At 39.1% G+C, this 143008-nt stretch overlaps 1 protein-coding gene and 1 long non-coding RNA gene across 8 annotated transcripts; one reads left to right on the top strand and one right to left on the bottom strand.

The window, feature by feature from the left end:
- The first annotated feature begins 72554 nt into the window (after positions 1–72554).
- Positions 72555–133940, top strand: PIK3R1 (phosphoinositide-3-kinase regulatory subunit 1). Of its 5 annotated transcripts, none has more exons than XM_051788351.1 (16): positions 72555–72696; positions 77650–78404; positions 106650–106742; positions 108002–108076; positions 110929–111060; positions 111927–112128; positions 112327–112406; positions 122467–122569; positions 123252–123350; positions 123478–123658; positions 124121–124246; positions 125041–125183; positions 125447–125623; positions 125726–125794; positions 128121–128291; positions 128735–133940. In XM_051788351.1, exons 2-16 carry the CDS (start codon positions 78071–78073, stop codon positions 128922–128924), a joined length of 2175 nt encoding a protein of 724 aa, XP_051644311.1. In that variant the 5' UTR covers positions 72555–72696; positions 77650–78070; the 3' UTR covers positions 128925–133940. The 5 variants fall into 5 exon arrangements, with proteins under 5 accessions (XP_051644311.1, XP_051644313.1, XP_051644312.1 ...); XM_051788352.1 differs by lacking the exon at positions 72555–72696 and adding an exon at positions 76397–76493; XM_051788353.1 differs by lacking the exon at positions 110929–111060.
- Positions 120061–139448, bottom strand: LOC127471459 (uncharacterized). Of its 3 annotated transcripts, XR_007904659.1 has the most exons (4): positions 138506–139014; positions 134298–134386; positions 121668–121836; positions 120061–120168 (listed from the first exon to the last, which is right to left on the bottom strand). It is a non-coding gene; the product is annotated as an uncharacterized LOC127471459 (long non-coding RNA). The 3 variants fall into 3 exon arrangements; XR_007904660.1 differs by lacking the exons at positions 120061–120168; positions 121668–121836; positions 138506–139014 and adding exons at positions 127620–127845; positions 139361–139448; XR_007904658.1 differs by lacking the exons at positions 120061–120168; positions 121668–121836 and adding an exon at positions 127620–127845.
- Positions 139449–143008: the final 3560 nt, after the last annotated feature.

Here is a 143008-nt window from a genome sequence, read left to right as displayed (position 1 = left end):
TTCTCTCTATACTACCCAGGATATGGTTTTCAAAAAAACTTGTAGAACTGCCTATGCTGACTTTTTAGATGTCTCCTTCTGTATTGCATTATTGTGAAATCTGTGAACAGTTATTGGAATGGGGGGAGGGAGAAATGCCAGGAAAACTAGACAGGTAGGCTTATGGTCAATGACACTGGAAATATATTCTTCCATTCAAAGGTCTGACTAAAACTGAGCAAAGGATTGGTTATTTATGAGACAGGACAGTGGAGGAACTCCTCGAGGTAAGAGAGGTATTCTCAAAACACATGGAGAACAAGATCAGTGCTGCTGCTTCGCCCATTATTTTACCCTTCACTATATGCTGACCCCTCTTGTTTTCCTTTCCCTGACCTGGAAAGCTGGGATGATGATCATAGGATTATTCAAGAATTTTTAATGTAATGTTGCTTTTAAGGTTAGTGGGAAAGGAGGCAGAGTTACTTCCGCATCTTTAACAGCTAGTTGCTGGTAGACCTTCATTTATATACCTAGTTACCACAGAATGAATTTCCTATGTGCATTTGCAGTCCCATGAGCTACTTGCAGCTGTTGCAGTTTTAAGTTAAAGATGGGCCAGACGTATTGCATTCCTGAGAAATAGCCCCTGTGATATTTTGCAGTCAGGGTGGTTGTGCTGCCAGGCATGCTCCATAGTGAAGTGATAAGCATATAACAAGCTGGCTTTCTGGCTGCTACATACCACAGATTAGTTCTCACCTCTTGGTCAAAACAACAAAGCGTAAAATATTTTTCTCTTTATTGAAAATACAGCACATCATAATAAAAGACCCCCTCTCCACTCTTACCTTAGCAAATTTCATTATAGTTTTCTTAGGAAACAGTCTTAACAAACAGATAAAACAAATTATATCTGCAGTATCTTGTGTCCATCGTCTGTTTTGAGCTACATGAATTAAGGATATCACTTATGTCCCTTCTGTCCAGATAAAAATTACCACAGATTAATGCAACCCATTATTTCTTTTGGACTCCATGGCTAAGAGAGTTTCATCAATGTCACTGTGTGCAGTAATTAGCATCTGAATATATATTAGCTAAAATAGGGCTAAAATCACAAGTAACACATCAACTCCCCCTCATATTCTGGAGGTCTGTCTATTCCAGTACACATTTAGAAAATTATATTCTTCTGAATAATGCTAGTAGGCATACAACTGTAACAGAAAGAGAGCTAACACCTTTTCAGTTTTCTTGAATGTGGTATATCCTAATTTGCCCTCAAAAATACTCAATATTCTTCACTTTCTGCCCAGATTTTTAGAAAATTTAATTAGATGTGTAACCAATCTTTTGGAGAATTCTCAAAGGTCATTTAATGGAGAAGCTTTGATGGGAACAAAAAAATGTACAGTATTAAAAAGGCTGTTTACGTTAGTTCTTAAAAAAAAAATCCAAAACTTTCTCCTAAACTCATAAAAATACAGACATTTTGCCTCTTTTGGTACACTGTACCTGAATTGTAAGATCAGTTAGAAGATTGTAATCAGTTAAAAATTCTAAGAAAAGTTAAATAATTTTTCCCAAACAAACAACAAAACAAAACAAACAAAATTCCAGAGGACACTTTAAAGTTCACTGAACTGTTCTATATGTAATTTGTGAGCCACTTTTTCATTTAGTCTGGCACAACAGGCTCTAAATTTTTTTAGGTCATTCTTGTTCTACAGTTTTCATGTGTATTCTGTTCATTTACTGTGCAAATGAAATGTAAATCCTTTTGCTATACCATTTGAACAATACAATAAGACAGTAGTTGACTTACTTTGGACAAGTAAGCATCATTTCTTATCTACTGAGTCATTTTCGAGGTTATTAAATGATGACAGTCACCATTTTGTAAAAATTTGTCTTTTCTCTCATTGGTGGAAAGTCCTTTCCAATACCTGTCACAGTAGCAATTGCAGTGTTACTGCTGCTCTGATGGTCTGAGGACATAGGTGAAGAGAGGTCTGTGAGAAGGGAGAGAATTTCTTTAACAGGTCAGTTACTGCAGCTGGAAAAACTTGACTAAGCTTGCAAAGCCTATATCCTTCTCTTCAGGCCAGAAACATTAGGAGCAAAATTAAAATCTAAATACTGATGAAATATAAGGAAGATGATACGTAGTGAGTAACAAAGGTTAATATTCTCACTGGTCTTACTCTCACAGATGGAGATAAAAAGGAGCAGCTAGGAGCTTCTTCTCAACTCCAGTTCCTACTAGGTCTTTCAACAACACCTCCTTCCTACAATTAGCTCTTTGAATTCAGCAAACACCCACTGTCCAGTCTAATGTTGAATTAATGTCTGAGCTTGCCATTGGCTGCATCTATCCATCTGCTAGCAGTAGTATATCTTTTTATTAAGACTGGATTTCCACTTAGTTTTATGTATGTTTTTATTGACTTTTGTTGCTAACTTTTAGTAAGCATGCACCACAACAACCACTCAAAAATCACAAACAATATTTAAATGGGAAATGTGCTTTTAAAGGTTACTGCATGTGCAGAAGTTTTGGTAGTTGATTTGAAAAGAGAGTAGAAATAGAATCGCATATGAAGCGGCAAAGAAAGCATCCAGCTTGAAGGAAGGCTGATGGTACAAATTTTAGATAATATGAAAGAAGAAATAGACCCCCTCTCTAGCTCCCTTTCGTTCTGCCACTCCATGGTCTTAGCTGCCTTGTCTTTTATGTTTATGTCAATAATCTGCTGTGTGTTTCAATGGTCTGTTTAATTTTGCAATCAATAGACTCACACAATACTGAAGGCTTTTCAAACAGTCATAAGGAACTGCAAGCTAGGAAAGCTCAGAAGCTTAGATACGTGCCCAGAGTGGGGGGCATTCCAGGGCAAAGCTGCAGCAGCCATCAGACCTTTATAGAACTGTCTTTTGCAAGAAGAACAATGAATGTGGAATTATTTTCAGAACAGAACACAAAACTTGAGCCCAGCTTAGCTTTTCACATACTCGAAGCTAAACTACAAAACTACTTTCTCATGTAAAGAGAGACCACAAAGCTTCCTACTGCAAATGCACTTACAGTCTCTCTGCCACTTAACTAAACTCTTCTTCAAGAAATTGGGAAGGTGACCAGGAGAGAGACACGTTAAAGTGTTGGGGTGAGATGCAGCCCCTGACAGACACACAACAGACCAAATGGATGCAACACAAGCTTGTGAAGGAATAATGAGTGCACACTGCATAAGAGACTACCCAGGATACACATCTCCGTGCTTCATGACAAAGAAGCAGGTTCTGTCACTTTTTGTGCGATCCTGGCATACTCTACCCCCTCAGTTTCCTATGCCAGTTCTCATGCTGTTTGGAGTCTCCAAAATGGGGATTAAATGGCTTATTTCCCTCAGATCCATTGGCTCTTGTTAATTGATTTTTTTTGGTTTTTAGTTTGGGGCATTTGGTGGCGTTTTTTTGTGTGTGGTTGGTTTTTGTTTGTTTGTTTCTTTCTTTTTCTTCCAGAAATGCACAGAGTTAAGAGTGTGTAGAAAATCCTGAAAACATGCCCAAGCCTTCAGACTAGTTTTACTGAATTATGAGACCTGTCTGGCCCGAGGACAAGAGTGTTTGCTCAAGCACAACAGATCCACCATCCCTTGGAGATGAAAGCAGCCGGTGCTGGAGTGTGCTTTAGCAAAATAAAATCTCATTGAAACAATACCATAGAGTCATAGAATCAGCCGGATTGGAAAAGACATCTGAGATCATCAAGTCCAACCCTTGCTCCAACACTGCCATGGTTACTAGACCGTGGCACTAAGGGCCACATCCAGTCTCATCTTAAAAACCTCCAGGGACGGTGAATCCACCACCTCCCTGGGCAGCCCATTCCAATGTCTGATTACTCTATCCTTAAAAATTTTCTTCCTAATATCCAACCTAAACCTCCCCTGGGACAGCTTAAGATTGTGTCCTCTTGCCCTACTGATAGTTGCCTGGGAGAAGAGACCAACCCCCACCTGGCTACAATCTCCTTTCAGGGAGTTGTAGAGAGTTATGAGGTCTCCCCTGAGCCTCCTCTTTTCCAGGCTGAACAGCCTCAGCTCCCTCAGCCTCTCCTCAGAGAACTTGTGCTCCAGTTCCTTCACCAGCCTTGACCTGCTCCAGCACCTCAATATCCTTCCTGAACTGAGGGGCTCAGAACTGGACACAGCACTCCAGGTGTGGCCTCACCAGTGCTGAGTACAGGGGAAGAATCACTTCCCTGGTCCTGCTGACCACACTCTTCCTGACATAGGCCAGAATCCATTGGCCTTCTTGGTCACCTGGGCACACTGCTGGCTCATGTTCAGCTTCCTGTCAGTCCAGACTCCCAGGTCCCTCTCTGCCTGGCTGCTCTCCAGCCACTCTGTGCCCAGCCTGTAGCACTGCAGGGGGTTGTTGTGGCCAAAGTGGAGGACCCTCCTCTTGGCCTTGAAAATCATCCCGTTGGAATCAGCCCAACTCTCCAGCCTGTCCAGGTCCCTCTGAAGAGCCCTCCTGCCTTCCAACAGATCAACATGTCCCCCAGCTTGGTGTCATCTGCAAGTTTGCTAATGGTACACTCAATCCCCTCATCTAAATCATCAATAAAGATATTAAAGAGAACTGGGCCCAACACTGATCCCTGGGGGACACCACTAGTGACCGGCTGCCAACTGGATGCAGCCCCGTTCACCACCACTCTCTGGGCCCGGCCCTCCAGCCAGTTCCTAATCCAGCACAGAGTGCCCCTGTCCAAACCGTGGGCTGCCAGCTTTTTTAGGAGTGTGCTGTGGGAGGTGGTGTCAAAGGCTTTGCTGAAGTCCAGACAGACCACATCCACAGCCTTCCCCTCATCCACCAGGCGGGTCACCTGATCATAAAAGGAGATCAGGTTGGTCAGGCAGGACCTGCCCCTCCTAAACCCGTGCTGGCTGGGTCTGATCCCTTGTCCATCCTGTAGGTGCTGTGTGACTGCACTTAGGATGACCTGATCCATAACCTTGCCAGGCACTGAGGTCAGGCTGACAGGCCTGTAGTTTCTTGGGTCCTCTTTGTAGCCCTTTTTGTGGATTGTCATGACATTCACCAGCTTCCAATCATCTGGGACCTCCCCAGTGAGACAGGACTGTTGGTAGATGATGGAGAGCGGCTTGGCGAGCTCTTCCGCCAGCTCCCTCATCACCCTTGGGTGGATCCCATCTGGTCCCACAGATTTGTGGGGATCCAAGTGGCTCAGCAGGTCACTAACTGTTTCCTCCTGGATTACAGGAGGGCTGTTTAGATTCTTACCTCTTTCTACAAGCTCCAGAAGCCAGCTGTCCTCAGAACAACCTGTCTTACTGTTAAAAATTGAGGCAAAGAATGTGTTAAATACCTCAGCCTTTTCCTCATCTTTGATAACTATATTCCCACTCATGTCCAATAAAGAATGGAGGTTTTCCTTGCCCCCTCCTTTTGCCACTGTTGTATCTGTAGAAGGACTTCTTGTTATCCTTCACAGAAGTGGCGAGATTATGTTCAAGTTGTATCTTCATCTCTCTAATTTTCTTTCTATGCGACCTAACTATATTCCTAAACTCTTCCTGAGTAGCCAGCCTTTTTTTCCATAATCATTAGCTCTCTTTTTTTCCCCTAATTTCCTTCAAAATCTCCCTGTTCAGCCAGGCTGGCTGTCTTCCCTGCCAGCTTTCCTTTCAGTAGACTGGGACAGCCTGCTCCTGTGTGTTCAAGACTTGTTTCTTGAAGCATATCCATCCCTCCTGGACCCCTTTGTTTTCAAGGGCTGTTTTCCCAAGGTACCACAACACACATGATGATGCTCTTTTCCTCCCAACACACATGATGATGATGTGACAATGGAAAGCACATAAAACCTAAGAAAACTGCTTCTTCAAAGCTTTCTGTTGCAATGACATAAAATTCTTCCTGGATTTTAAGATGAAACTAGAGGATGCTATTGCTGTAGGTAGCAGAAAAAGAGACATGAATTCCAGATAATAGGGGAAAGAAGCCTATGAAATATGTAACCCCAAAATGAAAAGTTTCAGACTAAAAGAAAGGATTGATGACAGTTCAGTTGTTAAAATAAAGAAAAATCTGACATTTATAAATGATGTTCAAGCCCATCTCCAGCCTATAGATCTAACATGTATGTTATAAGATCACAGCAAAAGCTTCTGAACAGTACTTATGATGGTGCAAATCTCCTTGAAATGGCAGAAACCTGTGACTAGTTACAGCCTTCTTCCATTCCATGAAATTTTTGTAATCTGTGGCAGTGATTTGGGAAGAACTTCTGAGGGGCAGTGCAAAGGGTATAACTTTTTCCTCAGTGTAAGAGGTACTTGAAGCATGATTAGAAAGACATTCTCCACAGTACGTGGTTTTCAGTTCACTAAGAACACCACAAAGAAAGAAGCTGCTGTCCTGTACTAAGCAGTGAGGGTTAGAAACTGTAGCATTTGACTAGCATAATTTGATGATGTGAAATTTTATAATAGGCATAGATCCAATTTAAAAGTGATCATCCACTGGAATGAAATAAAACCAATTTGACATTTACCAGCTGCACAGTGAAATTGACTGTTACTGGGACAGTTCACTTTAACAAAGTTAACCATTCACAGACTCCTATATCTAAAGGCAATAATGTCCAGACATTAATGTGCTTTTGTTGTATTTTTTAACGTGTAATTTAAAGTAGTATAATAAACATGTGTTTTCACTAAATGTTAAGGCAGATAACAGTAGATGTCTTCTTTTTAAGGAAAAACTATTTTATCACTAAGTGTGATATGCAATTGAATTTGATTATTTTCTCCTCTTAAAAATAGATATAAGTAAAATTAAACGTGAAATTATGGCTACCTACATTAAACCTTAAATATACTGTGATTTAAAAACATACTTAACATTAAGATTCAGACAGTGTATAGTTACTACCAATATTTTAAAGAAAGTAGAAAAAAACCAAACAACCAACCAAACAAAGAAAAAGCCACTGGAGTTATAACTAGTTTGCTGAAGTGATAATCTGTTTTTGAACTGACTCAGCCTCGTTAGAAAGTGCAGAAAGACTGTTTTTTCCATTTGATTTATTTAGCCAAGGTCATGTCAATGAAGTATTCTATCAAACCTGAGAAACTGCAAGTCAGAAGGAAACTATGCTGCCCAAAACAAGGTATGAGAGTCAAGAACCTCTGAATTCCACCACCTGAAAGAACATAGACTCTGCTAGTGAATGTCCACATCAACAAACTCTTTATGGCTTCTAGAAAGAAGATAAAAACCCAAAGAGGAGTTAAAAGTTGAAGTATTGGTTGAATTAAGTTCTATAATGTTTTCTGTATTTAAAAAAATGATCTGCTTTAAATACATAAACAACATAACATTTTAAATGAAACCTCAATGTGCAAACAAATATTGAATGACTCAGATGACAGCACATTACAAAACCCACCTTCTGGATGGGTCTTTCTTCATAGCCAACCTGCGAAAATAGGAAGGCCACAGTTTTAAAATCCTGGCTGGAACATTAACATGTTTGCCCTCAATGAAGATGGGTTTCTGAAAAAGAACACAGAATAACTAAAAATACAGATTAACTGTATTAAAGGGACTTGTAGGAGGGCAGGTAGACTGGAGGAAAAGCAAAGAGAAAGCAAACGGATTTACCCCTCAGGTAAATTTGAGATGATACAGGAAGATATATCTTGTGCCAAGGCTACATTGCTATGCCTAAACACTTAGCTAACATTAAAGAGGCAACCTTTCTTCTTATAATACATCTGAGAGAGAATGAGTTACTCTTTGACTTCTCCCTGAACTTAGTACTCTTAATACTAAAAAGCTATGTGACAGCATACTGTAATTTTGATGCAAAACAGACTGACACTGTTTTATAAAAAAGTAAGACCCACAAGACAAGCTATGATTCAAAGCCTTTGAAGACAGCCTGGCTGAACAGGGAGATTTTGAAGGAAATTAGGGGATAAAAAGAGGAGCAGGTCAGCTGTTGTCAAAGTTGCCCTGTATCATTTTTTCTTAGCTGTGGACTTCAACCTTACATCTCTCAGATAATGTGAGTTTGACTTGCCTTAAGTACTTTACAATAGAGATCAAGTTGCATATTCCATGACCCAGACTATGAGTCTAAACATATTATTCCCATCACCCTTAGCTAGTTATTCCCCTCACCCATCAGAAGAGGAAAGAGATGCAGAGTGAGATGAAGTTAGCTGGTGCTCATTTGGCAATAGTTAAAATTTTGCATTTCTAGTTGTTCAACTAACATGATGATGAATGGAGGGAAAGGGTTTATGAATATTCCGTATTTTACAACTTAAAAAAATACATATACTGAAATACTGCTTCTACGATAGAAAGAACAATTGACAAAATTGATGAATAATTCCCAAGCCTCCAGTGTCAACATGACAAAGCTGGCAGCAAATGCAAGTATGGCTTGCATGAGGAGACTTTAAGTCTCATTTATTTGCTTTACTAGAACAGACAAAAGATTTAATCAAACAGATTTTTAAAAGTGAAACAGATCACCAATACACAGTTTCTCTTCCTTGTTAAGCTGGATATATTTTCATTACTACATTCAGATGACAAGTAGCTTTGACTTTCCCCTGATAAGCAAGTGGTCATCTCTTGGAAAGGAAACATTTTGAAAGATGAATAGATCACATGCATATCTTATCTCCTTTGAATTGATTCCTTATGGTTTATTCAAAGCAAATTTAAGGGTGAGAAAATATTAAGGTGACCTAAGTTTACAAGCCAAAAGTAATTTTGATCAGTGAAGTAGGAAATGTTAAATACTTTGAGCCTTTCAGTCTATTTTGAAAGAGTGCACTGACTCACCCTGATAGAAGCAGAGTATTTTCAACACTATTACAATAGAATTCATTGAACATCTCTGTGTTTTGAATGTGGGTGGAACTATCCTCAATCTGTATTTAACTTTAATGTATTAAGATGATCTCTCATTCATACTCATCAACAAAAATAATATAGCTATCAATCAGAAATCGCCAGAACAACAGGGAGAAAGCTGATCAAAACCAGGCATTTCCCTTGAAACTTGAGCAAGGAACAATGGCAGCACACTCAGAATGGCTCTGAAAGGATGAGGCATCTGAGACATACAACAAAAATCCAAATTTTGTTCCAAATAAACAGCAAATCATGCCATGTACACTCTGAATAATATTAAGCAGTGATTTAGTACAAGTAAAACTGATCTGTGGAGAGTTATGTAAATATCCTACCACAATAAGCCATCACCATTTTCCATTGTAAACGTCTGTAGGAATATCCGTTCTTACCACACTGGCTGGAGGTCAGCTATTAAAAACTATACAAGTCCATTCAAGACAAGGAAAGCCTAAGCTTCACTCCTCTGAAGCCTAAGCTTCACTCCTCTGAAATGCCCATTCCCACAGAACTTGATGACACCAGCACTTTGGCTTCATAGCAATGAGGCCATATACGTAACATTCACTGGCAGCCTTCATTTTACTTAGAAGAGTTGCTTCCTACATCTTTTCTAGCAGTAGCACAGGATTAGTACATCAAGACAATTTGGATTTTGCAAATGCTTTATAATCCAAGTTTTTGTTACAGTCAAACACTAGATATTGATTGTGGGAGGGAAGAGAGAACCTGTTCTTTACAAACTGTTTTTCTTAAATATTCTCCATCCCTTCATCTCTCCTCTGTTTTGTCAAGCTATAGAAAGATATTCTACACTCTTTCCTTTGTTCACTTTGCCAGAGCAGAACACAGAATTCTGTGTCCTGTGGTCCTCTGACCAACCTGCTTCTGCAAGGCTCTCCAAATTCTGTCAGCTCTACCATATTTAAGTCGAGGAAATTATTTCCTGTGTGATCGATTTAAAAGACTTAAGAAGCACATACTTGTCCATTACTGACAACCTCTCCTTTCTGTTGGCCACCACTGCTGCCAGTTCCATCCAAAATTATTTGCTATCCTTCATTTTCTTCTCCCTTTGAATAACTGTCCAAGATAAAGCAATTTTGTTTTCAGTCTTCCTTCTCTTACACTTATCTCTTAAAGTCTGTCCCAGTGTTGTCATGATTCCATTTCCATGCCACTGAATACCTTCTTTAATTTCTTCAGTGACCTTTTTTTCTCTTTTCTATATATTTGAAGCATCTTCTCCACTTGCATGAGTCTCTGTCTTCAGATCCTATTTCCATTCATGATTAGTAGAATGTTTTATCTGTTACAAAGCAGCACAAACACCCAAGCTGCCATATAAATTACACAATGTGCCAATGAAAATAAAGAAAAGAAAATACTGCAGCCCAAATACTCACTGCTCATCTGCCAGAGCTTTTCTTGTTCATTTTAAGCAGCCTAAAATGCTGACTCCCATTTATACGCACTTGATTGACCTGCTGGCACTGCCAAAATGGTGCAATGGGGTTTAGACATAAGTCTGAATCAGGCTGTAATTCTGCAGTGCAATGTTCTCTCGGAATAGAATCCTATCCAATAGAATTAGGGCATTTGGAATTGGTGACAGCATTATCCACTGAAAGAATAGGGCCACACCAGGCCCTAAGTGTTGCAGCTGCAGTTGCATGGATGGGATGGCTGTGTCTGGCCTGGGCCAGGAGCTGTTCCCCTGCATGTTCCCAGAAACTCTCCTCATCCTCTTGGCGATGGCAAAATTGTATTTCAGCCACCATACAGCAACATATGGCAGTACCAAGCAGCAGCTCCTCAAACAGATGGATTTTTTTGTTTTGTAACTTACAGCTCACTACCATAGATAATCATCCCTGTCCTTGCCTCCTGATCTCAACCCTTAATATTTCATCAAGCAAAAGAACTCATGCTTCCATTCTCCCAATGTCTGGCAACACCTTCCCACACTGTAGCAACACAACACAGTCATGCAGGATAAAACACCTCAGCAGATAGAGCTACACCTCAAAACATGACCAACAGGACCCCAACCAAATGCACCGATAAAAACATGCTTGAGATTTATATTCTCTTTGAAATGTATCCAAAAAACTCTCAAAAGAAAACACGTTGTACAAATATAGTACACATTTTGCTGAGGAAAAATGGTATGCTCTACTTCCTTTTTTAATGCTCTTGGAAATCATCCTAGCTTAACAACTCATCTCACAGGGTATAGATAGTGGGAAGAAATCTTTGCCATGGGATTGCTTGCGAGGTTGGCTTTGCAAGCTGCAGAAAAGGATTAGACATTTGAGTGGGAAATAAGGGTCTCCACAGCTGAGATACCCAGTACCCCAGCTCTAACCATCCCAGGGAGTCCAGGAAAGGGAACTTTCTCTGAACCTTGTGCTTGATGTGCCCCTCCTGATTTGGCATGCAATGCCTTGCCTTATTCTTTCCTAATTAAAGCTCCTTTTCCAGACCTGGTTTCTTTCTATACAGCTACCTAATATTTACCTGACTCAAGTCCCATTTACTTAGTTCTGCAAAAAAACAGCCCCACTGTATCTTAAAGTGTGTATCACCACAAAAAGGAAGAATTGCCACAGTTTTAGCATAAGGTACAAAATTCTTATTTTACAGGTAATGGCTTTTTTTCCTGCTGCACACTTGTTATTCCTTTCAGTGACCATTCAGACCATGCAGATATACAGAATATATATCATGTATTTTTTATCTCTTGAAAGACATCTTAAAAGCTCTTGTGTCTCCATGACTACTAATAACTAGAGGTCATATAGCCCATCATCCTGAAAATATATCTCTTTCATACCTAATGTTGTCTTGTCCATTTCAGAACACTTTGTGAATCCTAAAAATAGCCAGAATTAAAAGTCAACAGAATAAAGGTTTAGGAAACCTATCTGTTGGTGCAGTAAACTTTGCTGCCAATATTCAACCGTAATTTAACACTGCATTTTGCTATCATATTCACACTGTTATTTCTGATCTCTAAAAAGTCATTCTAAATAATTTTTACAGCAACTGCATAAACTTCAGAGTACATGCAAGACCATGCCATTCTTGTGAAGCTGTAATTACTGAGTTTGGCCTTGCAGTAGTTACTTTTGCTCTGGGACAGACACTGCCTTTGCAGCTCTACCAGAACTGGCTGGGTGTGGACTATTGCTTGAACTCTCAGCTGCTAGTTACCACTGCTCTGCTGAAACAGTTGGCATAAACAGTCCTTTCCCCTTTCAGTCCAAAGTCAGAGATTAGCTGGTTCACCCACAGAAGGGAGGGGATGTGAATTAACCTGACTGCCTTGCCCCCAGATGGATTAAGTTCAGTCACAAGATCAGGTGTAGAGACTAGGTAGTGTATGAAGATGGTCTCTCCCCTTCTGCCCTTTGCCTTTTAGATATTAGACAACGCATCTCAGCTTGTACCTCCATGTAATTTGCATAGACCCCACCTGTTGTCTAGACAGCACCCAGGAACTCAGAGATGCCCAGCAGAGTGGTCTCTCTCCCAACCCTTGGCTCCAAAGAAGTCTTAGCAACTGGAACGGGTGAGTGTCAAAGGAGTGTCAAAGCCATGCATGGCTGATGAGTAAGAAATCTAGGTTGGATGTAAGCTGTGCTTAACTAATAAGATTTATAAACTTGACAGGGAATATTGTCATGAATTTACACTGAACTCTAATAATCTTGTAAAATTTCTGCAAAGTGTGACTTTACCATAAGATGATAAAAGTGCCTAAATTCTGTATTCATCAAACAGTGAACTAAGACTCCAGAGGGTTCAAGACTCCCAGTAGTAGAAAAGGAACATTTAGGTGTTCAAAATGAATAGTAACTCAACATTAAGTCACATGCAAACCTAGCAGTGCTGTGGAAGGACCACCATTCTCATCCACATCTCAAGGGAGACATTAATATCTAGGTGCCTGTCTACACTGCACAGTGGAACAAGGTGCAGAAATTTTCAAAACAGCTTCAGACATCATAACTGCAAAGAGAGACCTGCAGTCACTTCAGCATCTTAGGTCTAGTACAGAAAATACCCTGTTTCCAGAACTGCTTTTGATAACTGAATTGGTATCTTTTCGCAGCACTGAACTGTGCGCACAGTTTCCATTGCCCTGGGTTGACAAGACCTAAACATCTCTTGCAGTCATGAATTGCTGCTAAGTGTGGACATCTTAGTGAAGATTGATGTGACACCTCCATTCAAGAGTGTACTCCCATAACAGGTGCATCATCACAAACAACACCAAATTCTGTTAGACTGTTGATATGCTGTAACAGTCACCACTGTCACAAGCCTGTCTCCATGATACCCCCCCCCCCGGATACCACACTTTGGCTTATTGCTATTCTGCTGGGTGACATGAATTCCATTCATTCCAATGGATTCAGACTTAGATTTGTGCTGACCACTAACCCAAATTCATGATTTTCAAATTTCCATCTGCCACTGCTGAAATGGAGCGCTCTGCTGAAGTCAAAAGCAGGACATCTATAGCTCTTATCAAAGTTTGCTTACCTGATGGAGCTAGAGAAAGGGTTGATCACACAGTTAAGAGCTATACTGTCTTGCAAAGAAGTTAGATGTCCTGTTGAATTATCCCATCTGGACCCTGAAAGCTACTCCATACCCCACCAATGTCTGCATCACTAAATTCATTCCAGTATTCACTCTATTGGGATTGTAGCAAGTTACATGGAGATGTTGTCGGTGATACAGACATGAACAATTCAGGATTTTAGTTGGAATCACTGCATCTCAACTTCCACAACATAGCTAATCCCTGTTTTCATACAGACTTTGATTTTTACTAAGGCTCAACCCTCAAAGAGCAAGTCATGTAGAAAGATAATTCTCTGAATCTCCTTGTGAGGAAGTGTATGGACTACTCCATCACTGTTACTGAGGGACAGTTGGCAGGACTACAGCCCCAACACAGTTCAGGTAGAAGAGCCTGGCAACATCAGGCATGAAGGAAAGGATTGTTTCTCCTTCTCTTCAAGGAAAAATCCTTGCCTGATTGCTCACGAGGAAGTACCATCTGTCCTTTCCCCCACTCTAATGCCACAGCCCCGTGCTGTGTCAAATAGAGTAGTGCTCAGCTACCTCTTCACAGCAAGAACATCAATATCATTAAAAGGTCTGCAATGACCTTTTAAGCTCAACACCAGACTGACAAACTATACCCTTGATTAAAAATGTGTACAGACTTCACCGTATGTCAACAGATGGAAGATTTTATTGTTTCCAGGCCTTCCTCATGATAGAGAGTAATTATTATGATTACATGTCAGAGATATGGCAGAGACACTACATCCGTGAGTCACTCACAGCAGTAGAGTTAGCAGAGGAACAGCCCAGCTAATGGGATTAGCAAGGCAAGATAGATACATGCCTTGGGAGTTCACACACATGTTGTGTGCTCATTAGATGTCAAAATAGATAATTAAGGATTACACTCTATTAAGAAGATCAAGTAGGACTTATGGCCCATTCATGTCAGCTGCACTGATAAATTGATCACAGCAACTACAAAGTACTTTCCTCTCTCCTCCCAACATTAATTTTCACTGTTGTTTAGTTAATTGAAAAGCCTTAACGCCAAAAATAGCTTTGGCAAAAGAATTTGTCTTGGCACATTTCTAGATGTCATAGAAGTATTCAAGACTATTGGAGTGTATTAATACAGAAACACATAAGACTGTGCTACATATTTCTGCTCTTCCATTTCCTAAAAGCTGGCATGATAAAACTTTCTTCCTTTCCTCTGTCCTGGAAAAGTTTGTTTTTCTATTAATAATTGTATGTCCACATAGGGAGGTAATCAATGTGACTGAGGGGTCAGGAATCCCTCACGGCAACTGCAGACTGGAATCACTAACCATATAAAGCAAATTCCCAAGAGAAGGACAAGAATATGCATTGGAGTGCTTACTTTTTGACATAGACACCAAATGACAGCTATGACAGGGCACTCAGAAATCTTTGTTCTCTGTTCAATTTTTGCTATTCTTTCGGTATGGCTGTGCACTGCACAGACTGCATGTTGAAACTGAACAGCAGTTCCCCTCAGGTTTTTCTCCAGTTCTGTTTTATAAAAGTCTCCTTTATGTAAACTATGTTCTTGCATCTTTACTGTATTTTCCTCTTGCAATTAGAAGCAAGGAGATACAAAGAAGTCTACCTCCATAATTATATTTATATCACACGACGAAATAACTGCTGTATTGTGGCCAAACCAAATGTTTGTAAATAGTTCACATTTCCCTAATTTCAGTGTATTTTCTATCAGTTACATATTCTACTGCTGTGTTCAGCTCAATAGTAGTTCAATGGTCATTCAGTAGAAACAGCAATGGGCAGAGACCTTGCCTGTGTGGAGAATGAAAAGGGAGTTTGAAAAAAATCAAATGAACCAGCATACAGTAGCACTCTGCACCAAATCTCAGAGTACAATTCTTTGTGCTTTCTCCTGCCAGTTTTAAAAATGCATGATAATGTTATTTGGTACATATAATGTATGTTCTCAGCTGACACCCATAGAGCTTTCATATCATGCATTTCTTATGTGCTCTGTCTTCAACTCAGAAATGTGCCGTGTCCATATCAGTTGGGAGGATATGGTTGTTGGTGCCTCTAGTTCAAAGAAATCTCATTAACTTTTCATGCTCACCAAGAACTGCTCTGCACCCCTGTATCTTCTCTAAAATGAACAATTCCAGCAGTTCTGATTCTAATCAGAAATATAACAAGAAAAGACAAGAATTTTTTCCTCCTGAAGCAGGAGGTGAGCAAATACATTCTCTCAAGAGTCTATGGGAATGTACGAGAAGGTTGTTCCTCCTCTGTGGACCATCTTATGCCCAATGCAATGTGGAATCTGTGAAACTAATTCAGTGTGTCTTTCATTCACACAGATAAAAACTGGGAATGACTCCACTGGAGAATTGCAGTTACAACATTGTAATTAAGTGGAGAGTTGTTCCCTGGGCCTCCAAACTGACCTGTATTCTCGGTGGGAGAAACTGCTGGCCTGGACTGTCATGCCAAACCAAATGCCAACCTGCTGGGCAGTAGGGAGGGTTTTGCTCTCTGCGAGGGGCAGAGGCTCCATACACTGTACACCACCACCACTACTGCCTTGTCTGGAGAATGAAAAGAAAGAAAAGAAGGAGGAGAAGGGGGAAGAGGAGGGTGAGGTGAAGGAGGAGGGAGAGAAGCAGGAGGAGAAGGAGAAAGACAGAGAAGGAGAAGGAGAAGGAGAAGGAGAAGGAGAAGGAGAAGGAGAAGGAGAAGGAGAAGGAGAAGGAGAAGGAGAAGGAGAAGGAGAAGGAGAAGGAGAAGGAGAAGGAGAAGGAGAAGGAGAAGGAGAAGGAGAAGGAGAAGGAGAAGGAGAAGGAGAAGGAGAAGGAGAAGGAGAAGGAGAAGGAGAAGGAGAAGGAGAAGGAGAAGGAGAAGGAGAAGGAGAAGGAGAAGGAGAAGGAGAAGGAGAAGGAGAAGGAGAAGGGGAAGGAGAAGGGAGAATGGGAGAGGAGGAGAAGGGGGAGAGAAGGCGGACCTTTGCACACAATCTTTCTAAATTGTCCCTGAGTAGGTTTCAACTAAATAGAACAAAAATAATCTAATTCCACTCCTACTCTAAGAGGGCAGCATATATTAGTCTCTCTCTTCATCTATTTCCCCTGAAAGCTTTCTGCACCCAATTGCATTAATGAACATTGAACCGATCATGACGCAGATCAGATTAATATGGACGTATGCAGAATTAGGCCATTCTAATGGAGAGCAGGCCCTGATGCTCCAAGAGCACTCTGCCAGATGAAAGGCAGCAAGCTGAGCCCTTGTCCCTCACTTTCACTTCTAAGAATTATTTTGAAGAGACAGAAATTTACTCTGAATGTGAGCTTAAAATGCAAGCACCTTTTACACCAAGGTACCAGTTCTTGGACTCTCTGCAGTTGTTAAGACCTCTAACATCTAGGTAGGAGCTGTTCCTTACAAGCAAGGAAAGGGGGTAATTTATGAAGAGGAAACATCTGTTCATACACTGCTGTTGCAGTGGGAGTTAGGTGCTGAAAAAATCTCCCTGAGCAGTTAATTAGGGGTGAGATAAGAAAGGGTTTATTATGCCAAGGCAAAAGATGTAACAGCGTGTGCAGGTCGTGCCCGAGATGTTACATTTTATAATACCATCCATCCAATCCCAGATGTGTCCACCCTGTGGCCTTTACTCTGGACCGCCCTGGGTCCACCCCCTGAGAAATGGGTCTGGGGGCTTTTTGGGACCCTCTATTCATCCCATCTTCATCTTCATCAGAGCACAAAGGGTACATAGTCACCCAGTTTTTGACCGTGTTCTGTGGTTTAGGCCCTGATATGCTGTTCTGCCAACAATCCAGGCCTTGCCTTGACAAAAGACTAAACATTTCTGCTGGATTTGGTGGTAGGAGTGATATAGGGAGCATAGAATGGGGTAAGAGGGTTAAGGAATGTGTAAACTAAGGGTGCTAGAGGGAAAGGAAATGGGCAAGGGACAAGGGAGGGAGGGTTTCTGCTTTTAAAATCTACTTATAAAACTTATAAGGCTTACCAATATTAGAAAAATAAAAAAACATTAGGGGCTTAAGGCATCACTGCGCAGGGAAGTAACAAGTCTTCACGACTGGGAGAAAAGCAAGACTGAAGCTAAAGGGTTCTGTCCCTTGACAGATTTACTGCCTCATCCTGCTTCCTGTCCTCAGTAGTGTGGGTGCAAGGAATTTCAAAGGGTCAGTTCTTGAAGAAAAAGTTGTTGTAGATAGAACCATCTTAGGGCAGAGCCATCAGGAGCAGAGATGGGTTGAAGAACAGAGCGGAGGTGAAACTTGTTCCTTCATGATATTTCTATGCTGGTATTTCAGCCTCCCAGCAGCCCAAGTTTTGATATGAAAAGCTTTATTTCTGAGCAAGCTGGAAAAGGCATGTTCCTGAAGTTTACCTCCAAGACTCACACTAGAAGTTTGCAGACGCTATCTTGAGAGTGTTATATACTTCATTAATAATAAAAAATATATAAAATCTGAAACCATTACCCAGCAACCCTGAAAATGTGTCAGGCATCATGGCATGTAAAGCTATTGTTATGCTGGTACAGCCACCTCCTCATACCTTACAGTAGAGAAGAAGCAAGTGTTTTCTTGGAGCACTACAGGCCCCCATAAGCTAAGGGACTCAGGAGTCAGTGGCAATAATCCATTTTTATTGCCCTCGCCATGATACCACAAACTGCACAGGCTGTGGATAAAATGCGTGCCAATGTTTGAGATCTCTACCCCGTCTAAGCTCTCAGTAATGCAAGCCAAATGAGAAGTTGATACCAGTTGATACAAGGGCTACCAGGAGGAGACCACCTAACCAGGCCATGAACTGTGATCTTACAAAGCTAAGCAATGAAATTTGAAAGTCTTGGTTTCTCTGATGAAATGTTAGTTCCTATATGGTCTACTCTTCAAACAAACCCAGAGAGAGTTTCCTAATGTGAAGAATGAGAATGTGAAGTGTAGACTGGTGTTGAAAGAGTTGATGCTCCCAGCAAAGGCGTGCATGACAGTATGATGGCTGTAAAGACAAACAGCAAAACATTTCTGCCTGTCTGTAGTGAGAAATACAGCCCACGCAGTATTAAGAGGTCAGTATGAGACTGAAATTTGGTTATAAAAATGCCTGTGCCAAAGAAAAATGAAGGGGTGGGAATTTTTCATTTTTATTTTTTATTTTTAAATAGATCTTTTACCCATTTGGTCTCATTTTACAACAGCTATATTCTGCACCAACATATGGTAGACCAAAGATTAAATCTCAAATTCCCAGGCACTGGGTTAGAAGAGGCCAAGAATGTCACAGAACTGGCAAGCTTAGTATCAGGAGATGAGGATTTGGTTACCATAATTTTCAGCACACATCTTGTTATTGAACCTTCTAAGAACACTGACATTTGTAAAAGCAGCTAATTCCTACCTCTCTCTTCTGTAGCAATCAACTCTCAGTGGGAGGCTCAGCTAAAAAATTCATGTCAATTTTTTTCAAATGATTGTGGCTTACAGTCTCCTGCTGGCAATATTAATGCCATCATTCGCTTTTTATGAAGTGGTCAAGACTTCATCAGAGTGACAGACTTTGAAGCAGGAAACTATCAAAATAAATGCTGCAGTTATCAGAGACAGTTCAAATATGTGCCTGGTAGTCATTCAAATGCTTTATGAAATGAATGCTTTGTTTTAAAATCACTTGTAGAGGATGTGTCTGAACTCGTTCTGACTGCAGAGAAAATTACTATGTGCATTTTTAGGGCCAAAATCTTGCCTGAAGTTAGTAAATACAAGTAGATGCACAAAAATATAAGAAAGCTCAAAGAGATACAGGTACACTACAGTGTGAAGGACATTTCAAGGACATCATGCTTCCCATATACCTTCAACAGACATTTGATCAGAATCACAGCCTTAAGTATGAGGACAGACTACTCTCAAAGGGATGTGACTCAGTGGGTACCTAAGCTCACCTAGTGAGTTAGTACATTGCAACTACTGTTTTAGGTGCTTACACGAAGTTCCTGTTGCCTGCAAGATAACAAAGTGTGCAGGACACACGTGGACATGGGGATCACTTTGTTCTTCTGGATATTCCTGGGAACACTCCATAGCTGCAGAGAAGGCACAGCCCTCCAGATTGCTTGGGGAATTTTTAGGATATCATTAAAACAATAGTTTATTTTTCTATATCAATCTCTTGCTCTTTAGATCACATACTTCCTCCTTAACTCAAAAATTTCAAACTTCAAATTTTTTTCTGTTTATATGGAATTGGGAAACTCCAAACTCACCCATTTTTATCCTCTAGTGTCCCAGGATGGAATGTTATCCCCAGTTCAGTTTGGCTGTTTCTGATTACATGCTTTGTGCTCATAAGCAAAGGGCTGAGATATGTACTGGCTAAGAGACTACTTCAAACCACTTTGGCAGAAAAACAAGTTCAGTTCTGGAAAAGGAATGTAAGGCAGTTTTCAAATATGTTTTTCCTGGATTGACATACTCTAGAATGTCTGGAGAACCAGAAGTCAGCTTCAGATCTCATGGGAGATGCCAGAGGAATGAGCTTAGTCTTTGCCAAGATTTCATACCTTTTCCTTTTACAATCCAAATGCAACAGCAGAAAACACCACTTAATTTCACTCACATTTACTTTTTTTTATGCAACACAAACGTTAATCTATACCTCAATAAGTGATCAACAGTACCTTGGAAATTCAAAGTTAACAGAAGTTGCAGTAAACTCCATACACTTTTCAGACCTGTGAATTTTTCCCAAGTCATTAAACAATCAAAGTACTGATGAATTAGCCTTTTCTGTTTATATTCACCAGTCCTCTTTCCCACTCCAGCCTCTCTGCTCAGCACACAGTGCTGCTGGTTTCCAGCAAGGCTCTTGGTGCTGCAGTTATTTTAGGCTATTGTCAGCATCAGACTTGCAGAGTCTGTCTTATACCACCATTTGGGATGCTCTGATCTTTACTGAAGACTAAGAAAGCAGAAATGCAGAATACAGAAGGTGCTCCAATGTCCTCCTGTAACAAGTCGTAGCATGACAATGGCTAGATGTGAACCTCTATTTCAAAGCAAGGTTGCCAGTAAAAGTTAAATTTCCTAGCTGCTACCACTGCTACCTTTAGGCCAAGTCTGAAGACCAGTGAAGGTAATGCAAAACTTCTCACAGACAGTAGCATTCCTATAAACTAAGGAACCACTTGCTATAACTACCACTTAGTCTGTCACTGTACACATATTGACTATGAACGGGCTGCCATAAAAGTGATCAGTACACTACAGCATCTCTCCACTCTTTCCTTGTGAATTCAATTCTGAATTATCTGTGAATGAACTAAAACTTCCCCAAATTTATTTTCTCTTCATCATTCTTCAGTTTTGTATGCATTGTGTTAGCCTATAGATGCTTGTTGTTTGCATCTTTGTGTGATTGTTGCCATAAAAATCTCAGGCTGCTTTGGTTTAACACGTAGGTCATGCTCATTCATGGAATAATGCCATCTAACTTATTTAGATGGTCATCCTTCACTGTTTTAATGAATCACCAATATAAATTATGAGTTGTGAATATCAAGAAAATGTAAAAATAACAATGTGTGAATATCAAGAAAATATAAAAATGACAATGCATTTATTTTATATCATGTGTGATTTCCTGTTCTAAAAACATTTACTTTTTCCCACTCCAAGATCACAATTGACTTTTGAGCATAAGGAAAAGCAGATGTGTCAGAAGTCTCCCAGTGTTTAGTAAAAGAAAGGGGAAAAAAATTATGCAGCCTTGCATGGCTTAACAAGGTTGATGTAGACACAAATAAAGCAAAGTTAAAGCTTAACAGCTTAACAGCTTTAACTAAAACATAAATATCATAGTTTTGTCTTCTGTGCTGACTTGTCCTTTTGCACAGTTTTACTGAAGTTGCACTAAGTTTTGCATTTCAGCACATTCCCGTTGCACATTAAAAAAGTGGAGAAGCACCATGGGATGATATCAGATATAGAGTTGGATAAATTTTTTTGGCCAAAATGTTTTTCCTGAAAAACAGCAATTCCATTATGTCCATTTTTTGTAAGCTGCTTAAGGAAAATAAAGAGTCTGAGAACTGTAAAAATGCCAGCATTTTAGTTTTGACATACTTTTATTTTTCGTTCAAAGCATTTGGAAATCAACTTTAGTTTTATGAATGAATGAAAAAGGGAACAAGTAACACCTCCTAGAACCTAAAACTTGTTCTCAATCAAAAATCAGTATTTTCCCTACTTTTCATTTGGCTGTACACTTCATTCCAGGTTGATGAAAAATGAATTCTTGTAGATCTGCCAGTGAGCCCTGCAAATCAATTAATTCCCCAGATCTAGATACGAAGTTCGAGATGGGAGCATTTCTTTGGCAAAAACACCAACTGTAGTTTTTGTGTGAGCATCAAACTCCTAGGTTATTTTCAGATAGATTAATGGTATTCTTTCAAGTGACTATGCTTCCAAACACTCCCTCTGTTTGTTTGTGTTCAACATGCCTCAGTAGTTTTGCTTTTAGTTGAAAATGCACAAAATTTCAACTTGTGGTCATGAAATTGTGCAAGAATTATGCTAATAAAAGGCCAGAAAAGGAATATCTGTCTTTGAATATGAAGCAATGCAAATATAAAGGCCTTAGTGACTAAAAGAGGATGCCAGAATCTTCCACTCCTATTTTACTGTTTCAAAACCTGGATCCAGTTCTTCATGACATCAATGGTGAATGGAAGAATTTGAAAATAAAATTTGTTGGGATTAACATAATAATATTGATGGAAATAAAAATCACAGACAACTAGGTGTCTGAGACAAAATATGTACTAATATATTTGTTACACAATATTCTTTTTCTCCTCTCAGGTGGCAAAAGGAGATACGAGTGCTCTCCTACTCTGAAAATAAGGACAAATCCTTGTACAAATCTAATGGCATACTGTGGGCCTATATAAAGCCCTTTTGCTTTTCTGGAGCAGCATGGGGTGTTCATGAACAGTGAAGGGGGAAATATCACCTATCTACACCACCCACAGAGTCAGCATTTGTGGAGGCAAGTCACTTTGTGAAGGTGAGAAACCATGACCATTTGTGACAGTTGAGAAGAGCCTGGACAACTTCCAAAGTCAACTTTTAATAAAAAAAATGTCAATAATGCTTTGAGCATTACTCATTTTGTGGCAGTGCAGACCAGAGAAGATGGCAAAGCCTGCTGCAAGATTAGTGGTGGAAGGAAAGAGAAGCTCAGGTGGAAGTTCTGGTATCCAGTGCAAATCGTGGCAAAAATCTGGTCCTCCTGAATTCATATCCAAATTATTTTTGTGTTGAATTTTTTTTCCCATTTCTCCAAGGTCCATGTCTATAGTGAAAAAAAAAGCCCAAACCCAATATTTTTAAAGTTTTGGTTTCATAATTACATGTCTTTGGTGTGCATGAAATAAAATGAGGAGGATACCATCTCATACATGAAATGCAAATAACCTGAGACTGAAATGTCAGATGCCATTTAAATGGTTTCCTGTGTGCTCCCCATTATTCACAAAGTCCACAGCTGTCTTATTTATCTCTGTACCAGAAAAGCACCAGCATAATGGAGGTAATTCAAAGACAAGCACCGATAATTATTAGAAGGGTAAAAAAGATTATGTAAATCCTAGAATCATAGACTGGTTTGGGTTGGAAGGAACCTTAAAGATCATCTAGTTCCAGCTCCCCTGCCATGGGCAGGGACACCTTCCACTAGACCAGGTTGCTCAAAGCCTTATCCAACCTGGCTTTGAACACTTCCAGGTATGGGGCATCCACAGCTCTTTGGGTAATCCGTTCCAGTGTCTTACACCCCATCCCCCCAGTGAAGAATTTCTTTCTAAGATGTAATCTAAATCTACCCACTTTCAGTTTGACGTTATTGTCCCTTGTTCTATCACTACATGCTCCTGTAAAAAGATCCCCTCTGGCTTTCTTGTAGGCCCCCTTTAGGTACTACAAGATGCTCAAGATAAGTTGAGAACAACTGGATGCAGATATGTCAAATAAATAACAGCAAAGCGCTTCAAAGGACTGTAGGTTGAAGCAGCCCATGCTTTGCAGTGGTGAAGCGTGTGCTGGCCCAATCCAGTCCAGCTCTGCTGCCAGGTGACTTGGAACTGCAAGCTCAGACCATTCCCTACTTTTGCACCATCTGAACAGAATTTACCAGCAATTTCTGCACATAGTGGCCAGGAAAAAGATCCCCAATCTTTGCACAGTCCTAAGCAAATGAGTAAGTATTTTACACAAACACTCATGTACAGCCACAGAGACACTACACTGCAATATGTAATTAGGGTCCTTTTTCTGTTAAAGGACTTTGAGTAACTAAATGATGATCCTTCTTTTCCCTTTCCTCATTCCTTCTTTTGTTTGCTTTCTTTTTTTTTGAATTAATGCTAGATTTATTGCCTTGGGTGAGTTTTTCAAAGCACTCACAGTTGGCCTAATTCTGTTGCTGTTAAAGCCACTGGGAGTTTTGCCAATGCTTTTAATGAGAACAAAGTTAGGCCAGTGCTGTCAGTTTTGAAGCCCCTGCTTTGTGTGTACTCACATGAAGGTGGGGAACAGGCTGCAGATAAAATGAGAACCAGTCTAAATCTGGATCCAGCAAGGCAAAATAACACAAACAAAACCCTTCCTGTGGCTCAAAGGAATCTCTTGAGCCATTTCTTTCACCAGTCCCAAAAAGCATCAAACTGATTTTTTAACCAGCAGCCAATCTACGGGAACGCTCCACTCTGTGGGACTTAAGCTTCTTTTGAAGCTGATTTGTTTTACCTTTTGAGGCTAGCTGTATTCCACTGGAAAAGTGTGCAGAATCCACCTTTCTTTCTTCAAGTGCACTAATGAATAGCCTGCTAGAAATCCATACTTGGTCAGGAATTTTAAAACCAGAAGGGATCATCATCATGGTCGTATAGTTACACTGTCAGCATAAAAATGGTTCATAAAGGTACAGTCAACAATTTCAATATTCACCCACAGCTTCTATTTGAATTGTAATAATATATAAAATATTCAAATATGTGTGTTTTCAGCACTATAAAAAGGGAAATATACACATAATCTACCTGTACTGCCACAAAAAGAGAAAGCATTACCCAGGCTGGAACAGGCAAATGATTGTGAAAGACAAACTAAAATAAAACAAGATTTTTTATTGCTTCATTGTTTTATTTTTGAATAACAATAATGTATTCTTGTTGCCCATAAATATAAATATAAGTAAATAAATACATATAAAGTGTTGATTTGATCTGTTAAGATAGCTCAATTGGACAAATGTTATATTCATTACCACAAAATGTTTTCATGAGTTAACTTCTTCATCTGCTTACAAGAGTAACATTAAGGACAGCATTTCTCTAGAATAGATTATTAGATTGCCCTGACTTAGGTATTGTCAAGAGAGATGACAAACAGGCTTCAACTTCCTTGAAACACTCTTGCCAGTGTTAACATTTCATGTAAGAAAGCAATGAGAGTCTTTAAAAAAAATAAAAAAATATTTAAAAATTGGTATTTTTCATAAGCTATCAAACACAGTTGATTATAAAATACTATCTTTTTTAAAGCCCCCAAGAGTTAAAGACTCTTTGATTCAAAAAAATGACAGAAAAAGTACATCCTGGAATAAGAATCCTGGTCCTGCAGTCAGATGCTCTGTGTCTGTCTCAGTGTGTCCAAGTCTCGTGATAGTTTGGTCAACTTCCTAAAGCCTTTGCTGTTAGAGTCAAATGACTGTAGGAGAAATACATCTTTTAGGTCAATAAAATAAAGAAACTGTGGCCTTCAAGGAGTGGAGGATATCTTCAAAAACAAACTCTTCAGGCTTAATGTTGTGCAAAGAGTTAAAAAGTCTCTCTTTTTAAATATCCCAAATCCCAATAAGTGTGTAAAGTAGGATTAGAGTATCACTTGCACATACTTAGGCAAATCAAAGTTTACACTCAGTTTCTTGTAACTATAGGCAAATTTTCGTGTTGCAGAAGCCATTAAAGAGAAGTAAACAATCTCTACATCAAAAAATCCTTGAGCACTAAGTATTAGGGAACAAGAAGAGAAGTATCATTCTCTGATTTTTTTGCACGTGCTTATATTTCTGCTTCTATATCCTTAGCCAAAGAAATAAGGTGCAATGGTCCTGGTGGATTTTGGGCTTTGTGGACCTTTGCCTGACCCAGATGGTATGTCTGTGCAAGTAAACACAAGAGGTCCAGTGAACAAGGTTTCTGGAAAGATGGCCTGGGACTGTGTGAAGTAATGTGAAGAATGTGTTATGCCAGAGTGGATTTTTATAGGCTGAAACTCAGGGTAATGGTTACATGCCCCTGAGTACAGAAAGAAGGTATGAAAGGACATTAGGTTATGCAAAGGTTGACAGGCCTGCTGTGGAGGACTGTGTATTGCAGGGGGGTGAACTCTGGAGTGAACATGTACACTGTATTTGGCGGGAATTGTCCCTAAAGATACCTCTTCCTAAAACCAAGAGTCGCCTCATCTTTGAGCAGGTCAGTCAGAGTGGTTCAAGTGGAAAAAAGGGGAGAGTCAATAATCAATCTGTCACAGCAATCAGGAATCCAACACTCTTGCTTGCTGTCTGGACCCTGTTTATTTAACGGTGTAAATGTAGCCAGTGTGGGATCACGAGTTTTGGGAAGAACATGTAGTTGGTAGTTACATCATACTCTAGCACTGAATGGAAGTTATGTGTAACAGAAGTGATATGTAAAATTTGGAAAAACGGTTTCTAAAAATCTTTCTTAGAAGTGCTCTCCTAGTGTTCGATTGTATTATTGTCAAGACCACTCTCAGCTCTAACCTGCAGATATTTTCTCTAACATCATTTAAGAGCCTAGAAAAGTGTCTCTTTGGAATGTGTTTCCTAGTCTATTTTAAACCACATTTTCACTTCTGCTTTAAATTTAATATTTGACTGTGTTTTTTTAAAAGTTTTTTATGTACTCTTCCTGTAAGGGCTTTGCATGTGCCTCTGAAAACCACTAAACAACAAAGTTGTTGTTGCCACTGCTGCTTGATCTTTCTGGGAGGCCAGTCCCACACAAACCTCCTTCTCTCTCCAGAATACTGCATATTTTAAATACAACACTTTCAGTTTAGTCAGAAGAGAAAAATGCAATGGTTTTCTCTTCTTTCAGATCATGAATTAATTTTTTGTTTTGTGAACACCAGTTTCAATAGCTGTGCAGTCATTTACATGAACCAAAATCTTTCAGATATAACAAATAAGATGAGTGTTGTGGTGAGATGCCATTTAAAATTTGACATTCTGGCATTGAACAGAGCATTATATTTAGATGTGTTCCTAAATTTTCTTTCTCTTTTACGCTTTTCAAGCTCTTCATTTGCTGTAAGCACAGATATTTAGTCAAGAAATTACATTAAAGGATATTCTGGTCATGTAGCAGAAAGACGTATGCTTTCTGTCTGAGTCAGTCAACTCTGACACTTCATACTGTAATAGCTCTAGCCCTGTTCATGTGACTGAAAAGAAACTAAAGGAAAGGCAAAAAAAAAGGAAGAGGAAAGAACAATATTATTCATGTTATATCTGCTCTGCAAATCTAAACAGACAATCATCCTCCCATTCTGTAAGAGTTTTTGAGATTTTGCAACATTTTTTCCCATGCTGAAGAATTGAAGAGGAGAAAAATGTCCATAAAACCCCCCCCAAAAAACCCAGCTAAAAGTTAATTCAAATCTGGAAAAAGAAAAGGGGAGGCAATTCCAACTGTAACTCATCTCTCGGTCTAATTTTACTGCTCATTTCTGCTCAGCTAATTGTTGCTGGTTTCCTTGAAGTACATTTGAAAGGTATCAATGTTTCAGCATAAAAGATGTCACACAGAGCTATTCATGGTGTTACTTTGGGTTTTTAGCTACAACTCAACTAGGCAATTAAACACGTTTCAATATGTTAAGGTTATACGTAGGTGCCAGAAAACACTGCAAACCACAACTTCCCCAATGTACTTCTCTAAGTAATGCAAGTGTAAAGATTTTACTCTTACACCAAGCAAAAGCTGAAGTTCTGATGAAGACGAAAGAAGGTCTCTTTGGATTTTGTGTTTGTGGAAGCAGTGGAATGGAAAGAGGGAGGGAGGCAGGGAGGGAGGAAAGCTACAGTTTATGCAGTTTGTGTAAAGTGTTATTGTTTGAAGCTATACCTTAGAATGAGCTGATATTTCATGGAAGTATAGGTTGGATACATTTCAGAGATAGGATTTTAAATAATTCAGATTTTCAAATAATCTCCATACAGTACATACAATCAGATTCTGAAGACATCCTCTGACAGGATTCAGCATGTGCCTGGGGACTGCTGCTGCAGGGAAACTGGACAGCCCTTGCTGCAGAGCTTCCTTGTGACCAGAAATTTCAGGGCCTAGAGTCTCTAACTCAGGGTCGAAATGTAGGGCTCCTAGTGTCAGCAGCTGTAGACTACCTCAGATGTTTGGACTGCACACGTATTCAGCACTTCTAAAGTCTGGAGTGAATCCATTATGTAGGTTACCCCATTTATCACTACTTAGAGTTGTTTAGTCTCTCAAATTAAAATGGATTAAAATGATTTTTAAAACAAGAAAAAAAAAGATCAGATCACCTGAACTAAACCACATTTTTGAATCTCAAAAAAAGGCTTTAAATGAGAACACTTTCAGTGTTGCTCCTTACTGAATGGTGGACACTCTTCCCATGTGTAAGACAGTTTCTGTGCTTGTTGCCATTTTTCAATGCCTTTTTGGGGATAGATTTCTAAACCTGTTAGATCTGCCAGCTACTGTACTTGTAATTTTAGATATTTTCTGAAGTCTGAGTACTGAATATCCTATCATCACTCCTCAAATCCCCATAGCATGAAGACTTTGGTGTCATCTGATTCTTCCATACGTTTTGGCTTAGAACCAGAAGGAAGCAGAAAAAGTGTATTTACTATTAAAAAGGATATACAAAGAAGTGCTACCCTTACTGGAAAACAGAATTAAAATCTTGCAGAGCAAATGGAATAGAGAAATTACAAACAAGAATGGCAAAATTTTTGTTCAATACATGGGAATTTCTGACAAGAAACAGATTTCACTGAAAAAAAAAATCCAAATCAACTCTTATTTTCCTCTTTGGTCTTCACAACAGACTATGCTGGAATTAACCTCCTCAGTGCTGAAGACCAGGCTTCTGTAACTGCATGTACTGTAGTCAGTCACCAGTTTAAGGTGACTTGCTGCATTGTTCTGGTGGAATGGATTCTTTAATTTAACATCTGTGAGCCATGGCTACTCTTGGGCTTCTGCCAGTGTAATCTGTTATATGAACTCTTCTTCCTGCTTGCTTTAGAAAAGGAACATACTCCTTCACAGTTTGTGTTTTACAGTGTAAAGCAAACTAGACTATTATAGTGTTTTGTGACCTTCTCTAATCTGCTCTCTCACATCTATTCCTCCCTCATTATAGTCTGACCTAATCTCTCTTAAATATGACTTCCAAGTTTGAAATTAATTGTACAAAAGATGCTTTGTGCATTTATCATAGAATTATAGAATGATGTGGGCTGAAAGGAACAAAGGCTACTGAGTTCCACACCCCTGCCATGGACAGGGACACACTTCCATTAGTTGCTCAAAGCTCCATCCAACCTGAACACTTTCAGGGAATGAGACATTCACAGCTTCTCTGGGCAACCTATTCCATAGTGAAGAATCTCTTCCTAATACCTAATCTAAATCTGTCCTCTTTCCGTTTAAAGCTGTTACCCCTTGTCCTCTCACTACAGGCCTTTTTAAAAAGTCTATCTTCAGCTTTTTCATAGATCTCCTTTAGAAAGGTTGTTAAAAGGTCTCTCCAAAGTTCTCTCTCCAGGCAGAACTCCAGTTCTCCCAGTCTGTCTTCATAGGAGAAATGATCCAGCCCTCTGATCATCTTCATGGCCCTCCTCTGGATTTGGTCCACTTCCTTCATATTTTGGGGACCTGTTGCATTAAGATTAAGAAATTTGGCAGAAAAATAATCCTCCTTGCATTCCACCTGATCCTCAGAGGTCAGAGAGGCTGAGTGTGGCTAGACTTAATCTCTGATTATAAACAGTTTGGCACTAGAAGTCTGATCACGTTCAATAAGAACTTGTACTATCACAGATTCACAAATAGTGCAATGAACGAATCTGGCAATTCAGGTGCCATCGCATTCAGTAAGAACCTCACAATCACAGATTCACAGATAGTGCAGTTTATTGAAGCAACAGAATTACAGATTCAGAATTGACATTGCTGAATGCACTAGCTGCAATGGAGCTCTAAAAATAACCATAATATTGTGCTAACCCAGGTAATAATAATAACAATTGTACACATAAGCTTACCAAGAAGCTGTTCCTGCTTCTTGGTAAGAGAAGGGAGAGGAAAGTAGACTGTCAGCTGTCTGCAAGGTCTTTTTGGGTCCTTCTGCTATGTTAGGTGAAATTCCTACCCTTCTTATATACAGTCCAATCTTATCCCCTTCTCCTATGTTACATATAGCAATGTAATGATCTAAGAGGAGAGTTGAGTAATACATGGTAGCATGTATTTCATTATACTTATTAGTATATGCAGGGTGTGTGGTTTAATATTTAAATGACCCTTAATCAGAACAAGAGAAAATGGCCTCAAGCTGCACTTGAGGAGGTTCTGGTTGGACATCAGGAAGAATTTCTTCACTGCAAAGTTGTCAAGCGTTGGAACAGACTGCCCAGGGAAGTGGTGGAGTCACCATCCCTAGAGGTGTTCAAGAAACAACTGGATGTGGCACTTGGTGCTAAGGTTTAGTTGGCAGGGTCGGACTTGATGATCTTGGAGGTGTTTTCCAACCTAAATGATTCTATAACTCTATGGCTCTGAAAGTTATGTTTTTGACCATGGTGTCCTTCAAAATTGCAGCTATATGACTTTGTTCCATTCTGTGCTGTTCATCAGAGCCAAAACAGGACTATCCACCATCCTATCTCCACAGGACCTTCTCCTTTGGCCAACTGATCCTTTCTTGATGTCAACTATGCAGCTCTCCATCTGCAAAGAAAACATAGAGGGTACAGTACAGGCTAAAGGTAGTAAGCCTTAGCCTTTGCCTGGCACTTTGGTCATCATCCTACAGGGCCCCAGACCTGGGCGCAGTACTCCAGGTGAGGTCTCACAAGAGCTGAGTAGAGGGATCTGACTGTAACAGTACTCTATTTCTGTTGGAAGTACTTCTAATTCATACTAGTATTGTGTTTGCCTTTCTTTCTGACTGCATCACATTGGCAGCTTATAGCTGTTCTTTACTCAACTTCATACTAAGCTCTTACTCCTCACAAGTCATTTTGAACTGATCTTTTTGATATGAGTCATTGCTGGGTCAAATTCTTCACAATCAAAGTAAAAAAATTATTATGCTTTTAAAAATGTGGAGTGGTTTTATTTCTGATAGCATGAGGTGCTAAGAAATTTTAGCTTTGATCTATTTACTGTGTTCTAAAAAGTACTCTGTGGCTTTGCCACACACAGTTGTGTCCATAAAAAGTCTATTGCAGTTCACATCATTTGTAGTACTAACTGCATATCATTCATTTGGATCTTTTTACATCTGAGTCAGCACCAAAAATAGGAAGGTTATTCTGAAAAATATCCAATTTAAACTAACAAGAATTAAAGGAATTTCAGAAGGCTCTCTGAAAGTTAAACTCTTGAAATGTGAAAATCTTAAATTAAATTCACAAAACTTTGGTTTGCCATTACTATTGATCCTTCTTCCTGTCCTATACTTTCTGATGATTGACATAAGACTTGCTAAAACTGCATAGAATTGACTTAGGAGTAAATTTTGAAAAACTCTTAACTGTAATTCAGAGAAAATGTGGTGTTTTACTTCTTCCACAGCAAGGAACAACCTCTACAATTGCATTTTTAATACCATAGGACTGAGAGGTCACTTTACCAAAGACTGCAGTATTTGTCTAGGTTTCAGAATTGCCCACAGCTAAACAACTTTACTTTAAACTAAAAATCCCATGCCAAGGAAAATTGCAGTACCTGACTGCAAACATAACGTAATTTGTAAACAGAAAATGAAGTTTACATATTGAAACTTTTTGTATTTTTCTTTGAAAGGAAAACTGCTCTTGTTTAAAGTATGTATGGTATCTTCTGTTGCAGAAATGGAATGTCTTTAGAATTTCTTCTCATGGAAAGTCATCATGTGTTTGCAGTGGTGAAGCTGTACCTCAAGTACTGTGTAAAGCTCTGGGCCCCTCACTGCAAGAAAGACATGGTACTGGAGCAAGTCCGGAGAAGGTCAGCAGAGATGGTGAAGGGTCTAGAGAGCAAGTCCTATGAGGAGCAGCTGAGAGAGCTCAGGTTATTTTACCTGGAGAAGAGGAGACTCAGGAGAGACCTTATCACTCTCTACAACTACCTGAAAGGAGGTTGTATCCAGTTGGGGGTCAGTCTCAAGTGAGGGGGCCAGGCAACAAGTGAGGAGATGAGAGGACATAACTTCAAGCTATGCAATGAGAGGTTCACGTTGGACATCAGGAAGAATTTCTTCATGAAAAGGGTTGTTAAACATTGAAAAGGACGGCCTGGGGAGGTGGTGGTATCACCATCCCTGGAGATGTTCAAGAGAGAAACGACTGGACACGGTACTTAACTGTGGTCTAGTTGACAAGGTGGTGTCAGTCAAAGACTGGACTCTATGCTCTAGGAAGCCTTTTCCACCTTAAATGATTCTGTGATTCTATGATTCTCTTCGTCAACCTCAAGTGATAAAAAAAAAAAAAAAAAAGTGAAGGAAAAAGTCCAGATCACAAAAAGCTGAAGATTGGTTAAAAACAATGAGATTTAAATGCAAATGTATGTTGAGGGCTGTTTATTACCTAAAAATGTTTCATTTGCAGTGTTTCTCTTTCATGTTTTGCTCAATAGGCCAGTTTTTGAAGTGTTATTTTTTTATGTATGTATTTTTTTAGTGAAAGATGAGATTATGATGTAATCATTAGCTACTTTAAGGAGAGATGTTAAACTGTGAGAACTGTCAAAATGGTGTGTAATTATCATTGACTTGAGAATATTTTATCTAGCTTTAAGCAACTTCTGTCATTTAGAGTAGGTTTTTGAAAGTATGGTAACAATTGCTTCTGAAACTTTTAGTGCCAGAATTAGAAAGACATGTATGCAAATATAACCACTAAATAGCACACTGACACTGCTGTGGAATGCAGCATGGAACTGAAAATTATATACTTAGCAACTCAATATGATGCTAGGCCTTTTCTCTTAATAGCAGTAAGGTTATCATGCATATGGCCAATTGACTTGGTGTTAGAGTAGATGACCTCAGCCCCTGACACAGAATAATTATTTATAGAGATTAAAAAGCATGGTATTTAGGGAAGCAGAGTTTGTGAAACAAGAGGAGTGGTCCAACGCAATCCAAAGTTATGAGCCTTGCCAACAGAAAAGCTCATCAACAGTACTGTCACAACCACAGTGAAGGAACACAAAAAAATAATGTTGGAGTTCGGCTGCTTCCAGATAGGCAGGTAACAGTAACTGTGTTATTTGTAGAAGACAATGAGTCTTCCAGTTTCTGAGTTGCAGGTCTCCTCACATCTCAACATACCTTTGTCACATGAAAATGGATCCTAAATGCTAGATTGCTAAGGCTTCCAAGAGGCTCACATGAACCAAGACAAAACTGGGAATCTCCAGAAAATTTTTCTTGACAGTGGAAGCTACCAAAAAGTGCTTTTGTTACCCCTGTCTGTCACAGTATGCAGTATGAGCCATGTTGTCCCACTGATTTTAAGCAGCTGTTTAAAATATTAATTTGCTGTATGAAGCCTTAAATTGTGTATAGTCTTGCTATATTAGAAGTTCTTCCTATTTTTTAGTTTAGTTGAACTAATGTTGATTTATGTCTTTTTATCTAATAGCTTTGTTTAGTTTCATTCTCCTGCCCTCCTTTTATTGTAGTTTGACAAAAATTTTGGAATAGGAAACAATTCTAAACCAAAACCCACTTTCTTTTCTTTCTGACAACAGAGGATATTTGGGCCCAATTGTAAACCAGATTTCTTTTGAATATCAATTTTTATTTCAATGAATGGCTGTTTTGACATATGGGATTGGGAATCTCCTGACTAGCTATTTGGGTGAAATTTGTTGTTTTATATCTTAAGCTGCTGAACTGCATTGTTAGTGTAATTGTAGAGAAATCATAAAAAGTGACAGATTATAACCAACTATTACTAATTAGTAATAGAAGGACTTTAGAACCAGACCCCTGTACAACAAGACTGACCAAGAAGAGAATGAGTTATATTGGTCAGTGATACCATAAAACACATGCAAATTTCTGAGCATTTTCTCAATATAAGGCCATCAAGATGGAGTTTAGCTTTATTTTTCTACATCTGCATGGCATGGTAATTCCAAGATGTATTTCAAGTCATTCAGAAGCACACAAAGAAATGAGAACAACTGCCTTCCTGAATAACTGTTATTCATTCTGGAATCATCAAATCATAGAAAATGTAAATGTTAAGTAAATTACATTCACCCAGATTTACTGTATTTTATAGAATAGGACCATATTAGATTTAAAAATCAGTATTGGCAAGAACTACTGAAAAATATCAATGCAGTCTTCTCAGAGACAAACTACTGATTAGCACAGGTAGTCCAGAATATTCGAATTATATTATAGCGGGTACTGACACTTTGCCAGTCATTTGTCACACAATAATTATGTCAGTTGCAACACAACCACATATACGTTTTATGTGTTATATATAGCCAATTGGACAGGCGGATGTGTTAGTCTCACATGCAAAATACTTAAAGGTAAATAGGATTCAGTTCCAGTGTTTCTCTGAAACCTGCCTGAGAGACAGAACAAGGAGTTCCACACAAGCAAGCCTTTTTCATCCCTCAGTCTCAAGCTCATTTATACTAATCAAGGAAGGGCAGTAAGGATGATGAAAGCTATTCCCAGGCTTCCTCAAACTGGTGTGGTTTAGAAACCACTTCAAAGGATGTGGTCAGGAGCACAGCTCTTGGTTTTACACCTGTAGAGCTGTATCTATGAGGACCCTCCTGCTCATCTTCTCCACTCTGTCCTGGGTCTTCTGGTGCATGTTGAACCTGGTTGCATGGCTTTTCACATGTGTATCTTTTACAGAAAAGGTGCAATTATACCTTTTTCCTTTTCTAGGTACCATCTTAAGAATATTCTAACTGGCATTACATACAGCATTCAAAACAAATAGGCAGCCACTCAGAGCAAACAATTTAAAACTTGCAGTATTAGGCCTTTAAAAGGGAATTCCCATTCATTACAACAAATGGATGGGAACCACAACCTTTTGATAGCTCAGTGGGCTATATCTGGTTTTACTGCAAACGTCATCTTATCTGCAGACTTCTATTTTTTCACATCTATCTTCTGCATTGGGAATAAAAACTCAAGCATGAATTTTCGGGACCCATGAGACAAACTAAATCTCCTACTGTGACTTCATTCTGCAGAGTCTGTGTTGCACACACTTTGGATTTCATAGTCTCTGAAAGACCTGGATGCTTGAGGGTTGCAACTATTTCAAGTTCAGCTGGAGCCTGATATAGCTCTTCAGTTAAATGCTAAACATTTTTGTCCGTCTATGAGAAGGGTGGGTCTGAGAAAATTGAGGGATGTGGAAAATAATAAACTGAGATTTGTTTATAGAGTTCTGTTTTGATGAAAGGCTGTAAGGATTCTATATTTCACCTTGTTTACGCTAGTTAATTTCTAGGACATGAAGAGTAAAACGTAAGGCCTGAAAGCACAGGATCATGGTCCACCTTCGGCTGCTGATGCTTTTGCCTGAGCAAGAACAGTATGGCATGGTGCACAGTAACAGAAAGTACATCTGTGAGAGCTGGTCAGGTTTCAGCATACACAGACACTAACCAGAACTATGCATACTGAGTGTTTAATTGTCGCTTTGCTGCATGGTAACTACTGATACCATTCAACCCTTTCCCTCTTCTTTTTGGAAATTTCCCTCAAGTGCCGAGAAGTCTAACGCAATGGCCAAATACAGCTTAACTGTGCCTAACCCTGGCGTGGGTTAGTGACAATAATATTCAGGATATAAATATCCTAATTCTGGCTTAACCTTGGACCACCAGACTGCATGACAAGCATGCAGAGGACCAAATGTGCACTTGGAGGACTGTAACTTACAGCTGCCACAGTTGACAGGCGTTCCCATTCAGAAGGGCCCTTGGGATTCACATATAACTAACACACAACTCCCTGAAATATTGTTGGTAAGGACTTATTGAATTTTAGGACTGTTGATCTTTCTCAGGACAGTTGCACCTCCCTCTTTTTTCCCCCATCACTACTTGCCCTTTTTATTGCATGGTACTTAAAAGCGTCAGTATTGACAGTCCTTTAAAAGTCACCTATGATTTGCAGCAGAACACAGGAGCTTTGCACAGGATTAATGATTTGAAAACTGTTAATCAATCTCATTAATAATTAGCTGGAAAGTAATCTTGCCATCACTGTTTGATTCCAAAAGAAAAGAGAAATCAAAGTTTGTTTCTTAGTTAGGAAGCTACACAGAACTGGTAAGGAAATTACTTGACTCCATAAATATCTGCAATTCCATCTAGGAAGAAATATCAGAAGTACATAGATATTTATGAAGAAGTCTATACAACGCCAGAACAGCATTTAGAAAATGGATCGATTATTTTACATTACCCATTTTAGGCACACTAATAGCTAACTTACTCTCACATCTGCCACTTAAAAGCTGCAGTAAGGAGAAATACTCCATGAATGCTGGAGAGCAGAAACTGTTTTAGCTCTAGAAAAAGCATCAGATGAGATGCACTGCATGAATATGGCCAACACATGCTAACCAAACATTACAAATCAGACTCAATATAAATAGCGCGTTAAGAAATGGCACATACACAGACTCTTCAAAAGTACTTCTCTAATTCCTGAAAATCCAGAAGGACTTGCACAAAAAACACACATTGAATGATTATTAGGGAAAACTCATCTGTCAATGGATTTATTTGAGAACATCATATTTCATTGTCTCTGTCTTACGCATCTACATATTACTTCACACCACTAATATTATTAGTTGTATGATATTGACCAAAGTTAAGTAGCACTCACTTGGTTTCAATCTACAAACTCCAGCCAATCAACATCCCTTGATGTCACCACTTCAAATTCTCAATAGGACTGAATAATAAAGAAGAGGTAAACCAAAGCTATCTACTTTAGCTCCAAACACTCTGTCTTCACTCAAAGCATCCACTCAGCTGGGAAGTACATCAAAATTTATAGCATAGACATTTACCGTGAAAGGTTTTAACATTATGAGGAATCCTATATTAGTGTCTTGAAAGCCAATGATACGACAGAGCCTATATTTGCACTGTCCTACAGGAGTGCTCTTGAGCTGAGTTCGAGAGCAAACAAAAGCATTTATCAGCCTGTGAATGTTGTTTCATCTATGTACACTGACATAGAATTTGTTTTTATTGAAGAAAACAACAAAAGATTAGAAATGGTAACAGCTCCAGCCTTCTTCTTCTTCTGCCTCCAACTGAGAGGACAGAATCCCCGAATACTGACACAGTTCTCCATCAAAAAGTTGGGCAGCACATCCCTGTTTCCAACATCATAACTAAGTGGCACAGAATAGAAAAATACTTGCAGAGAGTATATATAGACAAAATCCATTTTCCTAAACAGTGAGAGTTAATGAAAATAATCAAGATTGCAAACATTTATATTGTGGACAACTTCATGCCTCAATTCTCAACATTACTGGTGATGATACCAGTAGAGATGATCATCTGAATTATTTTCTTAACGTGAAACAATAATTATCTTGCTTGGACAAACTCTCACCACTTCATAGAAAGACACTTACAGTGTATCAGAGACAGTAGAAGTGTAGCAGTTTTCCCTTTCAACCATAGGTGTTTCATTGCACATTGCTCCTGTGAAATATACATGGTTAAGCAATGCGTAACAGATATATCTATGTTCCACTGTGTTTTCCTATATGTTTGGACAAGTGGAAATCAGATGAATTAGTCCCACACTACTTTTCCAGATGGAGGTCTAGATGTAGAAGAAGGAAGGAGTGTCCTTTGCAACATCTGTATTGCTAACAGCCTCTATGACAAAACCAAAATGTTAGTAGAAGGGCTGTCTGTCTGGGGCTTTCACAGATCCTCAGTGGACATGCAAACAGGTAAAAAACTTTACATTAATGTAGTAGGAACCTTCATTAATAATCAGCTGTCCTTGTTGTTAAACCACAACATCAGCTCATAGCATGTTATGATATGGATTGTGTGATTTCACCACAGAGCGTTACAGTAGTTTTCAAAGGTTTCTGCTGTGCTAGTCAAAGTAGGATAATATGACATATTTAGGGGAGGGACTTTCAGCTGTAGTTATGTTCACTTAGTATTTCATTTGCTTTGCTTCTTTATTTAAAGGTTCCATATTTAGCTTTGTGCAACTCTTATGTGTTTTATCAAGGCTTTTTTTATAAGTAATAATATTTTTTTACTTAGTAATAATATTTATCCCTTTCCTCTTCCCACCCAGAACAGTTCAGCAGTTCAATATTTCCTTACCTTTTTCTCTCTAGGTTTACTTAAGCAAATTTAGGGAAGAAAGTTTTGCTTAGAACTTTAACAACGTACCAGCTGGTAATGGATAGAAAGTTTCAGCTTGAGAAACCGCCCTTTCAAAGGCAACTTCTCTTTCTGGCCTCATTTGTCCTGAATAATTCAGTTTTTCCCCATGCTGGTGCCTTTGTCTTCTCTTGTGTTTGCTAATTGCTGGCCAGTGGCTATGCGTCCACTTTTCAGGAACGTTCTTAATCCTACATGACTAATGCATATTAAGGAAAAAAAAGAGTGAAAAGCAGAAAGACAATACCGTAAGGCAAGCTATGTGAACTCAAGCATGGCCTGCACTGCTAACTCTGATAAGTTTATCTTTTGATACAACTCCACATTTTCCTACCTGAAAGTCAGTGTGGTTTCAGAGCCAACAGAAGTACCACAGACATGGGATTTGTTCTCAGACAACTGCAAGAGAAGTGTAGAGAACAGAACAAAGGTCTCTATGTAACCTTTGTTGATCTCACCAAGGCTTTTGATACTGTGAGCAGAAAAGGTCTGTGGCAGATTTTGGAACGTTTAGGTTGTTCCCCAAGTTCCTTAAAATGATCATCTCACTCCATGAGGATCAGCACGGCCAAGTCAGATATGGCAACACACTTTCTGAGCCCTTTTTAATTAAGAATGGTGTGAAACAAGGCTGCGTTCTCTCTCCTACCCTATTCGCAGTCTTCTTTAGCATGATACTCCAAAGGGTCACGGCAGACCTCGACGATCAGGATGGTATCTACATCCGATACCGTACTGATGGAAGCCTTTCAACCTAAGGCGACTGAAGGCCCACACCAAGACCTTAAATCATCTTGTCTGGGAGCTGCTTTATGCTAATAACGCTGCCCTTGTTGCCCACACAGAACCAGCTCTGCAGCGTTTAACATCCTGCTTTGCAGATGCTGCTGAGCTCTTTGGGCTGGAAGTCAGCTGAAAGAAGACAGAGGTCCTCCATCAACCTGCACGTCAGGAAGTCCCCCATCATCCCCACATTACCATTGGCCGATCAGAGCTCAAATCAGTCCTGCAGTTTAATTACCTAGGTAGCCTCATCTTGGATGGTAAGATTGACGGAGAGATAGACAACAGGTTAGCAAAGGCATATAGTGCTTTTGGAAAACTCCACAAAGGAGTATGGTGTAATAAACACCTGAAGAAAAGTACTAAGATCTGTGTTTACAGAGCCATAGTGTTGTCTACTCTCTTGTATGGATCTGAACCATGGGTCATCTACCGCCACCACCTGCGACTCTTAGAACACTTCCATCAACGCTGCCTCCGAACAATCTTAAACATCCACTGGTCAGATTATGTGACCAATACATCTGTTCTAGAACAAGCAGCAGTCACAAGTATTGAGGCCATGTTGCTGAGAACACAGCTGCGCTGGGCAGGGCACATCTCCAGGATGAAGGACCACCGCCTCCCTAAGATCTTGCTTTATGGTGAACTTGTCACTGGCTGCCGCAAGAGAGGAGCCCCGAAGAAAAGATACAAGGGCTCCCTGAAACAACATCTCAGCCTTGGCCATATTGATCATCATCACTGGTCTACTCTGGCCTTCAATTGGGAGGCCTGGAGACACACCATCTATAACGCTGCCATTTCCTTTGAGAAAGCACGCAGGATCACTCTTGAGGAGAAAAGACAACACAGAAAGAATCATGTCTTGCTGAATATACCACCTAAGGAGTCTTTCTGTTGTGCCTTTTGCAATTGGATATGTCTGTCTTGTATTGGCCTCATAAGCCACCAGCGTGCTTGTAACAAATGCGGATAGAGCCTTCCCAAATCTTCATTCGCGAAGCCCAACCATGATGATGATGATGACATTTTTCCTAGAGCAAGTGAGTGGGGGACTCTTTGTCATTCTATTACAAAACTGCTAGAGTTGAGCAAAGTAGGAATTACAAAATTGGAAGAGAATGATATTTCCATGTTGTTCTAAAACATTTTCAGAAATTTCATCGCATCTTTGGAAAGAGAAAACTTCTACCAGATTTCGTTTTGGAATCATGAGATTTCATTTCAGACGTTTCAAACAGAACTTTCAACAGTATCAGAAAGAATCACAACTCTTAAATGCCACTCTACCAGGCATAGTAAAATTGAAAATTCTCCTGGTCTGCTGATTTCTAGGGCAGTACACAGGATGGGAGCTTCCAGGGGTGTCAATCCATTAAAACTTGGGTCAAAAACCTGAGGCTGCATTATAGGTATATGCCAAGCATAAAGCTGAGCAAACTGGCAAGCCTCTAATAGAAATTCATCTCGCAGTCAATCTTTGCAACTGTCCTTGCAGGAAGTGTCCCCAGATTCTCAGTTAAGTATTTTCCTGTGAGCTGATTTCTTCACAGAATCACAGAATACACTGTGTTGAAAGGGACCACAAGGATCATTGAGTCCAACTTCTGGCCCTACACGGGACAATCCCCAAGAGTCATAACACTGGCCTGAGAGTATTGTCCAAATGCTTCTTGAACTCTGTCAGGCTTATTGTTGTGACCACTTCCCTGGGGAGTCTGTTCCAGTGCCCAAGCACCCTCTAGGTGAAGAACCTTTTTCTAATAACCAACCTAAATCTCTCCTGACACAACTTCAGGCCACTCTCATGGGTCCTGTCACTGGTTACCACAGAGAAGAGATCACTATCTGTCTATCCTCTTCTCACGAGGACGTTGTAGACTGCAATGAGGTCTCCCCTCCATCTCCTCATCTCCAGGCTGAACAGACCAAGTGACCTCAGCAGCTCCTCATACAGCTTCTCCTCAAGGCCCTTCACCATCTTCACTGCCCTCCTTTGGACGCTCTCTAATAACTTAATATCTTTCCTATATTGTGGTGCCCAAAACTGCACAAAATATTCAAGATGAGGCTGCCTCAGTGCAGAGCGGAGCGGGACAATCCCCTCTCTCAACTGGCTGATGATGCTTTGCCTGATGCTCCCCAGGACATGGTTGGCCCTCCTGGCTGCCAGGGCATTGCTGACTTATATTCAGCTTGCTGTTGAACACACATCTGGATAAACACATCTTGTGGTGGGTGAGCAATTGGCTTACGGCTCAAGCACAGAGGGTAACAGTGAATGGGGTGACATCAGACTGGTGACCTGTCACAAGTGGGGTTCCACAGGGCTCCATCTTGGGCCCTGTGCTCTTCAACATCTTCACAAATGACTTGGACACAGGAATGGAAGGAATATTAAGCAATTTGGCAGACAACACAAAGCTGAGAGGAACTGTTGACTCCCTTGAAGGCAGGGAGGTCCTGCAGAGGGACCTTGGCAAATTAGAGGACTGGGCAATCACCAACCCTACGAAGTCCAACAAGAAGAAATGCCAGATTCTGTACCTGAGATGGGGCAACCCCAGATGTTCGTATAGTCTGGGGAATGAGAGGCTGGAAAACAGTGCTTGGAAAGGAACCTGAGGTCCTGGTGCTATTTGTTTCACATTTTTTAACAGAAAAAGAAGATAAATTTAGGCATTTCTGAGTATTTCTAGTTTGTTACATACAATCAGGTATTATTCCTACCTCTTTTCGTCTCAGATTCCCTTGGTTTGTTTAGGGTGAACTCATTTTCATTGTAGAAAACCTATTAGAGCCTGTTACCTGTCACATCTATTAGTTCAGAGCTCCTATTGAGCTTGAGTTGTGAGTCAGATCCTTCATATCACACCTGTTTGCTTGATCTTTCTTTTCACTCATCTTTCAAATTTATTCTGCTACTTCTTAAAAGTACTAACCTCCCTTCCTGTTCTGAAGTCTTTATATTCTGTAGGAAAGGAAGAGTCAAATACAGTGGTTTGTTAGAGCAGCTAATTTTACACACACCATGTTCAAGCAATGCTAAAAATATTGAGAGGTACCTACTTAATTAAGATGTAGCTACAGCTGACTACTCTGCACTGTGCTATGTAGGACCATGCTCTGACCTGACTAGCATTAATAAAAGGCTGAGGGCCCCTTGGGGTCCTGATAAACTATTTCTGGTTATCAACAGGTTGTCAGTGACTGACAATAGTGTTGAGTCCTGTTTTTCCACATTAATGCAGCTTTTCTAGAAATCCTCACCTCATATCAGCAATCTCACCACCTTTGAGTCAAATTTTCAAACACACCTCATACTAAACATATGTGAAACAGTAAACATGGATTGCTGTCAGATTTGGAGTTTTTTCATGTGATGCATATTTTAAGCTGAAAATTTGACCTTATTCTTGTTGAAACTCCTTCTTACTATGAAACATATTTCAAGCCAGATGTGCATACCTCCTATCATTTGTTATGAATGACCTCTGAAAGGCAGTAAGATTTGCTCAAACATATGTTTCCTCAGCGGGCACACCACATACATCACTTCTGTTTTCTGAAAATATTAACTTGAGATATTTTCAAGATCATGTGTTGTTCTAGAGATTGTACTTCCAAAATATATGTCAGTCTTCACTCTCTGTGAAGGAGGCTGGCTGGCCCTATGTATTCATAACATGTATACATCCAAGTTCAAACACCTGCAACTCAGATACTTAAGGTTTTTGGATAATTCCTTAATGAATCTGATTCCATAGGGTAAAGTTGAGCTACATTTAGTCCAACTTCCATATGCTGTCTGACAATACTACTTCAAGCAGAACTCTTCTCACATGTCTTAGATCAACTCTGAGAAGCAGCTCCACATGAATCTGTAAGATCAGAAGAATAATTTGGTGTCACCTTGAGAGCTGTCAAGAATAAAGGATGACCAAAATAGATACAGCTCTCTTCCAGCACATTATGGTTACCATATGTGATTTAAAAAGTATATGATAATATCCCATGACAATGACTGCAGTACAAGCAACAGGAACATTTCCCACCAATGTATTATTACAACTCATTAATTTTCAGTTGCAATTGCAACCTTTCCATGTTCTCACCCCATGAATAATCAAACTCTTGCCTATAAAAACATAGATATTAATTGAAAGTGAATCTATAGTTCCTTTGCTTTGGTACTGTTTTTAATGTTGTTATTTAATAACAGGATTTCAAATACAGCATAGGTATGACAAGTTAACTACATGTGGCAAAGCCTATTGCCAGGTCATGACCAAGGTAAAACTTCTTGAGCTACAGGCTGGAGAGACAAAGGTCGGCCAGCAAATGTCATGGTCACCCACAGTTTGTTAGCCTCCCAGGAAGCAGGCTGCAGCAGCAGAAAATGAGACAAAGGGGAAGGCAGTTCCTAGTAAAAATTGAAGGTTTAAGTTTGATCGTACATTGTAACAAAGAATTTCTACATATTTTTTGCCTGTTTCATACTATTCCTGTATACAAAATATCTTTAAACGGCATTCCTATCTTTCTGTGGCTTTCTAAGCACTTAGTGGCAAAGAAAACAGAGAATTGTTTTTCCCTATGGACATGAAAATACATAGGATGTTAAAGGTTTCAGATAATTACTCTGCAATTTTAGACTTCCCAAACTGGATGAAAGAGAATGCAAAGATATTTACAGTTATGATTAAACAGATAGGGGATGTATTGTATAGCAATCATATCTTCAAGAGGAGATTCTCCATCTCTTCAAAAAGGCAGAGTTTATTTTACCCAAAGACCAAAGGTGCTAGTAGGCTGCAACTAGATTTGGCTTGTAGGCTGAGTTATGGGGTTGATTTCTTAAAGGAAGAATAGATTCAGACATTTCCTAAGAAGAGCAGATGAAGGAACTTGCAGAGGTTGTAATTCCCTTAAAGAATTTGATTAATTAGCAGCTGCTTTTAACTACTGTGTAGCACAGATTTGTAGCAACTCTCTTCATGCTATCATTGCAAGCGGGAGTCTGATCAAACTCTGTAGCACGATGGTTGTAATCCATCCAGCATCTTGTCAGCCTGCTTCGGTTAACTTTGTACCTGTCTGGAGGACAGGCATATCACTCTTGTCATTCAGCCGTGCTGTGCCACCAAGTGAATTACAAGAGAACACTCACTTTGATAAATGCCAGAGTTTGGCATCTACCAGAAGCACTGCATAACTCCTATTTCTTTCCCAGAAAAAACTCCAATGCTTTTCACCAAGAAAAGACTACAAATCTTGTTTAACTACTGTTACTACAAAGAAAACAGAGCTAAGGAATGTACGTTGCTGATGAACTGTATTAATAAGTCACCAAGAAATTATAATGCTATGACCGGTTGATGTGATGCATCATTCATGCTGTTTCTGCAATTCCGCATTAAGAATTAATGGCAGACAAGGAATAGTAAAAAACTGACAGTACTGGGCTACTCAAGGTTTATCAACTTCTTCAAAAGAAATAAAAATGAGTGAAATATTTGGAAGAAGGAGTAGAAAGAGCAGTGTTGGCTTAGAAATATGATAAGCAAATTGTATTTTGATGTTGGCCTTATTTTATGATTGAAGATCAATTTAAAATGTCATAGCATGGAAAAAACCCAAAGAATTTGAAAGTTTCAAGTATACTTTCTTATAGCTAGCTTTCAAAAATTTCTTGAAGTTGGGTAAATTATATTTACCAAAATACCTCTTCAATAACAGATAGTAAGAAAAGCAGGTGAAAACAATATAAATAGGAAACTAGGTCTTCTCTTAGTCAATGTCTCTTTCAGCTTTGAAAACTTAAGACCATCTTTTTTAGACAATGAACACCTTTGGCTGACAGTTCTACTGGAAGACCAGAGAACTTTGGATTTGAACATTAAAAAAACAAACCAAAAAACTAACACAAACAAACAAAAAAACCTCCACAAAAGAGTTCAGCTCAAGACACATAGAGTTACAGCTCAAAATCCCCCAAGAATGTACGAACGCTAACACCTGCACTGGAGTGAATGTGGTACTTACAAGGAAACTACCTAGGGACCTTATACCTGGATCTCATGTTGCTCAACCAGAGTTGCTTCTGTCCAGGGGCAGAGATGCTGAAGTGGATTTTCCTGTGTCAACAAAGTAATTCATAAGTGATGCTACAAGATGGATTCAATTATGCCCATGCTGTTTAAAAAGGATAATTCTTTTGATTTCGATCACGGGAAAGAAGACGTGCAAGTGCTGAAGTCTAAGGATGGAAATATAATAACCTACCTAGCATAGGCTCTGTGCCTTAGCTATTCGTGCAAAGTTTGCTTCAACTTGCAGTTTAGATAACTTAGGCCCAGATATCCAGAGCTGGAAGTGCTTCACACTCTTAGAGGTGATGAGAATTTATGTATCTGCAATCCAGGTTTTCAATCAAGATGCATAGCCTGATTTACTCACTTAGCCATGTAGGTCCTGTAGAGTCCATCCCCAAGGTATTCATGGTGACTGAATTGATGTAGCTGTTCTTTAATTATCTATGGATGGGCAGGAAGATCGAGCTAATTTTGGACATTACCCCAGAACTCACTAAGCCAGGGACTCAAGTCATTCATTGTTACTCATTCAATTGGGAAAGTTAAATACAATACAAAGTGTGCTAGGTGGTGTCTATTTGTACTCTCTCCAGCAGCAAAGGGATACTTGCCAATGACTTCACTGGATAGGCATTGCACCCAGAATCTCCATTCTCCAGTTTCTGTAGTTGTATTTATTCTAACTAGAAATGACAAGTCAGGTTCTTATTGACAACTCTTTTTTCCAAATAATGGAGATTATACACTTTCTATTCACCATTGAGACTAATTTACAAAGGGAAGATAAATGTATGGCACCTTGCAGATAATGGGAATTATCTTGCCTTTTACAAACAGGATTCCAGTCAATGGAAGCATCCATAAATACAAAGAGATATTTACTGTAGAGCAGTATAACTATTCTTGGAGCAATTGTTTCTGATAGCTGGTGCCACGTAGAACAATTACACTGCTACAAAAACATAGCATTTTGGAAGCACAGGTACCAATAATACCAAATAGGCTTAGTATAGGCCAAGGGAACTTTTCACCTTCTGCATCAATTTGCTGTTCTGTTAGTGATACCAGTAAGAGCTCAGTGATGCAAGACCTTTCAAAAACCTATAGAGATTGACTTTCAAAAGTTATTTCAGCTAAGATAGAAATCAATCTATTAAATTAAGAGAAAAAACTTCCTTTGGAGTTTGCTATTAACTGATGCAAAGTCTTCCAAGTAGTTGGATCTAGGAAAAAAAGGAGACATGTTAAGCATGAGGTCACAGTCATATCTTCTAGCTTTTAGGGTGCATAAGACAAAAATTATTCCTAGTACAGTGGCATTAGATGTGAAACTTCCTCGTTGATTTATGTTGCGTCAAAGCATACCCATTCAACTGCAGCAAAATACTTCATTTGGACTTCATTGTGCTTCTGCAGTTTTCTACTGTAACAATCAGATTTTATATTAAGCATCCTATTTTCTATTTGTGAAAAAAAAATCCAAATTATAATGAAGGATTGTGATAACACTGAAATTAACACAATGATAAAAGCAATCTTTTGGGGTTTAAGACCTCAATGCACAAGAAATTTTATGTTTTGTCTTATATCATTCTACAATCTGATCCCCACCTCTCTTGATGAGCTGTGTTTCTGGCCTCTGGCCATCAGATTTCCACTGGGGATGTTTTCAAACTCACGTAGCACTTAAAAAGTCATCTTCTAGTCAGTTGCATGATGCATCTTGTCTTGTCATGTCTCCTTAGTGAATAAAACTCCGTAAACTCCCAGGAGCATCTGCCAATGGGATTTCAAATGGTGTTTGCTAAAATGCAGAGCAATGCATGCTGTGAACAGAGAAAGTGTTTTACACCAGTGCCTTATTCATGTATACCAGTGAATGGATCAACTGTTTAAAGTCAAAAAGAGATTGTAAGAAAGGCTATATATCTGTGCATGCCTACAGTTAGTGTTCACAAATATCCTTTTAAGTATTTCAGATGAGAGAATTTTAATTTATTTATAAACCTCATGTACTCTGGAATTTTATTAGTCTGCATTCCTCTCCCGAAAACAAGTTCCAAAGAGCTCCAGGAGTACAGGAAAACATAAAGGAGGATGCTGTTTTGGGACTGACCATAGAGGCTATGAAGTCACGGCACTGAATGCATGGTGTTACTCTCTGGAAGAGGATACAGTGTCAAGTACTGGTGAGAGCTGTTTGCTTTGTGATTAGAGGCATAATGTAGCAAAACATATATGAGAGAAAGGTGAAGGTCTAAGTAATTGTTAAAACTGGGGTCTGAATATGAGAGATACAAGTCCAAAAAGTCAGGTAGTAAAAGTGAGTGATAAAGATTTATGAAATGGCAGTTGTGGCCACTCGAGTCTGACCCCAGTAAGAATCTAAACATTCTGGCTGTTGCCTCTCACCTCCATGCAGAACTCCACCTAACAATTCAAGGAGAAAATATGTAGTTTTTCTTGTACCTTCTAGGCATATCATATATGTAAAGGAAAAAAAAAATTTATCTGCAGTCTCCCTTCTGCCAAATTTCCATGCCTGAGGTTTTTCTTTGAGTCAACTGTAAAATTTCCATACCTGCATTTACTTCTCAGTATACAGTCAAATGAGTAGAATGGTAGAATTCCTTACCAAATGAAGAAAAAAATGACTCGTTCTTTTTGCTTAGCTCAAATTCTCATGCTACAACATTATTTTCTTTATCTTATTTGAAGAGCAGTCATGTTTAAAAGAACAATCTACAGACCCACACCTAGCATTCTTCAGGAATTATATCACATTTCTCTCAGAATGTTATTCTTCCATACCTTACTACAAATGCTTAGTTCTGAAACTGTCCTGAAGCCAATAATAGCCATCTGTGAGGTAAAGAACTTGAGTTTAATAAATTTGGATGGTGACTATTTATCTAGAATACCTGCTATTTCAAGAACTGTCCTTAAGAAACCTGGCATTAGACAGTATGTGAAAAGAACTGAGGCTTCAGTGTCCCTGTAGCCACCATATGGAGTAACAGTACTGGAAAGAAGAGAAGAAGACTTTGCTTTTTAAGAGCATGTCTGCCTGCAGAATGCTGTCAGATTTTTGTCTATCACAGGTATTAAGCACTCAGGAAATTTTGCAGGATTTATGATAATTTCTCTTGGCACTTGGTGGATTCAAAATTAATTCATATTAGTTGGTTGTCCATTCTGAATGGCTGTAACTTCTTGGATACAGCTCCATCTTTCGTAGATACTTCACAAGAGGATGCCTATATTTCATAAGTAAAAGGTAGACTAAATAAACTGAAATGAGACTCTTATCTTGGAAATTATAAGCCCAGCACAGAATTCAGACCTTCTCCACAGTTCCATGTTATGCTATGAACTGGTCTTGAATTTACTTAGCTGCATACATATCAAATATCAATTCATCAATCAATATTACTGGCAAGGGAGTACAAATCCTGAACTAGGATTTGCACTGAAAAAAGAAGAAAGTGCATCTTCACATCAAGGAATTAACTTGTTGGCAATAGAGTGATATTGATCCAAGCAGAGACAGGGACCATGTTCTTTCCAATGGCATTTTGCTTTCTGACTAATGAATTTCTGACTGAAAATTAGATAGTACTTTAATTTTAATTAATTGTACTTCTGCTTTTTTATCAAAGAAAACTGTATGATCAGAGGGAAGTTGACTGCAACAATACAACCAATGAAAATAAGAGAGGAAAGGGATCTCAAGAGGTTATCTAGCCCAATAATTTTACTTCTAAGTAGGAGATACACGCCTTGATTGTTCATGACAGATGTTTGTCTTTCACATTCAACAAAATACATGGTGAGACTTAAGAGAGAATGGCAGAAAGAAATGCTCTTCTAAAATGCTGTCTAAGAACTGAATTAGTGTTCCTGGAGTCTTTGGAGATAACTACATAATGAAACATGAAGCTCATGTCTTAATGCTAATTGTCCTGCCATTCTTCTTTGGTCCATTTCTTTCCCATTCAAAATTGTTCATTACTAAAGATGATACCTATTTTCTTCACTATACAGAAATTGAAAGACAGAAAAAACAAGCCTTGAATATTTAAGTTCAAAAGGGAAGACAAAAGTCCCAAGGCCCTTTTTTCTGAATCTATTTGTGGAAAGGACAGAAAGGAAATATTAATTTCATCCTTTTCATTCAGAAGACAAAGAACTGTGTTAGCTATTGTTACATTCAGCTTGACAGCAGCATGCTTTGGTGGTGGTATGTTACTACCTCAGGAGAACTTCACTCACTGTCCGCAGTTTTGGGTCTTCTAGTCTTTATCTCTGGACTCAGAAGGAGTAGGTTTCTTTCAGTGTCTTCTACATCCTACACTTCTTAAGTCTTAAAAGTTCATCAATACTAAAAAAAAATGCACCATGACTTCTGAAAGCCTTTCGAAGCCATCGTAAGTTAGCCACGCACATTCAAAGACATAAAAATAATAATAAAAAAAAATTGTGGGGTTTTTTTCTGAGCTGTGCTCCCGCAGAATCTAAAGAAGAGTTGTACTCTATTCTTCTTCTTCATGTGTGATCACATATTTTCTTAATTGTTTATACATCTGAAAGCCAAAAAATATGTTTATGGCTCACTAGCCAAAGCACAGTACTGTAACAGTCAGATAGCTCACCTGTTACTATAAAGTTTACCTCTAATTATAAAACTAAGCATGTCATGATGAGCCTCTTTTGTCATATGACCAGATCAGCAGAGAACTTGCTAAGCTGCCTGGTTTTTGGAAATACAATACTTTGCATGAACTTTATTTCACCTATATTAACAATATTGGTGTCAAATAGCTGGCAAATGAGCTAATAAGGTACAGTTAACTGAGTTCCTTAAAAAATACCAAGAATACTGAAGCAAAGCTAACAATAAATATCTACAAAAACCTAAAATGACACATTCTGCCTCCCTTTCCTTCAGAAAGAAGGCAGGGAAAGATTTGTGTTTAGATGAGAAAAAGGTTTGTGACATTTTCCATTGAAACATAAATTCTAAGTAAAATCAATCAGACAAAAGGTAATTTATTGCATGCTACGAATTTTAAGTGATGCTATTTGTAGAACTGCTGCTAATCCCAGTAAGGAAGAGTGAAAGTTCAGTACATCTTTAGTACTCAGTCAAGCAATGAGAAAACTTTCAATGTGATATCTGATGCATGTCCAGCTAACACATTTATGTTAGCATATCTATACATAGCATCCAGATAGCAATTTAACACGATTCCAAATTACTGTGAGTCTCAATGAAGCTGTTTATTTTCAGCCTATGACTAGATAATTGTATAGAAGTCAGTGGAATTGGCTTAGACTTGATGAGAGCCTGGCCCGAAATTTCTCAGTTTTAGCTATTCTGGTAAGAAATCTATTCTCTCTAGTAAGTAGACTGAAAAAACTTTTACATCACACCGTGGCTAAATTTAATCATTAGCACAAATAATGTGCTTTGGCTTTCCAGACAAAAATGCATCATTAATGACATAAAGACAGATTAAAGACAAGGATATTGCAAAATGTTTTTAAATAATCCAGACTCCTAATATTGAACCAATGAATTTTCTTTCTGCCAATTTTTGTGCAGGAGTAAGTGGGTAATTATTGACAGCCTCAACCAATATTAATTTTAAAAACTGACTTCCTTTCCATAGCCTTATGAAATGGTATCAGATCATTGGAAAATAGAGTAATAAAGAACATACTAAGAGGATGAAGAAATTCTCTTCAAAAAATTGTGTAGGAGTAACTGTTTATCTCAGCAACTGTATGCTGATGGGAGTAGACAAACATAGGCAGCACCTTTTCAAAGGGATTTGTAGCTTGCCTTTCTTTGAACAAATGTAATTCACGCCTTATCTGTCCATCTGTAAGATAATGCCCAAAGCTGATCCGTGCTTGATGTGCAAATGCTAGGTCTGTCATTTGCATGCACAAGTGATATGCAGGGGCCCATTTGCACTTACATATGTAGAAAATGACATTTGAAAAACTGGCTCCTAGAATCATTCCTTCTGTGAATGTTATGCAGCCATCTGTACAAAAGTAACAACCAAATACTTTACCATCATCAGAGTACTAGCCTTTCAGATATGACTGGTTGAGAGAGTTTTTTTGTGCAAACTTTGTTTCAACAGAAAACTGTTTTTTCAACTAATACAATTTTTCAACACAAATGTTAAATATGCTGTTGGTTTTCAGCTGAATCCTTCTTTTTCTCACCATTGCTGAATGTGATTGATCTGATAGATTCTAAAGATGTTCATGCCCTGGAACTTCAGTTTTATCTGTAGTAGTATGATCAGGGATTCTTGTAATACATTCTAGCAGCACAGTGAGAGAGTGTGATCCCTTGAGAGACTGTAGCTTATGACAGGACCCACTAGCTCAGATAACATCACAGTATTTTGGGGGAAAAAACCACTATGGTTCATCTTATTACTTCACTTCAAAAAGCATTCAAATATCCAACAATGAAAGAATTTTCTTTACAGTCCATTTCAGTAAATCTGAAAATCCAAACTTGCCACATAATGGTGCATCATTCTTCCAGGTGAGAACTGTTCAAGGACAAAGGTGTTTGTGACAAATTGTCAAAACATTTCTTTGTGTTACAATCAATGTTGATTCAGCTGCTAAACCAGTGCAAACATGCAATGAAGCATGTTGCCACTTGATCAGGAGTGGATGACAAAGTGTGCAATGAAAGAGGCATGAAGGGCAAGACCTCAGATGAGAAGCACATATGGAATCCATGGGTCACGCACTATACAAAATGCTCAGTATGTTAAATCTACCAGGTGCTACACTGTTGAGACTCTAAAGTATGCCCATTTACAGATACTAAAACACACGTGATGCATGTTAGATGTACCTAACTGAAATAACCCAAACACACGTGATGGCCAATGGGAGAACCCACAAAAGAGTCATGAAAACAGGTGTGTGACAATTTTCAAAAATCTGCTGAAACAGCACACATACCAGAACATGTGTTTTGCCTTCACACACTGTGCCAAAGAACTTAATTAGAAAAGGGGAATTAACTTGTATTTGTCACATTACTCTATGTAAATACTCATTCCATGATATTTTACATGAGACCAAGATCACATGGGCACATATATACATAGATCAGAGACATGGATAGGATTTTTTTGATTAAGTCTTCCAATCTTTTGCTAGGGAAAAAAAAGGCTTTTATATTTTTGCTATATATTTAGAACCAATTTTTCTCTCAGTTATAAATACTGCTATCTATTGAACCCATCAGAATTTTATCCATGAATCAGAAAAAAAAACACACCACCAACCTATTCCTAAGGAAATGTAGCTGCAAGCCGACATCTTTCAGAAAAAAATATTGCATTAGACTTTATTTGTAAAACCTCTGTGGAGAACGAAGGTGCCTAACAATGTCTATGCTCCCTTTAGGAGGAGATATTTGAAATTTGAGATTTTTTCTCCCTCCTTTCCTTCATGTCTTGCCTGATTCTTTGCAAGGAATACTGAATGCAGGAACAAATCAATCTTATCCCACTTTGGTAATGCTTTTTTCACCCATCCTACTTTTATAACATTTGATACATAGAAAAAGAGGTGGAAATGGACCATTAGCATCCACAAGTCAAATTAAACTACTGGTGGTCAGTTTCCATCCCTGCAAAAAAAGGGCTTGAATTAGTGAAAATTAGACTTTTAAAATTACCCTTAAAAAAAGTCTTTTAATACAGGTTTCTGCTCTTGCCACACTGTGTCTTTGTGGAATGCAGTCACAAATTACTCAGTCAGCAGGAAAGCAGAGAAGGAGGAGGAGAACTCCAGATCACATGCAACATTTCAAAGTAAAAAGCCAAACAAAATGTAGATGAAACTTTAGAGTTCTAAAGCCCCCAAAATTAAAATGTTCATTTAAAATTGCATTGTCTTTAAATAGTGGCTTTTTAATACCTTTTTTTGAAAACCAAATTCTCAAGTCCTTTTAACAACCACTAAGATTATCTTCAGGAATTCACTTTTCTTTGAGAGAAGCAGCTACCAAGGTCACAGGGATTTAGTTACTAATCATATATTCTGTGATATCTTGTTTTACAAGTGCAGACTACCCCCAAAGACATGAAATAAGGAAGTCCAAAGTATTTTGCTATGTAATTGCAGAATGCTAAGCTGTAAAAATGCTAGACTTGGGGTCTCTTGAGATTGCTGTTTAACAGCAGGGTACAGATACTGAACCTCACATTTCTTTTATTGTGGTGAAACTCTTTTTCTACTAATGACATTATTCTTGCTTTCTAAGCATGAGACCCTTCCTTTGTGGGAAATCAGAGCAATCAAAACCAGTTTTGCAGTGGCTGCTTTCAAGCCTTTCAAGCATGTGCTGTGCTATATTCACACATTACATCAACCACAACATTCAACTGTCATTTTTGCTCTTCTGTCTTTCTGTGCAGTTGAAAATCTATCTACCTGTTCTTTCTAGAGTTCATACCCACTGCACAAGGCTATAAAGGCATCAAGTAGGAGTCCGTGCTGCAAAATCATACTTCTATTTGAAGATAGAGCAGCAGAGTCTCTTCACAGCTCTTTGGATGCCTCGGGCTCAGTGGCTTCTCTTTTCTTTGGATCAGTTTCACTCCTCTCACAGATGGTTAAAGAATGAAAATTACATGCTTAGTATTTTTTTTCAGGAATTCTGCCTGATTTCTACAGTGCATTGATACAAAGGTCAAATCAGTTTCTGCCAGAGAATTCTCTAAATTTTGTTCTTTTTTCAGAACACCCAAATAAGCACTACATTTGCCTTAAAAATATTTCAGCTTTGGCAGGTTTGTTAGTTTCTTCCAAAAGGAATGTTATCTTTGTAAACTTTTTGTTGATTTCTGTATTTAGCTCCATTATTTCAGCATTTATTCTTTAGCAATGGGTTGAGTCCGTCCTTTCAGTCTCCAAGGCTCTAAGGAGCGAAAAAAGAACATCATGTTCCTGTGGGCTGCCCAGAACACATGCTGCACATCTGTGCCAGATTTGCAGCTGACCAATTGGCCTATGCTGCAGGAAGAGTCATTTTCAAAATTTACAATCGTTTATTTTAATGGGTGCCAGATAGGCCAGTTCACTGTGAGAATTCTTTGATTTTATTGATGTTTAAGGACTCAACCAGTTCCCAGATAAGTCAATGGGTGTCCTTCCAGTCCTTATAGCAGAACTTGGATGAATCTCTAAGCAGGCAGAACCGTTTCCTGCCATCTATTTTGTTTACTGAGACATTCAAAAGATCAATAAACCTCATTCTGTACCATCCTATAATGGCATTTATCTTGGAATTTGAAGGATACCTTTAAAGGTATCTAGAAGTTTAAGGGGGCAACTGATTTAAATTAACAAATTCCCCAATATTAAGCCTTTCTTGGAAATGGTAATACTAATGGCATTATTTTATTTGAGTTTTGTCCAGAAATAATGTACCTTTCAGAGTCCTAAGCCCTTCTCACTGGACATGATGTCTTATGTGGTTAAAGGAATTGCACAAACAAGGAAGTGTTGGACATCTAATATAAAATTCTATGTGATTTCATTAGTAGAATTTTTAAAAGAGTGGAAGAAGGCACAACTCTACCAAAAAATGTTTTGATTAGCATCTAATGTCTGAAACTATTTCGGACTGAATATTTCAGGTTACAGTGCATATAAACAGACTTATGAAAACTAGCACTTACAAGGATGAAATCATAAGCTGGAAGACTCCAAACCCAGATGACATTTGAGTCTGAAGCCAACAATAGCATCCACTCTGCAGTGTAAAATCAACAGGGCAGCAGCAATGTTCATGTACATACTTGTAGGTGTACGTTAGTTTACAAGCATAGGAAGTATATACGCTGTACATTTTCTGACACATGCAAAACCAAAGAATAACTGGAGAGTTCAGGGCTTTTTGCTCTAATCACTTCCCAAATTACTGGGGGGAAATGGAAGAAAATACAGCTGAATAGCTTAATTTAGGGAATATAGGGATATTTTTTTTAGTAACCTGAAGCAGTACGATATCAGTATAGTATACATAGGGAGGAAATAAGTAGGTAAATAGCCTACTTGCTGAAATAACTGAGCTTTTTGGTACCCTACTTTTCTCTCCCCATCTCAGTATCATTCTCCACCTCTGGAGTCATTATAAGGAAGCACACAGAAGAGAGAGAGAAATTGAAAGATAACTTGTTACAAGAAAACAAAAGAATGTTTGTCCCATAGCAGAGTCAACGCACACCACTTCTCCTCCTATACTTCTGGTGAAAACTCACAAACACTTCATCACTCCAGCACAGTCGAAGTCATCACTCTCGCAACTTTTGGTATCAGAATTTGGGATTGCTTAGGACCCTAGATTCATGCGATTTACTTGAGACTGGGCTGTTGGCTCTTGTAAAAAAAAAGAGAGAGAAAGTTGCCTACTGTAAGCACAAAGGTATGTGACTTGTCAGAAACGCCTCTAAATTAAGGTGTTTAATAGGGATGTCTATAGGAAGAGGATATGCTGCACCAAACAGAAGAGCGGGAGAACCACTTCTCAGGGAACCAATATTGCTCAAGGAAATTGAGAATACCTGTATGCAACTATTTTGGTATGAAGAACATCAACTATAAATACAATTGGTCATTTCCATCCCCACTTTCACTACAATCTAACATGATTGAAATGCACTGTTTGAAAAAGGTACAGAACATTTTTCTATATTTCTGTTAATAAAAGGGAAATGCTATAAAATCAGTTAAGGGAAACACTAAGTTTAAAGCCAAACAATTATGGAAGTACTGATGGTAGACCGCAAGAAGAAAGGAAGAACACACTTTAATCCAAAAAACAAGGAAGGAAAGAATAAAAATCTATGTCACTTCAAAGATTAACATTTGATAATTGTCCTACTAAAATGTTTTTAATTTCAAATTTTTAATTTGCATTGTTTCCCAAAGAGAAAACAAAGTTAGTCATAGAGAGTTGACAAGATCATGTGTGATGGGTTGACACTGGCTGGATATTGGGTGCCTGCCAAAGCCGCTCTATTACTCCCCTCCACAACTGGACAGTGGGGAGAAAACATGACAAAAGGCTCATCAGTTGACATAAGGACTGGGAAATTATGGTCACAGGCAAAACAGACTCAACTTGGGGAAATTAATTGAATTTATTGCCAATGGAAATCAGAACATGATAATGAGCAGTAAAATAAATCTTAAAAACACCTTTCCCCCACCTATTCTTCCTTCCTGGGCTCTGCTTCCCTTCCCCAAGTGACACAAGGAGATGGGGAATGGGGGTTGCGGTCAGTTCATCACATTTTTTCTGACGCTGCTCAGGGAGAGGAGTCCTTCCCTTGCTCCAGCATGGGATCCCTCCCACAGGAGACAGTTCTCCATGAAATTCTCCAGTGTGAGTCCTTCCCATAGGCTGCAGGTCTTCATGAAAAGTGCAGTCCTTCAGGCACAGCCTGCTCCAGAGTGGGTTCCCTATAGCGGTTCACAAGTCTTACCAGGAAACCTCCTCCAGCCTGGGCTCCTCTCTCCATGGCTCTCCAGGTGTCTACCAGGAGCCTGTTCCAGTACAAGCTTCTCGTGGGGTCATAGCCTCCTTTGGGCATCCACCTGCTCCAGTGTGGAGCTCCTCCACGGGCTGGAGGTGGATTTGTGCACCCCTAAGGACCTCCATAGGCTGCAGGGGCACAACTGTCTCACCATGGTCTTCACCATGAGCTGCAGGGGAACCTCAGCTCTGGCACCTCCTCCCCCTCCTTCTCCACTGCCATTGGTGTCTCCATAGTCATTCCTCTCACATATTCTTGCTCTGCTCTTCTCTGAGAACAATTACATCTGCCCCATAACTTTTTTTTCCTTCAGAGGCATTACTTCAAATTTCTGACTGGCTAGGCCTTAGCCAGCAGCAAGTCCATTCTGGAGCCACCTGGCATTGGATCTGCTGGATGTGGGTGAAGCTTCTGGCAGCTGCTCACAGAAACCCACTACCCAAACCTGGCCAGGAAACTCCAATAAATTCCACCCTTAAGGAGGAGTGATAGAGTGGCTTGGTGGGTGCCTGGTGTGCAGACAAGGTCAACCCACCACATCATGCTACCTCAAATAAAACATGAAGGCTAAAACCAAGAAAAACAATAACTCAGGACCTTGAGGAAAATTTCTTTCAAGGCAACTTAGAGTCACATAAGGATGTTAAACCTATTTTCCATTTCCTTTACTTTGCCTTTGCTTTCCTTGGTACAAACACAGTCATGTCTATTCCTGCCCTTGCCCCACCTGGACAAAAGAAGACAACTATAATGAGAAGAAGAAAGAAGTTGTTTTTTATTAATCATTACATCTGGGAATCTGAAAACTCTGGATTTTGTCACTACACTAGGGATGCAAAAGATGAAAAGAATGGAAATCTGCCTCAGCTACTGGAGTTAGTTCAGTGGCTAGCTAAGGTAACATTCATTGTTTATTTATACTACAATATCATTCAGAAGGTTTGCAAGGACAGAAGTTTTGTAATCTTATGTGGTATGTAAGCACAAAGAAAGGTATCCTCTTCTTGGGGCAGGAATTGTAAGGTAAAATGAGTGTCTTGAGGATTTGATAATCAGTAAGGTGAAAGGGAAGAACAGGGAGACATCAGCTAGAGCACACACCGAAGAAAGTGGCTTAGAAAGGGGTCTTAAGTCACTTTTTCTGCCTAACACAATAATGACCACCTTTCTTAGACTGTCCATGGGTTTAGCAGCACATTCAGTCATTTCACCTCCTTGTCTGAACAAAAGAGCGGCTCACATAGGGGGGAGAATCTGATCACAAAAATAGCAGAGTGTGAACGTGATAAAGTAGTGTGGGTTAGTGTGCATGTGTATGAGGGGCAAAACGTGATATTTCTTGGTTTTTGCTAGGAAGACTTCTTTACTGTTCCCTGTATTTCTTTACTGTATTTCTTTATTTCTTTATCATCAACAGTAGTACCAAAAGGCTTCGAGGAGAGGTGCTTTAAATCAATTAGTCTCTCTATGGTATGATTCATTGGGTGACATAGATACTAGATCCTATCAATAGCTTTTACTTATTTCTTGGAAATACACATGAGGGAGAGTGGTTCTCGACTGCACATCTGGCAGAGAGCTGACACTACTGGAGCTGACCAGGGCTTCATTCTTTATTCTGCCTACCCACAAAAATGGAGACTGCATAAAAATATCCTTAGGGCATTGCACCACTGGTGAGGACAGAACATAGATTTGCCCCTACACTCATTGGGTCTGCATTTCAGTCACACTGGTGATCTTTAAATGGAAGCATGAACCTAACAGCAGGACAAAGGGAAATGGCCCCAGAATGCAACAAGGCAACAATCTCCTCTGAAATCCTAACTAAAGTAGCAGTGATGCTTGTAATGGTCATTAAACCACCTTTTTTGGAATATTCATTGATAAGGAGCCAAATTGCTCTCTTGGTTTATTTGTAACAATGGACTTTTGAATGCTATAACAGAAGCAATTAATGTTCAATTAATAAATGAATGGTTACAGGTCTGAAATACTACTCAGTTCCATATGGGCTAACAATTTGCTTAGAAAGTGGTTGATAAAGGTCTTAGATACAGAAGAGGAAATTGTTACTAGTTCCTTGTTCAATCATTTTTACTTTCAGTGTTGCCCCAGATGATATTCATGCATTGCCCACTGAAGAATTACAGCTCTCTTTCTCAGCGATAAGCATACTGACAGCCAAGATGTTCTCATAAAAGATTCAAATTCCTTCCCATATCAACAACAAATTAGTCATTCATTTTCACATTCTTGCACAATGGAATCAGAAAAATATAAATTATTAACTGTTCTTATACTCCATTTACAAAAGCAACTATTTTGGTTAATTCCTAATTTCAGCATGGTTTATAAACAAATGAGAAAATGCACTGTAAATGTTAGCACTCAAGGACATAGAGTGGATTCTACTAGCAGCAATATTTGTACTTAGCAGGGAGATTTGGAGAATAATTCTTCATAGGAATAACTCTTAATACAAAAAAGTTTGCTGAAGAATTTTTTTTCTACATAGTAGTATAAAACTTGATCAAAGTGTTTAGATACTATTTCTGTGTTATGTATAACTTATATAAAAGACTGTATTTTAATCCCTCTTACAATGGAGAGTACAGGAATACGTATGTATGCATTTGTGATTATTTTAAACCTTTGTAGTAATCTAATGATAAAATTCCATGAAATCTTACTTACTGAGTTGATGAATAACAGTGCCAAGAATATTTAACAGTTTAAATTCATAACATTCCAGAAAGGGAATCCTTTAAACAGATCTGTCTGCATTATTTTACTAGCAATAAACGCAGATACAAAAATAAACTAATGGCTTAAATAAATACACCTGGTTCACCTCAGGTGAGGATTCACAAGGAGGCTTCAACAGGGATCAACATAAGGACATGGGACTATGTGGTTTGGTTTCTTTGTGGGACTAGATAAGACAATGATTTTCTAAGGAGTAAAATAACTTTTCACACAGGTAAAGTAGGTCCTGAAATTATAAGGAACTTTGAGAATTATCATGCGAGATAGTGAACATATGTAAACAAAGTATCAGCCAGCAATTTTCTAGCATGAAAAGGGCTTTACCTTCCTCTTAAAACTTTAGTTCCATGAATTTAAATTGTATGGAAACATTAAAAAGCTGTCAGCCCACAGCTTGGACAGGGGCACCCTGTGCTGGGTTAGGAACTGGCTGGAGGGCCGGGCCCAGAGCGTGGTGGTGAACGGTGCTGCATCCAATTGGCAGCTGGTCACTAGTGGTGTCCCCCAGGGATCAGTGTTGGGCCCAGTTCTGTTTAATATCTTTACTGATGATTTAGATGAGGGGATTGAGTCCATCATCAGCAAATTTGCAGATGACACTAAGTTTGGGGGGAGTGTTGATCAGCTGGAAGGCAGGAGGGCTCTGCAGAGGGACCTGGACAGGCTGGAGAGTTGGGCTGATTCCAACGGGATGAGGTTCAACAAGGCCAAGTGCCGGGTCCTGCACTTTGGCCACAACAACCCCATGCAGCACTACAGGCTGGGGGCAGAGTGGCTGGAGAGCAGCCAGACAGAGAGGGAGCTGGGAGTTTGGATTGACAGGAAGCTGAACATGAGCCAGCAGTGTGCCCAGGTGGCCAAGAAGGCCAATGGATCCTGGCCTGTATCAGGAACAGTGTGGCCAACAGGACCAAGGAAGTGATTCTGCCCCTGTACTCAGTGCTGGTGAAGCCACACCTGGAGTACTGTGTCCAGTTCTGGGCCCCTCTGTTCAGGAAGGATATTGAGGTGCTGCAGCAGCTCCTGAGAAGAGCAACAAAGCTGGCAAAGGGACTGGAGCACAAGTCCTATGAGAAGAGGCTGAGGGAGCTGGGGCTGTTCAGCCTGGAGAAGAGGAGGCTCAGGGGAGACCTCATCACTCTCTACAACTCCCTGAAAGGAGGTTGTAGACATGTCTCTTCTCCCAAGCAGCTATCAGTAAGACAAGAGGACATGGTCTTAAGCTCTGCCAGGAGAGGTTTAGGTTGGATATTAGGAAGAAATTCTTTACAGAAAGGGTAATCAGGCATTGGAATGGGCTGCTCAGGGAAGTGATGGATTTTCCATCCCTGGGGGTTTTTAAGATGAGACTGGATGTGGCACTTAGTGCCATGGTTTAGTAATCACAGTGGTAGTGGATCAAGGGTTGGACTTGATGACCTCAGAGGTCCTTTCCAACCCAGCTGATTCTATGATTCTATGGTTAAAGCCATTCCAGAGAATGTAGTTTTGTCTTATACATTCAACAAGCTCCTATTGGACTGAGTTAGTGATCCATCACAGTAACCTACCAGGATCTTGTTCACCTCTTCGGCAGATGAGAAGGCTCTAGCACCCAAGCTGTGACGAGGTGAGTTGGACACAATGGACTGCAAGCACAGAACTCTGTCTTTTTTCTCAGATTATAGAAAAAATAAAGGCTGGTGAGACATCAGGGCTGTTGAATTGGCAAAGCTGTAGATCTGCTAACTGAGGCCTAAGTTCCATGAGCACACATGGGAAGAAGGAAGAGCGCTATTGATCATATATGTTTCTGTGAAGACACCTCTGCAGCAAAACTACTGAAGAAATCTCTTTCTTCTTACTTAGAAATTATGGCAGAAGAAAATTTTCTCCTTTTTCTATAATCACACTGGCCTCATCACTGGCATGAGCTATCTCAAGGAGGTGTCCTTTGACAGAGACAGTCAGGGCAACACATTGAACATCCTGTCGTCTTCATGGAAGGAGCGTGAACTCTTCAAGAAATACTGAGGCTTCAGAATAAATCCTCTCATGGGAAAGGAAATCTATCTCAGAATACCTCCAAAATTGCCTCCCTTCAGCTTTTTCTCGCCAAGGCTCACTAAGATTCCATGCAGTGTCAATATAATACAGAATAAATATAGCACTGTGCAGAAAACAAGCTCACCAGACTTACAGAAATTACTTAATTCCCATTTTAGCTTTTATATTCCTGTATTGTACTCTGATACATAGATCCATCACCTATTAAACCTGTCCCTGTTCCCACTACAAGTAGTGGAAGCAAATCAAGATTGTATTGTATGATCACAGAGAATTGCAATGCTCTTTTAAAAACTCAAAATACATGATACTGTCCAGCTTGAAATAAGGTAGGACTGCCAGCCTACAGCAAAGACTACCTGTAGACTGTTAGCTCCTTAACCTTTCTTTTGAACAGGTTTTCTTTCAGTTCACTACTCCATTATTGAAATGCTATTTTAACCATTCTCTGCAATATTTTGTAGACCATTAGCAACCACACGTACAGAGAAAAAAATATATAGGGAAAACTTTCAGTGATTTAGAACTAAGGTACTTGACAGTGAATTCAACAGGCCCCGTGTTTCCCCAGCTCTCCTGAGTGTAGCACCATGAGGCAGCACATGAAACACAATGTACACTGTTCACTCAGACCTCCTTCTGTCTCTCTCTACTGAAAGGAGAATTGCTCTTCAAGGACTACTGCTTACAACTTTTTTCATGGGTGAATCTACCACACTGTAACTCAATATCCATATGACCTATATTAGCCACATTTTTGCTCTCCAGCCTTTTCCATTTCTTCGAATTTCAAGACACAGTTGTGGTTACACTGAGGCACATAACTTGAGCAAGGCGCACCATAGGCTCACCCAACTTGGAGTTTCTCTGTGTGACACTTTATTTGTGAATATTTTAAGGCCTCTGTTCTGAGTGCTGTACTAGCACTGTGAGAAGGCAACCTTACAGAGATACTGGCCCTCTCTGGAGTCCCATTTTCTGCTTCCTTGCCTTCCAGAAATAAAACCCAGATTGTAGGTGCTGCAGGACAATCTGAGACAGGGGATTTGTTTTCCCACAGTCCGTGCCCTTGTCAGTAATTCAATTCAGTCACATACAAGAATAGCCACAGTTTCAGAACACGTCATGCTGTTTTAATAGCACTTCCTCTCATCAACTTCCAAGAAAATTTTTTGCTGTAGCAGCAATTCTTCTGTCCTCCATTTAACTGTGATATGTCTTACAGTGCACCTCACCATATTGCTCTTTTCCCACAGTCTATACATTTTGCATTGTTTTTCCTAAACTCAAGCCATCGGCATCTTATGCATCTTTTAAGACTTTCTCTGTGGAAGGACTCGCAAAAGTCAGGGGTCTTTTCTTGTTTCACATTCAAGACTTTTTGTGGTGGATACTGTCTCAATCCATTTCTATACTGAGTTCCGCTAGTTCTTACATTCTCAAGGCTATCACAAGATTCCTCTGAGATCTGACTTATGACATGGCACAGTCGATGAACTACAAGTTCTCCAAATTCCTCTACTTTAAAAACTGATGCTTCAGGAAACAGGTCAGAGAGCAGTCCTGTGTCTTAAGAGGCTGGTGACCCTACCATAAGCCATAGTTGCACTACATCAAGTGATGTCTTTTCAGCAGAAAGTTGCGTGAATAAATTGCACTTTGTAACATAGTTTCTGCTTCAGACAGCTGGCACACTAGAAGACAGTGAGACACCAAACCTTGCTCCAGGGGTTATGTTGTTACAACAAAATAACTCAATTTCGTCATGACCTGAGGGGGATTGTGGCATCTTTGCACCTGCCATTGATTTTTGTTTGCCATCTGAATTTATACCTATCCAAAACCAACCAGCCATCCAACCAAACGACCAAGCAAACCCACCCCCTACACCAATAACAAACACTGTGGAGACTACATGGCTCTATTCTAGGTTAATTTTGCTGTTTCATAAAGGTTATTATTCCAAAATACATTTTGTATCCAAAGTCATAGAGAAGTGAAATACTTGTTCTCATATGAAACATGCAAGAACAATGCCCAAATTGGTGGTTAATGGGTAGACATATTTGAATTTCCATTCTTTTCCTTAGACCCCAAAACCTTACCTTAAAAGTCTAGGTTTCTCCCCCCCCCTCAGTTTCTTTGTGGTTTAAGAGATAAAAGTCAGAAGTGGAGGAGGTTTCACCACTTTTGATGTATGTAAAAACATTAATTAATTCTGTTATTCTGAGGCTCTTTTATAGTATGAAAATGACAACCGAACACCAAGGATAGCATTTTCTTTTTCTGCTAATAACTGAGGGCTTCTTGGTCGGGTTTTTCAGTTTAGCAAATTCCTGAAGCAGTTGTCTTGATACGAGCCCTTCAAGTGGCTACCTTCATTTTCACCATCCTCCCAAAAAAACTATTCTTTTCCCTCTTTTCACTTTTTTCAAAGAAAGTAATTTTTAAACAACTGTTCAGTTTGCATTGAAGTGTATTAGTTCACATGCATTTGCCAATCCTATTTTTATCTCATTTCAAAAGTTGTCCTACTAGTACATACCAAATAAATATTCTTATAGATATCTTACATATAATATATTCATGCTTACAGTGCACCTCACCATATTGCTCTTTTCCCACAGTCTATACATTTTGCATTGTTTTTCCTAAACTCAAGCCATCGGCATCTTATGCATCTTTTAAGACTTTCTCTCTGGAAGGACTTGCAGAAGTCAGGGTTTTTTTCTGTTTCACATTATATTCCAAGTCAAAATAAAAGAAATTCAAATTTCATATAATCACAGACTCACAGAATAATTTAGGTTGGACAGGACTACTGAGGGCCATTTAGTCCAGCCTTTTTAATTTCCTCCAAGCATGGCTAGGTTGAAATTTAGATTATGTAAGCAGAAAAACATTCAAAACACTAATATATATTTTATATATATATATAATATATATATATTAATATAATCACTTGTTTTACACTGACATTAATCTAATAGTTTTGCAATATTTTTACAATATCTTCTTGTAAAACAGCAACTATGTTGTTACCATAGAAGGACACAAACACCCTACTCAGAAGACAGGCACAATTAATGATCAATTATATTTCCATATGTGTTGCATGTGCACTGAGGAGAGCCACAATGAATCATCCTGTCCTATAGCTGAAAGGTGGGACTCACACTTTTCTACTTGCTGTGCCTACCAAGGAACAGGAGTAGGTAGGAATAATAAAGACAATTTGCTGCCATGTATTTTTCCACGAAAAAGTGAAAGATAAATATCCACAGCCTTCTCGGCTAACTGAGTTTAAACAAAGCCTGACTTTCTAAGGTGCAGCTCACAGCACCTATATTACCATTTTGAGCTTGCTACAATGACAGCTGTCATGTTCTGTTATAATAATTGCAATAACAGGTAAAAGCTTTGGCACTAAGCCCTTAGTTAGCAGTAGAATACAATGATACACTTAATGAATCATGTTGCAAATTTGTCTCAAATTTTAAAAAAATTATAGCTCTGGCCTATCAGTTTAAACAGCAAAGATTCTTTCATTTATTGCTGCAATAAAAAAGAACTACTTTCATAGTCCAGGCAGTAAAAGGATACTGAATACACTTTTCTTCTGGCCCTGAACTCCTACTAGCCCCACAGGATGAGCCCTAATTTTGTATTTGCTTCCTAATATTGTAATTGTTAGAGATGTCACTTAAGATGCATTTTATGTAGGAGCAACAGCACATGTTCCTGCCTGGCAGAATCTGGATTATTCATGCCCATACTGCAGTGAGTTTTGCAGGTTCTATAAAAACACATCTAAATTGGCAAGCTTTCCAACTCTTGGTCTTGCATCTTATCCACTTTGCAAGAGAAGGGAATGTTGCACCTATCAAGTATCCATCTTGAGATGTACTGTGATGAGTGACTCCTATGAATAATTGATGTAAGGGTCCAGGATATCTCAGACAATTGGTAACAAGACGTGACATCTTCCACTTTGATGTTATTGGAATAAACTAGGCAACACTTCCTCTGTAAAAACTGATACAAAATTACTAAATTATCTCAACATAAATTAAACTTCATCTTTTTAGAACTAGTTCACTTCTGCAGGATGAAAACTTCCCCGCAATCAGATGTCAATACCAAAAACTACAAATGATATCTTTAGGAAAGCTGAGTAGAAAACCCATCTACAGATGGCCCTGGAAATTTAGATACATTATTACACATGGAGGTCCTATTAGTCCTAGCACTCTTACTCAGACAGAGCTGAGATGTGGGTATAGATGTCAGTGCACAAATGCTACTGTTGCCGGTGTATTTTGGTTCTGAAAAAATCTCCGGAGCAGTTAATTAGGGGTGAGATAAGAAAGGGTTTATTTGCCAAGGCAATAGGTGATATAGACGCGCCAGGCGTGCCCGAGAGGTTACATTTTATAACATTATCCATCCAATCCCAGATGTGTCCACCCTTTGGCCCTTCCTCTGGACCGCCCCGGGCCCTCCCCCTGAGAATTGGGTCTGGGGTCTTTTTGGGACCCCCTACTTCCTCATCTTCAGCTTCATCAGAGTACAAAGGGTACATTGTTACCTAGTTTTTGACCGTACTCTGTGGTTTAGGCCCCGATACGCTGTTCTCCAAACAGTCTAGGCCTTTACCTTGACAAAAGACTAAACACTGCTACTGGATTCAGGGGTAGGTTGATATAGAAGGCATAGAATGGGGTAAGAGGGTTAGGGAATGTATAAACAAGGGAAAGGAACAAGGCACAAAGGGGTTTCTGCTTTTAAAACCTACCTGTAAAATTTACAAGTCTTACAAATATTAGAAAAATAAAAAAAAACCATTGGGGGCTTAAGGCATCACTACAATGCCCAAGAAGACTTCCAAGATTTCTGTTCACTCTGCACCACTTGTCTACACAGAAGATGAGTTTTACATGGCTGTCAAACCTAGACTTTTCTATCATTTAGTGTACAAGCACTGTAAGAGCAGAGGAGGAATTACTCATAGATTTCATAAAAAGCAGAATCCTTGTTTATGTAATTTTATATGGTTGAAAGATAAACACAGATGTTGTATTTGCTGATATTATATTTATAAAATTACTTTATCAATTATGCTGTGCTTCAGACACAGAAAAATATTGTATATTCATTTTTCTTAATTCTTATGGATTTTAAAAGGTTTCTCAAAAAAATGTAAATTTTCATACATTTAGTCAAAATTATGAGACTAGAGAAAAAGTTAAATAAAAAGTCAGCTTTCAAAAGTAGTTTGGTTTTTATTTTAAGCAAAATATTTAATGAACACAAAATATTTTCTGGCTGTGATTGGCACACAGAAATCTTACTTTCCACTACTTTTGCGTTCTAGAAATATAATTCAAAGCAAACTGGAGAAACTCCTTGCTAACAGATCATATTGCAGAGGTAAAGCTCTCTGTTTTTACAACTGCAGTCATCTGGCTTTCAAATATCAGGTGGAAGATTTTTGGGCCATTTTGATTCTGATGGGAAAATTTAATTAAAAGAAAGTATAATTTCTCAGTGTTTGTGCCTCCTTCTGATAATTTGTACATACGTTCACTTACAGAACCACAGAAGGCCTACAGCAGCCATCTACTCCATCTCTCTGGCTGAGGCAGGACAACCAGTGTCTCCGCCCGGCAGATGTTTCACTAGCCTTCCTAAAAGCATTTAGTGATGAAGATTCCACCACCTCCTCGGGCACCTTGTATCTTGAGGAATGTAAAACAGCCTCATATGTCAACCGTGACATAAACATACACTGGAAATGTCTATGAAGGGAGATTTTTCCAGTTAGCTGAGATACCAACATTTATTGCTGGTGCCAGAGTTTTGGCCAGATACAAACTATTCTATCCTTCCCACAGAAATGAAATAAATTCAAATCAAACCACATTGTAATGCCCAGCATGACTGGCATGCTGCTAATCAGCATCATTCCAGTTATAACATGAAGATTGTCAGGCTTACTTCTCTGATTTTAATGAGATAGCAAGTTCTGCTTCTTTCTTTTCTGAATTTCTTTGTCTTATTTTTAGCTTACTCTTTTCATTTACATGAAGAAATGTTTTTAAGCAGTGAAGGAACTTGCTTTTCATGCTACTGTTTTGCCTTCTGAAACACACTTAAAGCTCAATTTTTGACCAGCAATGTTTTCTTTCTCCTAGCTATGACAGGAAAACATCACCATTCACAGTCTTTGATGCCTGTACTTCTTCTGTTCCATTTTATTTATTTTGCATTTAATTCATGTCCACAATAACTATGGACAGTTTTTCCTGTTGTTTTCCTGACTCCCCATTCCTTTGGGAATTTTACATGAGTCATTTAGCAATGTGTGCTAGTAGCACAGTATAGGTACACTGTATGAAATAATTTTCATCTTTGGAAGTAAAAAAGGATGCATGCATTGATTCAATTTCTTCCTTCAAATCAGCTGGCTGAAAACCCCACTGCTGTAGGATGGTATGATATTATGTCACAAATCACAGAACTCTCTTCTGAATTTAGTAAATGACTCTGCTGGTTTAAAGGTAAACCAGCAGGGGAAATGAACTCAACTCAAAAGAGAGATTATAAGTCAGAATAACAATTTAATAAAATAATAAAATAAGTACGACTATACAGACAAACAATTGGTTTTAACCCACAAAACCCAAATGTATAACCCAGCACCCTGGGGCATGAACAGAGTGGTGTTCCTTGGGCCCTGAGTCCAACGTAAAAGGAGAGGGGAAAACCTGTTGGTGAGAGTGCTGTTGCAGTCTGGTCAAGAGTGGTGATTGCAGTCCGGTCGAGAGTGATGGTTGCAGTCTGGTTGAAAAGTGGTGGTTGCAGTCCAGTCAAGAGTGCCGGTCTGCAGTTTGGTTGAGAGCGGTGGTCTGCAGTCTTCCTCTGGATCTCACAAGTGGTTAAAAAAGCTCCAAGACTCCAAGATTATATATTCTCCAGTTCAGGCAGGAATGCCCAGCACTTCCCTCAGGGCGGGGAGCTCCACAAAGGGTATGAGGACAAGAGCACCCTCCTATCTCACAGGCCTCTTAACACCTAGTTTATAGCCTGAGGAGTCAGGCTCTATGGGCAGATGGTGTAAATAGTTCATTGATACCAGTTTCTGGGAAATGGCATGGAAGGCTACAGAATACACAGTTTTGGGTTATACCCATACAATGATGAACTGGTCCCAGATGTTCTAACTAGGACAATGATGTATGCCATTAGCATTCATCACATCTAAGGTATATTCCAATAAAACTCCCCTGCGCAATCTCTCCCACCTCTGCCTATACTACCCCAAGAAATCAGATTCAGCACTGATAAAATCATAGAATCATTTATGTTGGAAAAGACCTTTAAGATCAAGTCCAGCTGTTAACCTAACAGTGTTCACCAATCTAGGTATCTTACTTTACAAATGGGTTTGCCTTGACATCTTGTAAGAAACAGAATGAAACCTTCCTGCTTGAAATGTGCCAGTAAAGAAGATAAATGAAGTTTGCCAGTTAAAGTGGAAGAGATCTTATACTCTAGGAACTCTGCTTTCCCCATAAATCCTCTAATCCTCTCAGTTTCCATACTTTAAAATTTCCTTTCTAAGATCAAGCTGAACTTTTTTTCATAGAGGAAAGGGAAGTTTCAGGGTAGGTCCTCTCCAGTGCTGCATGATCTTTACCACAGAAAGCTTACCCAGTCATAAGATGCAAAGGCTCGAGTCATCCAACTTGTACTAGTACTGAACAAAAGACTTGCTCACTTTTTTATTGCATTTCCATAAGCAGCCTGCAGCAGAAATGCTCTAAAGGTCTCCTGACAGATGGAGACTACAGTTGCCTTAGCAAACACGTGTGTATGGCTTGTACATAGATAATCCTGCCCTCTACCCAGATTTTACTCTTCTGTCTTCTGCTTTCCACTGACTACTGCCTTGAAAATCCCTCCTGTTTACATGCTACCTCAATAACTTAACCTTTCAACTGGTCAAGAATATCCATCTCAAAAACCCTTTTCAAACATGTCTACCTGCATTAAAGCCCACTGTAAACTTCATATGCAAAAGCTTTATGGAGTCCTTAAGATCTCCTGAAAAGTAGCTGAGAGAAGAAGGAAAAGGTTTTTCAACTTGTGCATACTCCTCCTTGTCAAGCTTTACACTAGTGTACTGCTTTGCAACATTCCTAGAGTAAACGTTGTATAACTTTCACCTATCAAGATTAGACATAGGAAGAAACATTCCTGGAGAAACTGGGATAATACTGGGGTCAGTGGGGAAAGGGATGTGAGAGAGCTGGAGCAACCTTGAGACAGAAGTCAAGGGATATGAGAGAGCTGGAGCAACCTTGAGACAGAAGTCAAAACAGGCGTGAAAGCAAATTCATCAAGGAGTGCAACAGTTACTTGCAGCTATTGCCTACTTTCACTCTTTTAGGTCCTTTTCTCTCCTTATTGAAAGACAAAGCAGCAGGTAGGGTGCTCAAGGTGAAATTAAAAGTCAAGTTCAGGGAAGAAAACTGGCAAAGAAAGCAGAGACCCAGATGCTCAGCTCCTACAGAGGGGAGGCAGGAAGGAGGTCCTGTAACCTGCCCTGGAGACTTTTCCTTCCAGTGAGGGATATAGTGCCAGCAGAGAGGGAGCACAGCTATGGACTCTAGACATTGCATTTGTGGGACAAGTCTAGTCTCATCAGTTGGGAAACATTACTCGAGAGGTTTTTAGTTCCCTTAAATACCCATTGCCCAGGACTGGCATTCCAACCAGCCAGTCTGTCTAATCCCCTTCAAAATCCATGCTGTTTTTGCCTTCAGCAATACCAGATGCCAGAGACAGCAGTCTGGACAGAAGAAATGAAACAGTCTTTCTTAATTCTGCTTCCACCTACATTTTCAATCCCCCACAAAAAAATATAAAATATATGAGACAAGGGCTGCCATTTCCCTCAAAAAGATTTACTAATTAGTATTTAAATTATAGCAATGCTTTTGCTTGTATACAAAGAGTAGTCTCTATTCCAAATGAAGTGTTTAGTTTAAAAGTCATTCTGTGTCTTTAGATTGCCAGATAGATTAATGAAGGCATTTTTACCATTTTCCAGGGACTGGATCCTGTAACTCCAAAGCTACAGCCTTGCAGTGCTCTGTTACACCCCTGCGGGGTCACATCCATGCTGTCACCTCCTAGGCCTTAGGAGCTGCTATCTTCTGTCATCTGCAGTCCTGAAGCAAACTGAATCTTAATGAGTCAATGCAGAAATTATTAATGGATCTCAGAAAACATCCTTCTAGTGACTCTTGGAAGCTTGCAAAGTTAGGAACACAGTGGAGCAACAAAATCCTCTGCAAAGCATAACAGGCCAGTGAAAAGCATCTTTTAAAGGCATTATGACTAATAAGAGATTCCTACTTTTCCCCTATACTCGGTACGATCAAAATTCTTGTTTTAGAACATTTTTCCAGAGAAATATCTCCAAAAGTCTAAGGATTTGAAAACCATGTCTACTGATCTATTGCACTTGGCAAAAACTAATTACACTCTGTTGTAGTAAAATTGGTCCACTTTTTCTCTCTGTTGTTCATGATCAGATCATAAGCTAATTCAGTTTCAGAATGTCCAAATGCCAAATTAAAACAAATTGGACTCTTCCCTACTGCCCAGCCAATGCATACTCTTCTTTTGACCATAAGAGTTCAGACTTACTTCACCAGTCCTACAGTTTCTCACAAGGTATTTCAAGGCCCAATCCTTACACTCTGCAACAAGCCCTTTTGATGTTCTAAGTTATCTCTCATTTGGTTGCTTTTAAGCAGGTCAACCCCTGGCACTTGTATTTACAGCACAGGTCTCGGTGAACCTATACGTTTCTTCTCGCACAGCTGACTTTGCACTCATTCCCTGCCAGCTTGGATGTGTTGTACCTTTGCTTAGACTGCTTCCTCCTCTTTCACAGCAATACCTACGACTGAGTCATAGTAACACATGTTCTCATATTTACTATATAAACAGGGACCTGTCCAAACGCAGTTGATACCTCTGCAGCACGACCGTCTTATTGCAACCCTGTGGTGCTGTGCCACACCCTCGTGTTGTTAGATCCACTGGAGGTGGTGTGCTCCTTGGGGCAGGTAATATGCGATTTCATTCCACGCTGCACGGAGCCTTGCAAACTTGGGCACTAGTAATCAATAGTATCAACTGGTGGTCTGTGCTGCTGCAGACAGCTGTCACCTCCACCCAGGCTGGGCTTGAGAGGCCCGGGGCCCCCGATGGATGGTGCTGGCTGCCGGGCGGCCCTGGGCGGGCAGTCCCAAGGCGGGCAGCCCAGGCAGCCCGCCGAGGCTGCCCTCGCTCCGCGGCGCTGCACAGCCCTGCCCTGCGCACTGCCGGGCAGCCACGGCGGCTGTCGCGTTCTGAGCACACTCCACCAACGTGGTACGTTACATCAAGATGGAGGGTAGGGAAGGAAAAAAGAGGAGAAAAATCCCCAACGAGGAACTAGTCAGAAGCACATGTTCCTCTCGCTACCACTTCCCGGCCAAGACCGGCCTTACGGGGTCGAGGCGGCGCCCGAGCCTTGCCAGTAGCACTGGGCGTCGCGTCCGGGGGCGGAGACCCCGAAGCCCCCTCGCCCCAGGCGAGAGCTGAGGGGAACCCGAGGGAGCCGCAGCGCGCCTGGGGTTCCCCGCGGGTCGGGCTGTGCCAAGCAAGCCCCGATGAGCCGAGGCCGGGCTAGACTGAGCCGAGCGGAGCCGAGCAGAGCCCACGGCCGCCGTCAGTCAGCGGGCGGGGCGGGGCGCTGCGGCGGCGCGGGTTGGCGGAGGCGCCGGGGGCGGGGCGGGGGCAGAGCCGGCGGCGGGTTAGGCGCCGCCGAGGCACTGTGGTGCCGAGCGCGGCCGGGGCAGTGGGTCCGGGACCGCGGCGGGACGGGCGCACGGCGGAGAGCGGAGCGGCGCGGCGCGGCCGGGCGGCTGCTGCTGCCCAGCGAGGGCGCGGAGTAGGTGACGGCGCCGTAGACGCCGCTGAGGTAAAGCGAGCCCTGCCGCATCCGCCTCAGAGAGCGCTGCCCCGCAGGCGGCTGCCGGGGCAGGGGAGCGGGGCGGGGTGGGGTGGGGGCTGTGCGGGACCACCCGGCTGCGGACCCGGGCTCCGGCCGGTGACAGCCCGAGCGGCAGCGCCGCCGCCGCCCCGTGCAACTTTTTCCTCCGTGCACGGCGGGCTGTGGCGCCGCCGAGCCCTCTGGCGCGGCAGATTCGGGCAGGCCGCCCGCTGCGGCCGAGCCCGAGCCCCAGGGATAGTGCAGCCTCTCCCCCCGCGGCTGGGGGCGCCCCAGCCCGGCTCTTCCTGGGCGGGCAGGGCGGGCGACGTGCTGTGCCGGGCTGTTCCATGCTATTCCGTGCCGTGCCGGGCTGTTCCATGCTATTCCGTGCCGTGCCGTGCCGTGCCGGGCTGTTCCATGCTATTCCGTGCCGTGCCGTGCCGTGCCGGGCTGTTCCGTGCTATTCCGTGCCGTGCCGTGCTGTGCCGGGCTGTTCCGTGCCGTGCTGTGCCGTGGGCGCGGCGCGGCCACTGCGGGGCTGCCCGGGACCTCCGGCCCCGCGGTCGGCGTGGAGAGCCGGGCGAGTGTCCCGGCCGGGCTGTGTCCCGGGGCGGTGGGAGGGGTGTCCGTGCAGATCGCTGGGCCGGGAGCGGCGTCTTGCCCGCCCGTGCTGCGATCTCCGCCGAGGGCCCCGCCACCGTCCCCGCGCCGCCGGGGAGCGCCGCTCGGCGCGGCCCTGTCCTGCCTTTGGAGGGGCTGCGCCCCCCGAGCTCCGGCCCCTGGAGAGCGGCTGCTCTGCGGCGGGAGCTGCATGTCAGTGCAGGTCTCCGGAGTGATTAACCTGCCGGCCTCTTAAACGGGGTGGAAGCTCAAATTCTGCTGTTTTCCTAGTTTTTTAAATTATCATTATTATTTTATTGATTCTGCTGGAGTAGTCCTGATGCTCACCTGCCGTCTTTCATAGTTTTGCAGCCCTTAGAAAGTCTGAGATATTTCAGAATGGGATGTACTTTACAGTGTCTACAGTACTTATTCCGTGTGTACATTTTTGAGCTTCTGCAGTGGTAGAATCTCCACAGACTCAAAATAATTATTTCAAAGACTGTAAGTGGTATAAAGGTATTACTTCATGATACATCACGGACCTCACTTTCTTGGAGAAAATAGTGTTCTGATGTGGTACTTAACTTGGTTATCTCCATTTGGAGAGCAGCAGCATCCTACTTCAGAGATAACTGCAGTGTGAGTCACAGGTGTGTAGACACCTAGTGGGCAGAAGAGTCAGTCTCCAAGCAAAGTTCCCCGCTTACCTTTCAATTCTCATTATTTCATGTCTTCTTAAGTAGGTTGATCTGCTCTTCTGTCTACGAAGCTCATTCTACAGTGGAAGGGAAGTTTTTGTTAGGCACTATTTCCCTCGGGATTTTTGGAACAAGAGAGATGTCAGTACAAGGAGATATGGTTATTAAATATGTTAATATAAAGATGAAGAACATTTTTGTGTCTTGTATTGTAGGGGTGCCATATCAGTAACACACGCACACCCCTCTGATTGGGCTGGGATTAACAGCAATATGCAGAATAGAAGTTCTTGGGGCAGGTAATGTGCAATTTTATTTCACGCTGCACAGAGCCTTGCAAACTTGGGCACTAGTAATCAATAGTATCAACTGGTGGTCTGTGCTGTGTGTGCCTGCACGTGTGTGCAGGCTTTTTGAAAAGGGAAGTCTAATTCAGGCTCAGATAATTTTGAGTACACAAGTACTCAGTCACCAAAAGAATGCTCCCTTGCGTGGGAGGAAATGCTTGGGTACCAGTGGAGTGGAAGCCAGACATCATTTTTAACAGGGGATGAATGGGAGAGTGGACAGGAAGTTTTCATGTCCCCTTTCTTTTCCACTTAAATTTGCAGGACTGTCTTGCATGTTTCTGTTGAATTTTAAATTTTATAACTATTAAAATGCCCAAGATAAACCATTCAGCTGAGAGACCAGAATTCTGTCTGAACTCAGGAATCTTTCAGCGGGAACAAGCTCTTAGTAAATAAAAAACAAATGAACATTTGATTCTCTTACAATACTTCTTCCCCCTTTTCCTTTCCACCAGCCAAATGGAAATCCAGTAATATGTCATCTCAAATATAGCAATGTTTCTTCCCTGAAGTGTTTGGTTTGGTTTTTTAATCTACTTAAGATGGTCTCCAAGCTATTTATTTTAGGACTTGTCACCTTAAGTCAGTTTGAGTTAAAATGCCTGAGTGTAGAGGCCATGTAACTTGGAGTAAAGGGAATTTGTTTATACCAGATCTTAGCAGAGCTTTCTAAGAGGGCTCTTTGGATATGCTACAGTGTTACTGAGCTGCTATGGAAAACCGTTGTTTGTCCCTGTGCTAGGTCTATCTGCAAGACTCTTGAAGTCTGAGTCTTAGTTTGTCCCTAAACCTAGTAATAATAGAAAAAGCGATGAACTCAAGAAATTCAGAATGGCTCAACCCTGGGAGTGTCTCCAGGTACATGAACCATAGATCAGTCAGGGGATCAGATGCTGGGGGCCCTGTACCAAGGGCAGTGCTGATGAGTGAGTATGAACAGGTACTGCAACTCTGAGCCCCAAGGAAACTGGATTTAGGGAAACTTTGCTACCATAATTGCATTGAGTTTTTCTAATCAGATGCATGTTTTGAGTTTTTGAAATATGCTTTAAAACTGTCATAAGCAGTTTTTATGTTAGTACAACATTTACAGTTCTGTATTTTCAGATGATGCATAGGAGACACAAGTACTCATTTTAAATATATGGCCATAAAGTTGCTATGATACTTTTGATAATAAAAGATCAGAGGAATAGGTCAAGTCAGTTCAATTATGCAGTGTTTAAAAGATTTCACTGACTGCCAAAATGCCCATAGGCAGAGTTAAATAAGTAGTTGTAGCAGAGCACTTGTTGAACCTTTCTTAAAAAGAAAATAAATATTTTAGAATAATTTAAGTAGTCAAAGTGGTAATTTTCTAACAGGTTTTGCTATGTGCATGGTTGGTTTTGATTGGAAACATTTTTATTCGTTCCACCACTTAGATCTAAAGTGTGTAAGTGCATTTTGTTGCCTTGCTACATGAAATGGGAGAAACCCACGCTTTTGGAAAGGCTTATCTGCTATTTAATTGATACATTGACATTTGTACTGTTTCCTCAGTTCTTGTCAGCAGGCTTTTCTCTGGTAGAAGAGGGAAACAAAATGTCAGTGAAACTCCATTCACGTTAATTGCAAAGTCTGTGGTGTTTGGTAGCATGAGCTAAGCAGCATAGTTTGGTTTTTCAGAAGTGGCTGCAGAAATTTCTAATTAGAATTTTGATGGGAGCTGGATGCCTAATGCACGTGGATAGATTTGCAAGTTATTAAAATAAATACGTGTGTGCAGGCTTTTTGAAAAGGGAAGTCTAATTCAGGCTCAGATAATTCTTTCCTACAGCGACAACTGGTTGCAAGGGATGATAAGGAAGTTCTTCAAGAATTTAACAAGATTCTTTTTCTGTGTTCTGTCACAAGAGATGTTGAGCAACATGCAGCAGGGACCTGATGAACTGAAGAGGAGCCACATACAAATTAGGGATCAGGTTCATTCACTGGCAAAGGAAGCCCATATGCAATCTTATAAACACTTCTTAGCTTGTCAGCTAGTCATATTGCAAAGGACTTCATGACTGAGACATTAGAAAAAATGGTGTGGAAAAGAGCTGTCAGATGTTCCCTGTTCCAGCCCTGTCTACTGGTGTCTCTTTACAAGGTAAAAGGGAGTGTTTCACCAAAAAAAAAAATCAGCTTTCTGTGCACTCAGTACATAGTACAAAGTCAATATTTTACCTGCTGGTATTACACAGCTCCCTTGGGTATTTTATTCAGATGTAGTTTAGGAGTTTCCGTGCAGCTTTGAGGAGTTAACTCTTTCTGGTTTCCAGTATGGCATTCCAGAGTATGATTGGGCTTGTCTTTTTAAGTATATAAAAATGAGTAACAGTTGAAATAACATTTAGAAAGCTTTCACTGTTCTGTATGTCTTTAAGCAATTGTTTGCCAAGTAGATTAGCTTTTTAGTAATATTTTTTCTTTTTACTTTATGGTTGGGCAACCTTGAGCCAAATGTTCAGGCCTGTGTTCTCTTGCCTTTAGTGTAATTTAAGCATACACTCTGATACTCTACTCCTGGTAGGGCTGCTTAGGTGGTCTGGGCGTGCCTGTTTCAGTTGCTGATTGTTTTTCTAGTATTATACCATAAACTCATTAAAAATAATCTGGAAGATGAAAGAGTGGGGAAGCCCCTCATTTGGAAAAAAAAAAAAAGGAGATATAGTAGTCCTCAAGTAAAAGCATTTTGGACTTTTTGGTTCTTTTACAGATTATGAAAAGACACCTTCTTCCAAAGGATTTTGAAATATATACTTTGGGATGGGGATTGTTGCCTGTCCTTATCCTTGTCATAAACAGGAGGAGAATGAATACCCCAGTGGTCAATGCTAATTACCGTGAGCTCCCTCCCGTCCTGGCTGATCTTTTGTGGAAAAGGGCTGTGGTTGTCTGTCTTCAGGCAGATAATATGTAAAATCTTGCTGAGAGGTTAGATATTGCACTACAGGGACAGCTACAGGGCTTAGCCCTCTCATCCTGAGACTTCGGTAGCTGTAAGTGACAGAGAAGGAAGCATGCCTCAGACTGCAGGGGTGCAAATCTGATTTGAGTAATTTGATGTACATCCTTTACAAAAATGCAAACATTACCTGGAGATTTTTTTGTGAGGTCACTTTATTTTATTGTTGCATAGGACTCTTTTGTGGGACACAGTCTTTGCCAGGGTTGCAGTAAGCTTAAGTCATAAGTAAAATCCCACGTTCACAGTCATCAAGAGAATCTGAAGTGGTTTCATCAGTTTTCTCTTCTCTTTCTAGGAAAAGCATGTGTGCTGAGTTTGGTGGCAGAATTTTTAAGGTACGTGGGCAGTCTGTGGCAAATACATCTGAAGAAGGTGTGACTGTCTACAAGAGTCGGCTGAACTTGTGCGTGGAGACACAGAAGTGCCAGCAAGCCCAGGAAAGGAACTAATTGAAAGAATATTGCCACACATAGAAATAGTGGAGCACTTACTTCATCAACAGTCAGTGACTCAGAATAAATACATCAGTAAATACATCAGCAGTGAAATGATAAATCTTGATGCTTCTTGATTCTCTGGTGGATTTTGTTACTTAAGAGACATTTTCATTATCCCATTTAATAAGTCTTGAATTTCTCTGTACATTAAAATATAACTGGACAATCACATTTTGATACCTTTTAATAACACTTTTGAATGTTAAATCGTTTGCCAAGATGAGTGCTGAGGGATATCAATATAGAGCTTTATATGACTACAAAAAAGAGCGAGAAGAAGACATTGACTTGCACTTGGGAGATATATTAACTGTGAATAAAGGTACCTTACTAGCACTTGGATTTAGTGAAGGGGAAGAAGCAAAGCCTGAGGAAATTGGTTGGTTAAATGGCTTTAATGAAACCACAGGGGAGAGGGGAGATTTCCCAGGAACTTATGTAGAGTACATTGGAAGAAAAAAAATATCTCCCCCAACTCCAAAGCCTCGTCCTCCTCGACCTCTTCCAGTAGCACCGGGTCCTTCAAAAGCTGAAGCAGAGAGTGAGCAACAAGGTTAGTACCATTCTGAGAAAATGTGTGTGTCCTCCATGATTTCATATATTTTTGTTTCACAGACTTGTCTGACTGTACATTGATGTGCATTAACACCTGCTGGTCAGCTTTTTTTAGTGCATGGCTCATTTCAGTCAATTAAGAATTGTTTCTACTTAGTAATATATAGCTCACACTCTTTGTAGTTTCATGTGCTTTGTCTCAGGCGCCACAGAAACCAATAACTTACTGTGAGGTACATCTCACAGGTTGGAAAGTATGCTTGTAATTCACCACTGTAAACATTTAAATGGAAAATGAACTGGTTAGCATTTATTTTAGGTTTATAAGAAACTGGTCGAAGTGTTTCCTTTTGTGGTTCATCAAACTCACTATTGAGAAAGTTCTCAGTGATTCCAACAGTATACGTTCTAAATAAAGAATACGTTCCTATCACAGATCTGTTGCTAACAGCAAAAAACGCATTCTTTACCTGTGGCATTGAAGGTAAGAACCCATATTTAAAATTTAACAATGAAATTATAATAAAGAGAAATTCAGATTTTACATTGTTTGGAGGAGTATGGCATGCAGTAGAAAAAATAGCTCTTATATAAGAAAGGAAGATACTTCCTTTAATCTAAATTCCTTTCTAACCTACATCTGCAACAGTATGTTAGGCAGAACTCAGAATTTGGTCAGAAATCTTCTGTTAATAGAAGAAAAAAGTCTTCTCTTTTGTAACTGGCAAAACCGAAGGGTAAAAAAAACAAACAAAAACAACCTTCCTTCAGGCGATTTTGTCTCCTTTACCTGCTAACATTCAGATAGTTGGATTTTACATATCAATGAGTACCCCAAATCTATCTTAGGATAGACTTTGGTCTTTCACTTCTGAGAAGTCTTGAGTGGCTTATATTGCTTCAACTTCTAATATTTCTTAAATTCTCATTGTTTCTAGGTGTAGGAAATATGAGTTGTAGTATTTGATCCTGATTTTCACAGTGCCACCATAGTAATGACTAGTATCATCACCCTGTGCCTCCACAGAAATGTTTGCAGCATCAATTGCAAAGTGGTAGGATCAGTTTATCGACTTCCATCCCACTGTGCATACTCTAAGTTTATAGTCAGCTATGCTGACAATCAGCACAGATAAGAATGGAAATATAGAAAATTGTATGTGGCAATGAAGTCGAAAGCTTGCAGAAGCATTTGTAGGTTGGTGGGGACTTAATAAAGAGTGAAGATGAACTGGTTTATATAGCAATATTCTTAAGCGCTAACACATTGCTTGCAAGTCTGCAGTGCTTATCAGTTAGGATGAAGGTGAGGGCAGATGAGGCTGTAGTGACATTTTAGGTTATACTCTCCCTGTGTCTTAAATCCTTGAACTCTCAACCTCTAGTTATTAGAGTTTCATGGTTTCTCTCTCCTTAGATTGGTTCTGAAGATGGGCTATTTGCTTTTGGAAGAAAAAAAATGTTATTTCTTTGATCATTACTTGTATTGGACATTAATGTGTGCTGATCAGGTTAACACTGACTTTTCTTAAGCCACTTCTGGAGACAGCTGTTGCCATCATATGTAACTGCAGAATAAACATGGCTCTTTGGATAGACACCTCAATGCTGATAGATCATTTTGAGCAGTAGAGAATGGAAAGAAAGTTTCATTCTTTACATGTGCATGCTGTGGTGAAGTAACCGGTATGCCAGGCTTTGATGGGTTTATTGCTTTAAAAAGTGATACTTTGCAACTTCCTTGGTTTCTGTACTCATGTTTGCTTGGTGCTTCTGTGCTGGAAAGTCCTCTTGTTAATCTTGTCGTTTCCAAGCCTGCCCCACGACTGTGCTTGTAACAGACATTTATGGGAATTTTGGCTGCTGGGAGTTACTTTGGGAAATTCTGCTGCAGATTTTAGGGGCTCTGCTTATATGTAGGCTTCTCTGTTTCCTCGGGATGAAGCAGTGCCCCAGCCTTAGTGACTAGATCTCTCCTGTGTGAGGTTTATTGCCTTTAGACAGAGTAATATTTACATAGAATGTGTTTATTTTTAATACCATGGGACTGTGAGAATTGGAAACAAGAAAATGTTCTACTTTAACTGAGGATCTTCGTCTCAAAGTCTGCACATATAATTCTACCATGCTCCAAAATGTTTAAGAATCAGCTTGCAATCCAACCTTGGTTTTTTTCTTATTGAAAAAAAAAAAAAGAGTCAAAGTTCCCATAACTCCTTTTGAATTTAAGATTTTAAACTTCATGTAAGAGTCTAGGCACCTTCATAATCCCCTAAAATCAGGGATTAGACCCCCTGAACAGAATTAGGGTAAACTCTGAAATTTGAACTCCGAGTAGTTCAAGAGCTATTTGGAGTTCAGGTTTAATCACTTTTAAAATAATGTATGCTTTCTTAAAAGAAATAAGGAAAAGTTATGATAAGCAGTCTCTTTACAGATCTTTTTGCTGTAGAGAACTAAGGCAGAGACTGCTTTGAATCCTAGAAACAAATTTGGGAAAGAGTATTATAAAAAACAAAATGAAGATGACATTTTTAAGTTAGCAGAGTGCCACAAAAATTATGGTGAAACCAGAGGTGCTGGCAGAAATACAGTTCAGATAAAGAATAATGTAGCAATTTATGTTTGGCTTCCAGGTGGCTTCACTACTTTTGTGTCTATGATTTGGGGCAGGGAATAGTACAATTAATATTGTCCAGCAGTTAATGTTATGGGCCAAATGTAATTGGCAGTGAGCCAAAAGATTTTTCCCAGGATGATAACTCTCTCTACACCCTTATAGTGTATTTCAAATAAATTAATGTATAGTGTGAAGCTTGCTTGACCAAATGCACTCAAGTTTACATTTTCACTACTTGATGAATTGAAACTGCAGTGGATTAAAATGACAAGTTAATGATGGACTGGAAGCAGACTTCTTAAATGTACCTCATTATTTGTAATCCATATACTTCTTTAATTCTGTATGTACTCCTGTTGTGTATATGTTGAATGAGAGTATCAGAAACTTAACTTGTGATGTCAAAGAAAATATATGCACAATTATAGAAGTTCCTTCAATTTTTTGAAGAAAATACTTCTGTTTTCAGTACTCTTCAATGTTTTTTTCTCCATGCCTTTTTAAACTTGATCAATTGCTCATCAATGTCTGTTGTTTCATATTAGATCTAATTTGCAATATTCAGGCACAATGATGGCAGTATTCACAACTGTGGGGTACTCATACATAAATAATCATAGACGTCTGAACAGACTTTGCAGTCAATGAGGCTAGTAACATGGACAGAGCTGCTCATCAGGCCTGTGTCTTATGCAATCAGTCTTACTTATAAACAGTAATATTTATATTAGAATATAATATTTCATAAATATTAAAAGCCAATCTGAAAACAAGGAAAACCCCTGCTGGTGGTCTCAAATTACATTAAAACACTCAAGTCAAATCTTTTACCATAATTTTATTTTATTCGTGACCCATTTAAATTTCTAGAATCATTGGTTAAGACAATAATTGGCATTCCCTGACTGAAATTTTAGGACTGTTGCATTTTTTTAAATTGCATATGAAAAGGTATGAAAATAAAGAAGATACAAAAGCCCCAAGAAGTCTCTAGCACCTTTCAGTTTCAGGCCTGGTGTATGTCGGAGCTGTGGCAAGGCAGATTTAATTTCTCTTGTTGGTGTGAGGCTCTAACTGGCCCAACCTGCCTTCTCCCCAGATTTCCTTTCCCACCAGGCAAAGGTGCCTGGTTGCTGCTGGAGGGATCAAGGCAATTGCAACAGTGGAGACACAGCACAAGGTCATCTTTATTCCTTCCACAAGGCATCTAAGTTTATGAAGTAAAGAAGTAGTAGTAGATGAAGCAGTAAAGATTTTATATGATTTTTTCCCCACCCGAAATGCCTTGTGTGGTTTTTTTTGTTTGTTTATTTTCTTTTTTTTTTGTTTTGTTGGGGTTTTTTTATTTGAAGCTGGGTTAGTCTGGTTCCTCTCACTTAGCCTGGTTTTGCTCAGCTCTTTGCAAATGAAAAGGGTATAAGCTGTACAAAGTCCAGATATGTTTTGTGAACTTTGATTCATCTCATCTGATACCGTTGCATACGTTTAGAATTGATTCGTACGGTGTCGTTTCTCTACCTGGTTTGGGAAGGCTGATCTTAAGCAGACTTTGGAGCATGAAGCTTTGATTGATGAACAGAAATACTCTAAGATTTAACTTGGAGTGCTAAATTCTCACTTTGAAATGAAGATCAGATTGCAAAAGGGCACACCAGGACTTTTTATGAATAATTTGTCAGTTTTGATGTTTTGGAGCTTCCTACAACTTCCTGTGTAACTTAAAAGGGTTGTTTATGTTGACAACCCTTTCAGCTGGTTTTGAGCCTAAAAATAATCTGAAGCCCTTCCTTCTTGTATAAATCTATAAAGTAGATTTATATTTTTTTTAATAGAAAATACCCAAACTTTCTTTCACTTTTCTCCTAGTACAGATACAGATCAGCAAATTAGAAAAAGATAATGTACATAGAAAATTTGGAAACTCTTTCCTTTCAGCAACCAGGTTATGCAATGTCTGAAAAAGATTCAAACCAACGAAGAGCATAAAACCATTTGTGCATGCTTTAACTGAATGTGTTGTAGGATTTGTTCCTTTAATTTTGCTATAAAGCCAGTGGAGCAATTAAATTTGTGAAAATTATTTACATTTGTGTATTGGGGGACATAAGCGTGAGTGGAATGCAGCAGACCTGAAGCCTCTATTGGGAAGAAAACGGTCATCCTCTCTCCTGATTTAGGCAAATGGAAAAAGGAAATTATGGGGTGAAGTGATGAGTCACTGTCTTGTGGCAAATACAAATGGTAAATATGTATGCCATTTAAGCTGGAGTCCTTGGACTCATCCTTTTTTGAAATAGCTTGAGCATAAGTCTTTGCCCTGCTGCAGTTGTCATAACTGCCTTTCAGTCATGAATTTTCTCATTGGTTGATTTAGACTTGCACTGAGAAATGCAAGTCTAAATGAGTCTGAGAAATGGGGCAAGTTCCTGCCATAGACTTGTGGTCATATCTGTAGGCAAATTTCTAGCTGCGAGATGAGTGCATGCATCTGAAAACAGGGTTGTCATCACCTGCTTTAACACTGATGATAACAAAGATTTTTGCAAGCTGCATTAAAGTGAGACAGAGCATTTTTTCAAAGTGATAGTACCATGATGATAGTAACTAAAAAAGCTTTTGTAAGCAGCAGAGGATGCACAGGGATAGGATTGCAAGTACTGCTACAAATTGCTTATGAGCCGTTGACCTGGTTCATGGTTGATGCGTGGCCCCACCTGCTGGTAGAGGAGGAAGGAAGCAAGAGGGAGGAAGGACCTTCAAAACCAGTATCTTCCATGTTGTGTTTTAATCGTCACAGGATAAAAATAAAAGTGAGAGAGAGAGCTCTTGAAAATAATACTTTATTTGACTGATAGATATTTCTGGGACAAATATATCACTAGGGGCACGCAGAACCCCCTTTTGACTCTCAAAGGTGACCTCAACCTGAGAAGGCTTTTGTGGCTGAAATGCATCTTTTTTCACCAACAGTAGTCTAAAAAAATGGTGCCTTTTGTTACACATTTTGCTTTAAGAAACTGAAAGAATAAGACAGCCCTGTTTTGATGCTATGAGAAATATTTGTCTGTTTTGTATCATGTCAATTTTAATATGCCTTTCTCTAGTTACAACAGTGGCATTATATTGAATGACTTTGCTTACCTTTTTTTAGCCTTCTGTAATAGTGATTTAGTCTTGTTAATGCCTTGTACTGACATGAAAGCTCCCGGGGCAGATATAAAGCATGGCAAAGGTAAAGTAGCTTGCTCCTCTCCGTTGGAATCATCTTGATCTGTTCCTATAGCTGTGATCCAGGAACATCTGAAAAAAACCCTACTAGCAAATAGTTAGCCAATAGTTCTTACTTAGGCTTGCATATGATAACATCAGTTTGTAAGTTTCAGCAATACCTGGTGCTGAGTGTTTGCCAAGAATGGATCATTCAGCACCCCAAACAAATAACTATGCCCACTTAAATAGTTGTGTGATGCCATATGTGTATCCAGATTTTCATGTGTGAAAGAACACAGGTCTGTAACTGCAGCTGGCTGTACACTCTTTCACATCTGCATCTTACTCCAAAGCTGCTTTACATGATGAGCATCCATGAAATCAATCTGAAGGCTAGAATACAAAGAACTGCTTTATTTTCATAACTAAGAATCACAAAGGGAACTACATGATACTGAAGACATACTTATTTTAACTGGCGAAGGATTTTAAGTCCTGAGAATACTTCTGTGAGAATACGTAGGAGAACTTACAGAGAAGTTTTGGCTTTAATAAAAGTAATAACTGTGGTTAATAGTTGCTAAGTTTTGTTCATGTGTGTCTAAAATGCAATCCTATTTTGTGGTGGATTTATTAATAGAAGAGAGCTGTGTTGTGGTTTTTTGTTGTTTTGATTTTGTGTTGGGGTTTTTTGTTTGTTTATTTGGGCATTGCCTGAATTCTTTCTGTTAAGTGTTAGCAGGTGTAACTTTTTGTACTAATTTGACTGCTTTTTGTTCAGTCGTTGTGCAGCAGTCCACGAGAATAGCACCTGAATACCATTCTTTATTTTACATGCTGATCCACTTTGTAGTTAGACAGCATAAAAACATATTTAAGCTGACAGCTTTTCAGGTAATAAGGATCTATAACCAAGGTCTTCCAGGCATAGTTTCAAAAACACGCTATTGCCCTGAGCCAGGGAAAGATGTAATTGCATACGCTTTCTGCCCTTTAAAAATATCTTTTAACACTATCTTGTACTTCAACACTACTATGTAAACTATGATATGAATGATGAAAAAGGTGTTTAACAGTTCAGTTAGCTGTCAGACAATTTGCTCATATAATCCACCCGGTCTGTGTGTATATGCTTATCATCATTTTCTTTGTTAGAACGTTTCCCATAAGTGAATGTCTGAGATAATTTCTTCACTGGATATTGTAGATGTTGAGGACAAGAAGTGAAATCCACCTTTGTTAGGTCTGAACATGGCAGTTTTCATGTTTTCATCTGTGCTGGTAAATCGCTTGGTGGCATCTGGGATGGGAAGATATTCCTGCAGAAGCTTTTTTTTTTTTTTTTTTTTTTTGAGTACTTAGATGGTAGAAAACCTAAGTTAAATCTGCTTTCCTTGAAAGTTTTGATGCTTCATTGTAAAAGAGATACACAATTAAAAAGGTAAAGATACTGGCCAAAAGCCAAACTATTCCACTCAAACACATTAGATTGGTGTAATTCAAGGAGTCTCTACCTTGCTCTTTCTCCTCTGTGGGGTTAGATTTATTGGATGCAGCATGCTGGAAATTCCTGTGCTACAGCCTCCTGCTCACTAGCTGGGAAGGAGGAGTAGCACAGCCTGCTATCTGTAGTCTGAGGAGGGAATGCACTTCCCAGGAAGCATGGCTGCACCAGATTTGTATTCTTGTTTACAAATATAACAGTGGAATTTATTTGAGGGTGTTAGGAGAGAAAACGCTAGTGCCATCACCTATTTCTTCCAAGATCTCTTCCTACTTGGACAAGATTGGTAGATAGCAGATAAACACAGAGGATTATTCTTGGCAAAGAAAATTTTGAATGGTACACTGCAAATCCATGCTTCAAAGCATGTTATGGCTTCTCCAGCAGTCTGTCTCAAAGGGAAAGCTTTTAGTTTGTGAGGTTACCTTTTTATTTCCAAGCCCTCTTCATAAGCTGTTTTTGGCTGGAGGTAGATGAAAGCACTTAAATTAGGGAATTAATGAAAGAAACCACTAATTATGCATTGTGGTAGATAAGGCTGCGCAGCTGTGTCTGGTTTCATTATCTTTCTATCCAGGAACATTCCAGAAATAAGCGGTTAAAGGGAAAAAATTCACAGTTCTTTTCCTACTTGCACACTTTGTTCAATTCAGTGAGCAAACATTCCAGTTCTCTACTGCTAATTTGCAAGTGTTCATGTGCTGTGTTTGGATGGGGATATGAAAATGTCTGTTGTGTTTATGACCTTACCCTTAAATTGTTTCCTTGCCAAGACACAAGTGCTTGGCACAGGTGAGGACCGAGAGAGGCCATGGCAAAACCCTCCATCGTTCCCCGCTTTTCTCCTAGCTGACTGTCACACACTTGAGAAGCATTTGCCCTGACATGGTCTGCGGAGAGTTGTGAGGTGCCAGGGCACCATGGGGTGCAGCGAGGTATGATCTACTCTCTTAGTCTTCTTGTCTCTGCCGATGCATGGGTCTTCTGTGAGGGGTTGATGCTCTCTGAGAGCTTCTCTGAAAAAGGACACTCGGCTTACTAGGCTTTGTGCCTCATACTGTAATATGGTCTTTCATTTTTGGTTTGATAATATTTGCGCTGCTTAAAATGTAGCCGTTTCCTTGAGAGAAACATAAGCAAATGTCATCCTTTGACATTTTGAAGCAAGTTATTTTGGGTACTTTGGAGTCAAATCTGTACAGATGTTTAAGTATAATTTAGAATATATTCTGGCCAGTCCAAATCTACTGCATTGTTCTGCAGCCAGAATAGTGTAGCTAGTCAGTGGCCTAGATAAGCAATTTTCTTGGGAAGAGAAAGATTTAGGGAGGACTTTTATTCCAGTCCAAACCAATTCAAAGTATAACAAGTTTTTCTGTGATCCTTGCAATCTGACCTAGTCAATAGACAAAATTTTAAGGAACAGATATTCAAAACAGCAAGTAGCAAAAACTTCATCTGTAGTATCTGGAAATAAAGGGCCTCTTTTCACCAAGTGAGGGGTTCTGAAGGGCACAGAGGAATGAGTGTTTGAATTGTCTTTGCTGTATTTATGACTTACTACTCGTAGTTGAAAGAATAGTGTCAATTCCCCACCATTTTCATGTTTTTCTGGCTTCCTCTTGGGCCAAACTTCATGCTGATAACTCCAAAACCTTTCTGGTAGCCTGTGTAAGCTGCAGCCCCCTACAAGAAATCAGAGACTTTCATAGTCTCATTATTAACAGGACACTTTTTGAGGATTATATTAAATCACTAGTTGAACAATGTTTGCTACAGAGCCACTAGCATAAAATCTTGCTTCTTAGCAAATTGAAAGTCCATTATTAAAACTTGCACTGACAAGGCTAGTAGGCTGTTGGTACTTTCCACAGTGATTGAAGATGCAGGACTGAGTTGCATGTGCAGTTTAGCAGAAAAGGGGAAGACAGTTACTGACTGCTAAACTTTTTCTCCAGATGTTTCCTCTAAGACAAATATGTAGAGTTTTATTATGACACAGTAAGAACACGCCAATAAGATGAGAATGGTTGTTTTGTGTTTTTTTTTCTTCTCATTGTCTGTTTGATCTAAATAGTCAGTCAGTCAAATACTGTGGTAAATTATCTGGTGGTTTAGACGGAACATGCCCACACTTGTTAATGTGAACTGCTCTATTCTAAACAGAGTACTAAAATGCTTTATTCAAAATCCTTTTGGATGCAAAGTAAAAATGAAATTATTTTAAAGTACTGATGTATTGAAATTTTTTTTTTTTTTTTTTTTTTTTTTTTTACTTGTAGGATTTGTTCACACGAGAAGCAGAAGGTTACTATTCTGCTTCCCCTTAAAATGGTGGCAAAATCCATTTTGACTTCAGAAGGAACAGGATCAGACCTATAGTTGAGGTTTAGCAGCACTGGGACAAATTCCATAGTTCTTACTCTTACTTCTCTCAGGCAAAATTCCCCATTGTCTTTAGGGTTTGGAGCACAAATCCTAGCCCTGTTCGAAAGAGATTCCAGTGTATCAAATTGCATAGAATATGAATGTGCATGAAATACTGTGCAATAAGCAATGATGTAAAGAGCAGCATTTGACTGTCCTTCCTGAATTTTGAAGATACAGAAGGGAAACACTGTTATGATCATCTTTTCTGAGGTCCTGGGCTAATGCAGAGCATGTAATTTCACTCTGTAATTCCTGTTTCAAGCTTATTACTTCTAGATAAGTTTAAAGCATGTTACTACTTAGTCCAAACTCTTTAATTTAGTACATATTTAATGTACATTACTTTTTATCTCTTTTATGTCCATTATATGGTACGGATTATGAATTTAGTAGTAAAATGTTTTCATTTGGGACACACACACGTATTTAATTGTATTTGGTGATGACAATATAGAGATTATTTTCACCAAGTTATTTTCTTCCATTATATTCAGAATTCTTCACTGATACATGTGAAAAATTTGCTCTATGCTGATAGATACTTTAGCAGGGCTGATTTTTTTCCTTAGGGATGCCTTTTTGAGTAACTAGTGTGATGGTAATGGGGATTTCTTATAACTGAGGAAGTGATATAGAGACTGTTTTAATTTTATAATCCCTTATTGTAGCAAACTATTACATTTATAATAAATACAGAATTTTATTACCTTGATGCATATAGACAATGGATTACACACTACAGTAGGAAAACCTTGTAAAGATTTCAAAACTGCATCTAAAACTCGTGTTTATACATGTAAGGTCAACTTCTTTTAGAGTATGCCATCAGATACAGTTTTTAATTACATAGTTGTTTGACCCCTTTTCCCACTTATTCTTTCTTTGTTCATTGTCGAGGTCTTCACCGAACTAAAATTGCTTCTTTCAGCTTGTTTTGTTTGTGGTCTTAAGCCACCTGTTCTTCATAGCTTTCAGGCTTCTCTCTGGAAGCAGGTTTCTTAATGATTCTTCTGTTCTTTCAAATGACATGACTGATAAAAGTTTCACAGAACTTCATAATCACAAATATTAAGTCTTCTTCAGGACACTGTTGTGACCAAAGGTACTATCATGATTCCTGTAAGAATGAGGTAGACTAAACAGACAGGTAAAAAAAATAACTACTGCTTTAATATAGTTTAGGTTAATCTCTTTGTCATAGGAAGATCATGTGGAAAAACACTTCAAAAGGCTGAATCTGGGGAGTAACTCTTAACCTATAAGAACTCTAGCCCTTATATTTCATTGAGATAACTAAAACCGGGAACTAGAACTGCATTAGGTTTGACTCTGTTGGGCTTTATTTGTCGCAAGGAGCAAGTACCGTTTGCTTGCTCCACAGGTGGCTCCAGTTACTGCATACTGGATGCCCAAGACAGTTCATTACAGAACAAATCTTCCTGGCATACCTCTGCCTCCACCAGCTGGAATACAAATGTGAAGATCAAAATAAAAAAAAAATTACTAATATGTGAAAGAACATACTCCTATGAAAACCCCAAACTGCAAAAATCATTTGTAGTGGGCTAGAGAGGTATTTGACAGATTATGTGCAAGTACATACATGTGTCTTTCATTATTTGATTGCCTTAGGAGACTGGTGTTTAAGTTGGCAGATCTACTTATTAAAAGCAAAGCTCTTTGGCTGGCAGAATTACAGAATGACTGAAGGAGAGAGACAAAATGCTGAGAGCAAAAGAGAGAGAACGTGTAATGTGCAGAAAACATGGGGAAGCTATAAAGCCAGCAGGAAAAAGTAGACTTAAATGTGGTACCAGTTTGTTCTATTGGGCTCAATTTGATTGCCATGCAGAAGCAAAAATATGGAGCTCTCTTATTTCAATATAAAGTTAATATTCTGGAAAATACAGTGTTTTTTGTCATGCTAAGTATTATTTGGTTACCTATTTGCAGCTCATCAGAAATCTTTGAGTCTTTGACTCAAATTAAAAAAAAAAAGGCATCTTGCTTCAAAGCTTTACAAAGTACTGTGAGACCATGACATAAGTGGACACTACAATATGCTCTAAAACTTTGTTATGTGTTAAGTTTCTACATTTAATTTCATAAGTAATTTGTAACTATTTTGGGGGAGGGGGGATAAAACAAAAAAACTCAACCCAGGATTTATACATTTGAGTTTAGAACAAAACTATCCTGCAAGGTTTTGTAACCAGCATCCAAGCAAGTCGAGTATATGTGTCTAGAGAAGCCTATACCCATGGCCTTGCACTTTCTCGATGGAGTTGGCTTGCTTTGCAACCTCAGACATCACAGATTAGCTGGTCCTTTGCATTGTTCATTCCTAGCTGAATGCCATTATATAATAACCAGCCCCCCTTCTCTGTCTCCTAAGACTTCTCAGTTTGAGAGCAAGGTTTGAAATGTAGGAAGCTGACTGGTGAAAAGCAGACTGATGTAGTGAAACAAGAAAAAGAGAAGCAGAAGGTCTGGCTCTCCCAAGAGATCAAGACATATACTATTAAAGAAAAAAAAACACCAAAAAAACCCCCAAAATAAAAGGGCATTTCCCTTAAAATAAGACCTAGGCTTTGAGGATTGTTCACACTGATCTCTATAAATTACTTGAGGGGCTATTAGTGGCACACCTACTGCGAAAGACTAGAATCCGTTGGGAGGTGACAGGTTGCTATTCAGCAATTCTGAGTCCTGCAAGAAATAGGTGGTAGCGTAGCAGAGCTCAGGTGAATTACACTAGCTGTCTGCTGCATCTGTCATTTTTGAGGAGCTTTATCTTGTAAAAGTCTCAGTAAAGTTCTCTGAAGATGCCACATCTGAGCTAATTAAATTACAAGTTTTACCAGCTTCATGCAGGCAGTTCATGTGAACTGTGTTTAAAAACAAGGAGTCATATGCCTGTTAGAAAAATCAGGTCAGTTTAAAATTAATGTATTACTCTTTCTCCTGTTCTCGACAGGGAACTGGCTTGTTTTGGAAGTATTCTCCGTCTGGGAGTCAAGTGAGATATCCTTTTTCCTTCTGGCATGGTCCACATTTAAATAAATAAATAAATTCATTTGAAAAGGTAAAATGAAATGAGAAAGAGATGTTCCCTTTTGCTAGGGTCAAATAAAGGTAACTGGTTCTTTCTTGACCAGGGGATTCCTGTGGAGCAAAATCATAATAAAAACCATAAATGTAAGACTTCCTTATTTTTTCTTCTCTCTCCATTTTTTTCTTTTTTTTTTTTTTTTCCCAGTAGGATAGCTGGAAAACAACCAGGATGTAATTGGCATTTTGACAGAATAGCAGCCAATTCCCAGTCCTTGCTGGCCAGTGTGGAAGAAGACTTACTTCCAGCCAGCAGCCTTTCAGCTTCACAAACCTCCACCCACTTCTTAGTGAGTCATAGCTGGAAGGCCTTTTCACATGTTTGATCACATCTTGTGCAAGTCAAGAATGTATTTTTTACTCCTTTACTGCATCCTGTATTTAACATTCCGACACAACTGAGTGATTGTAGCTTTAAGTTCTGTACGTACGTGGAAATAGAGATAGATGTATAGATAAATAGTGTCACTATATTTGCAGATATGGATGGGTGAGAAGACCAGCTAACTTTCTTGTCAGGAGCAAGATGGTGGAAAAAGTGGTTTGGGTTTTTTATGTGTGTGACCTGTAGAAGCTCAGTACTCTAGCAGCACTTAAATATACAAGAGATTAGTATTTGTTGGCATGCTCATGTATGCACCTAGTACTCCTTTAAGTTCAGAGACAGTATTAATCCTGTTCCCCATGAATTTTCTACAGGGAAGTTGGAAAACATCTACAGCACATTCCACTGTGCTGGAGAAAGACAGTGTAGGACAGCTGTAGGAGCAGAAAGACAGTGTAGGAGCAGAAATAAGGAAAGGAAGGAACAAGTCTTTGTACAGGACATAAAAAGAGCTTCTGCCTCCCTCATTTATTCTCTGAAAGAACTGCTTTTATTTCATCCACCTGAGCTTAAGATCATGAAGAACATGTCAGTTCTTAACCAGATGCATGTTTTTTCTAGTTTGCAAAGACCTTCTGCAGTTTAGACTTTTCACTCTCACTTACAAAATATTGCTTTCACTTATTTCATCCTCCTCTGTCACTCTTTCACAACACACACTGGTTTTCCAGAGGGACACATTTTCCTTTGTTTTAGACTTCAAGGCACTCTAGCACTGTAGGGTTGTATAGAGGTTGCAAAAGGATCTCTTAGATTTGCTTACAATTATGCTTGGGTTTTCTTAGGGAGGCGTTGTCTCTTGCTTTTGGTCTCTTTGCAAGTGAGTGCTCCCAGTGCAGACTGAAATTCTGTTCCATACCTCCTTAGCCTGACTTCAGTTAATCTTTGGCTTGCAGATGGTGATGTGAAAACATAGCCAGTTTTTCATCAGCACCATATTTGTTGTTATTTTCAATTTTTTTTATACACCTCTTATAAGCAGGTTTTACACTGTAAGAATTTCTGCAACACAGTGTGCTAGGCACAAATGAAGGTCTTTACCAGTTACAGTTAATCAGCCTGTTGAGCCCCTGACTGCTTTGTTAAGGTACATGAAATTCATTCACCACCTTAAGTGCTAAGGTCTAAATTAAAGTTACTTCAGCAGTGGAGTGTGAACAAACAGTGATACATGTACTTCATATTCCATTACATCCTTTCTTGTATAGCATCTATATATGAAATATATTACAATTAGAAAATAACACTGACATTGCTATGCAGAGAAGTCTCAAAAGGAGTATGATGTGGCTCAAAAAATGTTATTACATACAGACTTACAGCTTTCTTCTTCATTGAAATTAAAGAGAATGGTAGGATTAACTCTCTGCACAATCAGTCCAGGATTTTCCTAATAATGTTGTTTCTGTATCTATGTCAAATCTCCCCATGGTTTAATGTCTATATGGATTAACCCAGTTTTACTTTCTTATAAGACTACTTTTCAACATTGCTGTATTTTGTTGCTGCAGCTATAGCCCTAAGCTTTTTTTTTTTTCTTTAAGAGGAGGAAAAATGTTTGATATGAAATGCATTAGTTTCTTGAATAAAAGTCCTGGTGCTAGAGAGCTGTTACCATTGTTTGCATTTTTTTTCTGGGCGACTGCTATATACTCATTATTTTCAACGTTCAGTGTACTTACAAATGTTTCCCATAATTCCCAAAAGATGAAGGAGCTGTCAGCAGCTTCTGCAGTTCTTTTATGTAAATCTTCTAGATCTAAACAACTTGACTTCTCAAGCACAATAATACATATTATCTTTTTCTTGAAGTAGTGAACAGCCCGTTCTTTTCCTCCAGATTGCTTGCCTGTGGATAGTTTGAGGCAGATTTGTCGGCATTTTTCCCCCCATTAATTTCTCTACAGGAAAAAGGTAGCAAATCAAAGCATTCTTTCAGAGTAGAACAACGTACTACCCTGAATTTTTATGTATTTTGATTATTGAATTAAAGAGGGGGTTTTAAATATGCTATTCAAATGGAGTTATTGTCACAAACCAGCAATGGCCTTGCCTAAGAAATTTTATGGTACCAAAAAAAAGGAAATAGCAATAAGGAACAAGGATCCTTTACAGATGGGACAGGTAATTCTCAACAGTGTTACAGCAATCCCAGTATGTCACAGTGAACATTCATCCAGTAGTCCTATCTTGGTTATAAAGAGCAGATGCTTCTGGGGCACCATTTCTAACCATCACTATGTTTATGTGGAAAGGAAATTGAGGTTAGTAATCTTTGTAGGTTACCACCAGACTATTCGGAAGAAAATATATGAAACTGCTTTTTAGGTAACAACAGTTCCAGCTCAGCAACTCACTCTATCTGTGAAGTTTTACCTGATGGAAATCATTGAAATCATGTCACCATGACTCTCCACTGCCTGTACAGAACCAAAATTTTCAAGTGCCTCTTGAGATGGACCTCAGTATTTCTTCCCTTAAAAGGTAGGCAGCTGCCTCTCTCCTGTGTGTCAAAGGTTTCCAGGAACAACCAAATATATATTTCCTTTCCCACTTGCTGGGAAGACTCAGGAGCAAATTTTGGACTGAAGTATTTTTGCATGAGAAGCTGTGTTGAGGTGATAGAGGAAAATAAACAGGAGAGTATAAACCTACTGAATGACCATGTGTCCTTCTACAGTCTGGATAATGTTTCAGATAATAAATAACTCAGCTCTTCAGCTGAGTTTCGTTCCTTGAGAGCACTGGCCGTTGTGCACTGAAATGCACAGGACAATTTCATGGGAAAAATGCTGTATCATTATGTAAAAGAGATGAAACCATCAGCTGAAATTGCACATGCAGTCTTAGTTCTTTGTGGTCTTAGCTTTTGGGTGCTTGACCTTGTGGTCTTAATGTTCTTATAATGTAATTTCATGTGTCTGTGTAGTATAGCAGACAGCAGGTAGAGGGAACTTTATTGCTGTAGCAAAAATACCATGTAAATGTATTGACTTACATCTAGTCACTTTAAAATAAATTACACTTTTACTAGAGTTTCACCATTGCTTTATTAAAAAAGAATTCTAGAGTGCAGAAGTTAGTAGAAATCATGGCTTTAATATCCTTGGAAAAGATGCGGTAGTTTGTGAGAAGGCAGCTGGCATCAGTTCTAAAGGAATGCTTAGTTAATGTTAAGACCAGTAAGAGAGCTTTTGTTTGTAGAGATCTGTCAAAATTTTGTTTCAATTCCAATGAGGACTTCTACATACTACTATTAAAATCTGGATGTTTAATGGCAAGAATAACACTGAAGCACTGGGAACCTGATAAGTAAGTCAGCAGAGGCAACTGCCAATGGAATGTGCTGTTTATCCTCATACCAGTGTTATCAATACTACACTTGAATATTCAGTGTTACATGTTTTCCTTCTTGATACCGTGTGCAGTTTCATGTCAAACCACTGCCAGAAGCTGTAATTGTCCGTTAGTGTCTCTGAGGAGAACTGGGCAGAGTAACTCAAATTCTTGCGGAGCTCAGCTCTTTTCTAGCCTTGGAGCAGCAATCCTGAAGGAGGAGGAGGGAATATAACAAGCCTCACTTGATGAAAAAGGCAATGTTTTGCACTGTACTGATCTGTCTACTCGATTGACCCTGTCCTGTTCCTCCCTTTCTGTCATCTCTGTAATCATCTTTTTTGCTTGTGGTGATGCTTGGTACCCTACACCATAGTTTACCTCTCATCTGCTAATATCTCTCTGACTGTAAACTCCTGGCAGGGAACCTGCAGACATCAATAAGACAAGAAAAGCAGGCGTTGGCTTACTAAAATATTTTTTCTGCCCTCAGAATCATACTCTGAGATCCTTGCTGGTTTGTTCTATTTAGAGACATTAACCTGTCCTCCCATTTAAAGTGATGCTCATCAGGAATGTGAGAACACTGCTACTGCTCTGCTTCTGCATGTCACACAGGGCTTGGAGTGATCCCTGAGAGTGAGGGCTAAGAAGGATTTCCTTGCCAGTCTGCTACACCTGAGAAAAGCATGCATGGCCTCAAGCTGTACCAGGACTCAGACCATGTGATAGAAGTAAGATACACCTTTCCTGAAAGCCAGCAGTGTTGAAGCCCCAGTGCCAGCCTGCTTGGGGTAGAGCTCCAACGGTGTCTGTGCTGAACCTCCTCTGTGCTCCTCAGCTTATTGAATGCCTTCCTTGACTTAGAAGTAGAAAGATACCTTTACTACATTCCTGCTTATTTCTTATTTTACACTGTTTATCTCACAGCCCCTTGAAAGAACAGTTGAAGAAGCAGGTGGTTTTCCCATCTCTTCCTTGTTTTTTTTGGGAGGTGGGGGTTTCTTTTGCAAAATAGTTTATGCATTATATATACCGTTATAATACAGTGGCATGGCAGAAGGCTGTACTTAGTTAATATATTTTCCTCAGAACAGTTCTGCTCGTGATTTCTAATCATGTTAATAATAGTTTTAAATAGTTGCAACCATTGAAAGCCTAAATTCAGTTCTGTTTTGAAAAGGAGTAGTGCGAAAGCTCACCTGTAGAGGGAACCAGAATACTGTCTTAACTACAGGCTACTTTTTAGAAATTATCTCTGCTTCAGATGAAGCCAACAAAGGACATGTGTTGTCTTAATTATAGCTTCTATTTCTAAGTATGTTCAGTAGCAGATGAAAAAGTGTCTGACAGGTCATAGTTCATAAAGTTACTGAGGTTTAATCTGATAGAATATTATGTATAAGACTTCTTCCCAGTACAGGCATTATTGCTTCTCTTTCAATAAATTATAGAAATAGGACTTTATGAAATATTAAATTAATAAGTGTGAAACATGATTAGCAGCTACTGCTGAAAGTATTAACCTGTTATGAAGGAATATAGTCCTACACTGTTGCTTGGTGGGTTTGCTATGCTGCTTATCTCTGCAAGTAAACTTTCCTCAAGCCAGACACTATCTCTGTGTTCTTTCTCTCCCTGCTTTCATTTTGCTTTGTCTTAGAGGAATTCTTAGTTGATTAAGACAGCAGCTCAAGGACAAGTATTAATTTTTGAGTCAGAGAAGGGTAAAAAGATCCCAGATTTCTTTCAGGAGAATTTGTACATTATAAAGTAAGACTTTCTATTTCAAATCAAAGCTTTGCTCTGCCTAGTCCTGCCACCTCTTGTTTATGAATTATTTTCTTGTACTAATCTATGTTTGCCTGGGCTTGTTTCACCCCTTTTCACTTGGTTGCCCCTTGTTCTTCTCAATCTGAGAGTGCTGCTGGCACAACCATAAAGTTGTGCCATCCCCAGTGGGGATGAAGAAACGAATAAGTTCTCCTGGCACCCCAAAACTTCCTGCATAGTAACCATACACATGATACCTTATCAATCAGATTGTTGCTTGTACACATGTGCTGATAACCCTGGAAAGTATCTAGGCAAAATATTTCACTGGTCTCAGTTACAGCATTGATTTATGCAGGTAACTTATGTCTCTTTTCAACATACTATGTGCAGCAGGGATAAAATGAAGTAACATTCAGTTTTTATTCTCACCCTCTTAGATTCAGTGCATTGGACTATAAATGACTCTATCTTATTATGCATAATTGTCCTTCTGAAAAAATGACTGCCTTATTCTGTAAATTGTCACATATATTATAATGTTTCATACATTTTTCTATAAAAGTCAGTTTGAGATGCCCTTTTTTGAGTTTATAGGCTGTGGTGGGGGAAACAGTTTTCCCCCTGAAGTTATAAAATGGTAAATCCCCAGGGGGTGGTGACCCCCTTGGAAGTTTGAACCAATGAGCGCTTTTGCAAAATATAAACATATCACACTTAGACTGGAAGAGAAAGGTAGTAGTTGTAGTTGTTGTTGGAGTGGTGGCCATGTTCTGAGGCCATGAGGAGAAGGGGCAGGAGCCCCTCTGGGGAACTCTGGCCCCCCAACCTCTGGCTGGGGGGCTGCAGGGACTTGGAACAGTGTAAGACTGGGCTAAGTGTCTGTAGCTGAGCTGGGGGATGTTTCTCCACTGTGAGCCGCAGCAAGAGATACTGAAAAGCGGCAGCAGAACAGTAGTGGATGGAGAAACTGGCAGAGAGCCAGAAGAGATAAGACCAAGCAGCAACACAGAGAGAACTCCTAGAAGGAGAGAGAGAAAAAAAAAGATAGCCAGCAGCAGAGAGAGCAAGACTAAGCTCTACAGAGACAGAGTTTGGGGTAAGGACTGAAACCAAAAACCCCCAAACCCCTCTGAGACCTCCGAGAGAGAGGAGGAGGATGAACACTTACTTGAAAGAGTCTTAAAGTGCTACAGCACTGCAGAGAGGAGTTTAAAAGCTCTGAGAAGGAATGTGGAGGGGGTGACCTTGGCCCCCCTTGCCGCTGCTGCCAAGCTAAGCTGGCAGCCTGAGATCAGAGCACAGAAGCTCTGACAGAACTCTTGAGGCAAAGGCCTTCAACTGGAAGCTGCCCAAGACGTTCTGACTCAGGGATGAATCCCCTGAGGAAGGGACCTTCATGGGGGTCTTACACTCCATGATATGACGTAGTGAAGCGAGTTTTGTCCCTGCTACGCAGCCCACGGAAGAGAAGACCCTCGCTTGGAGACGATGGGCCGAGGGGCTTGGATACCCCCTTGTGTGTACTGGCAGAGATCCAGCTACAGCTGCTGCATGTAAGAGAGAGACAGAGAGAACCTGCTGCCTTAGAGACTGCTGCTCTGAAAGTAGAAAAGATCTTTTGCTTCTTCCCTCCTGGACGTTTATTTGGAGGGGAGAAGAGATTTGATCCATTGTAAATACTTTTATGTCATGGTAGAGATAGCTAAGATTGTATATAATGTATTGTAGTATTTATTTGTACAGTCATTGTAATATATATATTCCCTTTCCCCTATTTTGAGTCTCTTGTAGTGTCTGGAAAAACATCTCACACTGAGTTGAGATGCGGGAGGGGGCTTGGACTAGGGAATTGGATTTTGGAGCTCTCAAACCATGACATAGGCTATGTTTGTCAGTACCAACCTCACACAGAGGAATCTGGAAACGTTGGCTCTGTGTTTTGGGCTGTACACTGGGACTGACTGGAGTCAAAAAGTCATGCTCTCTTGAGAACTCCTGCTGTTGTCATCCTTTGGAATAAACCCCTTGGATAAGTTCTTGTCACTAGGTATTACTGATGTAGGATCACAGTAGAAATATGGATGCTTTACAAAGATATTGGAAGTCTGGAAGTGTATTGCCAGAGTACTGTTTGTCCATGAGGGTTATATGTTGTAATTGAGATGTCCCAGGAAGGCTGTTTTGTTTTAGTCAGGTATTTCTCCATTGAAGATGGAGTAAAAAGAGGAATGACAACAGATGTGATAAACCATTTTTTCAATACAGATTTGTATTTCATTCTGTGGCTAAAATCTTCAGTGTTCTGTTAACAGAACATCTAGATCTAAGTGATTTAGATCTAACAGAACATCTGCATCTAAATGGAGAACTTTGTCCTCCAGTTCATACCCGGCGCCTGCTGACCAGTGGAAGAAGCAGACTGTGCTGGTCGCATAAAATTGACGGATCTTAAAATGGCGGTAATTTTCATCCAGCTTTCAGGCTGTACCCCAGTCATGTAAGGGCACCAGCAGGCATAATTTCCCTGTTCCTTTTCATAGCTCTGGGGTCATTCATATTCCAATAAACCTTAAGTCTCACACATTTGTCTGCCTCCATATAAATGGGCTTCTTGTGAACCCGAAGGCTGATAGCGTTGGTGGGCCCAACCATTCTTTTTTCTACTGCTGCAATAGTCTTCACCTGTCTTCATTTCTCCTGGATTTAGTTTTCACTAGCTGCCAAGGCTTCTGTGGTATTCTGAGTCTGCAATCTGCCTGACTGACTGCATCTCATAAGAGACAAGTAATAGCTGACAGACTTATTAAGCCACTTGTAATGATATGTCAAATTCACTGAAGCTTAAATCTCTTTCATATTTTTCCATGTTGTGTTCTAAAATATTTCTAACAAAACCAATACTGGAAAAGGTAGTTGAGCCCTGAACTGCTCTTCCTCCTGACAGTTTTAGTGGTGCTTTCATCCTCTAGTAGGATTTAACTATAGCCAAACTAAATCACCTCAGGTCGGTAGGGTCTAAGGAGAGGTATTCTTCTTTTCCAACTGTTGCAGCTGAATTTACAATGTATTGCAGTCCTTGATTTATCTGAGACACACAGTGACACTAACTTTGTCTTCATTCTCACCTTTTTGTCTTTCATCTTGGCCCAGTGAAAACGTTTTGCTAATGGCAGTTGGGCAGTTCTATACACTGTTCTTTTCATAAATACCAGTAGGTTATCTGAAAATGCATATGCCAAGGCAAGGTTATAGTCCTCAAATCTCAGAGTGAGTTGCTCTCTGGTATTTAATTGTAATACCAGACTTCTGTGTTGGTCTGACTGAACCCAAAGCATAGATTTCTCTTGAAAATTTCTCCATAAGGTTTAGTTTTCTGGGTTTTTTTAATCTTTCATACTGTTCTACTGAAACTTTTTGCAAGAACTTGCTACTTGTTAATAGTATAAAGAAACATACAATGGACCACAGAATGCTTCTCACTAGGAGTTAAGAGTTTTGTGTCAGTAAGACTCTGCTCACTCTCTGACGTGTTGTGAGGCTCATGTGGCCTTTCTTCCCCAGCAGATTAAAGCAGCTGCTGAGGGGGCTGTGTTGGCTGAGGCTTGGCATCTGTACCACCTGCTACCACAGGGCCATGAGAAGCTTCAGGCCATGCCCTCACCTGGGTGGAGGTACCCCCTGGTGCTTTCCACTCTTCCAGCATCTGCACTTGTGTTTCTGCAGGCATGGCTTTTGGTGTGTAACTAATGCAGTCTTCTGAAGCACTGCTGTCTCTGGCCTGGGAGTCATTAGCAGTCAGCACATGGGAGGAATACAGGGGACTGCTCAATAGGATACTATTGCCTTAAAGGTGATGCCTCAGAGCTTACTATGCAGAACTGCCAAACTTCCTTTGTTTCCAATGCATCTTCACTGGAATTCAACACTGTAAACTGACAACTGCTTGAATTCATCCATTATGGATCCTTATTGACATTAGGATTCTGTTTCAAGGAAAATAGGTGATACTAGTGGAACACTTTTTGAATTCCATTTCCCGTACCTAGGAGAGTACATAACTGCTGAAGTAACTGTATTGCAGTCAAATAAGCTCCTATGTTTTCCAGAATTTTCTGTAGCAAGGATGGGTGTTGAACTTTGTTGGAAACCCTCCACTGTCCACAGCTTGTAATGCATTACACTGATGGTATCACTGGCAAAAGTATTTTAGGTGATTGATCAGCTATAGTTTCTTCACAGTTTACTGGCTAATCTTGTTGGAGTATTGTCACAATTGCTTGACCATGATCCTTACCTTTACATTTTTTCTTCTGCATTAATTAATATGCTTATATTTAATATACGTAATTTCAGTACTGGTCAAACCATTCATGTTTCAACTTATTGCATGATTTTCAAACAAGTATGTGTGTAAATCCATAATAATTCATGATGTTAGTGGATACAGTTGCATGCATAAAGAGTATATCTGCATGCACATAAGTCAGTTATAAACATCTGAAGACCTGAGCTCTCAAATAGTAGACTTTTATATAGAGCTGTGTTGTCATCAAATGCAATATACATGCAAAAACATTAATGCCATTTCTGGAGAAATAAGAACATTCATGGAGATCTTAAAGCTAAATTCAAGTGATGTTAGTATATAGTTCCTTCAAATATTTAGAAATTAAACTCCTTTTCATGGTGTGGATTGTACATTTTAAGGGGTTTCATTATACGTATTTTTCCATTTCATTATTCATCTAGCAGTAATGAAAGATTTGGCTCAGAAGCATCTGAAGCCAAATTGTAGCTTTAAATTTCCACTTGTCATTGCCAGATACTAAGTCTAAAGTATATCTTTTTACTGAGAACCCTTCCAAAAGGTGCAGCTGTATGCTGGTTTCATCTTGCATTTTGTAGCTGTGTTGGCAACCATTGAACGTAAGGTATGCTCTCATCTCCCACACATTGCTATTGCCTTAGAGCTATTCAGTCCTGTCTGTATCAAGAAGAAGGAAGAGTTTGCAGATTGGAGAGAACCCTGATTTGTTGTTCATCTCATTGTTTCTCACTGCAACAAGGTAAAAATAGAGCTAGTAGAAAATCCAGCTTTTGTCAAGTGTCACTGGAAGCTTCCTTACTATCTGGAGACCCACTACCAGACCTGGGAAGAAGCATAAAAGCTATATAATAGTTTTCAGAACCATAATATTTTGGAGACCCTGGAATTAAAAAAGAAAAAAGAGCAACAAAAAACCAGGAATTTTGGGGGAAATTATTGCTTTAAATGAAAAATTAATACTGGATTTTAGCAAAGGGATCTACAAAGTACCTTAGATCCTTAGGTGTGGATTCGGTTCTCCAATCCTCTATGCTGTCCTACAGTGTTCTTCAAAATAAAAGTTTATTTTGGAATCAAGTACTAAATTCAGTTTGCATGTGAGCTTTCGTTCAGTTCTCTTTCCCTAAAAGTGACCTGTCTGAAAAGTTTTCCTTTCCCTTTGTACATCTGAATGTGCATGCTGAGTTTTCTTTTGGAACACCCAAGCTAGAATCATAACTTCTTTAAGCATAACTTGTATTCTAGCTCTAGGGGTAAATTCTCGGCCCTACCCCTCTGCCCTCCCCCCACCCCATTTAGGTGTAGTTTTATTCAGTTTAGCCCCTGAGATTTCCTCTCAGCATTTTGAAACTGAAATGCACTGTTTCCAAATTGGGCTGTCTTCCATGTCAATGTTATGAAGTGGCTTTGGTTCTGTGAGTACTGTTAAGTCTATTTTTTTTTCTAACTCGTGTGTTTTGCGAGGCCTTACACCTTTAAATGAACGTAATTTTCTATTCTGTGCAGAAGTGGGAAAATTTAAAGCGAAAGTCAGTATGATGTTGTGCACTAGTTATAGTGGAGGTGCCACAATGAGTAGGAAATCCTAGAACAGGTGGCAGGTCAAGCGATTTTAATTTGTTCGTGCCTACATGCTGATGAAATGAGTGTTTTTCTTCTATGTTGATGAGCATTATGACTGTGTGACTTAGATGTTTTTTTTCTGTCACTGAAGGTAACTGCAGGTTTTGTACCTGTCATTGTGTGTCTGTGTGTTATTTGTGTCTTGCTGTAGAGCTTGTACACGTGCATAGTATTAAAAGACAGGTGAATATCACAAGTTTTCAGTCATATATGCAAGTATCTTACAGACTGCTTACTTATGTAATAGATTGTCATTAATTTAAATTTCTTATCATATCTAAAGTTCGGCAATGTCTTTGGGAGATACAGGTTTCCAGTTTTGGAAAGGAATATGATAAAGGGAGGAAGAGACATCAGAAATTCTCTGAACTGCTAAAATGCATATTTTAGGGTAGCAGAGAAGTATTGGAAACCTGTCTTTTTAAGCAATGTGATGTTTGCTTGGCATACACATATTCTGTAGACATATTACGGATTTTGCATAAATATAAAGGGAAATGCATAGCTTCCCAAAGCCTTTCACTTTAATTAAGAGTTTTATTGATCAATGAACACTGCACAACAGAGATATTCAGTAATAGATTGTGATACAAACCTAGTTTATAAGCTAAAATTCTGCTTAAAGTTTAGATGAAAAGCATGGAGCATCAGGTAGGTTGCAGGAAAAGTCACTTTATGTTTAGCTAACCTATGTAGGGTCTACACCACCCCATTTCTTATTTCCCATGGAGACTAAGTGTTTTCTGTATTGTCTTGTCTTCACCTTGCAAGGTGCTTCTTCCCGTGAACTGCACTCTCATAGCATACCCTTTGATATGACTGATCTTCCATTTATTCTTTCAATAAATTTACCCACATCATAAGATCGATTTATAGTTTGAGGTTGAAAGGAGCTACTTGATCTGAAAATTACAAATCAGATGGTCTGTAATTCATTATGCCTGAGCAGAGGCTGCTTGGAGGGCAACATTTTTCATTTGGGCCCATCTTGTGTCTGATGAAGCAGATGTTAAGCTAATAGAGGTGTTCCAGGTGGAAAGTGACTTAAAGATGGAAAGAATTGAAAAGTCCATACCTTCCCTGAGTAGCTTGTTCTGCATTAATAACTATACTTGGAGATACAATGGTCAGCTATACCTATATAACGCGCTTTCTTTGAATTCAGCTTTTAATCAGTGTTATATTAAGTCAGAGTTTATTATGTCTGGGGCCCCCTGGTGCTCTAGTGGTTAGGATGCAGTGCTCTCACCGCCGTGGCCGGGGTTCGATTCCTGGTCAGGGAACTCCCCCAGGCAGATGGAGCTCGTCAGCCCTGTAAGGCCATCCCTCTAAGAGAAGGTCATTCTAAACAAACCTACGTCCTGAGGACCTCACTGCCACTGTCCAACCTTGCTCAGCCCCGGCAGATGAACCTCAGGATTAAAGGGTGGGCTCAGTTCAGCGCACACTGTGTCTCACCTAAAAAATCCTCTGCGCAGGCTCAAAGAGTAAAGACCTTTCCCAAATCTTCACTCGCAAAGACTGGCCATACAACTTATTATGTCTACTCATTTGCATTTTTCAGCTCGCTAAGGTGTCACCAAGGAAGGAACCTATCCTCTAAAAAGCTGTGCAGATAATCCTTATACAGTGCTGTCTTTATTGCTTTATATGAGTCTAGTGTCAGGTTTTTCTTTATTTTGCCCATGACTTATAATGTAGCTAGCATGTAGTCATGTTACTTGTCCTTTTTTAGTGTGGGTCAGGTATTAGAACTCTTTTGACCTCAGGAATTGCTCTGATTTTCCAGAAGTCATTAAAACATCATCAGGCCAGGGATCTGCTTAGGCAACTCTTTTGGGACTCCTGAATGCTTATTTTCTGGGCATCCTAAGTTAAACTGTTATGGCTAACAGATGTTTTTCTAATGTCTTCACTTATGAGTGGACTAAAAAGTATTCCAACATTGTGGTACTATCATCTTCCTTCTTTTTGCAAGGGACGTGTCTCAGCATCTCAGTACGCTTCACTTCATTACTACTTACTAAATAATTTTTATATATTGTCTTTCATCTCTCCTCGTCTTTCTACACTTCCGAACTTCTGTCCCTTCCATGCAGTTTTTAAATTTGTGTTAGTTTTGGCTGCGGTAGAGTTAATTTTCTTCACAGGAGCTAGCATGGGGCTGTGTTTGGCATGCTGGAAACAGTGCTGATAGCAGAGGGATGTTTTAGTTATTGTGAAGTGATTTATACAGTGTCAAGGCCTTTTCTTCTTCCCGTCTCGCTCCACCAGCAAGGAAGATGGGGGTGCACAAGGAGCTGGGAGGGGGCACAGCCAGGCCAGCTGACCCGAAATGACCACAGGAACATTCCACACCATATAGCATTGTGCTTAGCAATAAAACTGGGAGAAGAAGGAGTGAAGTATATACAGAGTGATGGCATTTGTCTTCCCATGTCATCATTATACATGATGGAGCCCTGCTTTCTGGAAGTGGCTGAACACCTGCCAGCCCATGGGAAGCAGTGAATTAATTCCTTGTTTTGCTTTGCTTGTGTGTGTGGCTTTGCTTTTCCTGTTAAACTGTCTGAACATCAACCCATTAATTTTCTCACTTTTATCCCTCTGATTCTCTCCTCCATCCAACCAGAGGAAAGCAAGCAAGCAGCTGTGTGAGACTTAGTTGCTGGCTGGGGTTAAACCACAATAAAACTGTTTGCATTTTTATGGAATTATGTATTCCAAAATAGGGTGAATTATCCACCAAAATTTTCTGCTTTCTCATTCTCAGTTGTTGTATTTTTGTTTCTTTTTTTGCTATGTCAAAAAATTTCACATTTTTCTGTTATTTTTTTTTCTTCTTTTATTTAGTTATCCTCATCACTTTGTTCAGTTTCAGTCTTGTAAGAATGGGTGGGGGGCACTATATATGTATGTATACATATCCATGCAGGCATCTATGTGTATGTGTGTTTAAGAATTGCTTTCTGTTTGTCCATGGTGAGTTTAATTGGACAGAGATCGCCATCACTTAGGCAACTGGCATTTTTTACTTCAGTGATTAAGCTTTGTTTATCAATCATAATCCATCAAACTATGCCAGATGTTTCTGGCAGTAGTTTAATATCTTTATGTAAACATTCTTGCTTTCCAAGTGTTAAACAGAACCACTCTAAAACTTTTGAATTATTCTTTTGGCAAAAATTGTGTATTTAGAGATAGATCATCACTCACATCACAGAGCTAGAATATTCCTTTATAGAGTATGGTCTCTGCATGAAGAAACTAGATTGTGTGAAAACTGACTTTGTATAAAATCTGTATGCAGTTTTGTTTGAATCTACAGAATGTCCCTTTCCGATTATACCACTATTTATTCTTAACCAGCCCTTGAAAAGGAGATTCTTGCTATAAGTAAACTACATTGTTCATAGTAAAATGCCTGAAAATTGAAATAAAAAGAAGTTGTTGAACTTTTTACGAGTGTGAAATACTTGTTTCTGCTGCTGTTTCAGGTCTTTGTAAATCTGTTGTACCCACAGGATCTGCAGCTCTCGGACAGTGATGTGTTTAGTTCCCATACTTGGTGCACAGTGTATGTAAATGTTTCAGACCAAAAAATTTTTTTCTTTCTTTCCTTGCATTGTATTTCTGCACAACCACAGACTACAAGCTTTTATTATATTTTCTTTTCCCAGGCAGTACGGTGAGTGGTTCTAGGACTGAGTTAGGTCCCTAAAAGAAAATGCTATAAAAATGCAATTGTCATCATTTTTATTCTATTTTCTGATTACTTATGGAGTCTTCTTTTGTGGCCCTGATATGTGGCATGTTTGCTCTGTTACTAAATTAACTGGTTGCATTGCATGTCATGATTTTCCTGAACAGTAATTGCATTCACCTGTAGCTTGGCTTATTTTTCTTCTTTTTCTTTTACAGCTTTTTCACTTCCAGATCTTACAGAACAGTTTGCACCCCCTGATGTTGCTCCACAGATTCTTGTCAAGTTAGTAGAGACCATTGAAAAGAAAGGTAGGCTGAAGAACAATCTACCAAGGTTTTTTGTTGCTTATGTGAACCAAGACTGCAGAATTGGATCCAGAGGTGGCATCTCCCCTTTCTAGAGCTGATAATGCATCATATTGCTTAACACCTGAAATAATCTCATTTAAGGTCTGTTGCACTGGTTTCTGCTCAGTAGAGGCTATTTGGACTGTAGGAGCAAAACCAAAGCTTATCTCAAATGACATTTAATAACTCAACTAATATGAGTATTATTAAAAGGTAAGGGAGAAGGGTTTGGTATTGTTTTGTTTTTTCTAACCAGTTGGTTATGGAAACACCTTCATAACATTGAGTTGGATACACAGCCATACAGGGAAACAAGTAATACTTTGCCTGAAAGCAGGGGGCAAAGAAAATAATAAACCATGAAAAAGTTACAAGAACTGGTTTGATGTTGAACCAGCCAGTGTTATTTTTATGGTTTTTTTCTGTGTTCTACCTCTTTTGCCCTATTTCTGTCCTCCTGGCACCTCCTCTGATGTTGACTTCATAGTCCTGGTGGGGTAAGGAGCAGCTTCAGTGAGTCCTGATCATTCAGGGATCTTAAGCCAGGGACAAGAGGAAAAGCAATATTCTGATCAGAATCAGCCTGCTATCCTTGGGGACATAGATTCTCACATACTGCATACTTATAAGAGAGTGTAAGCCTTTCCTTAATGAGTAGGGGCTTGCTAATATCAATGAGAAAGGCCACTATTTAGCAACCCTTTGCATAAGTAACTACTGCTTTCAGGAAACACCACTGATAGTATTAAATCGTCAGCGCTCTGCATACCAGGATATGACCTCTTTCCTTGTGTCTTCTCTATTTTCACTGAAATATGGAAGTAGTAAACAGTACCTTTCACATGAAACCACTTTATTGGTGTCTTACTCAGGTGGATTATTAGATATATTATGTGACATATACAGATATTTTCTCTCACACCAGTGTGAATCTGTTTCTTGGTCCTGGCCTTCTACAGTTGGCCAGTGGATAGCTGTGTAGAATACATGGGACTGCTGGTATTTCTGATCTTCCTTGGTCAACTTTTTCTGCAGACACAGCAGTTGAATGTACAAGTAGCTGTATTGTAGCCTTAAAAAGCAGACACATTCTTAGTGTGGTAGGTGGATGACGGTGGAAGAATGTTGCTAATTTAAACTTCTTGAAGAAAAGAGAAATATATTCTGTCAAGGCAACAGTCACTGAAATATTAATATATCCCATTGATTTTGTTTTGAAGGTCTGGAGTGCTCAACTTTGTATGGAGCACAAGGCTCAAGCAGTTCAGCGGACTTAAGACAAATCTTTGAATGTGGTAAGTACAGGTATCCTTCTTAAAGCACTAGACAGATTTTGTGGTCAGAGCACTCCTTTTATTTTTGCTCCTCCACTCATATGTTCTGGTCCTCAATAATATAGTATTAAGAAGACATATATATAATTAAAATTTTTCTTTTACACTTAATATGAAAGGTATTTTTCACTTTTACAGATTCTTTCTTCATGGCTCCATTGTGTGTTTTTTTTCCAAGAATAATAATCTCTGTTTATTCTTTTGCTTGTTCAAAGACAGATAATCTAGCTGTACAGAGAAAAAAAAAGATGTTTTGGTCAGAGTCAAGATAATGATTCATTGTTCCTGTAAGGCTGCAGGTTATTATTTTGTAAACAAATAACCATTTGTTTACATATAGTTCTATGTGTACAGTTTTTGGTCCAGTAGGTGGGGTGGCAATAGCAGCACATTACCTACCCTGCTACACAGTATCAGAGACCATTTGATTAATATTGTAGGCTGAGTTCTCAGGTTTTAGACAGTAAAACACAACTACACCAATAGCACCACTTACCCATTCAAGTTTCCTGAAATATATTTCCTTTTCTTTTTGATACTCTTTAACACTGCTTCAGGCCAGAATATACTGGCTTGGCAGCACCCTGTTGCAGTATGAGAGATCAGTAGCTATTGTAGGAGGAGTGCTTGACTACATCTTGGTGAGCTGGGGTGCAATGTGTGGTGTGAGCTTTCACTTGGTTAAAGGAGCACAAAAATACAAGGGGTGGGAAGTGAAACTGGCTACATGCCTTGTTGCTGAAGGGACAAAGAAAGCATGCTTAAACTGTGAATTAGTCTCTTCATTTTTAATAATTGCAAACATTAACAAAATGAATAAGAGGTGATACTATGAGTTGTCTGTTCCTTCAAAACAAAAGGGCATCCTGTCCTCTGATGATTGTGGCAGGAGTGAAGAAGTGTATGTGTACAAGCAGGGAGAGGAGACATGCTTATGGTGCTAGCAGCCTCACACTAGCAGCCATATTTTTAGTTTGTAATTGTATTTTTAGTCCAGATAAATCCAGATTTTCTGGGCACCAATATGAATGTATCTCTTCATTTTTCTGCATCCTTTCTTAAGTTTCTAAACTGAGGTGTACTTTTTTGAAAGGTTCATCTATCTCCTGAGATCAAAAACTTGTGGTTTACATGTATTCTTACTTAAAATGTAGTTAGCTTTGAGAAACAAAAACAGGACTTCGCCCTTTAGTAACAGTGTCTCTTTCTGACTTTTCTTTAAGAAAGAATCAGAATCTTCCAGGACAAAGCTAGTGCAGTGGGTATCCAGATACATGGATACAGACAGATCTCATCTCCTCTGCCTGCTCTCTTTGGATCAGCAGAATGCTAATTCAGAGAGCAAAGTCATCTTTGGTCTCAAAGTTTTGAACTTGCGTTAGTGTGGTGTTCTGCTAACGGTTAAAATGCTCTCCATAATTGACTAACTGTCTGTTAGCATCAACACAGTGCTATCTAGCTCTAAAATCAAAGTTGACTTGCATCTGGCCAGCTTGGCAGATGGAAGAGGTCAGGTCTGTTTATATCGTTGCACCTAAAGAGTTGCAGAGTAAGTTTATTCTCACTTATGTACTCACTATAATAATTTGGGATATACTTCAAGGAAATGGTCAACACTGAAGAGGCATGATTTAACTTGGCTTATGAAAAAAAACATTCAGTGAGCAACAAAACTAATAAAAACTATTTCTGAAGAATTTTAGTTGGATTCTCTGACACATAATTGCTCTTGTAGAATTCATTCCCACACTGCAAGTTTTTTATCATCTGAGACATTCATGATGTCTCTTTTCTCATGCAAATTCTTTAGTCTCTGATAAGATTTGAGCTCATACTGCAAGCTTTTCTTTGGGGAAAACAGAAAGGAGGTGGAGTAGCTCTAAGTTTCTCACTACCCCCTTTTGGCTGCCTTATTTCACAGTATTTGTAGATGCACCACATATCTGATTTCCTCTACCACCCTGTTTACTTTAGTTTAAACTGGCCAAATGGATTCAGGACTTATTTTACGGAGGACCTGGCTAGCATAGAATGTTGATCAGCATTAATGCCTGAAAATTCTTGTACCAAATATGGATCTTTTTGTAAACACTGAGGACTTTACTGTGCCAGAGTTTCATGTTTCAGGATGAACCCTAATCTGGCTCCTACTAAGTAAGGATTTCTATATTTTCCTATTTTTATTTTTGTTGCTGATATTCCTTTATGTGACACTTCCAAACTTTATCCCGAGTCGTAACTATCCTGGAAGGGTATCAGGTTCTACAAGATAAATCCTAACAGCTGCACAAGTTCTGCACATGTATATTTGTTTCGACTTACTCACATAAATATTTACAGACTTGGAGCCCCAAGTTGTTAATCAAACTTTCAGTCGTAATAGAAGTAGCTACCAGTAGAGAAGTGGCATTTGACCAAACCTTTGATTAATACTTACTTCTTACACAAAATATTTACACATAAAACAGAGACCTGTTAAAAATATTCTGGTGTTCCATTACCCTTCCAACATGCAGCAAGTCATTACTGTTACTCTGAGTTCAGCCCTGAACTGTATGTGACAGAAGGCCACGAACAGCTGCAGAAGCCATTTGGTTCATCATATGCCAAAGGCCTGGACATGGTGTTGAACACTGTATGTTGTTAGTCTCAAAGATATTTCTTAATGTCTTCTATTCTTTTTTATGAGTTGTTCCCCATAAACCAGATGTTAAGTTAGCAATTTTGGCTTGTTATGAAGCCCTAATATGATGAGCTTTGTATATTTTTTTCATTTTCTAGAGTCTAAAAAGTATGTTGCTCTTTCCCTTTAGATGCCTCTTCATTAGATTTAGAGGCATTTGATGTGCATACTTTATCAGATGCTCTCAAGAGGTATATCCTGGACCTGCCAAATCCCATCATTCCAGCTGCTGTTCACAGTGATATGATTTCTGTAGCTCAAGGTATGATTATCGCAGTATTTCTAATGTCAAACAAAAAAGCTTTTATTAGAATTCTGAATATATGGTAGTCCAGCTGTCACTCACAGAACAGGGAAGATTCTGCACAATGTGGCAGCATCTCAGAGAACATGAATACCTTCACCACTTTTGATGAAAGCTGTTTCAGCAGAACTAGATATTATTCTGCATTATTTGGTTACTTATTTGTGTAAACATAATGGAAAATACAAGGAATTACACAGTTCTCTTTGTTTTAGTAAGTAGAAATACTATAGAAGAACTGGGGGAAAAAAATCAAGGACTTATCTGTATGCAGAAAGCTAATTTTTAACTTTTTATCAGTGCTGACAAAGTAAATGTATTAGAGGTCATGGAGTGCTGTGTTACATTGGGAGTTGCAGATTATGAAGTGAGAAATACATGCATTCCTCATCTACAGTGGTCATTTTAAACAAGTATGGCTTTTTGGCTTTCAGGGCCAAGTATTCTGTTATATATTCAGGACAGGATATTGTTACTGGTAACCTTCAAAGTTAGAACAGCACCTGTGAGACTTATCTAGTGCATCTCTGAATTACCCAATCATGTGTAACGCTAAACACAAGACAAACTTCTACCAGTACACTCTGAACATATTGCGGTTTTTACCAAAATGCATATCTATTTCCATTCGACTTTTAAATACTTGTTCTTCACTCTACTCTGAGCATTTTACTTTTTTAAAAGACGAAAGAAATCTTACAGTGCTAATGGACAGAATTATTTTTTTCTGTAAAACTGACGCTTCTAAAGGAGTCTCATATAGTTTCATTTTACTTAAATGTTCCTGTGCTGATTTCAAGAGCCTTTTATCTATTTGCTTGCAGAAGTGCAGAGCTCAGAAGAGTATGCTCAGTTGCTGAAGAAACTCATCAGATCTCCAAATATACCTCCCCAATATTGGCTTACACTCCAGTATTTGCTCAAACATTTCCTCAGAGTTTGTCAAGCCTCCAGCAAAAATCTTTTGAATGCAAGGTCCTTGTCTGAAATTTTCAGCCCTCTGCTTTTCAGATCCCAGATCACAAGGTATGTGGGTCATCTTTATCATATTTTCTACTGCAAATATGGGTTAGTCATATACAAAAGTAAGTTTAATTAAGTAATTTTCTGAACTTATTTCTGACGTGAGGGCATTGTAGTAAATTTTTCCAGTGTTTTTTGAATAACTCTAGAGTAAACTTTTTCATTTCTCCTAATTCTTACTGCCTGATCCATCTCTTGCAGCTCTGATAATACGGAACACCACATAAAAATCGTCGAAGCTTTAATCACAAGTGAATGGAATGAGAGACAGCCCGTACCAGGTAAAAAATATTTTTAAATTAAGTTATATGCCATTGTTTGCTTAAATAATGAAATTCAACTTAAGAACAGTAAATAATTTTTTCTTTCTTAATCAAAATTAATGCAAAGCAAAAGCGTGCAATACAGAACTAAGTAGAAGTTGTTTGTCTATTTTATGTGGTATGCAACGTTTGCTTCATAAGAAATGGTCTTTTTCATTAAAATAATTTTAATAGCCATAGTTTGTACAGCCTTAAGACTTTCATTTCTCTTTCAATAAACAGCGAATAGGAATTTGTAGGTTTTTTAAGACTTGTAAACCAATAAAATGCCTATCCTACAGTGATTGAGGGGTTAATTCTGGAGGTTTTATTGAGCATTCAATTTACTTATGGGCAAATTTTCTTAGAAATACTATACCCCATAGAGATATTGGAAGAAAGTAAATTTCACCATTTATTTACATATATATATATATTTTAATCCAGATACTCAAAAGATTTATTTATTGATATCAATATAAATAATCCAAAAAATATTAAGAGCCCATCCAGGAAAGAAAGATAATACTTGTATTGATTCTGTAAGTTAGCATATGATTTAGTCAACAAACAGTAAAGCCCACCTCTGATTTATGTGAAATCACTGGGTTTGAATCAAATACTTGGTAAAAGCAAGGCATAGTTGCTGACTATGTGCAAAGGAAATTATTAACGCCAGGAACTTTACATGTTAGCTGAAAGCAATTCATTTCACAGCTTATTTACAAAGGATATCTGAACAGAGGATAGGGTGATGGTGAACAGAACATTGGACAGCCTGTAGCTTTCCTACCTCTCTATTCAAAGTACAAAGTGAAGTTCATGGCAGTAGTATTTGTAGGGCTGCTTAAGGTTTGAAAAGCTAGAGCACAGCAGCAGAAAAATGCTTCATTTCCTGTATTTCAGGTAGGCACATTGTATAATCCCCTTCATCAGCTATTGAAGATTAACTTAAAATAGCTAAAACTTTTGTTCCTACTGCTTTGGTTGAAAGGCTTTTCTAATCTTGCCAGCTCTTGTAGTTAGGAAACTTTCCCTAACATTTAATGTACATCTGTTTTCAGCTAGTTTCCATATATTTGTTTTTGTTACATTTTGTCAAAATAGTTAAGCAGGCATTTCTAGAACTACTGTGTGTTTTTCTTCCTAAGGCTTCATAACTAGGAGAGTCCAAACTTTTAAATGACTATTTATCCTATTTTACTAAGAATCAGCAAATAACTGCTAATTGTTAAAGAATTATTTTCTTTGTCATACATTGTAAGTCTTAAAAAGTAAAATAGATATTAAATCCTCCAATATTCTAATGCTAACAGCATTTTTTATAGTTATACATTTGCAAATGCTTTCGGGTATGTAAATAAACATGTCTAGAGGCACTGATTGGGAGGTTAAAAACATAGGGTCGACAGTTTTTAAGTTTTAAAGTGCAAATTTTATAAGTTGCACTTAAGAGATCCCTTGGTTGCATTTCTGAATTGCTTCACGTGAGGAAAGTATAAAAGTGAAAGGTGCTGACATTAGAACTACTAATGAGGACAAGGAGTCTAGTCATCTTGAGAATATGATTAGGGTGATTGAAGTAATGTCATTGTATCCATCAGATTCATGGTGTGTGACACTACATTAACAATTATAATCAAACATCAGATTGTTTATAATATTACTTCTACATTAATTAATATTTCAGATTGCAGTAATTTATTTTGAGGGTCCACCCTGGATTTTTCACGAGTTCTATTACAAAACCAGAACTCCTTCCCTGTGCATTTCAAAGTCCATCTTGTCTAGTGGACTGTTTTTTTAGTAGAACATTTGCACATCTATTAATACGCTGACAAATAACTCAGGTAAAAAATTTCAGGCTTTGTAGTCTGCGGTTAGCTAGCCTCTGCTGTTAAGCCTGTAAAGGGTTTGCATAATTTTCAAAAGTTGGATCTTCATATAGTGTTCTGTTCTGTTCAAGAACTAGGACATGAGTCCGTTTTCCACACCAAAATCATTCAGACCTGAACATCTGAAGTGGTCTGTTTTTATAGTTCTCATAGAAGACTCTAAGATGTGTTTTTCAGAATTGTCATCTTTAAGATTATTGTTTGTAGTGGCTTGATTTGGCATAAAGATTGCTTAAAAACATTGTAATAAAAAGAAGATTCCAATAAAATATATCTTATTTGTCATACAACTGCTTTGAGAATTACAATTTTTAATAGAATTTTACAAGTGGACAAGTTAAGCAGTTTTAAGCAGAAAGAATTTTACATGTTGAAAATAATGGCATGATAACTAAGTGATAACAGGAAAGCCAGTGCTGCCAGGTTTCTTCTCTTTTTCACAGGCTGGAGTGATGGCTTCCTCCTTTCATACTTTTTTCTGTTAAGATGAGAACATTCTGTCTAAAACAAGCTGTGCATGAAGTTTTAGTGGTATCTTATGCAGTACATAGAGATATTAAATGTAGCGTTGGAGATAATTATCTGAATATTGAGGAGATCTTTGCACAGCTGTGGGGGTTCTTTCTTACTGCATCACCCACTAATTATCCTTCTTGCCTGGGAACAATAGAAAGTAAGCAACTGGACCTTGTATCTTATTGTATCTTAAGATTATTATCTTAAATTGGGTATCTTTAATTGGACATCTTTTAGCTAGAATGATGCTTTGCACGCCATAATTCAAAAAGAGGAAGTTACCCCTACATCATTACTTGATTTATCACAGAACAATTGGATTGGTTTTTTTCCTCTGTCATAGTGTTCATCAGCAAACTCTGCATTTTAGTTTGTGAGTTAGAATAGTGCTTAGTCCTACACAAAACTTGAAGTACTAAAGTTATAATACCTGGTCGTAGAATCGTAGATACTTGCTTAGCAGGCAAAGACAAAGTAATGTTGCAGGAAAAATAAGGCTGGAGAAAACAAGATCGGTTTTCTGATTCATGTCTCATTCTTCAAATTTATCAGTAGGAGAGCCAGAAGATGGTGTTGGTGGGCAAGCAAGGTGATTTCCTATCCCATTTGAACACCCCAACTTGATGTACAGCTGCACAGGCTTTAATTTAAAGAGTAATGCTGATTTTTCAGTGAAGAACAAAGTGCAAGTCTCTAAATATGTTATTCAAAACAGTGCTATTAGAAGAAAGTAGCTTAATTGTGACAGATTTTAGCAAACAGTGCTGGTTATCCTGCAGAAAGCAATCAAGTGTCTTGTCTCACAGAGTCTCATGGATTATACAGACTTGTGAAGGTAAATATTGGAAAATAGGCTATATTAGGCTTAGTTATAGGTATAGAAGACGGGGGGGGTTCAGTTGGTTGTCTGGGATCATACAGGCTCCTGGCTTTTGTGTCTGGAGGAAGCCTGTCCTGGATGCAGATCTCAGGGTTGTCTGTGGGGCCCAGTGGATGCTTGGGGCATCACGGTAATTTTGACACTAGTAGCTGGGAAGGCAGGTCACACAGAGAAAGGTGGGGTGTTGGAAGAGTTGGGAGGTGATTTTTTTATGGGGAGTTCTGGGGGATTGGGGTCCTTTTTGGGGTTGGGGGGGGTGTTAGTGTGGAGGGGCTTTGTGTGAGATTAAGGTCTGTTTTAGGAAGGCAAAGAGTAAGCGGCATGTGGCGAGAGAGCAAGGGGATGTGGGGAGCTGGTAGCATTGCTGGTAAAGAGCAGAGGAAGAGCTACTGCAGAGGCAGGAAAGAGCTGCCTTGTCGTATGGGTGAATCAAAGCCTCTAATAGCCTTTGCACTGACTCAAGCTGAAATGCTTTGTTTGGGCTGTCCATCCCAATTGTTTCTCAGGCTTGTACATAACACTGTAAATAAATGGCTCAAACTGTGAAATATTGCAGCTTTAAGCCTGAAGAGTTTTACTATTCAGAGGATCATAGGTAAGAACTAGTGAGGTAGTAAAACTGCCTCACATGTAACTGTGTTGGTGATGGGGTGAAAGTCATGGCAGTATCACCAAGGTGCAGACGCTTTTGCTTTTAGCTACACAAAATGTTAGCAAGGGTGGGTAGCAAAGCAGCTGGACTGGAGCAGTGTAAAGGCTGATGCAGTTCCTCTTAGAATTGGACTCAAGAGCTTTCCTGGACTGCTGCAGTGGTCAGGCTGAGACCACAGTCCTGTCAGTAGTGTCCTGGGGACATAAACTAATGTGTAGGAGTGCTGTCCTTTGGCAGGACTTTTCTGCATCGTGCCACAGTCTTGGCTGGACTCTCAGCACCACCGAGGGTGGATTGGAGCACGCAGAAGGCAGTGTGTCCCAGGGAAAGCGAATGCCCCGCGGCAGGGAGGGATATTGTGCGTCCTTGATTCACCCAGCAGAGGGCTCCCCTTCTAAGCTAATAAAAATCAGGCTTTATCCCTCATCTAACGGAAAGTAAAATGCTTGGTTAACCACCGTACTTCGGAATGCTCTATTGGTTTAAGTTTTGACGCTAGCCTGTGCTTTATGTTTCTTGATACCTGATTGGAAGTATTTGATAAAAGCTACTAGAATTTTTACAGATTGATCCGTGCATGTGCGTGTTTTTGCATGTAAGTATGTGTAACACACATAAAAGCATGTCAAATCTAATCAGTTCTTTTCCTGCTTTAGACATAAAAAAAATGTTATCTTGATAGCACAAGACTGTGAGTGTAACTTCAAGTAATAATCTGCTGCAGATTAAATGTGCACCAGTGAAGGGCACATTTAAAAATACAAGTGTGTGCATCCCAGTATCTTTTTTTGACAAGACACTCGATTCCCTTCTGCAGGATAACTAGGAACTCATTGTCTCTCTGTGGATACCTGTGCTTTTTAAAAAGATTAAAAAATTCAGTGAGCCAGGGTTGGGTTGTCTTTTCTCCTTTCCAAATATGCTTCTGTATTGTGACCCTATAAAACAAGAAGTTTTCTCAAACCCTTCCACAATTTTAACAGTAAAGAGGCATATCAACTACAGTCTGAAGTTGAATTTGTTCAGAAACAGAGGTTTACATCTCCACTTGGACTCTGCTGCTTTAAATTATATTTAGAACTGACAATTGTTCAACTAGGCAAAGGCTAAAACTACAGAAGCAAGGGATTGTTATAGGTGAAGCTGATCAATCAACTGCAAAACATCAAAAGTATACTGCAGATATTTGAGATTTCATTATTAGGTGCAAGTCATGTTTTGCAGCATTAGGAGTATTTCGGTAGGTGAAGTATTAGGAAGGCAAAAATTTCTATGCTATTTGGCCACCATAACAAGCAACAAGAAGATCTGAAACAATACAGCTATTAGAAATTCTCACTGTTTGCAACAAGTGGGAGGAAAATATTAATCCTCTTCTCTCTTTATTTGAATGTGTCTGCTTCTCTTTTCACTTTGAATTTATTTCATCATGGAAGTTTATCTGGCAAAGAAGGCAAAGGGGAGCAAGCTTTTCAGTTGCTGCTCTGTTCCTTTAGCAAGTTTGGTCTCCACTAAACACTAAGGCAAGGAAAATAAATTTGACTTAAAGCTCTCCCTCTTCACTGTTGCTTTCCCAAGAAATGAACAATCCTACCTACTGGAAAACACCATGGATACAGATAGGTGTTTTTTGTAGTAATTTTAGTTTACAGGAAGTAGGTAAAAAGCCTCACAGCATCAGACTAGGGGTCTTGAAGCAGCACCTGTATTTGTGATCCAGCATAAGTGTGTAGGAGGGGATGCTGTACTTGCAAGCAGGCTCTTTTGCTTGCACAGGACTGCTCTGAGAGATGCAGCTCTTTTCAAGGATAATTTTTATCCTCTCTTTTTTTGTTGTTGGCTTTTCTTTTTGGTTTTTTTTTTTTCCAGTTAGCCACTTCCTGTATTTGGCTGTTCATGGTGCTTCTCTCATCTTCAATACTGCATGCAGCAACCAGTGCTAGAGACTATTTTAAGGCCTCTTACAATGGTCTTCTCATTTACTTAGCTAAAATGAGAAAGTTAGTCCTACATTGGCCACTTGTTAGCTGATGACAACTTTTGCTTTGAATCTGGGTCCCCTCCCCCACCTGAAACCCCTGGCTCAGCAAATATTTGAACCTACCCAAGTTAATCATGAAGCTGAGATCTTTATCTGAGAGAGACGTGCAAGCTACTGAGGGTGGTGGTTTCTTTTTTTTTTTTCCTGTAGTGCTGAAGTCAGGTGCACTTTTTAATGATGAGCCAGAGTAAGTGGATACCTTCTGCACAGCACAGAGCATTAAGCAGTTAAGAAGAGAGAGAAGGCTTGGATTTTCTCACTGCATGTTGCAGTTTTTTTAGGGATTTTTATGGAACATTGTTTGGAAAGCAGAGCAATCTCTTTTTCAGAATTTTTTTCTTCATTTCTCCCGAAAACCTTCCTAGTGAAAGGAGGTTTGGGGTTGTTTTTTCTAAGAAAGATTTTGATAAGAGGAAACCAATATTGGATTGTATATTCCGACAGTATTACAAGGGCGATCATTTGCAATGCATAATTTACAAAGTAAGTGATTTTCAGCTTCTGTGTGTGTTTTCTTCATCATGTTGTGGAAGTATCATACTGTAACTGATTACCAGGTAGAGTTTTAATGGTCTTAAGATACATGGATTAAAGTACTTCGGTACCTCTCCAGGTTATATATGGAATGGGGAATAGCCTCTCTGCCTCCTGTCTTTTCTTGCCTGCAGGCTAGACTAGTCTGAGCTGAGCACTAACCTGATTATACAAGTTTGTTGAGTCCTAAATTTGGCCACCAGTGAAACCCTAGTGAAATAATTTTTCCTTAAAATCTTTATGCAATGGAATAAAATCTTACTGATCCCACATGAGACCTAAATGCAGCAAAGTTCTCTTCATAGGAAGTCTTTGTTGCTTAATTTAAATAATTACCTTGGCAACTCAACTGTCTGGGTAGCAGATGGGCTAAACCTCCAAGTTCAGTGTTTAGACTTGTGTCTGGGATGATTTTGAGTATCCTATTTCATTTTGGAAATGAAATGAATCTTTGGAACATGTCTACCTAAACTGGGAGAGCAGAGTCTGCTTCAGAATGAATTTAAGCTTCTTAATGTACAAAGCAAACTAGCATACATCTTTTTGTATATTCTGGTACTCCAGATACGCTCTTATATATTGAGGCTTGTCTGAAAGGGTTAACCTGCTGAGAGGCACAGACGTGTGGGGTGGGAGGGGGAAGGGAGGCAGGGATTAACATGTGTGAAATATTTGGGAAGGATATAAATTGTATTAATATTTTTTAATTAATATTTCTGATATTTCTGAGATAGAGCACATTGAAATGTGCTCTATTTCAGAAATGTTGCTCCAGAATTTCTTATGATGCAGGCACAGATAGTTGCTACAGCTAGTCTTTGTCATGGTTATTTTTGGTCTCTGATTTTCTCCCCCCATATATTATAGCAAGTATAAAATATTCACGTTACTTTACATAGCATTCTGCTTTGGAGTTAATAGTCTGTTCTGTGCATGTTTCTTCCAAGAGGTGGGAGAGAGTTACAGTCAACTGATGGGGGGAGTTAAGATGGAATATTTCTAAATGGGAGGAGGATACTGATGACGTAAATTCAAGTGATGAAGGAGACACTGACAAGGGACTCTTACTTTTAAAAACAATTAACTTGATAAATATCTCAGTGAGAATAAGGTAGAGAAAGCATGTGAAAAGGCAGACTAAATCTTTTTGTATCCTGACAGACAGCAAAAACACTTTTGAAGATCTTGCTCAATTTTGACTTTCTTCCGTGTTTTCAGCGAATCTGCGAAGATTAAAATATTTGCTTTTTAGATTTCAAAATCAGTCAATCTAGATTGATTTGAACTGTGTTTTGTTACATAATGATAAGAGAGGAAGACATCTCTATAGTAAGCACGTTTTATGTAATACTATCTACCCTATCAGACCTGTGTGCCCATTAGAATAATATAAATCTGCACAGGTTAAAAACATAATCTGTATTTCATTATGTGGATATATATGTGTCTGTGTGGATGTTTGTCTAAAATGAGTGTGTAATGGACATGCACAAAGTCATGCTCTTTTAATGCATCTCTGCATCTTTAATATGTACAGTCTAGAATCCTTTTAAAGCTTTTTGAATGGTAAACTTCAGGCATCCAAGCAGGAGAATGCAGTTGAGATGTGACTGACATGCTTCTAAAGGGAGCTGCCCTGTGTGTGTGCGTGTGTGTGTGCAAGAGCTGCGTGCTGCAGCATATCAGCCTTTTGTCATCCTGCGAGGATTGGACTGTACCATGCTGCTAAGTCAGGAAAATGAGCCGGGAACACGGGCACGGAGAGTCCACTCGCTCCTTTTGTGTGTAATACCAGGTTTATATTGCAGTTCTGCTAACTGTAGATTCTTTCCAAAACTGAAATTGTTTTAAGATTAATGTAGAGCAAAATAAGGAAGCAGGAGTGGTTTGGTGACATTATTTTGACATGATTGGCTGAGGATTATGATGTAATAGGTTACAGTGCAGCCCCTTATAGGTTTTAAAATGAATTCCAAGACACCATTACAAAGAAAGCTTGACTCTTTTCTTGTATCTGAGCTTACTCAGTGAAACTCATACAAATGTACAATACTGTTTGGAATATGGAAGAACTGGATGTTGAATATCCTAAGACAGATATAAGTTGTGGCACAGACTTGATGTTTTACATAGAAATGGATCCACCAGGTAAAACTGCAGTCTTATTATAGAAGACTTAATAATTTTGGTCTTTGCAATAGATACTGGAAAATTGCTACTGGATATGTAGGATTTCTTTCTTTGTTATTGACACAAATATTTTTTTTTTCATAAATTAGAATGAAATTGTTGTTTAGTGCATGGTTGTAGTAATTAGAATCTTAACATATACCTGTCTGCTTATTTAATTGAATTTTTAATGAATTGACCTGTTTATAGTTTTTTTAAATTATATCAGAGGTAGTTCTAGTCCTGCTATTATATCATTAAAAAAATTGTATTTCTTTTATTATTATTTTTGCTGTCTCTGTTCCACACTGTGCCTAAAAGGAGATGCTGTAGTATCACTCTTGTTTCCTGAAATAGTGATTACAAATCATTGGTTTGGACTGTTTAAGGAAAAACATTTTTAAAATTTAGCAATATTAATTGAATACCTGTTATAACATCATTTTTTTCATATTATATGAAAATATTATGCTATCCTGATATTCATTGCAACTTTAAAAACATTGTCTTTTGAGTCCGGTCATACTATACAGGACAGGAATGATGTACTTACTGAAAGAGCTGAGTTGATTTTTGATGCTGATTCCAATGTAGTCCCCCTTGTTACTAAGTCAGTGCTGCAGTATCTTCTCTGGCACCCACTGGTATACGTATGCAGCTTTGACATTGAGAAAAGGGGAATGTGGTTTTTAATCAGTCCTGCCATTCGAACACAATTTATTCTGTAGAATAATAAGATTAACACAAGAGATATTTAGGTCACAGATGGGTTTCTTAAACTGTTGGTTTGAGGTATTTTTCCTTTTTTTTTTTGCATATCATTGCACAGAATGCTAAGGATCACAAAAACCCAATTCTTTTTGAAATATACAGTATTGCTGTGGGTTTGCATTTTTTATTACTCAGCTTCTAGGTTAGGAAGCAGCAAAATTTGTCTAAGATTATTACATAGGAGGATAAAAATAATTTGGCATGTTTCATTATTTATGTTCACCTGAAGGTAGTGAAAGAAGGTAAAAGCAAAGTTCAGATTTTTTTTTCTCAAATGCTTTCTTCACAGAGGGAGGAGGTGAGTTTAGTGTTATATTTTGCTTAAAATACATTATTACAAGAGTAACATAGTTTTTTGAAACAGTACAACTTTATTTTGAATTATTTTGTTTTCAGTACAGTATCTTGATTCCTCTAATGTCTTTTAAAAACTGTTAGTGATGGACAACTCTGGTAACCAGTCCTTTTTTTTCCTCATTCACAGAATCATAGAGTTCATGTAGTAACATGTGATTTCAAGGAATATATGGTCATGTTCTCAGTGTGTTATAATCAACTTTTTTCCCCCCTTTCATTTGCAGCATTGCCTCCTAAGCCACCAAAACCTAATACCGTAACTAACAATAGCATGAATAACAACATGTCATTACAAGATGCAGAATGGTACTGGGGAGATATCTCAAGGTAAATCAGCTCAAGACATATATTTCTTATGCTTGGCTTGATGTTCTTACTGTGCTATTCTGTGTATATGTATTATGCTTCAAGTGTAAAAAATTTAGAGTTACAAGAGCCATTTTTAGGATATTTTCCAACACAAACATATTACAGCTGGTTTTATTCCAAACATGACTAAAAAGTTACTGGCAGTCAGTTAGAATGTAGTATGCAAAATGGTTGTTCTATTACTTTAAGATAGCTATATGAAAGACTAGCATGAAAGGGCAACACCAAGAAATAAATATTTTCTTCTTGTCTTTCATCCAAAACCTCAATTGTAGGCACAATAGTTAACAAGTCAGACTAACAAGTGCCATATATTAGCAACATTTTTAACTGTACTATATATAGGTACACTAGGCCAACACTGGCTGCTCAGATTGTACAGGCTTGTATGAACAAGCAGAAAGACCTTTGCATGAATAATAATTTTGTCCAGCAGTGAGATGACAGAGTATGCCATTTTTGTATCCCAGTTTTCTCCAGCAACTTTAAACGAGCTATTGAATAATTGTATTTATTAATATGGAGATCTAGAAGGCTTCTAAAGCCCACCTGTTTTAAACCAGAAAAAATTAGAGCACAGTGAGAGAATAAATGCATGAGAAGTAACTGAAATGATTGGTTACTTTTGCTTTCATTTTAGGGAAGAAGTAAATGAGAAGCTTCGAGACACTGCTGATGGTACCTTTTTGGTACGAGATGCTTCAACCAAGATGCATGGGGACTACACACTTACTCTAAGGTGAGATTAGTTAATACTAGGTCTGTGATATTTGATAGTAAAATGCAATAACTGCATTTAACATACAGCGTGCTTTAGGAAATAGTACTTGAAGTATGCCTAACTTTTCAACATACTGTATTTGCAGGAAAGGAGGAAATAACAAATTAATCAAAATTTTTCATCGAGATGGAAAATATGGTTTTTCTGACCCATTAACTTTCAACTCTGTGGTCGAGCTAATAAACCACTACCGGAATGAATCTCTAGCCCAGTATAATCCTAAACTGGATGTAAAATTACTGTATCCAGTATCTAAGTACCAACAGGTAATTTAGTCTATTTTCTTTGTGTGTTACTTAAATACTGAGAAATTACTGCAGACTGAGAAGTCATTTATCATTAAGAACTTCGGTTCTGTAAATGTGTGAAAAAATAAATTGGGTGTAAAACCTGATATTTTTGTTTAAAAACAACTCCACACTTTCCATGTAAATTTGAAAATTTAAATACTGTGGATACATTATTAGGAAATAAACATCTTAATAAATATCCCACTCAAGGATAAAATATATAATTTTCAGTGTAAAGCTAAACACTTGCAATACAAATTTTCTTTTTGTCATTAATTTCTCATTTGCATATTATGCATTTAGTATTCTCTGTACTGAAGAAAAAGAAATCACATTTCCATGTAATTATCTAGGTATTTTTAAGTAGTTTTATCTGGAAAATCTCTGCAATATAATTGTTTCATTATGGAATATCTTTCCTTCTGCTCATCATTCCAGGATCAAGTTGTAAAAGAGGATAGCATTGAAGCAGTGGGAAAGAAATTACATGAATATAATACCCAGTTCCAAGAAAAAAGCAGAGAATATGACAGACTCTATGAAGACTACACAAGAACATCTCAGGTGAGTTAGATTTGAAGCAGAGTGGAAGACTTTGTAAATTTTGAAGAATATTATTGTGAATTCATGCTGCCATCTTCCTACTCCTCCCCTTTGCCACCACTGCCAGTGCCCTGATACGGTTGCTCAGAATAGTACAATTACTTGCTTGTGTTTGAACACCCATCACCTGTAAACTTAACTACACTGTGCCCAACTCTGACAACTCCATCCAAAGCAAGTCCATAACTATCTGGATTTACCAGCACTTCTGCATACTGACCTCATCAAGATGAGTTATGGTTTTCAAGGCATGTTTGCAAGGAAGCATTGAAGAATTGAAATAATTGAAGAAAAGTGGAGAACTTCTGGCAACTTTAACTTGTATGACTAAAGACTTGGCTATCAACTAGGTATGTAGTGGCAGGATAGGTTAGATGACTTCATGAGACCTGTTCAGGCCAGTATCTTACACCTTTATTTCAGAAAGTCAGCTGTACCTCTAAGGACATTAGTTGGTACAAAGGGCAAAGGGTGCTGCCGTACAGCTCTAAGCATCACAAATAAAATTTATTTATACAAAGCAAAGGTTGTAACTGGTTCTTTTTCTAGCAGTTCCACTTCCTTGATAAACCTCGTCATGGTAGCCTTTTGCACAAACCTGTTGTCTCTATGTCATAAGGCTTTGAAGAATGCCTTTTTGGTAAAGGGATATTGAAGTCTTGTTTTACAACATACTGAAGTGTTTCTGTGATAGAAGCCAATAAATTTTCCCCTTTGTCTGATATCAACTGTAATAACAATTACTTTTTTTTCAGGAAATTCAAATGAAAAGAACAGCTATTGAGGCATTTAATGAAACAATAAAAATATTCGAAGAGCAGTGCCAAACACAAGAAAGATACAGTAAGGAGTACATTGAAAAATTTAAACGGGAAGGAAATGAAAAAGAAATACAGAGGTCAGTATTTGGTTTTGCATATCAAATTGTGTGGTTTTTGAAAAAACAAACTGCGAAGTATAGGTGTGCCTGAAACTGAAGCAAGATGACAAGTTTAAAGCTGTAAGCAAAGAAGCCTCAAATAGGGTAGATGTGAACTTGTGAAATATATGGCTACATCTAGAGAAGTAATCTGTTCTCTTAAGTGTCTACACATATAAATAGCAGATTATAAAGTCATGAGTAAGAGATCAGAGTTTAACCTACCGCATTATTCTATCCAGAATTATGCACAACTATGAAAAACTGAAGTCTCGGATAAGTGAAATTGTGGACAGCAGGCGTAGATTAGAAGAAGATTTAAAGAAGCAAGCAGCTGAATATAGAGAGATAGACAAGCGTATGAACAGCATTAAGCCAGACCTCATACAGCTGAGGAAGACAAGAGATCAGTACTTGATGTGAGTATCATGAATTAACAAATTTGGTTTTAAGTTGTTTTTTTTTTAATGGTATCCAACTTTTGTGACTAAAAATTAATTTTATTTACAATTATTGTCCAGGTGGCTGACTCAGAAAGGTGTTCGGCAAAAGAAGCTAAATGAGTGGCTTGGAAATGAAAATGCAGAAGAGTAAGTATTGAAAGATTTAAATATTTCTGGTGTTTCAAATCATCTTACACAGAAGTGAGATAAAGCATATTTAATTCTTGGACCACACAGAGGAAATCTCAAGCCTACTAACAATGCACACTGTTAAGGCATGACAGCCTACATAATGCCAGTATTGGAAAGGATGCTGTCTCGCTCCCTACTCTACATTTTTTCAGGGAAGTGTATAATCAAGTTACTATAGCAAAGCACTGAAATGTAACTTGTGTCTTTATTCTTACCAGCAAAATTAAGTTCATGAAGTGTTAGTATCTTAGAGAGACGTGACATGGATGGATAAATTGTTCAGAAGGCCTCTTAGGTATGAGCAGCCTTTTTCTGAATTTCAACTGTCGTTACCATATTGTTATCTTCTGTAGTGGTACCCACATGAGTATATCACATTACTGTTGGAGATAATAAATTTGTATATGCTGAGGAGTGGGCCTTCTCTGGTTTTGTGATTTATTTAATTTTTCTGGAAAATGGCAGGATAGTATTCTGTCATTTCAGGCAATTTAGTATACTATAGCTTCTGACAGGGGCTAGACTGGGAAAAAAGCAAAAAGCAGTTGGGTTTTGTGAATGTAGACCAGATTTTAACAAAAGTGGGACACAGAATAATATCTGAAGTAGTAACAGTGAAGAATGAACAAATAGAAAATCAAAGTTGTCTCAGTAATATTTGTATAAATATTTTCTGCCTATGTAGTTTCTTGTGCATGCCTTTTATACTGCTTGGTTGAATATACAACAAAAGCAGCAGACTGACAATGACTCTTCAGTGGTTTTACATTCTAGCCTTGTCCACATCTATTTTAATTTGGCTTGGTTTATTGAGTCTCTTACTAGAAGTAAGAGACTAGTTATTCTACAAATTGTGCTTCTCTGCTGTGGTAGAAGCAGGAGATAAAAATGACATACACGTTTTACAGCCACGTTGTTTTCTGAATCTTAGCACAATTCAAAGATGATATGATGTAAAATACGTAGGCACCTGTTCCCAGTAGTACTCCTATCACTTAAACAGTAGAAAAAGAATAATGCCACTCCATGGGTTTAGTGTAGCATCAAAATAGTAAGTGAAACTGTTTAAAGAACCTTTTCCTCTTCTCTCACTCTGTGACTCTCCTTGCCAGTGATCCTGGTAACTGCTGAAAAATTAAACTTTTGATTACTCTTTTTCTGAAGTTGTAATGCAGAAAAAAAACCCAAACAGCAATATAATGAGCAGGATAAAATACAGGAATTACACTCTCTGTATTGGAAGTAGAGCCACTACTGCATGTGTTTGACTATCATGCAGGTCGAAAGAGTATGAGGGTATAAGGGACTTGAAGAGAGTGTTACATGAAGCAGAAGAACCCTTTTTCTCTGTGAAAATTGAATTCTAGGTGAGATTGCTGATTTTTGTAGACTACTCTGAGTATCTTCAGAAAGACAGAACCATGGATGAGTGAGAAGTCATTTTTCCTTAAACCAAGGAAAACTGATTAAAAGCCTTTTAAAGAGAGAATAAGTGCATTATCCAAACACAGATTGACTGCAAGCTGATCAGGAGAGGCAGGGCCCACCAGTGCAGGCTGCTGGGCAAGTGGGGAGCTCTGGAGCTGCACAATACCGAAGCGATGTCCACAAAGCTGAATCAGGTGCATCTTCTTTCATGGTGGGCTTTAGCTCAGAGGGTTCTCTGTAACTCTGGAACAGCTATATTCTTGGGAGCTGATTTGGCAGAAAAGGCCCTGTATTATATGCTCTTCTCATAATCTGCTTATAAGAAGAGAGAAAGCACTCTACTGTTGCACCCTTTCCACAAAACCATCTCCCCTATAAATAATTAATCTGTACAACTGCTCAAAGCTTCTCCAAGCAGCAACTGTAGTTGATACATTGCATGATTTTTCATTGCTGACCAAGTGTTCGGATCTTTGGAAATCAAGCTGACTCAGAGGGTATTGATTTTGTTGGGCTTGCTATTTACCAAAACAGCGGACAACGGTAGTAGTAGAGTACTGGAGTGCTCACAGCAGGTTCTGAAAAATAGCAGAACATCTTTTTACATTCTTCTTCATATTTACACGAGTGTTCTTCAAAGAAATAAGAAACAGAGCTTATATTTTAGTTTTATTCAATAGTTTGAACAGTGCAATATTACTTGGTTTACATTCCTAGTTTTACCAGGGAGGCATTGGGCTAACCACTGATTTTTTTTTTCTTTTTTGTAAGTAATATGAAGTAGACACTATTCAATTGGTGGATTTTACTCTGCTATGTGTTTCAAAAATGCATTTTTTTCCAATTTTTGCAGCCAATACTCTATGGTAGAAGATGATGAGGACTTGCCCCATCATGATGAGAGAACATGGAATGTGGGAAATATCAATAGAAGCCAAGCTGAAAATCTGCTGCGTGGAAAGCGAGATGGAACATTCCTTGTTCGAGAAAGCAGCAAGCAAGGCTGCTATGCCTGCTCTGTTGTGTATGTACCCTAATTTGTGAATGATGTAACCAACATTTGAGAGGCCTACCTCGAACTGGGGGCAGATAGACACTTGCATATGCATGATTCCCATTGGACCTTTGGGTTTAGAAAGTCCTAAGGCCATTCTCTTTGCTGCTTCATTTCCTACACAGCTCCAACCTGTACCACTCCCACAGATAAGGCTCACTCAGAAGGGAAACAAAAGCATGGGTGCACTCCTTTCAATGCAGCTGCTAAGTCCTGCCTATCTCCTGCCTCCCTAAGCCAGCATGACATCTGCAAATTTGGACTAAACCCAGGTTTTTACCATTATCTCACCACAGAAGAGAGAAATTCTGTGTACTGACTAGCATCTTAAGATTCATCGCCAATACCTTATTTTCTATCTCAATTTTACTGTACTCACAAATTAAAAACTGGTTTTTTTTTTTCCTTTTTAGGGTGGATGGAGAAGTAAAGCACTGTGTGATAAACAAAACACCTACTGGGTATGGATTTGCAGAGCCATATAACTTGTACAATTCGCTCAAAGAACTGGTGCTACATTACCAACACACATCACTTGTGCAGCACAATGACTCTCTCAATGTCACACTAGCCTACCCAGTATATGCACAGCAGAGGCGATGAACATCTTAATACTGCGGATTGTTTGGTTTTTTCTAGAGAAAAGATTTGACAACATTGAGGCCTCTGGAGAGAAAAGGCTCCTTTCAGCTTTACTCAAGAATTTGCAGTCTCAAAGCTGTTTCAGATAGGACTAGAGATTTCCTTCACAACTGTGGTGGGAGAGATCACAGTAGCAAGCCGTGAATGTATGTTTGCAATCTGAAGTGCTTTTTGGTTTTTTTGTAATTAAGAAAAGAAAAACACGAGAAAAATCCAAACCTGATCTCCCTGCAGGGACATAGAGGCCTTTAAGCATGGTGCTTGTTTACGACCACTTCTGAAGCTTTACCAGCTAGAACATTGGATTATCCAGACACAAGGTATAAGAGGTCTGTATCATTCAGTTATTGGAATTTCGTGGTCACAACATAATTTGGAATGATGTTGCTGCACTCGGCGGATCCAGACACACAGCATTGTGGATTTTTTTGGTTTCTAGTGAATGATATGTAGCAGAAGGAATGGCACTTTCGTTTCTAAGGGATACTTTAAAAGGACTTCAGTTACAGTATGTTGTTCAGAGTAATTGTAATAGCAAAGTGCCAGGAAGTGTTTTGTTTAGATAATTAAAAATCCTGTTTTAAGAATATATTTAAGACTGAAGAAAACAGGACTTTCAGTGGCATACAGTGTATAATAGTGTACATAGTATTGGATGACTAACTATCATTGATGGAAACTGTCAATATCAGACTGCTTCTTTTTTCCCTTTTCTGTTTGCTGAAAGCTGAATTCTTAGACCATGCTATGCAATACTGAATTTTCTTTAGGCTGTAGTCTTCTTTCAAGCATATCTACAGGCTTCTTTTTCTTTCTTGTTTCCTTGTCTTCTTTTTTTTGTTATTTCTTTTGCCTGAGAGTATTTTTCTTGATTATTTTTTGTTACTGATTTTCTTGTTTGTTTCATGGGACTTACTTTTTTTTGAGACTTTTTGTTTGTTTGTTTGTTTGTTTTTTAATGTACAGGAAGCCAGCAAGAGTTGGCTTGAGAATTAAAACTATGAAATATTTTACAATTTTCTTTAGAAAAATAGAATATTGAGCTACTAGCTCGAAGTTTAAAAAGTTCGTAAATTTTTTTGATGAAATATTTGTTGGGCAGTGCCTGATAAGCTTCAAAGCTGCTTTATTCAATAAAAAATATATGAACATTACGAAATATCACTGAGTCCAACAATACTGTTTCAGAGATATCTTTAGAATACGGTACCATACTACATTTGCTTCTCGAAGCATTTTGAACTTTTATCACAATTGTCTTTTGAAAGACAAAAAACAAATAGTGTATCCTTCTTTGATAGTGACTGCAGAAAAAAATGGGGATATTTTACTACTGCAGTGTAGAGTGTAGATAGTTTGGATCTCAGAATGAATCCACCTTTCACAGTAAATAAATGATTTCTTGACCTGTGGCAGAATTTTTGTCAGCATGTAAAGATATTTTCATTTCATATGAAGGAAGTTTCTCTAATCTGTTGCCTAGGGGCTTTTTTGTATTAGTATTATGGGGAAAAAAAAGCTTCCACCTCTACTGAGAATGTTTGGATACAATATAGAGCTAATTAAGACTGGAATATGTCTTTTTTTGAAAATGATTAGGCTATGATACTTACTTTCAGAAGTTTGTAGGCCAAGGCAGTATCAAAGTGAACAGTTCCATAATTTCAGGGCACCAGAGACTTACATAATTACGGTTCAGTTAAAGAAAACAAATACATGAATCCTACTAAATCAGATTTATTAGTAATTCTGGGATAATTTACTGTCTGTGGTTTGCAATGGTTACTTATTGTCCTGACCACTGAGGAAATTCACACATTGCAATTGATAAAGTAATGAACTTCAGAGAAATCTTGGAAAAGATTTGACTAAGTGAATATATGACTTTATTCTTCCCCCAAGATTAAAAAAGGCAATACCCATTACCATTAAAGAGAGTTGCACACACAATCAAAAGAGCAAGACCCATGGAATTCTCCCATAGTAGCTCTGCTTTAGAGATACTTGTGTTTTATTTCTAAATATGCAGAGCTTTATAAGCTGTTGGAGGAAATTTGCTGGTCTCCAATGATCTTTATATTATCATTTCATTTTCAAATTGCTACTTCAGTTCTGATGGTGTAAGGCTTTTGATTTTATTTTGATTTTGTGCTCTTTTTTTTTGGTGGGTTGTCTTTGCTTTCCTATAGGTGTATTTTCTTACTGGAATTTATATCAGGAAACACGATTCAACAAATAGTGATGTTTCATGATAGTCATCACTTAGAAAATTATTCTGAATATTTTTCCCTAATAGAAGTAGAGTCTTCATCCCTTACCTTCCTCATTCCACACTCTCTTCAGGCCTATAGGACCATGTAAATTTGGTATACCAATAACTGGTTTTTGCTGTGAAAAGCACCAACGATTACTCTAGCATGCCAGTTATACTATTGGGCTTCAAGTTACAGCTTAGTTGAATATACAGTAGTTTAACACTTATAGCAATCCAAGATATTCTTTGGACATATATTAATTTCTGAATGTTAAATATTTTATGAGTAAAATTGTATTTTTTTCTCTGTAGGCAAAATATATGTAGTCCAAATTGATGTTTCACGCAGCTTTTGTCAAGAAATTTTATCATAGTTAAGACGTTTGGATCTAAGTTTCCTCGTATTAAGAAAACCCCTGCTATGTCAGTGGGCCATATCCTTAGCATACCCTGTCCAGTATGGAATACAATTCCATACTGAATGGAAACATAATTCCTGTTTGCTGTGCAACTTCTCTTCGTGTGTGGCTGTAGGAGAAAAAAAACCAGTGTATGAGATTTGGCACTTGCTTTTCTTGCACAAGCAACAGTGAGAAATAAGCACTGCGTTGTAAGGATGAGTGCTTAGGGCTTCTTAAAGAGATGTTCTGCCTACACAGGGTCTATGCAATTTGCAGGGATCAGTTAAGTCTGATGCTGTGGAATGCTGGTGCTAAAAAATAACTCCGGAGCAGTTAATTAGGGGTGAGATAAGGAAAGGGTTTAATGTGCCAAGGCAATAGATGTTACAAGACGCATGCCCAGCTGTGCCTGAGATGTTACATTTTATATTACCTGTCCAATCCCAGGTGTGTCCACCCCGTAGCCTTTGCTCTGGACCGCCTCCGATCCACCCCCTTAGAATTGAGTCTGGGGGCTTTTTAGGACCACCTACTTCATCAGTCTCATCATCTTCAGAGCACAAAGGGTACATAGTCACCTAATTCCTGACTCCGTTTTGTTATTCAGACCCTGATATGGCTGTTCTCTAAACAGCCTAGGCCTTGCCTTGACAAGAGACTAAACATTGCCACTGAATTCAGGGGTAGATTTGATATGGGGAGCATAGAATGGGGTAAGAGGGTTAAGGAATGTGTAAACTACTTGTATTACAGGGAAAGGGAGTGAGGGTTGCTGCTTTTAAAATCTACTTCTACTACTTATAAAACTTATAAGGTTTATAAAAATTAGAAAAATAAAAAACTATTAGGGGCTTAAGGCATCAAGTCCCTCAAATTGGCATGAGTAGGTTTTCTTTGGTACTTATGTATTGTGTGGCTTCTGCATTTCTCTCCCTCCTAAATGCACAAAGCTAAATCCTGCCAAAGGCCCTATTCACTGCAGAGTTGTTTGTCTTTAATGTACCATATCGTTCACTCCAGTTTTGATTTGATCTCAAACAGACTACTATATACGGGAAAAAAAAGCATGGGGATATAACTGAAGAAACACAGTGGGTTTTTTCTGTAGTTCTGTTGATGTGTAGCTTTTTCATTTAATATAATATGTGGAAGGGGTTTGTTTTGTTACCTTTTTTGGGGGAGGGTGGAATTTTTTGTTTTGATTTAAATTCCTGAGGTATGCTGCACTGCAGCATCTCTTTCACAAGGCCTTTGAAAGGTATGAGACATAGCAAAGAGAACCAAAGCTCCCAAGCAAAATAAGTAGTTTCTGATTTACTTAAGTTGAAATTTGAATTTGCAGGTTGGGGATATGTATCTGTGCATACAGGTGCACACTTGCTGTGTTAATGTGTGAACAGATCCCAATATAGGTGCACTTTCACCTTTCATTCAGAACATGATCATTTTGCTGAATTCAGTAAGTGATGTCATTAACTTTGTTTAAAGACGCACACATGCACACAAGACCTTTGTGGGTGCAGCATGTTTCCAGATGCAGTTAGAAAACTGAGTTTCTGTGTTGTTGGATAGTTTCTTAAAAAAAAAAAAACAAAAAAAAAAAGTGAAAAAAAACCAAACCAAGCTTGTCTGTATGGTTCTGTTATCTAAGAAATTTTGTCAAGCAATCTGTAAAACCAAATCTTCAGCTTTTTTATTTGATGTCAACTGTTCTGTAGTGAGAAATGGCTTTGTCTTGTAATTGGCAATGAAATAATAATGCTTGGGAAAACATTCAGATGCTTCTAATGAGGAAAACTTCTGCCGATTTTCACACAGTGCTTTTGCTATGCATGGTATTAAGTTGGGAAAGTGAATCCTGATACTAGTTTTTTTCAGGATCACTTTAGAAATGGGCAGCTCAAAACACAATGCCTCCCATGGGACAAGGTTCTAAAGTGCAACATTTTATGTAGAATCATGTTGTATTTACTGCAGCTGAGTCTAAACTGTGGAAGTTGGTAATGTTACATTGCACTTGTCCTGATGAGATTGCATTAGCTGCCCAAGATGCTGCTATTTTCTTTTTTATTCTTGTTTTTAAAAATAAAGCTTTGTTCTGTTAAATGTCTTTAAAACATTAAGATTACTTTGTTTTAAAATTGTCTTTCAGGAGGTGCAGGTTAAAGCAGGTTGTAAATTGCCTTTACAAGGCAACTGTGAAAACATGCCTCCTTGAAGTTTGTTCAAGCTGTAGAGTTGATGGAGCTGTGTCTTGTTTTTGGGTTGCTTTCAAAATTGTAATAAGTCTTCAAGCAGAATAAAGGTTGTTTTGAAACTGCATTTCAGTTGTTGAGACTTCCATAAGGACTGTGATGTCTCTTTACAGCATCCTTGGGTAGATCTTCCTGTCTGTATGTGGCCTTCTTTGAAAATTAGACCCAAATATTATTAGAGGGAATATATATTATATTATATATATTATATATATTATGCTCATATTATTAGAGGGAACTAGGGAAAAAATAGTTTTAGCAGACTCTCAGCCATCCTATATCTTGAACTGAATGGGGTAGTTGGGTAGCTCCAAAATAGTCTCCTGTCAAAACAGTGTCAAAATCACAATTCTGCTCATCTCATACTATTTCAAAAGCAGTACAATACTCATGATCTGCCTTCTATAGTGCATTGTTTGCTTACCCTCACTATTGGTAGATGGTATTTGACTTCTTTAAGTCCATTCATATCTTACCCCAAAAGATGTCCTCCGGGTAAGTCAGCCAACCACTCTGGAAGCAGAAAGAGATTCCTATTCAGATTCTGTCCAAGGTTTCCATTCCAAAATTTGCTCACACTAATCTCTAAATACCTTTGACTGAAGTACTCAGGTAACACGGGCTTGGAATAATTTTTAATAATCACAACATTGTCACTGGCCCTTAGAGATTCTTAAAAGAAACTTAGATTAAGGACTATTATCATATTTTTACCCTGCTTATTAGAGAGCGAGGTTAGATCTCCAATGCATGTATCTGTTGCAGTGTTTCTGTTAGTAAGCTGATTCTTTTGTAGAGATGCTTAGTTTATCTTATTCCTGCCCCCTGAACCAATGCTGAGGAGCACAAAGGCTGTGCAGCCATAGAGTCGACATCTAAAAATAAGGTGAACTAGGTGGTGAATTATGCATTGTCCATCATCATCTGTTGGAGAAAAATTAAGACTGATGGATCATAATCTGCAGAAGTCTATGGATTTCTTTCCTGTATCATACATTGTATGGAAATCACTCTTGGAAGGCTGGAAAAATAGTTTGCAAAAATGTCATTCTATTTTTGCTGTCTGCAAGCAAACACCCCCTCACTTTCCCTCTCTGCTTTCTTGCTAAGCTTTGATGGTCGTACAATCATAGGGAATATGAAAGACTGCTTCAATCTATCTTTGTGCAGCTACAAGTGGGTGTAATACTTTTAAAAGATTATGAATGCTTATCATGGATTTTGGGTTTTTTTCTCCCCAAGTTGCTTGACTCATGCAAAGTCATGTGTGAGTAACTTCACACAATTCTTTTTGTCTGAGCTGTGAATCCTAAGAGGAAAGAGAAAATTTTAAAACTCAATGTCACCTTCTGCATAGATCAACACTGGTACTCCCTGGGCTGCAGATGGGGGCAGCTGGGCACGGGGGCACAGGGGCAAAGAAGCAGCACTGCTGGAGCCCTAGGCCACCTCTCCCTGCCTATAATGGCTTCCCATGGTGGTAGCCCTCCCATCCACCATGGAGAAGAGCCCCTCTTGTTCACATGGAGGACCTTTTGAGATGATTACCACCAGGACACACCTAATATTTACCACAGGGGCCCGATTCCCTCATTTAGAGGGTGCAAACTGGGGAAATGGCAAACAGTGGGGCCTTGCCAGTATTCCTGAATGAAAAGAAGGCTAAAAATAAGTGAGTTTGCTTTCACTGCAGGGCAGCTTGCAGGGAAGTGGGATCAGACATGATTCCAGACAGATGTGGGCTTTGTGAGAGGCACTAGGCCTTTCCTATCTCCTCTGAAAAAACAGAAAGCAGGAACTGTGGGAGCACTGCTGAGGACACAGTTCTGGTGTCTCTTTTTTTTAATCTCTTTGAGGACCTATGTCCTGAAATACATAGACCACCAGAAACAGAAATTCTTCAGCACTTTCTGTAAAAACAGTTATTGATTGATCAGCCTCTATTCAAACTTTGGGTAATCTGTGCAGGGACTAGCCTTTTGACCTGTGATCAAGCAATCAGATAACCACAAATATCCTGATAGTTCTTTGAAAAAGCAGGTTTTTGTCCATGGCTGTACCAGGCCTTGTTTCCTGCCAGAGTGGCATTGCAAGGACTCTGCTTGTACTGTTCTGTCCTCTATGAAGAAATTACCTTTGCATAGTAAAAAAGGAGGCGTTTAGGGCTACTGATTTAAATGTGCAAATATTTACATGAGTAAAATTTAACAGGTATCACACAAAAGGATCTAAAACCTGTCATGCTCGGGTCTTTGAACAAAAAAATATTGACAAAACTGGACACGAATATAGTTAATTCAGATGATGATTTCACTGCTGTGTGTTTGATATTCTTGTCTCATTAGAAGACCATAGCCTGTGAAGAAAGATACTGAGTTCATACCTGAGAGCATTTTATCCTCTATAAATTCTCTATAAATGTTTGTTTTCAACATGGTTTACTTTATTTTTCCACAAATCTTGTGCTTGGTATAAAACATTGTTTGATTAATCCTTTTGCTATTTTTTTTTTATGGTGTAACTACTGGAAGTCCTTCAGCAGGGTGGTCCATGGGGTGTTAGCTGAAACAGACATACTGAGAGTCAATGTTTGGTGGTGACCTTCCCACAGGGAATAGCTTGTCTGGACTGTAAGACAGGATGGTCCATCACAGCTGCCTGTCCAGCACTCAAGGCAGTGATTCAGATGGCTTTCACATGCCATCACGTGCCATCACTGCACTCAGGGTCATGAGGCTTAAGCTTTACCTATCTAAAAGGTGGGTATAACAATTCTTTGTAGCTTGTTTATTGTGAGGCTGAATGGAGACCTTAAAGAGCTTGATGTGGAAACATGAGAGGAATGCAAATCAGCAGCTATCAGGACTGGAGCCATACCAGAAAGCAAAGGCGAAAAGGAAAGCTTTGCACCACAGCCTCTAAGCAAGGACCATGCTGGGCCTCCAGTCACCCTCCACCTTCCCTGGGAAATCCATGCAGGATTATTACTCTGTTGAGCAAAAGGCTGCCACTTAAAACAGCACCTGTTTGCAGGTGCAGTTTGCTGCTCTTCCTTGTTTCAGAAAGACAGTGAGTTTGAACATTTTGAAGTGGGATTCATTTAATCTAATTTTAAGCACCTAAAAGAAAGGCTTGTCATCAAAGCCGTCTGCAAAACTCTCTTCACAGAGAGAGCCAGGCAATTCCTCAGGGTGATTCACCCCACCTACCTCAGGTACTATTCTTAGGATGCAGTGAATCACTCTATGGAGTCACTCCTTTGACTGGAGGGAGAGCCCAGGCAAATGGCTTATGCTAGATGTGCAACTTTAATGTGCCTCAGGTTAGATGAACTCAGTCTCTTCCCTGCTGATAAGCAGTTCAATTTTAATCTCTCCAGTACCAGCTGCAATGTCTTCTGCTCTTAGGCATAATGATAAGGGACAATTAATTTGGGGTTGGAATTAAAATTGGTTTACAGAAATTGAGTCTTTCATAATAATTGTAAAGGTGTCAGAGAGGTTCAAAAAGATGCTGGACCATATCAACCTTGGAGCTGTAATTCTGGACTGCACACAGAGGAATCCATGATACTGCTGTCTTCTCTGCCTGCTCCAGGGACAGGTAGAGAAAACCTGGCTTATCAGTGCCTTCCAACAGCCTATGTGAAGGCTACACACCTGTCTTCTGAGAAATACCTTGGTCTCATGCCAGCCATGTGGCCAGCCAAGAAGGCATGGATGAGGAAGATGCTGCTGTTTTTTCCAAGTGAGGTCAGTTTGTTAGTCACCACATCTGTATTTCCTTTCTTATCCAGGGAAAATTTAGGAAACTTGACTTTCTTTCCTTCCAATTGGTCCATAGCCAAGACACAAAGTGGGGTATTATGATAGTAAAACTAAGAAACTAAGAACTTCTGCCAAATTACCTCCCAGTCACACTGAGCTCTACCTTAGGGCAGGAGAGCTGTGTGGAATTCCTCAGGCATCTATGGAAAACTTAAGAAGGTCCTGTGGTGGTTTTTGGGTACGAGAGTATATGCATACCTGCGTCAGTTAAACTAAATCTTTCCGTGAAGAATGTTCTACTGAGAAGGGTCTGCAGACTGCAAGGGGAGTTTGTTCATCTGATGAAGTGGAAGATCTGGCCTTGAATAGCCTCAGTGGCTAGAGCAAAGGCAGTGTGAGGTCAGACGCAGGAACATTTTGGGCAGAAGATTCAGGAGTCTTGATGTGAAAGAAGAGAAGCTGTTATGCAAACAGCTGTTGCTCAACGGGTAACAGGTAATGTAAACAAAAAAGCCACAGATTGTCAAACCACCCATGAGGGCCAGGATTCCTCAGGATACGTGAATAAGATCCTCAGAATGGGTTCATAGCACTGCACCTTTTTGTGGTAGGCACTGTAGGTTTCTGGACAAAAGGATATTGCTCCTATGTGAAAACAGACTGATTTAGTCAGTGAGTAAATGTGCACAGCCACACTCCTTCAGGACTGTGAATATTATTTCAGAGAGGATGAGAGGACAAACTAATTTAAAAAAGGAAAAGAAAGGCCAAGTGTATACAAACACACACAATTAAATGATGTTGATATTTCAAAATGTCTTGGTCATCATTACCAATAACAACGTTATTAAAACTGAAATCTTACCATGGTCCGTCCATTTCCCACTGTAATCTTGGCAGGCACAGATGACCCAGGTCTTGTCCATTGGTTCTCCAGTGGCAAAAACACCTCTTATCTGGCTAGGCCACATGTGCTTCCAGTAGGGTGCGGCCAGAGACTGGATCCAAGTTGTCTTGAGTTAGCACAAGTTGCTTGGGTGCCTGCACACTCTTATGACAGCTGTATGTGAGAGCCCCTGGGTAATGCTGGATCCAAACAGCCATTTCAGCAGCAGACATGAAAGGAAAGGGATTGCTATTAAAGTCTTGATAGAAATTTTTTTCACAAGAATGTCCTTTCTGGTGTCACATACAGAAGAGCACATCCTCAGTTAAGGTGGTCAAAGAACCTCCTTTTACTGGGGAAGGTGGTTAGCTGTGACAATTAAATGAACAAGTTTCCCTCCCTTATTTTCTCAACATCTATAGCAATGTGTATGCACATGCTCCCTTCAGCACATCTGTGATGGAGACACCCTGACTGTAATATCTGTGAGCACCACCTAAGGCTGACCTGACATTTCTTAGCTGAATACAATCATTAACGTGGCCCCAGGTCTGAAGGTAAACTAACTAATGGAAAATGTGTTCAGCTTCTTAGCCAGGCTGTGACAATGAATAGTGTTCCTTTCAAAATGCCACACTCCCTACATTTCTAAAACTCATGTGTCCCTTAAAATTGGTATAAAATTTATGAAAAGTTTCTAGAGAAGCGAGAGAAATCCACGTGAGTGCCTCAGTAAAAAGTAACAAGCGAAACACATTGCTGCAGGGATTTTCCAGAAAAGACACCCTGGGCTTGCAAAGCGGGTCTACCACAGCTCTATCAGTGTATCCTTACTGTACAAATTTATGATTTCTGAGTCAGATTTCTTGTATTCATCTCCAGCCAAAAAACAAGGACTGTGGTCATTCTGACTGTCCTCAAATCATAGTGTTCTGGCCACAGACAGGGAAACTAGCTCTAGTAACTAAAGCTGCTCCCACTCATGCACCTGGGTTGTTTTATGTGGCAATGGAGCTGCAAGGGAAGGTGGTGGCTAGCTTATGCCCTGATATGAAATCGGGATGAACCTGAGAAACATGTCTGACCCCAGAAACTCAAAGAAATTGCTTCCCTATCCGGTAATACATATGTAGCTCTTGACTGATGCATGCCCATGCCCAATTCAACGTGTGTATTTTCTTCTTTGCACTGATACCTTCAGATCTCTTTGGCTCACAAAAAGTATTAGCGCATGTTAGGCAGCTGGTTTCTCCTGATTGTTTTTTTAATGTCAGCACAGTCTTGAAGCTGAAACAGTGGACTGCATACTCCCTGTGAGAAAAATACTGGTTAATTGTGAGTTTCACTCGCAGCAGATACTTCACATCTGACATCTCTCTACACTTTCACCCCTAGAGGTTCTGATGCAAGCCTGGCTCTGGAGCTTTGATAACTGGCTCCCACTGAGAGAGGGGAACCATGAGACAAGGGGAAAAAGACTTTCCTTCCAACATTTTCCTAAGCTGCCCCTATTCAGTGGATCAAATTCATGGTAGATCTACTTGAATGCAAGGAGAAGGGTCAAAGCAGAAAAACATTACCAACTGTTCATGACTAGTATTTCTCTTCCTATAGTATTCTAAAACCTTGGATTTACTTATCTTTTCAATTTTGCTCTGCAGATAGTTGAGGACAAAAATTTCCAAGCCAACACCTTCATCAGTTCAAAGTTACTGGTGTATTTGTGCTGATGCATTTGATAATCCAAGGTTATATTCCTGTATCATATAAATGACCCACTCAACAACAAAATGTCATCATTCTCCATCCTTTCCTAGAAATTAATTTAGTCATGCACCTTAAAAGAGACTAGAAACGTAAGGCTCATCATGCACATATTAGAGTTGATCAAGAATTGTTCTGTGAGGGAAATTCTTATTAAAAAACCCTCATTTCATATGAAACCTTCACAAGGGTTATGAATTCAGCAGAGCTCTTTCAAAGTTCAAAATAAAAAGCAAGACTCCAGTTTCCATCTAATATAAACCTGTTAGCCGACAGTGACCATCTTAGTAGACACTTAGCATAGATGAGACCTAGGAGAGTCTTCAGTGAGCAGAGGCTGAAAACATAAGATACTCTAGCTTTTCCACCAGACTATGGAGTTTGTTTCAACCCACTAGAACTTTTAGTCCATATAAATAAAAATATTAATTGGAATAAATAAAACTGATTATAATGCCTGGTCATTATGATACTCACCAGGGACAGAGGAAAAATGAATTCACATCCCTGCTTCAATGGTGACTCCATGTCTGGAGCATGAAAATTAGGCAGGCATAGGCTGAGACAGGTAATTGTATAGCTACAAAGGTGGTGATATTTTTCTACAAGCAGTTTGAGTTCTTGTGTTTTTACTGAGTCGTACAACTCAAGAAGTGATATCTGCATCAGAATTGGTTTTAGATCAATGTTTACATTTTGAGGCCTGTTTGGTCTTCAGTGTGAGCCAGTCTTTGGATTCCAAAGGATCAAAGTTTAGAAAGTTTTTCTAGACTCCTGAAGAACCACCTCATGCAATTGTAGATATCACAAACCTTCTGCTTTAGACAGATGTGACTTAAAACAGGAAACCAAACCCAGCCAGGTCTAAGTATGACACAGAAACCAGGCTGAATTGGTGTTTTCATGACTGTACTTTATCCACTCAAAAATCAGAAGTATTTTAGAATCTCAGTTTTGGTTTTGTTCTTTCATGCTGAAAAACTTCAGTACTGCTTAGTCTTCTGGCTCAGAAACATGAACATTTGAACACAGAAGTAAAGAAAACAAACAAACAAACAAAAAACCCAACCCCCCAAACCAAACAAACAAACAAAGGCCAATGAATGTGTTAGAATCTTTTATGGCTCCATAAAAACTAACCATAAAGTATAACTAACTATTTGCTGGTAGTAAACTCAGAGTAAGAAAAGACCCCTAGCCCTTGTTTTCAAATGCTTTCCCTCCAGACTACTCCAATCCCAGCTGAAATTGATGTTAGCTAGAAATGAGGAGACTGTGTATACCAAAAATCTCTTTAGCTTCACTGGCTCCATCTAATCCCAGCAGAATTACCTTGACACCCTATAGATAGATCTGGCTGCCATTTATGTCCCTGTTTTTGCTGTTAAATTAAAGCAATTAGCACTTCCTACTTGCTAATCTGAAATATTTTAAAATGGTTTCTCCTTTCTTTACCACAGTTTTAGATGTGACTGAACAAAAATCACTGGTCAGGCCTCCTAGCCTTGAAGACATGCATGGTCTGGTAGAGGAAGTCTTCTCCTGTCATTCACATGGGAGGAGTATCAAAGTCCAAAAATTCTGAGTGGGTGGTAGAATTGCACCAAGGATATTAATTTTGAAAAGCTGAGTAGGAGAAAAGTCACATTAACATTTCTATCAGATAATTACTTTTGGAGGGTATTAGAGGAGCACCTGTACAAATGTGTTCAACAAGCAAAATGGTGATCATATCCACTAGGCTATTTATTTGACAGCTTTTTCAATAGTTTATCTAGCTCTGGTGATACTGCTTTTGTAAGTAAGAAAATGTAAATTATTAGTCTCACTTAATTTTGCTGCCACAAGCTCCTGTGGACTGCTTTTTTATTAGTGTCATAGAAATGTTTTCCCCTTCTGTGTTTGACTGATTGCACCCAGTACACCTGAACAGGATTTGCAATTGAAAATAGAACTTGTATTTCCCAATTAGAGAGCCTGACTATTCTTGCAGATGACCAAGTTTCTTGATCATTGAATCTGAACTATAAGCTTGGTTTACATATATTGTTCACACGGGGTGGGTTCCTTTTTTAATGTTCTTCCGCATGTTCATGTCCCTGTCTGAAAAATAAGTGGTGGGAGTGAGAGAGAGAGGGTAAATTGACAGACTGATCAGATGCTTGACTTACTTACTTGGTCATCAGCAATACCATCCTTTCAGGACAGGGCAAACAGTTGCTAATGAGAGCAAATTCATGGGGACCGGTGAAAAGATATTCTTGTGGTGGTCACCTTATTCAGAAGGTTTAACATTTTCTGTTTCTGTTTCTTTGTGGAGAGAGCTGGGGTGGGGATTGGGGAGGAAGTGGTTTTTTTGTTAGTGATAAGGGCAAGGAGAGGTGTACATTTCCTCTTCTAAAAGTATAACGTACAAAGCTGCTTGCATTGGGTTTTTTTGTGAGTGTGTATTCAGGCACACAGGACAAGAGAATTAGTAAATGTCACTACTGGAGCATCACCTTTCACTATAAGCACAATCAGTCAGAAGCCCCATACCTACCTTTTTTTCCTCAGGTTGGCAGTGGAAACTCACACTTCAGTGTTGCCTTATCAAAACTGAATCTGTGGGAAAGCCCTTATATAGTACTCAACCCAAAGAGGATCAGTTCCTAAGATGGTAAGCAACTCAGCTGTTTCAAAAACAGTGAAAATTTTTGACTGCATATGGTTGTGGTC

The sequence above is a fragment of the Manacus candei genome, unplaced genomic scaffold, assembly GCF_025592945.1.
Source record: "Manacus candei isolate 608988 ecotype Guabito, Panama unplaced genomic scaffold, ASM2559294v1 h1tg000024l, whole genome shotgun sequence".
In the NCBI taxonomy this organism is placed as follows: Eukaryota; Metazoa; Chordata; class Aves; order Passeriformes; family Pipridae; genus Manacus; species Manacus candei.
The sequence above is the reverse complement of the archived record's forward strand: the minus strand, read 5'-3'. Positions and strand labels throughout refer to the sequence as shown.

Excerpts from the sequence above, each read along its gene's own strand:
- PIK3R1 (XM_051788351.1), top strand. The coding sequence starts at position 78,071 with ATGAGTGCTGAGGGATATCAATATAGAGCTTTATATGACTACAAAAAA. Across the intron at positions 123,659-124,120 it reads CAGTATCTAAGTACCAACAG|GATCAAGTTGTAAAAGAGGA; the intron begins GTAATTTAGTCT and ends TCATCATTCCAG. Across the intron at positions 128,292-128,734 it reads TGCTATGCCTGCTCTGTTGT|GGTGGATGGAGAAGTAAAGC; the intron begins GTATGTACCCTA and ends TTTCCTTTTTAG.